This window comes from Dasypus novemcinctus, chromosome 13, assembly GCF_030445035.2.
Source record: "Dasypus novemcinctus isolate mDasNov1 chromosome 13, mDasNov1.1.hap2, whole genome shotgun sequence".
In the NCBI taxonomy this organism is placed as follows: domain Eukaryota; kingdom Metazoa; phylum Chordata; class Mammalia; order Cingulata; family Dasypodidae; genus Dasypus; species Dasypus novemcinctus.
In genome coordinates, this window is record NC_080685.1 from 56,695,102 (window position 1) to 56,839,280 (window position 144,179).

Sequence of the window (144,179 nt, forward strand, 5' to 3'; positions counted from 1 at the left end):
CAACTGACATGGCACTGAACTCCATCTGCCATGACCATAGAACCTGTGGGTCTCTGTAACCCTCAGAAGAACCAATACCTGGGGTTGTATCTACTTTATCTGTCTCTGGGATTCTGCTCAGGTGTGCATAAGGGCAACCCCTCTGATAACCTCCCAGCTCTTTTTGGAGACTCATAGCCATATAAACTCATTTGTCCTTTCCATTTCCCCCTTGATTCAGGTCAAAAAGCATTTTTAACTCCTAGTATTATATGTAGATTGAGATATTCTGCTGGTCTGAGATGACCCTTTTATTCAAGGTCATTTTCTAGTTACATCATCAGCTGGTACTTGGTAGTAATCCCTTGGTGCCAGGGAGGCTCATCCCCAGGAGTCATGTCCCATGCTGGGGGGAAGGCAACGCATTTACATGCTGAGTTTGGCTTCAAGACTGGCCACATTTGAGCAACACAGAGGATCTCAGGAGGTAACTCTTAGGCACCCTGCAGCTCTAGGCCTTGTTCTTATTTCAGATGCACAGGCTCACAAGCGTAGCCATTAGTTTCAAGGGCTCATTGTTGAAACTTCATTCTTTTTTGGTTTTTGCCGTTGCACTTGGGGGATTGTTGCTATTCCTTTAGGGACTGTGGTAGAGCTCCCCTGGCTAGGAACTCAGCACTCCCTCAGTTGTTGTTTTTAATTGTATCCACTATGAAAATATCCAAACATTTTTATGTACCCTGGATATATGTCCTATAGAACTTCCTGCCAACCATGTGTCCCCTGTCAATAACATCCCACACCAGTATTCCTCTGCTGCCATTGTTGAACTTCTCTGTGATCCAAAACTTCCTGAAAAGTGAAGCCCAAAATATTGCCAAGTTCCATTAATAGTAAAATGGAATATAGAGATGAGTTTAAAGGTTAGGTATAGAATACATATTAATTTGGAAAAATTAAGGTAAAAATAAATTGGGGCATCAAAAAATTTTTAAATGCAAAAGCTTTGTTTTTGATGTTTTGCCTTCCATCACTGCAATAAGTGTTGCCCTGTATGCAAATTGGCAAGGCAAGTACTCCATCTTTTCCTCAGTGTCTGCATCCTATCTTTTTCTTTTCTTTTTTCTAGTTATTAAGCTCATCTTCACAAGAGTTTTAGATCACAGTTACTCATATATACAATATATAGTACTCTCACATATCCAACATAAAACCTTTTCCCTTCCACAGCAATAATCTTTTTACATATTCATACTATATTTACTGAAACTGATGTACAGCTATTGAGACAATAGCTTTCAAACAAGGTAACATTTGTGCTTACATTGTGGTTTATATTTTAGACTATACAATTTTCTAAAATTTTAGCTGCCTTATGTTTTACATTATTATTTACATTTTAGCCTATCAGCCCCTATATATTTTTGGTATAATTTTACGTGCCTTATATCCATCCTTGTGTACTCTTGTGAAACATTTCTATTGCCCACACAGTTACATTGGTTCCATCTATTCAATTCCTCTTTTATAGTGGGGAACTTTAATATACCATTATCATCATTAGACAGAACAGCTCAACAGAGACTCAATAAAGAAACAAAGACTTTGAATAATATATTAGAGGATCTGGATCTAATAGACATATACAGAACACTACACCCAAATACAGCAAGGTATACATTTTTCTCAAGGGCACATGGATCATTCTCCAAGATAGACCACATGATAGGCCACAGAGAAAGTCTCAATGAATTCAGAAAGCCTGAAATCACATTAAATACTTTCTCTGACCACAGTGAAATGAACCCGTAAATCTGCAAGGGCCAGAGATCCAGATTAGGCACCAAGATATGGAGGTTAAGCAACACTCTTAGACAAACAGTGGGTCAAGGAGGAAATCTCAGAAGAAATCAGTAACTACCTTGAAACTAATAAAAATGACAACACAACATATCAAAACTTATGAGATGCAGCAAAAACTGTATTGAGAAGGACATTCACAACCATAAATTCATACATCAAAAAAGAAGAAAGAGCTAAAATCGGAGACCTAACTGCACATTTGGAGGAATTAGTAAAAAAAAAACAACAAACTAACCCCAAAGGAGAAAGAAAGAAAGAAAGAAAGAAAGAAAGAAAGAAAGAAAGAAAGAAAGAAAGAAAGAAAGAAAGAAAGAAAGAAAGAAAGAAAGAAAGAAAGAAAGAAAGAAAGAAAGAAAGAAAGAGCAAAACAGAAATAAATGAAATAGAAAATAAGAAAGCACTAGAAAAAATAAACAAAACAAAGAGCTGGTTCTTTGAGAAGATCATTAAAATTGATCTCAACTAGACTAATATAGAAAAAAAAGAGAGAAGATGCAAATACACAAAATAAGAAATGAGAAAGGGGATATCACAACTGACCCCACAGAAATAAAGACTGTCATTAGAGGGTACTTTGAAAAACTATATGCCAAAAACAAGGACAATTTAGATGAAATGGACAAATTCCTAGAAACACATAAGCAGCCTACATTGATGAAAGAAGAAATTGATGCTCTCAACAAACTTATCAGAAGAAAAGAGATAGAATCAGTCATTAAACACCTCCCAACTAAGAAAAGCCCCAGGCCAGATGGCTTCACAGGTGAATTCTACCAAACATTCCAGAAAGAACTAATACCAATCTTGCTTAAACTCTTCCAAAAAATTGAAATAGAAGGAACATTGCCTAAATCATTCTATGATGCCCACATTACCCTAATACCAAAGGCAAACAAAGACAACAAAAGAGAGGAAATTTGCAGAGGAAATTTGAAGATTGCAGAAATTTGCAATCACTCTAATGAACTTAGATGTTAAAACCCACAACAAAATACTTGCTAATTGTATTCAACAACACATTAAATGAATTATACACCATGACCAAGTAGGTTTCACCCCTGGAATGCAAGGATGGTTCAACATAAGAAAATTAATCAATGTAATATACCACATAAACAGATCAAAAGAAAAAAAACACATGATCATATCTATAGATGCAGAAAAAGCATGTGACAAAATACTGCACCATTTCCTGATAAAAACCCTGCAAAAAAATAGGAATAGAAGAAGACTTTCTGAACACGATCAAGGGTATATATAAAAAACCCACAGCTGACATCATTTACAATGGTGAAATCCTAAAATTTTTCCCTCTAAGATCAGGAACAAGACAAGGATGCCTACTAACACCCCCCCCCCCCAATTTAACATTATGTTAGAAGTACTTGCTTGAGCATTGAGGCAAGAAACAGATATAAAAGGCATCCAAATTGGAAAGGAAGAAGTCAAAATTTCACTATTTGCAGATAACAAGATCCTATATATAGAAAGCCCTGAGAAATCTACAACAAATCTTCTAGAACTTATAAATGAGTTCAGTAAAGTCACAGGTTATAAGAGCAATGTGCAAAAATCAGTAGCATTTCTGTACACCAATAATGAGGAAACTGAGAAGGAAATCAAGAAAAAAATACCATTTACAATAGTATATTAAAAAATCAAATACCTAGGAATAAATTTAACTAAGATGTAAGAGACTTATACACAGAAAACTACACAACACTGTTAAAGGAAATCAAAGAAGACCTAAATAAATGGAAGAATATTCCCTGTTCATAAATAGGAAGACTAAATATCATTAAGATGCCTATCCTACCAAAACTGATCTACAGATTTAATGCAATCCCAATAAAAATCAACACAGCATTTTTTAATGAACTGGAGAAACTAACTATGGAATTTATTTGGAAGGGAAAGAGGCCCTGAATAGCCAAAGACATATCAAAAAAGAAAAATGGAATCAGAGGAATCATAATACCTGACTTTAAAACACACTACAAAGCCATAGTGGTCAAAACAGCATGGTATTGGCACAAGGGTAGACACACTGACCAATGGAACTGAATTTGGATATAGATCCTCACATATATAGTCATCTGATATTTGACAAGGACACAAAGCCCACCCAACTGGGAGAGAATGGCCTCTTCAACAAATGGTGCTTGGAGAACTGGATATCCATATGAAAAAGAATGAGAGAGGATTACCATCTCACACCTTAAACAAAAATCAACTTTAAATATATGAGCCAAGACCATAAAGACCTTGGAAGACAATGTAGAGAAGCATCTACAGGACCTTGTAATAGGAAATGGCTTCATGAACTTCACATCCAAAGCACGAGTAGCGAAAGAAAAAAATAGATAAATGGACCTCCTCAAAATTAAAGCCTTTTCACCTCAAAGGAGTTTATCAAGAAAGTGAAAAGACTGCCTACCCAATGGGAGAAAATATTTGGTAACCATATATCTGATAAGAGCCTAATATCCTGCGTATATAAAGAAACCCTATAACTCAAAAATAAAAAGACATACAACCCATTTAAAAAATGAGCAAGAGATTTGAACAGACACTTCTCCAAAGAAGAAATACAAATGGCTAAAAAGCAAATGAAAAGATGCTCAACATCACTAGCTATTAGGGAAATGCAAATCAAAACTACGATGAGATACCATCTTACACCCATTAGATTGGTGGCTATTAAAAAAACAGAGGACTACAAGTGTTGGAGAGGATGTGGAGGAATGGGAACCCTCATCCACTGCTGGTGGGAATGCAGAAGGATCCAGTCATTGTGGAGGACAGTTTGGCGGTTCCTCAAAAAACCGGCTATAAATTTGCCATATGACCCAACAATTCCACTGCTGAGTATATACCCAGAAGAACTGAAAACAAGGACACGAACTGATAGATGCACTCCAATGTTCATAGTGGCATTATTCACTATTGCCAAAAGTTGGAATCAACCCAAATGTCCATCAACAGATGAATGGATAAACAGAATGTGGTATAATCAAATATCTAGCAATCTTGTCCTTCTAGCATGGTTATCACTGTCAGCCCTGAGGGGAGGCAGTGAGAGGAATTGAATAGTTGGAAGAAGGGGTAACTGGGGGGGCAATGGAGGTGTTCTATATGATCCTACAATGATGGATACAAGCCACATTAAACTTCACCAAAAATTTATAAAGGTGTAAAGTCTAAAATGTAAACCATAAAGTAAACCATAATGGAACCATGGTTGGTAGCTATGTTTCAATATCTGTACATCAGTTGCAGCAAATGTAACATCCACATGTAAAAAAGATCATTGCTGGGGAAAGGGGAAAACAGTTTGATATTGGGTATATGGGAGTCCCCTGTATTCTATATGTGACTTTACTGTGACCCAAAACTTTTTTGAAGACATTAAAAAAAAAAAAAAGAATGTAAACCTGAGGAAGAAATGGAAGAGATATCATTGCCATTGTACATACAGGGCAACACCTATTAGAGTGATGAAAGGCAAACATCAAAAAAAATTGTATGATATTTTTCATTTTTTTAATACCCCAATTTATTTTTTACTTCATTGTAGTTTTTCTGAATTATTCTGTATTCTATTCCTAATCTATAAAGCTATCATTACTATTTCATTTTCCTATTAATTGAATTCAGCAATATATTAGACTTCATTTTTTAATAAGTTTTGGATCACAGAGGGGTTTAACTATGGCTGGGAAGGAGCACTGATGGATGGGGTTTCCTTGATGGGGGATGCATAGGTGGGAGGGAGTTCTCCAGGGGATGCATGTAGGTATATAGATATGTTCGGATGTTTGTTGGGTATTGACATAATGGATAGAGTTTCACATGACAACTGAGGGAGTGCTGAGTTCCCATTCCAGGGGACTCTGTTGCACTCCGCAATGGAGCAGCAACAATTCCCCAAGTGCAAGGGCAAAGACCAGTGAAGAAGGATGGTCCAATGATGAGCCCTTGATACTGATGACTATGCTTAGGAGACTGTGAGCTGGAAATTTCAATTAGGCCTAGAGCTGCAGGGTGCTTAAGAGTTACCTCCTGAGAGCCTCCATGTTGTTCAAATCTGACCACTCTCTAAACCCAACTCAGCATGTAAATGCATTACCTTCCCCCCAGGGTAGGACCTGACTCCTGGGGATGAGCCTCCCTAGTGCTGAGGGATTTCTACCAAGCACCAGCTGGTGATACACCTAGAAAAAGACAATGAATAAAAGGGGAAACAGTAAAGACAAATGAGTTTATATGGCTAAGAGACTTCAAAGAGAGTCGGGAGGTCATCAGAGGGGTTGCGCTTATGCACATCTCAGCAGAATCTCAGAATCAGCCAAAGTAGATATAAGCCCAAGCAGTGGTGATCCTGAGAGCTATGGAGACACCCAGGTCCTATGGTCATGGCAGATGGCTCTGGAGTTCAGGCCTTGCCAGTAGGCCCTGCATTGGAATTTGTGCTCCTGAGAGTGATGGAGTTGGACTCAGATGTGACCTTTCTACACATGCCTCTTCTGTCACTTATACTGAACCTGTGGTTGGAACTGGGGTTGATGTACGCTCAGGAGGCTTGAATCTCTGGACTGACTGTGTGTTGACTGGGCCCAGAGCCTCAGTGGAGTTGCAGCACCTATTCTTCGGTTTGTTGGACTGGCTCATGTTCGCCATGGAAATGGTCAACCACCGCACCAGGGAACCGAGAGAATCTGTGACTGCAAGATCCCATCAGCCATGTGGGATCTAAGCCCCCTCTCGAGTTGGGGCAGAGTGGGCATCACCATTCCAGGGTCCTCATGATGGAGGAAGGAATTATGGATTAGAGTGAATTTGCTGGTATTCCACTATGGAATTATTGTGACTCTAGCAATAGAAGAAACTACCACTGATATGGAGACAGTGGCCACGGGAATTGCTGAGGGCAGGGAGAGGAAAGAAGAGGTGTGATGTGGAGCATTTTTGGAACTTGGAGTTGTCCTTAATGGTATTGCAGGGACAGATGCAGGACATAATATGTCCTGCCATAAGCCACTAAATGGACTAGGAGAGAACGTAAACTGCGATGTAAACTATAATCCATGCTGTGTAGCAGTGCTCCAAAAATGCAATGAATGTGCCACACTGATGAAAGAATTTGGTGATGTGGGAAGAGTGGGGGGGGGGGTTGCCGAGTGGGGATATATGAGATCTTCTTACATTTTTTCATGTAACATTTTGTATGATCTATATACCTTTTTTAAAAAATTTTTTAATATATTTTTTTTAAAAAGACCTATTCTCAAAGCCCAACTGAAATGCCACCTCTTCCAGGAAACTCTTACCTACCCTTACCTCTCCTTCAGTCATAAATAAACCTTCACCCTCTCAAAACACTCAGGTTATATCATTTTATGGTAGTATATTACTTTGTATGATAGTTACATTTGTGCTTACTTTTTTATCTATATTTTTATTTATTTTTAAAAGATACATAGATTACATAAAATGGTACACAAAGAAGTATAAGGGATTCCCATACACCCCACTCCCCACACCTCCCACCCTTCCCCACATTAACAACTTCTTTCATTAGTGTGGTACATTCATTGCAATTGATGAACACATTTTGGAACATTGCCCCTAAGCATGGATTATAGTTTACATTGTAGTTTACACTCTCTTCCACTCCATTCAGTAGGTTATTGCAGGATATATAATGCCTATATCTGTCTTTGCAATGTCATTCAGGACAATTCCAAGTCCCCAAAATGTTCCCATATCACACCTCCTTTTCCTTGCCTTCAGCAACTCCAGTGACCACTGTTTCCACATAAATGGTATAATTTCTCCCTTTGCTAGAATCACAATAAGTCTATAGTAGAATACCAGTAAGTCCACATTTTATTTTCCAATTCTGAAGATTCTGGGATGGTGATGCCCACTTCACCTCTAATTGAGAGGAGTCTTGATCCCATTTGCACTCACTTTTGCATGTGTCATGTCTCCCTTATTAGTTATAATCTATATGATAGATAAATGATACATAGAAATAGATGAAAAATAGAGGTTTATTATATTTTTTAGTTCCCTCAATGCCTAGAATCGGACCTTACTCCCAATAGTTACTTATAAATATTCGTTAAATGATAATCTGGTATAAAATCTATCATGAGAAATAAAGATTATAGCTGATCCAACTAAACAGGGTTCAAAGAAGAAAAGCCTTTAAGCATTGCTTTTTTCTCTGACTCCAAAAGTAAATCCTCCTCTTGAAATTCAGAAAGTGATGAAAGTTATTGATGCTGGGATACAGAGGAAGGGGAGGTCAAATTAATCTGTATACCAAAACAAAATCTTTATTTACCTAAGAATCCCTCAGCCCCTGCCATATGCCTCCTAGGATGAGGATCTTTCACATTTCAGGGATGTTCCTGATAAGAAATGGAGGGATATACAGTTGGAAAACATACATAAAGGAGTTTGAAAAGGGCAGCATCAGAATGGCATGCAGAATTCCTAAATCAGAGTTCTGATTAATTAGGCAAAATAGGAGGGAAAAAAGAACAGGAGAAGGCTGCTCTACAAAAGACCCTCAAATTACCAATACAAAAATTCTGAACAATGAAATTCTGGCATGCTGGGAAGAAATTGTTTCTTCAAAGATTGCTGGTGAGAACTTTTTCACCCATCTAGAGAGTCTACACTAACACAGGCAGACTCACACACTCCCACACACCACACACAACTGACAAGAATATCCCTGAGCTTTGGCAACCTTCCAACTAACATTGTTGCCAACTCCTTGGTCCCAGACCACCAGCTTGGTGTAACACGAGCCAGAGAGTCCAGCTGAGAATCCCAGGGCCACGGAAGTTCATATCAGTCAGGTGACTTCTGAGCAAGTGCAAACATTTCACTTGAAATCACACCAAAAGTCAGCTGCCTAAATAACCACCCCATCACCAGCTCCAATGACATCAGGGGAAGGGTCACTTATGCTGCTAGGGTATGGTCTGCAGGACAAGAAGAAATATTCTGGTCATAGAAGCCGAGAATGTGGTAAAATCCACGTGTTGCTTCTTCACGAATTTCAAACATTTTTGGATACAGAGAATTAGAAATGTCTTCTCATATAGCTACCCACTTCCCTTCTCTATTCATCCCACTTTTATAAGAGCTATAACTTATCCAACATTTACTATGTGCTGGGCATTGTTACGAGTATTCACAAGTATTAGTACTTAGTCAACTCCAAAAATTCTATGAGGTAAAAAAATGATATTATCTCCATTTTATGGATGAGGAAACTGAGGCTTTGGGTAGTTAACTTGTCCAAGACCACACAAATCAGGAGCTCTTAACCACTATACCACACAGCCTCTCTTGATGAGGATCACGGAGAAGCCAAATTAGATTTTTATCTCACTTGCTCTTATTGACAGAGTAACCCCTCAATTTTCCAATCAGGAATCCATGTGAGTTCCTGAGGGTTTATCCAATTCAGTAATTCCAATGAAACCTTATTCAGCACTTACTAGGTGAAAATCAAGGCTAGATGCAGGGCAGGCTCTATCCTGTGGTGAGATTCAGGGCTCTCCTCATGGCAGTCCACCCCAAATAAGGAGGTGTCTTAGGACATGACTGGGCATAAAGCTGAGTGGAATGTTCTGTGATGAGCAGGAAATTCAATGCCCTTGCATCCCTGACCTGTTCTCTCCCCTTCTTATTTAGTCCTTGACTTTATTTCTGCATTTTTTTTCACATATGATTAGTATGGTAAGTTAGACCTCTGGCTTCCTACCAACCCATCTCCCAAGAATTGAGGGGAGTGACTTAGGACAGCTCTGCCTAGACCATCTCCTTTTAGATTCATCTTTCTTTGCCCTTTTCACATCAGAGTAGTCAATACTTGGATGTGGCCCTCAGAGAAAGGAACCAAAGAATCCAGTTTTCAGCCAGGACCTTGAGCTCAGGAGGCAAAGAGGGCACTATAACTCAGACATAGTGAAGACAGATCACCTGCACTGTGTGTTCTTGTGAGGGTTTTTATCAATACCTCGTGGTAATAAGTAGTATGCTTTTGTCCAGTGATATCTACATCATATAGTTCTATCTCAAAAGCAGTGGTGGTGAATTGTGGCTAATGAAGGATTCTGGTTTTCAGAATCCCACCCGTATTTATCTCCATCTTAGAGACAGGACTAACAAATACAAAGACCAATGAAGCATGATCCTCCCCTTCCTTCAAGAAACTTACAACCTGGTGGGGATATAGAATTATACACAAGGCATAAAGTAGCATGTGCTCTCATTGGACTTATTCAGGTCAGTTGACAGGGAGGTGAGAATGGTCAACCACCACACTAGGGAACCGAGAGTGCCTACAACTGCAAGCAGGAGAATCACATCCATCAGTCACGTGGGATCTTAAGGCCCCTCTCAATTTAGAGATGGAGAGGACATCGCCATCCCAGGGTCCACAGGATGGAGGAATATAATATGGATTGGAGTGGACTTGCTGGTATTCCACTATAGAAATGTTGTGACTCTAGCAATGGAAATAATTGTATCATTCTTGTGGAGACGTGGCCATGGGAGTTGCTGAGGGCAGGGAGAAGGAGGAAGAGGTGTGATAGGGAGCATTTTTGGGACTTGGAGTTGTCCTGAATGTGCAGGAACAGACGCAGGATATTGTATATCCTGCCATAACCCACTGGATGGACTAGGGGAGAGTGTAAACTACAATGTAAACTATGGTCCATGTGATGTGGCAGTGCTCCAGGATGTATTCACCAAACACAATGAATGTTCCTTACTGATGAAAGGGGATGTTCATGTGGGAGGAGCAGGGGTGGGTTATATGGAAACCTCTTATGTTCTTTAATGTAATGTAACGTTTTGTGTGATCTATTTAAAAAATCTTTTTTAAACATTAAAATATATATATAACATTCTCTTATATCCACAAAAGAAAAAAAAAGTAACATGTGCTCTGGGAACATGGAGGATAGCATTATGGAATTCAACTAAAGAAATCAGAATAGGCTTCACAGGCCTTAAAGAATGAGCAGATTTTGATGGCAAGGGAGGGAAGCACATTCCAGTTCCAGGCAGCAATAGGAACAGAGCCCTGAGGCCGGAGAGAGCATGAAGTTTTGAAGAGTATTATTGATTGGAGCATTGAGTGTGTCTCAATGAGAGATACTGAAACCATGAGAAATGCCACAGCTAGCTCACAGAAAGCCTTAAATGTCATACTGAAGGGTTTGGCATTTGTCCTTTAACAAGTAAGTGGACATTATAAGTTTTGAGCTTCTACTTTATGAAGATTTTCTCTACCTAATTCTTGAACTCTAAACCAGCCAATCTGGAGTTGATGGGTTTATGCCCAGGAAACTTAGGTTTTGGGGCTGTCCATGTGTCAGTCAGGCCCTGAGTCTTGGCAGAGTGCAGCACCTACTCTCCAGTTCATTGGGCTCACCCAGGACAGCTAACAAGGAGATGATGATGGACAATGACCATCCCAGGGAACAGAGAGAGACCACAACTGCAAGCAGGATGGTGCCATCCATCTGCCCCATAGGATCTAAGCCTCTTTCAGTTGGAGGTGGAGTAAGCATCGCCATTCCAGAATCCTCAATACTGGGGAGTGAATGATGGACTAGAGTGGACTTGCTGGTATTCTGCTTTGACAAGTCTATACTTGTTGTGGTTCTAGCAATGGAAGAACTTATATCATTAGTGTGGGGGTAGTGGCCCCTGGGGGTTCTGGTGGGAGGGGTAGGGAAAGGCAGGTGTAGTATGGGGATATTTTTGGGACTTGGGAGTTGTCCTGAATGACATTGCAATGAGAGAATCAGGTCATTACATATCTGGCCATAACTACAAGATTGTGTGGGAGAGAGGGTAAACTACAATGTAAAACTATGGTCCATGCTTAGTGGTAATGCTCTAAAATGTGTTCATCAGTTGTAACAAATATGCCATGCTAGTGAAGGATGTTGCTGATGTGGGAAAACTTGGGAGGGGTGGGGAATGGAGCATATGGGAATCCCCTATATATTTTGTGTAGAATTCATGTAATCTAAGTATCTTTTGGGAAAAAATTAAAAAGTATATTTAAAAAATAATAAATAAACCAGCCAATCCAGCTGCCTACTTAACTTCTCCACTTGTAATTCTAATAGGCATCCCAAACTTAAAGTGTCCAAACCAATTGATCTTCTCCCCTGATATGCTCTTTCTGTGGACATCCCCATCTTCCTGTTGCTTGAGAGAAAAACATAGGAGTCACATTTTTCTCCTTTCTTTCTCTCATACCCCACAACCAACCCATCAGTAAATCCCAATAACTCTATGCTCAACCACACTTCCAACCACAACCTCCATGGCTACCACTTGGTCCAAGCCACCATGACCTATTGCCTGGATTATTGCAAAAGCCTCCTAACTGCCCCTCAGTCGAGGCTAGTTACCAAGCAACGACAGGGATCCCTGTAAAATGTAGGTCAGTCATGTCAGTCACTCCTCTGCTCAAAACCTTTCTGTAGCTTCCCATCTTACTTGGAGTAAAGCCAAAGTCCTTACCTTGGCCTCTAATTTCTACCTGCCCTACCCTGCCCTTGCTCTGACCTCTTCTCCTTCCATTCACTTACTCCTTCACTGTCCCCAGCATGCTGGTCTCTTTGATGTTATTCACATACCAAGCTTGCTTCCATCTCAGACCCTCTACACTAGCTCCATATACCTGCATGGCTCACACTGTCACTGCAATCAGGTCTCAACTCAATTGCCTCCTTGTCAAAGAGGTCATTTCCTGACCTCTCCACATAAAAGAGCAACTTCTTTAATAGTTACGCTCTTCCCATTACTTTGCTTTATTTTCTTTGTAACACTTATCACTAATGTATTATACGTTATTTACTTATCATCAATCTCCTTCCACTAGAATATAAGCTCTATGAGAGCAAAGACCCTGTTTTACTCACAGATGTATTTCAGTTACTAGAGAAGAAGCTGGCATACAGTAAGTATTCAGTAAATAATATGAATGAATAGGCAGAAGAATGACACCCTGTGTTTTTGTTGTCATGACTGGATCAAGAAAGTGAATGTCTAGAATCAGGGAGATCACCAAAAACCACATATAATGTTTTTATAATGATCCACATGCATATTATCAGAAGCATAATCTAGTAGGTATCTAGAAAGTGTCCATAGCATCAAGTCACAGAGGACCCAACTCAAAGTGACTAAAACTTTTTAATGGAGTTCCTTCTCTCAATAACAAGCAGTCTGGAGAGAGGAAGTTTCCAAGGAGGAGTAATTCAGCAGCTCAAAGATGACATCAAAGATCTAGGTTCTTTCCATCTTTCCACTCAGACAGCCTCAGCATGTTGATTTTTGTCCTCAGATCTGGCCCCTATTGGTCACAAGATGGCTGTGGCAGCTGCAAGCATTACATCCTCAACTGCCATTATCAGAGTCCATTTAAGAAAACGGAAAGAGCCTCCCTTTCACAGGTAACATTTTTAGAGTGAAAGATAATTTTGCAGAAATCCCAGAGCAGACTTCTCCTTCTGTACACCTGTCCAGAGTTGAACCACCTGCCCATTCCTAACCGGGAAAGGAGAGGGGATAGCTGTGCCTGCCTAGGCTTCATCAAGACCCCCTCCCCCGCCCCCCAGGACCTTGGAGGGACCACTCTCCCCTGGAACCAAGATCCTGGGATGCCTAAATGAAATCAGGGTTCTGATAGGAGGAAAATACAGGAGGACTGTTGGCAGGTGTGGTAGATTAAATATAGCCCCCAAAATATATCCAGGCCCTGATCCCTGAAACCTGTGACTATTCCCTTACATGGCAAAAAGGACTTTTGACAAACATAATTAAGTTAAGGATCTTGGGGTGGGGAGATTATCCTGGATTATCCAGGTGGGTCTAATGTGATCAAAAGAGTGCTCCTCAAAGGGAGACAGGGGGACATTTGACAAGGAGGAGAAGGCCACCCAATGCAGAGACTTGAGCAATGCAGCCACAAGCCAAGGAATGCCAGCAGCCACCAGAAGACAGAAGAGTCCAAGAATGGATTCTCCCCTGGATCCTCCAGAAGGAAATGGTCCTGTTGGCACCTTGATTTGAGTGCTGGAAGACTCATTTCAGACCTCTCACAGGGAATAAATTTGTGTTATTTTAAAGTCACAACATTTGTGGTAACCTGTTACAGCCGTCATAGGAAACTGATAACAGCTGGAGAACCAACGATGCCTGTCACAAGCGGAAAGGGCAGTAGACAAGGATTATTGGATCTCCGGGAATTCTTTTCATCTTAAAATTCTAAGAGTCTAATGGGTTTTTTAAAACAACCACTGCAGCCCCTCCTGCTGCTGGCTCCACCCAGGGCAAGGGTTCAAGGCTGAGGCCAGTCCTGGGTAGGTCCTCTTCAACTCAGTGTGGCCTCATTCATAGAAGTAGCCTTAGGAAACGCTATTTCCAGATATGACATACAGAAATCACCTTACTTTTAAAGAGCAGTTGCTTCCATAGCTTTTTCTTTCTTTTTTACCCTAATGGGAAGGGGAAAAAGAGAAGACTTCATGCCCTGAAGTAGAAATAATTACCTCCAGGACTTCAAGGCCGCATTCCCACTGCTTATGCCATTCTGATCAAAGTCAGTCATGAATTAAGAACAAACCATAGCCTTCTAGTCACTCTTTCTTTAAATAATCTTCCTGCCTGTCCTCTTCAGGGAAAAAAATTATAAAGCCTGAGACTAGTATTAACCATAATGATAACCTTCATTGTGTATATTCTCAAAGAGCATTTGCATCATTAAGCAATTAATGCATACAACTCTCTCCATGAGGCAGGTCAGTACCGTTATTCTCTCTTAGCAGCGGGGATCCAGGTGGAGCCACTCAGCACTAGCTCATAATCTTGTGGTCCATCAGTCATGGAGCTGGGGCTGGAAACCACGTCAGCTGAATCTCCAATCTTTCCGATATATGAGGGAACCAGTAGTGGCCAATGGTCCATAGAAAATATTGAGTTTACCAAAAAAAAAAAAGCTTATCAATTAATAACAGGAGTCATGTGGAGTGTTTCCATTCTTTACAGGAGATAAGGCTTGCGAATATGAAACAGAAAACAGAAGTCAATGTTTAAACAAGGGCTATGTTGTGTGACGGGGATAACAAGAGCTGTGGGAACTCTGAGAAAAGAGACATGACTAACTGTATCTAAGCAGAGTCTCTATTTTTCACCTTCAAGCTAACTAGAATTATCAGAGTTCAGAGAAGCACTTATATTACATAGTCAGGGCACATATAAGTTCTGTCTAAAGACAAAACAGCCACTTGAGCAGCAGCAGAAGAGAACACATCAGACATTAGGAACTGGGCCTCTGTGCTCTCCTGTTATTGAGACTGACCCTGTGACAGGACTTAAGAACAAGCCTATAGCTTAGTCATGGCCTTACTACAAGGATGTGACCCAGCTGGATCCTGCTCTGAAAAGACAAGGCAGAAAAGTACTTGAAGAACTTGAAGCATCTCATCAATTACTGAAATGACCTAATTCTTTTCGCAGCCAAGTGACTCACTTAAGGTCAACAGGTGGTTTCAGCGAATTCTTTTCAAAAGGAGAGAGATGAGTTAAATCAGTCATTCCAGACTTTGGGGGTTATAGTTGGTATGAAATGGGGGGGAGGGGCAGGGAGACTCTGCTTAGACACACCTCCAAGACCACATCTCCTTTCTCTGATAAATATTCCCCCTGAAAAAAGGTGGGGGACTCAGGGATCAAGTAAAGGCATGTAAATAAAAAATTCATCATTTATTATTTCCAGCATTTTATAAAAGAAAGGGCGTTTTCATTCCAAATGAAGTAGAAGGGCCTAATCTCAGAATTGAAACAGGAAACTTGGTAAGCCCTGCAAATAACCCATTACACTGTCCTTATTTTCCTCATCTCCCTGCAGACTGGTGAAAGCTTTGCAATGTTTGGCACCAACTGCAGACCTGTGTTTGGAAATCACTGGGTTAAATGCTTCTTAAGGTCTGTGACAGCTCTTAGGAATGAGATTCCATTTGCTATTTTACCATTTGTAGGCAAATTCAAAAAAAGCTAGGCCACAAATCTATTTTGTTCCTGAAGTGGCAGTGACTGGTAGACTATGCCTGAGAAGGGCAGTCTCTGAGGAAACAAACACTTTCATCCATCTCCTGACCATTCACTCATTCATCCATTCATTCAGCATTTATGGAATACTTACTAAATATTGGGTTGATGGGAAAACAAAGAATTCTCAAGCCCTACTGACCCACAACTCATGAAACAAGGAGACAACGTTGTAAAGTGCAGGAAGATCTGCAAACAGCAGTGACCGGGCTGCCAAGTTTGGGCAGAAGGTGAGGGGGTTGGGGGCATAGGAAAGGAGGGGTGGTGTGCACGTGCTGCACCCACCAAAATTCTCCTCTTCCATGTACGCATCCTGATAGCAATGCTGACAGCAGGCATATCTTCAGATAAGGCAGACAATGATACATCCCACTGTTCTAATTCTGGAACTGCTATGCCACCTCATTAATATGTGAAAATGTGTTAAAAAGCTGCTGATAAACAGCTGCACAGAGGCAGAAATGGTGGCTCCCATCACATTTGCAAGCTTTATTGGCTCTCAAACATGGCATGAGAAACAAGGCTTTGCCTGCATGTATAAACTGGGTAATTTGCTGTAATGCTCCACTTTATTGGTAGACATTTTGCCATATCATGTCTCCCCAACCACAGTTTAAGGACACTTCTGATTTACACAGCTCTGTAAACTGCTGCTTTCTTAGAAAGAACTGCTATGTCGACTGCCATAGTTGTTTTAACATTCCAATTTATCAATAAAATGGAAGATTGACTAGCTCTCGTGCATTGCGCTGTTTCTAATAACTGAATATCTACTCACTCAGAAAGCATTTGATTAAGAAATTAGATAGGAGTTATATATAAATCAGTGCAAGTCCTGAGGTGATCAAGGCAGCATAAAGTGCATTTCTCAAGCAAGGGAAGTAAAATTTCATTCCAATCCAGGACCAGATGAAGAGTTAGAAAAGAGGCTTGTCTGAAATGTTATATCCAGGGCAGGGTTTCAAATCTCCTGGGCACAGCTGCCCAAGGCCCGGGCAAGAGCCCCAATTTACCCTGCTTTAGGAAGGGCTCTTTTCCATATTTTTCTAGCTACACTTCCAACTGGAGGAAAGATCCCCGGGGAAGCTCAAATCCAATTACCTCCTTTCTCCCCCCACCTCTCCCCTGCCCAGTGACAGACTGATGTCTCCTTGGGTGCACTCTGTGACGAGGGACACCAAAACTGCACTCGCTGAACTGATTTCTGCCATTCCCCTATTTAGACAGGGCTGACCTCACTGCCTCTCCCACCCCACAAAGGAATTACAGCCTTTGGGGGACATTCTCTTCTGGATAAATATTAAACTGTTTTCTGTTTGGTACCAGGTGGCAGCTGCTCCCTCCCTTCTGGGTTGGGGATTATGTATTTGTGTAATTTTTATATTATGTTTGTTTTCTTGGCAGATGGCTTACTTCTCATTATTGGGGTGGCATGGTGGGGAAGAGGATGGGTGTAACTCTAGGCGTGTTCTGCTTGTTAAAAGGCAGATAATAAAAAGGGTTTTTTTTTTTAAACTCACGGAGAGCAAAACTATATAATTTAACTAACTATGAAGAGCCTGGGATCCTGCAATTATCCAAGCAATACTTGGAGCAGGGCAGCTTAGAGACAGGATTTTCTTCCTAGACGGGCTTGGATGATCCTCCTGGTTCACATGTGTGACTGTTGACTAGCTCCCAGACACCCTTTCCCCACTCCCAAGAAGAGTGCACAAACCTGCTCTGGGTCAGGGTATGCCCACGTCTAGCAAATAAGAATATTTCCTGGCAGTGCCAGAGAGTAAGGAGCCTTAGAATTGCAAATACAGCATTAAGTTAAAGCCTTGGTATAACAAATCTGACCTAATTAAGATACTACCGGGCCAAAGCATTCCAATAGCAATTACACAGATTGTAAAGGGGTGAAATACCTTTTAAAACCAAGAAATGCTTCTGCCAGAAATAGGTGCCCCTGAGGGTCAAATGAGGAGTTGTAAATGCAGGACGTCACTTGCCTTGACCTCAAACAGGACACCACCTTCCATCAGCTGCTAAGAGAGCTGAGGGCCTGGGGATCTCTGTAGGGAGCGCTGGTCTACCTCTTCCTTTCTATCATTTCTCTCAAGGGCAGTTTCTCAGAAGCTACAATGACGCTGTCGCTTGTACCCCTTGCCTCCCTTACTAATCCATCCAGTCATATATAGATATTTTTTAGCACTTACATATACCAAGAATTGTATTGGCTTCTAAAGATGCCGAGATGGATCAAATTCTAACAGCAAGAAGATCCTGCATGGCTACCTCTAAGCCAGAAATAATCTCCGGACATTCTCTTGTTGGCAGTCATGATGTTCACATGATGGGAAATTCATTCATTCAGTTCTATTTTGAATATTGCGCTCTTATTAAGTACAGGCACTAGATGCTGAAAACATGAAGATGAATGAATTACATCGTCCCTGTCCCTCAGAAATCACAAGTCTAACAGGAAAAATAGACATATACATAAACACTTGCAGTAATAAATAATATCCCTCAGTCATAGATGAGAAACAGAGCATAGAGAATCACTCTAGCTGAGACAGTTCAGGGACCCTGCTTGGGCTTCTGGTCAGGTACACCTACTATAAACTTAGTGAACATGGAAGTAAGGATGTGGGCTCTGACGCCAAACTGCATAGGTTCAAATCCTAATTCCTCCACTCATTAGACATGTGATTTGGGAGAAGTTAAGCTCTTTGCCTTCATTTCCTCATCTGTAAAGTCAGACTAATAAAACTGCCTTTTCTAGTTGTTTTAAAGATTAAAGAAGACAACATATAGCAAACACCTAGCACATATACTTCCATCATTGGCTTTATAAAACTGGGAAAGTTACTTAAACACCAGGCCTCAATTTCTTCAAAATACCTACTTTATTGGGATAATAAGAAAATTTAAAAAATAAACACATATAAACTCTTAAAACAATGCCTGGTACAAAATCACAGCTATTATTATTGGTGTTTTTATTACTATGAACTCACCCTTAATGTCAGAATAAAAAGCTTTACATTTTAAATGATATTCTCATCTTCAGAGGAAAATATCATCAGCATACAAATCAGTAGAACTTAATTAAGGAAATTTAGGGAAATTGATTAGCCTTTCTGGGCCGTGTTTTTAACATCTATAAAGTTACCTCCTACAGAACCTTCCCCAATAAACTTCTTCCTTGGTAGCACAGTCAGGTACTGCCATGATCTGCCCATAGCCCCCAAACCAGTAACTACCCTGGGCTGTATGTGGCCATGTATTAGTCTCCCAACTTGCCTGTGAGCTTTTTGAGAGCAAGTACTTTGCTCTCATCTATTTATCTCATAGAAGGTCCTAAGTAAACTTCGTTGACTGAATGAATCCCAAGTTTTCATAGCTGAGAAGTCTGGGGCACTGAAAGAGTCAATTATCTTACTTAAAGTTACCAATTTAGCTAGTGGGAGATGTGAGCCTAGAACTCAAAGTCTTCTCATTCTTACTACATCTTCCCCAAGACTACAAAGCCTGCCTCTAAAATAACAAATTGGAAATTGTTTTCTTTGAAAATCAGTCTAAAGTTTTAACCTCAATTACCTTTAAATTGCAAGCTACTCCAGTGCATTTAAAATCTGATTTGATTTAGCAAATTTCAATGTATCTGCAACTTTTTAGTAATATATCTGTTGCACAAAGCAAACTTTGTGGCTGGATACCAACTCAAAATAACTGATGTGAATTATCGGTACTACTAATGGCAGTTGTGTACTTGGATGTTGGTTTTTTGTTGTTACCTGCAAAGAGAAGCAGAAAAATTACAGAAAGTAGCCATAATTATAGGCAGTTTGGTTTTAATTCATGACAAGACTTTCATCCAACTACTGAAAGAAGTGGGAATGAAATCTTGAAGCCCAAAACTCAAATTAGTCCTACTCAGGGCAGTGAGGTCTCCTTGTGATCCCAAAGCATGAGTTTAGAACACAAAACCAATGAAAAAAAAAAACAGTGATCATGTTTTGTATTCCAAAATGGACTCTTAAAATTCAGAAACAAATTTTAAAACTCAAGTTCTTCGATATGAAAGAACCCAGTCTGGGAGAACATAAAAACAGCTAAAATTTTCCTGCCACGTTAGGATTTGCCAACCCAGGACCTGTTACATCCTATTCTGGTAAGTGGGAATCCATGAAAGTCTTCATAATAGTAGTAACTTGGAAGATGCTTAATGGAGAGGCTCTTTGGCTAATCCTCTCTTAGGAGTCAAGAGTAATTTTAAAGAAGGGGAAATAAAGAGACTGGGAGTCGGGAAGTGGACTTGGCCAAATGGATAGGGCATCCGCCTACCACATGGGAGGTCCACGGTTCAAACCCCAGGCCCCCCTGACCCATGTGGAGCTGGCCCATGAGCAGTGCTGACACATGCAAGGAGTACCCTGCCACGCAGGAGTGTCCCCCATGTAGGTGAGCCCCACGCGCAAGGAGTGTGCCCTGTAAGGAGAACCACCCACCGTGAAAGAAAGTGCAGCCTGCCCAAGAATGGCGCTGCACACACAGAGAGCTGACACAACAACAAGATGATGCAACAAAAAGAAACACAGATTCCCGGTGCTGCTGATAAGGATAGAAGTGGTCACAGAAGAACACACAGCACATGGACACAGAGAGCAGACAACTGGGAGGTAGGGGGAAAGGGGAGAGAAATAAATAAAAAATAAATCTTTAAATAAATAAATAAAGAGGCTGGGAGTAGAGCTTTGGAGAAAGGAGACACATCCCATTCTGAAAGGATCCTTATGAGATGCACCCACCTATGTGTGCACAGAAAATGTCACACACGCTCCCCACATTGGTTCTTCCCTTCTGATGATTTTGCCTGCAATATTCATGGTCTTTTCCTGGCTTAGAGTCCTGTAAAGGCCAGAAAGAAGCAAGGAGGGATTCTCTTATGGCTGTTTGGCAAGTCTAAATCAGATTAACCTCCTTTCAGATGCCATTTCTCCATGGATAAGAAAGACGGATTTGTGAGCAGGGTATTCTATTCCTCTTGTTCCTTCAGACCTCATGGGCATCCTCCATATAGCAATCTCTCTTTAAACTTTGGCCAACAGATATGCCAAAACAGAATGTTAATTATTCTAAACAGCTAACAGTGAACTTAACTTTGGCCTTAACCTATAAGAGGTGGTACAGCTTGAACATATTAAATATTTTCCAAAAACATGAAATATATATGAATATTCATATATTAATATGAAAATAAATATATGAAATCCCTATGTTATAAGAGCTATCAAGATACAAAGTTCTCTTTGCATAGCTTTAGGTTGAGTTCTCACATCACATGGTAACATCTATGTTTACAAGTCTGACTCCCCCTGTAGACTGTATTTTAAGTGTCAAAGCCATTTTTGTTTGGAAACCAATCCAATACCTGACACATCATTCGACTACTATGTGATGAATAAATGAAGGTGCGTACATATGCCCAAGGGCAATGTGGCTACAAGCCCACATTTTGAAATCACCTGGATTCTAATTCCAGCGTGACCCTTCCTAGCTGTGTAACCTTGGGAAAGTTAACGTCTCTCTTGAGTATAAAGATTCCCCATTGATAATATGTTAAAATATAATACTATATACTTCATTAGAATGTCTATTATAATGCCTGACACAAAGTAAGCAATCAACAAATTTTATTATTATTAATGTTATTGAAACTTAGAAAATCTGGCCATGGTAGGTGCTAATAGACTCCACACATTTAGCTGGTTATTACCCAAGTCTACACAAAGAAAACCCATGTTGTAATGGCCTTCCAGAGTGTGAGAGTTCCAGGGACAGGTGGTTGTGAACAGCTGTTTTCCACCAGAGGACCAGCTAAGAGTCTGAGAGAGCCACATGAGTGATAACAGGTATAAAGTATCAGGAATAACCTCCTAATGTTTGAGAATGTGAAATTCTAGGCCTAAACATCCAAGGATGCCAAGGAATCGCCTTCCCTTGAGATTCTTTAAAAACAAACAAACAAGCAAACAAATGGCTAACTGGCTTTCTCTACAATGGGTAAGGGCCAGGACAGGAAAGCGTCTCACATGGAAAAAACACACAGTTTGCACAGACCAGTGGAGTTTGAGTTACACTGCTATGGACTTCGTTCCAAAGAAGTATTATTACCTAAAGATATAAATATACAAAAAGCAAATACAGAAAGCACAATTCCTCGACCTCGACAGAGTGAGATTATAATGAAAACATTTAATATGCTGTTATTGCACACTCAGGTAACTTTAAATCTCATTAAAAGGCCATTTCTGAAGTACCTGAATGAAGGGTGTGCAGGTATGAGCACTTCAAAAGAGGAGCCCTTCATTTGAGGCCATGTTTAGGGGCAACCTCAACTAAGTACCTAACATCCTACTGTGTACAGATCATGCTATTTGCAATTCCCAGCTGAAGATCACAACCAGAAGAGGGGGGAAAGGATTCCACTCCATTCTCGGGGTAGGGGTGGGGATGCCAGAGAAACTCCTATGAGTGGAGAGATCCAAATCACACACCTATAACTCATTTCACGCATAAGAATGTAGGTAGAAAAATATTCTGATTTTGGTGCAGAAGTGGATGCAGCATCCTTTTCTTGGTTGCTCAGAGGAAGAGACCAAAGGGAAAGAAGATTTCTAGGTCAAAACATAGTTAGCAGAGGCTTTGAACCTGAGCAACCTGAAGCTTGAGTTAGGACTGAAAGGGCAGTACTGGGAGGTGACTGAGGAACAATGGCTCACTGACTTTTTTATAGCCATTTTAGGAGATTAGATAGAAGGCTGCAGTGGTGATATGTGATAAAGTTATGTTCCCATTCAAATTACTGAATATTAAGTTTAAATGTCTTTATATAAATTTTAAATGACATGCATATAGCAGGATCACAAATTTGCACACTACTATTCAGTTTTTCAAGAAAATGTATCTTCTTTATTTCTTATAACTGAGCTATGTTCCAAGCTCTCCATCCCACTGAGGAGCAGGGGCAAAAAACAAACTTGCCAATTAATAATATTTCAGACTTTCTCTTTTAAGTAGTGTCCTCTGGTAATTCCTTTTTCTTTGAGATAGACTGAGTACTGTTCATTCCTCCTCACCAAAAAGGCTCATAGCAGTGGGAAAGAGGGCCTGTGAGCTCTATGGTGTATCTTGTTCCTTGCAGGCAACTGGTCTGGCCCAGCCCTGACCTGGCATCTACCAGGGAATGACTGGTCTCTTCTGGCCTTCTGGGACCCTGGGCAATCGCCCCGTGATGGAGTCCACGTTGGACCAGACTTCAGGGAGCCAGGGGCTCTGTCTTAGGTCACAGATCAGCTCATGGCTCAGGACAGCCGCCCAGGAGAGCCGCTATGGCTCCCGAGCCATGTGGGACAAGTTGCCGAGCCCAACGTCAGCTTCTCCTCCAGGCTTGCAGCCGCTCCCAGCCTCTCCCCCGGGGCCCAACACTGTCAGTCCGCCATCGTCCCCCACTCCTAGCTATGCTTCTTCTATCAGAACTGCTCTACTTCCCCACAATTCCACCCTGGAAATGGGATCTTTTCCTCTGGCAGCTGTATTTGTTCTGCCTTACCACAACTGGTTTTAACCACCTGAAACTGTTAAATGCCCAGGAACCTTGAGCAATCTCCACCACCATCATTCAGCCAAAGCTGATAGAGTTAAGAACTCTGAGCGACCCCAGCCCATGGGACCCTTACTGGACCTGACCAAAGACTCTTCCCTGACCAATGAACAATGGGACTTGTTCTACCCAACCATATACAGGTTAATGGACAAGCTTTCATTCATGAATTGGCGTGACCACCATGAAATCCTCCCTTACTACTGTCTAAAACCCCCTGACTTTTCCCCTTCAGAAAACTTATTCTTGGGTGTGTATTCCTTTGCCTGGGAAGTAAATAAGCTCAGGGCATGCTGTGTTGCCTACTGTAGAGCCCACTGGTTTTCCATGGGTAATCCACACAGGCGCCGGGTGAGCACAGAGGCATCTGACTTCTTTGTCTTCCTGTTTGGCCCCCCAGGTCCCTCTTCTATGTGCTGCTTTGTTTCAGGGAGGACTTCCCTATGTAATTCTTCCCAGGAGCACTAAGGCCCATGGCCTAGCATCCATGCAGGATGGAGGAAGAGAAACTGGCTTGGCAACAAGGACACACAAGCATGTATTTTTTTCCCGTTATATATCTATATCAAGAATGAAAATCCACAGTTAAATAATTAAGTAAATTTTTTTAAAAAACATATCATGGGGAAGAGGCTATGGCTCATTCAGCTGGGCTCCCGTCTACCATATGGGAGGCCCTGGGTTCGCTTCCCAGGGCCTCCTTGTGAAGGCAGGCTCACCTGCATGTTGTGGTGAGGCGCCGGCCTGGGCGCTGCAAAGTGCCGCCGGCCCGCAAGCACCCCGGAGAGCCAACTCAGCAAGATGACGCAACAAAAAAGGGAGACAAGCAAAAAAACACAGAAAAGCACACAGCGAATGGACACAGAGACTAGACAACAAGCAAGCCATGGCAGGGGGGGAGAAATAAATAAGTAAATAAATACAGACACAGAAGAATGCACAGAGAATGGACATGGAGAGCAAACAGCAAGCAAAAAGCCATGGGGGGGGCGGCGTGGATAAAAAAAAGAAAAACATATCATGTTTATCATCTACCAGGAATTTTTCTAAGAGTTTGATTCATTTAATTCTTGTGATGTCCTTATAAGGTAGGTAGTGTTATTATTATCCTTATTGTATAGATGAGGAAACTGAAGCATAGGAAGGATAGGAAATGTTCTAGTTTGCTCAAGAAGATACCATAAAGTGGGTTGGCTTGTAACGATAGAAAATTATTAGTTTACAAGTTTACAGTTTCAAGGCTAAGAAAAATGTCCAAATCAAGGCATTATCAGTCTCTGCTTGCTTTCTCTCTGAAGACCTGCTGCCAGTGAACCTGGACTCCTCTGTCACATGGCAAAGCATATGGCAGGGTCTGCTGGTTTCTCTTCCAAGTTTTGTTGCTTTCAGCCTCTTCTTCCATGGCTTTCTTTTTCTTTGTCTGAATTTCGTTCTCTTATAAAGGATTCCAGTAAGAGGATTAAGACCCATCCTGAATGAGGTAGGTCACATCTTAAGTTAGGATCCTACTCACCAAAAGAGCCTCCTTAGAACGGATCCCACAGGAATAGATTAACTTTAGGAACATACGGGGCACTTTCTGGGGTCCATACAGCTTCAAACCATCACAGTAACCTTGCCAAAGGATCTAGGCCATTTGGCTCCTGTGAAACTCACATTTTGCTGCCATAGTCCTGCCACTGGGTGTCAGCATACCAACCTGGAGGGGCAGCAGCTTCTAAAGCGAAAAAGGGGACAGCATTCACTGAGGCCTTCTACGTGCTAAAACCCTTTGCATGCATTTCAAAATTTAATCTGAGAAGTGAATAAACTTTCAAGGGAACAGAATATGAAATATTTAATGAAGAGACTAATTTGTGTCAGAGGCAATTTTGTCCATATTTTTTAAAGTTGAAATAAATAATAACATCAGAGTTGTCTTGGAAATGAAGAGGCTTGATTCCTGAACTTGTCATTAATAAAGGGCATTTTCCAGCTCTTCACACCTGATCACACAATGAAACCATTATTAGAAAGATTTGAGAGAAGAGACCACTAAATGCACTTTCTGTCTCTGCAAAAATCAGCCAGAGACAAGCATTTGCTATAAAATTATCTGGGTTTAATCGCTATCAACGTCAGAACCATAGTACATTAAAGTACAAAACCTGTATGTACAATTACACATACAAAAAATGTTCTTTGTGAGGAGCAATTTTCAGCAAATCTGACAAACAGCAAGAGTCATTCCTATTTTGGGTTTGAAAGGAGAAATGGAAATTTCCAAGATGTCCCCCTCCTCCTTCTGCTCCCGTGACCCTCCAAACATCAATTTGCAGAGGCCTGAGGTAGGAAAGGAGGTATTAATATTAGGCACTCATTTCTCCCCTCTGATGGAAGGGATGAATTTTTAGGAAACATTTTCCATCAGTTATTATACTGATGTTCCATCCATCTGCATCATTAGTTTCAGTAGTTACCATGACAATATGATGCCTACAGCAATCTAACTTGATAGCCAGATGCCAGAAAGTGAAAAAATAGGACCAGCTAAGAAAGTGAGAGAAATATAATTAATCTACACCACATAGAAAATGTGCACAAAACTTGGATGGAGAGAGAAATTGCTGAAATGTCACTGAAGAGAGAATTATGAAGGGAAGCAATAATCAAGTTTCAGTTAAAAACTTTGCTAACTAGAACCACATATGGGTCTATAACTGAGACTGGGGCAGGAGCCAAAGTTGGTCTAGCCTATTGCTCTGAGCCTACCCCACCCCAGTGATTTCCTGCTACAGAGCTCAGTGGTAGCTCCTTGATTTGACCAGTGGCAATCCTAGGGCTCTAACTTTCCTGACAATGTCAAACCACTACCCTAAGTGCTGCTGCCATGCCATTCTGCTCACTTCCAGTCTGCTAGCATACCCAGCTTTTCTATTTGACAAAATAATTTCCATTGTTCTGATGCTAATCTTAAGAGACTGGACTGAGCTGTATCTAGGAAGACCCTGTCTCCTTGCCTTCTAAGTGCTCAGGGAGGCACCAGACTAGCACAAATGTTTTGAGGCAGAGAAAATGGCAGAGAGGTTGGGAGATTAAGAAAATAGGAGCAACACACAGTCACACTCCCAGGAGACCAGCCTGGGACGGGTAGCTATTCTCATCGCGGCTGGGCTGGATAGCGGCGCTGAGCCAAGCGATTTGGCCGATTCAGGCTAGTAGTCATGGAGAGCTGGAAAAGAAGGAAAAAATATTACCCTAGGTTAGAGCTCCTAGAATGCCTGGAGGGACTGAGCTGTCTAGAATACTTCATCTCGACATTGGAAGCAACTGACTTCTAATGGTCCTGTTCTAACTATCCACCTTCATCCTTAAATATGGTGAAAAGAAATTTATCAAGAGGGAGGACGAATGGTTTATTAAGAGCGGAGTCTGGGGAAACGGACTTGGCCCAGTGGTTGGGGCGTCCATCTGCCACATGGGAGGTCCGCGGTTCAAACCCCGGGCCTCCTTGACCTGTGTGGAGCTGGCCCATGCACAGTGCTGATGCGCGCAAGGAGTGCCCCGCCACGCAGGGGTGTCCCCCACATAGGGGAGCCCCACACGCAAGGAGTGCACCCCGTAAGGAGAGCCGCCCAGCGCGAAAGAAAGTGCAGCCTGCCCAGGAATGGCGCCGCCCACACTTCCCGTACCGCTGACGACAACAGAAGCAGACAAGAAACAAGACGCAGCAAGTGGACACAGAAAACAGACAACCAGGGGAGGGCGGGAAATAAATAAATAAATAAATCTTAAAAAAAAAAAAAAAGAGCGGAGTCTACCCCAGGTCACTGAGAAGGGAGCTTAGCTTCTCTCCAAGTTCACAATGCCACTCTCACCCCAGGCGGGAAGAGTGACAAGCCCACACCACTGAGGCCAATACCAATGGTCTCCCAAAACCTCAACGCCTCCTAAAGGCCAAGAGCAATACTGTTGATGGCTATGTTTATTGATCATTTACTGTATGCCAGGTCCCTTGCATACTTTATCCCATTTGCCTACTCTGTGAGGTAGCTACTACTAAGCCCCATAGCACAGATGAAGAAACTGAAACTCAGAGAGGTTACGTAATTTCTCAAGAGCTCACATAGCCAGGAATTATAAATCCAGCTCTCCTTAATCCAAAACCTGTGCTCCTAACCCATCCTCCTCAGAGCTTCCTTACCTGAGGGACCTGAGAAGGGTTGTAGAGAGGAACAGCCCCTTTCAAGGGGAGTGGAGGAAGCAGAACCCCAGGGTTGGAGTAGAGCTCAGAGGAAACACCCTATGATGCAAAAAAAAAATGTTTAATTCTTATCAGTCACCGCTTGCCAGATTCTAGAATGTCAAGGGCTTTTCTGCATCAACTTTGGTCAAGAGAAGCAGACAGGAAGAGTTTCTTGATAGGACTTAGGGAACCTCAAGCAAATAAATATGGTTTAAATGAGCACAGCCCATCCAGGGTCTGGGGTGGCAAAGCAGAGGCTCAAGTGCCATGGCTCCTGGAGCAAGATAGAAGAAAAAACCCACAATAAACTATATCGACATCATCATAAAAAGTAACATAGTCTTTGAAAGGCCTACAATATCACAAGATTGCTCCAACTAGGCTGTGAGAAACAAAAAGGTTTTCATAGCAATTGGGATAAAATCCATACCAGCATGGGCAATCCATCAGGAATTTACTACACCTAGGACACTGGTGAATTTTGACTTCTACTGGGAAGGAAAACAGGCAATTCTCCAGACTTCACCTGAGGAAGCTTTCCCTGTATTTCCCACCAGTCATTTCCTCATGGGGTGGCACCTCCAGCTCTCCCTGAATCTCCAGTCCTCACACATGGCAGACATCTGTGGGGTTCCAGGCGCGAGCCCAAGGGCTGCTCACCTCCAGCCCTGGCGAGCCTTCGATCCCAACACCCTTGGCTTTTCCTGCACCAGACACGGATCCTTGAGCATGGCCCCCACCTAAAAAAGCAATAAGTCACAGCGTTTTCTTTGCTCAGTTTGCATAAGTCCCCATCCCCAGAGGACACCCCCCTGGAGAGCTGAGAAGACCACAGGCAGCCCAGGGGACATGAGGTTGGTGGTACCTGTGTGCCTGGAGAAGGGGCTGCCACCAGGCAGAGGCTGGGACTCAGGGGGAGGGGTCAGTGAGGAGCCCGGGCTGGTCTGCAGGGAAGATGTGCAGAGGGTCTCCTGCAAAAGGGACAGTTGAATTTAGAATGCTTCCTGGAGAAAGAAAGGCAGGGTTGGTGGCAAAAGAACTCATGCCAGCCTGCATGTGTCCCTACAGTACCCACAACTGTGGCTCCCCCAGCAACCAGTCCTGGGGTACGCTCCCTCAAGCACCTCCTTCCTCGTGCCTCTCCTCTGCTCAGAAATCCACATTAGCTCCCTACTGCTGGCTCTCTAAAGTTAAATTTCTCCACTGCAGCTTTTAAGACCTTTCATAATCTGCCTTTGCCTTGCCGGACCTGTTTATTTCCCACAATCTTCCATTGCAAAACCTGTTTTCATTCACACTGGGGTAGAGCCAGAGGCCAGGCCGAGGCCCTCTGAGGAGCTGAGGAAACGTCCTTGGCAAGGCCCTGTTGTGGCTGAACTGGCAGCCTTCAGGCCCAGGACCTGGGAACATGACCTTCTTTGAAAACTGGATCATTGCAGATGGCACTAAGTAAAAGTGAGGTCACGCTGGAGCAGGGTGGGTCCTAAATCCAGTAGGACTGGTGCCCATAGAAGGAGGGGAGAGGAGACAGACAGACCTGCGGGGCAGGCCAGGTCAGGACAGAGGCAGGAATTGAAGTTCTACATCTGTAAGCCAGGAAAGCCCCGGCTGTCCGGCAAACGCCAGAAGCCAGGGAGAAGGCTCCTCCCCAAGGCTCAAGAGCCAGCGGGCCCTGACGACACCTTGATTTGGACTTCCGGCCTCGGGAACTGCCAGAAAATCCATGTCTGTTGTTTAAAGCCACCTAGTTTGTGTGCTTTGCTAAGGCAGCCCTGGGAAACAGAGGCCGGCTCCCAGCGCCCCCGGCGGGCACCTCGGAGTCGGGGCTGTCCGATGAGTCGTCTTCTCCGGTGGGGGACGCGTTGTTGGCGGGCTTCGACCTGAACCAGCTCAACCAGCCAAATCCGGAGCTCTGGAAGGGGAAGGGGACTTTGCATTGCCTGTATGTTTGCTTCTCCCCACCGAACCTGAGATTATCCCACCCCCACGAGAGAGGGGTGAGATGGGGCGGGGACACAACTAAAGGCCAGATTCCCATCTCTGCGCCACCATTTGGGAAGGGGTGGGCAGGGAGGGAAAGGGAAAAACAAGTTCCTCCACCTTTGTATTCTCCGTCACGGCTCCTAGCTTTTCCCTCTGTTCACTATTTTGTGGAGATTTTTTATCTGCCTCATCAGAGGACGCCTCCTCATGCTCCTCGACTGAACTCTCAGAACTACTTCGTGCTCTGGAAGTCAGTGGCACCTGGAATTAAAGAAAGAAAAGGAGAACTAACATGCATGAAGCACATGCCAGGTTACAACGGCACGTAGACATATGCTCCTTTATCTGACCCACTCAATAAATCCGTGGGATAGTCTTTGGAATCGTGTTTTACTGATGAGGAAGTAAGGTTTAGCCGTGAAAAATAATTTGCCAAAAGTCTCAGGACAAACCCAAGCCCAAACCCAGTTCCTATATTCTGCCTTATCCCGTGGAGTTTTGTCCCCGTGCTACCTCTCCAGAAATATGGCAAAGCCTGGAAGCCAGGGTATGGAACACTTTGCTGTAAATTAGGAGGGTCAGGAAACACACCACAGGGACCCACAAACCAAAAAGGCTGGGGATGCAACAACTAACAGGCCTAATTTATCTTAGAGCTCATTTCCTAGCCAGCTTGCTCTGAGATCTAGGGTGAATTTATGCACAAGAAAGGAATAAAATATGTCCACACCCCTCAACAATTTACATTTTGCACTGCTGAAAAAGTGTATAGTTATATAAATGGTACAATCTTTCAGAAAATATTTTGGCAAATTATATAAAAAAGTCTTTTTTTTAATTCTAATATTTAGTATTTACTGTGTGCCAAGCTCTGCTCTAAGTGTTTTGTATGTAGTGATTCATTTAATCCTCACAATAGTCCTATGAGGCAGGTACTCTTATTATCATCCCATTTTACATATGAGAAGACTAAGGCACAGACAGCTTAAGCAATCTGTCTAAGGTCACACAGCTAGGAAAAGTTAGAGCTAGGATTCAAACCTAGGTGGTCTGGCTCTCCTTCTAGGAATTTCTCCTAACTGAAAGGAGGGAAGAAGGGGAAGAGTGAGGAAGGGAGGGTAGGAGGAAGTAAGGAAGAGAAGGAGGGAAGGAATGAGAAAGGACACAGGAAATGTCTAACAATATGGGATAGTCAACTAAAACACGAGGTTTTACCACAGCACAGGCCCTCCATAATCTTGTCCCTTGCTATATCTCTCTTAGCACTCTCCCTAACTTTCCCCACTTTCTAGACAGTGGTTGTAATAAGCATGCCCCCATTTCAGGGCTTTTGCTCCTGCTGCTTCCTCTGCCTACACTTGTCCCCTAGAACTTGCCTGGCTCGTGTCCACACTTCCTTCCACCTCCGCTCAGCGGCTCCACAGAGAGGCCTTCCTCGGCCCACCATCGCTGGTAAAGCCGTCATGCTCACCCTGTCTACTTCCAATGTCCGCTCTAGATGTAAGCACCACGAGGACAGGCCTCGTCTGGCTCACTGATGTAGCCACGGGCCCTAAAACAGTGCCTGGTTCATTGTAGGAACTCAGTGTATGTGAATAAGTGAGTGAATAAATGAATTATGGTACCTTCGTACAATGCGTTTCATCACACCAATATTAAAAATCGTATTTATTAATGACACAGAAAATCTCCTTGTATAATATTAAATAGCAGGAAAAAAGGCTTTTTGTAAAACCTTAACCAATGTATACACACACAGAAAAAAAAATATTGGAAGAAAATAATCAAAATATTTGACTGTGGGATTATCACTGATATTTGTTTGATTTTTTACATGATGCTTTCCTTCATTTTCCAAGTTTTCTATAAAAAGAACTTACTACTTAAAAGTGAAAAAAAACAGACACAAAGTACTACATATTATAGGAGTCCATTTATATAAAATATAAATATAAATAAATTTGTAGAGACAGAATTAGATTAATGGCTAAACAGGACCGGAGTAGGATAGGGGGATTGAGAGGTAACTGCTAAGGCATGTGGAGTTTTTCTTTTTGGAGTAAAGAAAATGTTCTAAAATTGACTATAGTGATGAACGCACAACTCTGTGATTATACTAAAACCCATGATTTTATACTTTAGATGGATTGCATGGTATGTGACTATATCTCAATAAAACTGCTTTTAGAAAAACAGTAATCTAAAAATTTTAAGGCCTATAGACCCATTATTACTTGAGAAAGTTATATGTTGTAACCCTGCAACAGACAAAGCTGAAGAACATCTAAAGTCTGGGACCAATGCCGTTCCTTGTTGACGGACCGCGTGAATCACTCAACAACTGGGTAGAATGATTAATTAGCCGTGGAGACCCCCTTGACCTTGCAGCCTAACTGAGGAGAAAGACATAAGCAGGAGCTATTACAGCTGCTGTAGATCCCTCTTTGAAATAAATCAAGGTAAAAATTAAAGAGGTCAGTATCAAGAGCCTTTCCAAGACAGGGAGGTATGGTGAGCATTTAGGGCAGCAGTAAGAAGAGGTCAGAGGGAGCAGAGGTCTGTGAGACAAAGCAAACTAAAAAGAGCTTTATGTTTCCCTCTCCCCAGGACACAGGGCAGTGGGAGTGAGTGTAAAAGGAAAACTGCCTAGTCCCCAACTCCCCGGGGATGGGAGAGAGAGCTGGTGCAATGCAGAGCGACACCGAGGGAAGAACTTGCGTGTGGCTAAGAAAATGGGGCAATTGGTAAAAGCCAGAAGCAACAGGGTGGCATCAGCTTCTTGTAAAGCTTTTATCTCCCACCTGTGGCTTGGAAAAGATGTTTTGACCATCGGGATGCGGGAAGGTTTCTTGAGACACAGCATTCTCCCCTGAGGCACAAAACAAAAATAGAGTCATTTGAAGTTGTGCCTTTTCCCTTCCTCCTAAACGTGGCTTTCCTCATTGCAGCACAGCTGGAGCTCAGAGCCCATAACCCAAAGGAGATCCCAGCAAGTGGGAAGGCAACTTGCTCAGCTCCCATCAATGCCAGCCGCTCCAGGAGATGCTCGCCACCGAACCTCTGCATCTGAACACCAAGGTTCTTCCTTAAGAATCTTGGAAATCTGAGCAATGTGGAAGTAGATCACTAGGCAGGGATTCCCCACTCTCTTCTCCTCAGTCCGAGTCTCCTGCTTTGGACAGAACCTTATCTTAGAAAGTCTAAGGTCCATTTCCTCTATTGGTTTCCAGCACTTCCCCGGCGTCCCTCAGCATTGCTCACCAACACTCAGCCCCTGCTGTCCCGGGGCTAATGGACCTGAAGAAACTAGGAACCAGGACGGAGCACACCTCTGCCTGGGGTTGGTGACAGTCAGCTCTGGGATGCAGGGCAACTTCAAAGGAGGGACCTGGCCTATTCTACAGTACATATGAGGTGCAGGTGGTATTTTCTCCACGCCGCAGCCTCTCCCTAGAAATGGTGTAATCCAAGGGTAGCTGCCATTTGGTTTGCTATGTTCATCCTAGCAGAGAGGTAGACTGGAACATTAGAGAGCAATCTCCCAGCACAGTGGCTGGCACACAGTAGGCCCTCAGTCATGAGCACCCCCACACCAACAATCAGGTCTTTACCAGCCCCCACCCCACACCTGCTTTCTCTCCTCCAGGACTCCCTGGCCCAAGGCTTCCACCCAGCCGGCACATCTCACCAAGGGGCAGGTCAGCCTGCAGGGTTTCCTGCCAGCCCTCTCCTCCAGGAGCCACTGTCACTGCCACGCCACTGCCAGCCCCTGGTAGATGAGTATCGGGAACCGAATAAAGAGGCACCGGTGCCCCCAGCTGCCCTGCACCTCCTCCCGCTGGACAAGAGCCCAGCTGAGGGAGAAAGGGCTGCTGTGAGCTGGGCTGGCTCAGGACTGTCGGCTCAGGCGACGGCCACAGGAACGAGTGGTGCCCCAGGGGTTCTGAGTAGCCTTGAGGTCCCCAAAGATCCTGGTAGACAGTGTTTTCTAAGGACAAAGAGGAAGAATTGAGAAGCAAAATATGGTTGCATACATGCAAAGAATACTCCTGCCCAGGTCCTCTTTGAAAAGCAGCCACAAGGACAGGCCGCTCGATGTGTTTTCCATTCACGTGATGACAAGTAAAGCACGGCAGTGGATGGAACACCTCTCACTGTTCATGATTTGTCGTTTACAAAATGATTTCCCTCACTACCTTCTATGATCGCTGAGCCTCAAACCAGCAGGGTGGGAGGGCAGACGTCACAATCCCATCTAACTCCACACCTCTTTCATTTTTCAGATTACGTCTTTCCCCCTCAGGATTGTCTAAAGAACTTGGGTATCTGAAACTTAGCAAGTTTCCAATTAAAAACCCAAATCAGCTTGCAGAGACGATGGTGCTGCCATCAAGTGTCAGGCCATGTGAGGAAGGAACCTTGGTGGTCATTAATTCTGGCTCTGACATTGTGCTGATGAAATCAGCTAAGGTGTGGAGGCGGAAAATGACCATCCGAGGTGTGGGCGGCAGGGCCACCTGCTGGCGTGGCTAGCAGGAGGAGGGAGACCTGGCTGCAAGCCGCCTCCAGAAGCAGCCAGACAGGCTCTCCTCCACCCCTTAACCTTTACAGATCCTGTGGCACAGCGCAAAGCCGAGCATCAGAAACCAAGGCACGCCCTTCCTTCCTTCCCTTGCTCATCCCTGAGGAAAGTGAAAGCTGGGAATTAGCTGGAAGGGGAGAGGTGAGGCCATACCCTACTGTGGGTGTGACTTGGGGAGAGGGTATGGAGTTCACTGGGGTAACCCCTGCCAGGCCCACCACTCAGCATACCCTCAGGGCAAGGTAATGACCTGGGGAGAACAGTTTTGAAACGTATATTGAATTCACAGGTGTGGCAACTGAAAGCTTTCAAAAGTCTTCAAAGCTTCCTATATCCCTAACTCTAACATAAAATACAGATAATCCACAATCCCTAGACATAATCCACTTTAACAATCTAGCTGGGGAGAAGGTGCTAACATAAGTGAAACAATTCAATAACAAAATGATGCAACGATGCAACGCCGTATTTAAAAACCTGAACTGTGAAGTAGAAACTAGAATGAGGTGGGAATTTAGAAGTGTGGGGGCCGGTGTGGGCTGCAGCAGCTCTGCAGAGGAGGTGGGTTCAAGCTGTGCCTGGAAGGATGGGCCAGATATAAGGACGCAGATGGGGAGAGCTCTCTGGGAAGGGAAAAGGATTGAAGATTGTTCGATATTGGATAATCAGATGCTGAGAGAGCTCAGGTTCATCGGTCTATGTACCTGTTGTTGCTCCTCTGGCTCCCGAAATATCCAAGTGAGCAGAATAAGGATTGCCAACATCTCCAGCTACCTTTTGCTATTTAAAATAAAGTAAAACCCTTTTAAGTAACACCAGGTAAGATGAGAACAGAAAACAAGGTGGTTTAAAAATTCGGTCAAAAGGATACTTGCAGCAGGAATCCCAAATCTCCCAGCTCTGCCCAGGGTCTGGCAGAGCTGCCTGGAGACCAAGGTCATCTATCTGCTCCCGACGGGTGGGGCAAGCGAAAGGAACTAAACTTTGGGCCTCAGAGAGTGCGGGAGATGGCGGGAGTTCCGGCTGCGCGTGCTTTTAAAAATCCACCTCTTCCTTTTTTCAGCACAGAGCAGAAGGAAGGAAATGGAGGCAGCCCGGTTCCAATTACTGCTCCAGTTACTACCAGCAGCTTTTGCAATTGTCAGAACAAAAGGAAAGGCCCGGAACTCTTTTAAGCAATTGCCCTACATTACATGAAAGTGACACAGGTCCTCTGTGATCCATTGTTCCTAACAGAGATGTGGAAGCTTTCATGGTCATGACACATTATTTTCTGGGACCTCAGAGAGGGGTGGGCAGGGTCAGCTCAAGGGCGGCCCGAAAGAGCAGCTGGGCAAAGAGGCCTCAGCAGGGAGGCTTTCCCAGCACCAGACTGCCGCGGGGACCATGGGAGTGTCACTCTCTGTGGAGGGGCTGTCGGGGTGGGGGACTTGCTGAAGAGAAGGGAGGGAAGGGGCCAGCCCACCGGCCCTCGGCCTCCCACCTCTCCCACTTCCAGCTCCTGCCGCCGCCTCCGGAGTCGCACTAGCCAATCGGGCTCCAGGTCTGCGTCTCTGCGGCGTCTTTCTAAAAGCAGAGGATCTGACATCTTCAGCTTTTCTGCCAGCTGTGCCAGGTTTCCAGACAGGCCGGGAGCAGAAAGTAAGAGAGGGAAAAGAAGAGAGTGAAATAAGAAAAATGGGCAAACAATGGGAGAGAGGAAGGGCAAAGAGGAAAGAGAGCCTTAACTCACTTGTAAATTAAGACGATGAAATCGCAAATTCAGCAAATATCCTCCCCAAATTGCAACATACGTAAACAATTAATCAGTCTTGGTGTTAGGTTCTAAATAAAATATGAAGAGAAACCCTTCCTGGAGCCCTTAGTTTTTCTGCTCTGTACCTGTGCTTCTCAAACCTCAGGGGACACAGGAATCACACAGGGATTGTGTAACAGTGCTAATTCTGATTCAGTAGATCTGGGTGGAGCCTGAGAGTCTGCATTTCTAAAACGCTTCCATGCTGCTGGTCCAGGGGCCACTTTGTGTTGCAAGGTTCTATACCATCAAATACGTTAAAATTTTCCTGTTTGTCCATTCTTGGTCCTGAGGTCCTTGCAACCATCATTCTCTTTGCAGAAATTGCAGTGTACGGGTACTTGGTGCCACAGATTTTATTGGCTACAAATCTAGCACTAGGACCCTGCCTAAAACAAAACAGAAATTTAGAGTAAGTTGCCTTTTTACTCTCAGCTAATGGATTTTTCTTAAATTAATTGGAACAACTATCTGCCTGGTTTTTGTTTTCCTCCCCAGAAACGACAGGCTGTTGTTTTTGTTTTCTTTCTTAAATGTACCTTACAGGTGGGAAAATATTCCATGCATTTAAAAGCATTTTAATAAGGATCGTTTCCTGTTTTAATCACTAAAATATGTTTCCTAAGCCCACTTTTATAATTAGAATGGCTCACAGTAGCATGTAGTTTTACTGTACCAGCAAAGCAGATGCAGGAGTGAATTTCTCAGGTAGCACACGCCTGGTCTCCAGTACCTTTTCCCACCGCTCCCCACCATAGCATCCTTTTGTGGGCACAGTGTCGGGTCTCTGCTTATCATATCTGCGCATGCATACATGGTCAAAGACAGCCATTGGCTCCAATTTTACAGCACGTTCAAAGAAGATGAAATGTGGAGTCTAAGCTGCTTTGCAATGGCTTTCTCTGAACACAGAAGATAAAACACCTGCAGAGAACCCTTTGAGAAGCTCACCTTGATGAGTTCCACTAATAGCACAGGGTGACTGCTCTCTCCCTGGCTAAGGAGGGCCGTGCCAATGGCTTCGCAGTAATGCAAGGCCTGGGACACGAGGCCGTAATCTGCCAGACGGGAAGCATAAAGGAGCTTATACACCTGTGAAGAGAAACAGGGCCAGTGACTAGGCCATCCAGGCAGGGAAAGAAAGAGAGAGAGAGAATTGTAAAGACGACTTCTTGAAAGTCAGCTGACTGCCAGCTCCTGATAACTCTGGCTTCCAAATATCATCCTTGTGCCACCTGGGGCATTTTATCTGTGTACGGGCACAATACCAAATCCTGCCTGTGGTTCCCACATTATAGAGAAAAGGATGGAAATCACAGAAACTCAGTCTTCCTAGGACCTGGTCAGCAGGGAAATGCCCAGAGTATTTGCCTCTTATCACATAGCCCACATCTCTGGAGAGCCTGATATGTGAAGGCTGGGACCACCTGCCAGGGGGACCTAGAAAAGAAGTCAAAGATAGACCTTGTTGCAAAGGGCTAAAAGTCCAATGGAGAGAACAGAAAAATGCAGGTAAACTTTCCCAGAGCATACATGGCAGGGCAGGATGGAGCGTGAGGGTTTTGGAATCAGAAAGATCCAAACTCAAACCCCAGCTCCATATTAATATGGAGTGTTGGCCTAGTTACCTTGGCTCTTTGAGCCTTAGTTTTCTCACTATAATATGAGCATATAATATCATATATCACATTGGTTGTTGGGAAGGTTAAATGCAATAGCCTGTGTAGAAGTGCTTAGAATAAATGACATGCAAGAGATGTGAGCCAATATCATGTAACCCATCTGAGCCTCAGTTTCCTCATTTGCCACAGGGTTAAAAATAACACACATGAAGGAAAGCAAATGTGGCTCAAGTGATAGGGCTTCCACCTACCATATGGAGGACCTGGGTTCAGTCCCTGGGGCCTCCTGGTAAAAAAGAAGAAGAGAAAGTGTGCCTGCACAGCAAGTCAGTGCCCCCCTGGCGAGCCGAGTGCCCACACGGTGAGCCACGTGCCCCTGCAGTGAGCTGAATGCCTGCACAGCGAGCGAGTGCCCATGTGGCAAGCTGAGTGCTGCATGGCAAGCCAAGTGCCCATGTGAGTGTCCGTGTGGTGAGCCAGTGCCCGCACAGCAAGCCAAATACCCACGTGGTGAGCCAGTGCTCACTCAAGTGAGTCATGCAGCAAGATGATGATGCAATAAAAGAGAAAGTCAAGGTGAAGCACAGCAGAGACCAGGAACTGAGGTGGTGCAACCGATAGGGAACCATTTTCCACATCAGAGGTCCCCAGGATCGAATCTCGATGAATCTTAGTGGAGGAAGATGAGAAGAGAAGACAAAAAGAGAAATAGATACAGAAGATCACACAGCAAATGGACACAGTCAGCAAAAGCAGCAGGGCGGGGAGGGGGAGGGGAAGAAAAAAAAAATACGACACATGAAGACAATAGCACACTGCCAGGCATCTAGCACACATTCGATAAAACTAGGTCATAGTATTACAATCAGCCAAAACAGTACCAAAATAGCAGAGAGATGGGTCAAATAAAGGAGGGAAAGACGTCGACTCCAGAAACCAAATTCTTAAACCCAAAAGTTGCTGAAAGGCTTTGCTGGAGAAGGCAGGACTTTGGTAAAACCCTTAAAGAAGAGAAGATGCTATTTGAGTCATTTCTCTATATACAGTAATTCGTTGATTTTAGAGATTTTGTTCTGCATTTTGTGTTGTGTTGTTGTGTGTTTGCTGTTGTTGGCACTGAACACTTACTACATACACTCTTGATGCCAGGTACTGAGACAGAGAGACAAAAACTCATTAAAAAAGGTCTCTGCCCTAAAGAAGGTAATTCAGGTAGGAAGATGAGGTACCTGAACATGGAAAGAGAAAAAGAACACAAGGGAGCAGGGGTTCAATGTTTGATGGGGACCTGGTTAAGTCATGCCCTGGAAGCCCAGTCCACCACCGTCACTGTAGACTAAAATACTCTCAACACCGAGAGTATATGTTCTAGTGCATTGCAAACATTTACCAATTCAATCTCATGCCACGTCCATTACCCAGACACTAGTATAGTCCCCATTTTACAGACCGAACACTGAGAACCCCTATTACAGTGGTTGGGGGAGGCTTCCCAAAGGAGGGTATGATGCTGGATCTCAGAGTACACATAGGATTTGGACAGGAGGGGGACGCAATGTGAGAATTGTTCTGTCTCAGGTGATTACAGGGCATGGCGTAGAGAAGCTGAGAAGAGAGGTTAGAAACTGTGATGTGGATGCCACCTGCACAGCTGGAGCCCTGAGAAGAAAGAAAGCAGGATGAGGCCGGAGGACATAGCATGGAGGAACTTACAGGGGTCAAAGAAAGAGGAGTGCAAAAGGGATCCAAGAAGGAAAAAGAGTATACAGGGCGAGCAGGCCCCTAGGTGGGCAGGATGGCCAGAGGCTGAGAAGAGGGAAGAGCTGCTCAGAGAGAGCAGAGCAGAGGGAGGTGCAGGGTGGGAGTAAGGCACTGGGATCCAAGGCTGCAAGCCCAAGTTCCTACGTCAGGAGTGAGACTGGAGAGGCCTCTGCAAGATTTCACTTTCATATCTTAAAATTCAGACCTCTAGGGAACATAGAAAGAAATCCTAAGGCTTCCTATTCTCAAACTGATGAGGGAAAGTCCTGGGTACTCTGTGCCAAAAAGCAAACCTCCAGCTGCCCCGGCTCACCAGCCATCTGACCCAGCGACGGCTGTGGCCTCAGCTGGCTTCAGTTACCTGGAAAGAAGAGATGAAGGATTTGGGAGAGCCCAGCATCTGACAATATTCGAAGATTTCCGTCCTCTGGATAGCTTCAGTTGTTGCAAATTTCAAAAACTCTTGACTAAAATCAGAGGAATAGCAATAAAAGAGAGTGAGGTCTAGCGGAAAAAATTTAAATCCTAGTAGACCGCTAAACATCAGCTGCATCATTCCACGGTAGAGTTTCTATCCCGAGCTGATCCCTGGTGACGCTGCTCCAAGAGAGGAAAGAGTTTTGCTCCATGGGGAAGATTTTGCCTCCTCTGTCCCTGCCTTCCTGAGTCTGGGGAAGGAAACATGGCACAACACTGCGCCTAAGGCACTGGGAGGCAGAAACTACAGGGAGGGTACCCCCTTATTTGCCGGAGGGTAACTTGAGGCAAGCTGGACCCATGGCCCAGTCTGCTCTCCCTCCCAGCTCAGTGGAGCACTGGATTCTCCTCTTGAATACTCTGAGACCTAACCTTAGTGTTCCCAAAGCCTGGAAAGTATGTATCCCTGTGAAAAACCACCCCTAGCCTAAACAAAAGAGCAAATCCAGGGGAATGATCTGACACTCCAGGAACACTGACTAGAGGAGGCATGGCAGAGAATGGGGAGGGCTGCTGAGCCGGAAATCCAACGATGGTCCTTAGGTTGGATTTTCATCCAACCAATGAAAAAGTAGGCTGTGTTGATATAATCTGCGGGTACAACAAAAGTCCCCTCAAAATCTCTCCCCTCAACAGTTTGTCATGGTGTTTGAAATCACAGTCACCTGGGTTATTCCTGGGGGTTAGGACATTATCTCCAAAAATTTCCTCTTAAAAATACAAACACAGAAAGAAAGACATATTAACTCAAACTATACTTCCTGTCACATTGGCACAAATGAGCTCCTTCAATAAGCCAACACAGATCAGTGCCTTGACAGAAGGTCATGAACAGGTTATGTTTCTGCAAAGGTAGGTGGTGCAAGAGTTAAAAGTAAGGCTTTTTGCAGCCTGACTGACTGGACTCCAAGTTCAAGTCTACCCCACCCTACCTATATTATCTTAGGTAAGTTATTTAATCGCTTTGTGCCTCAGGTTCTCTCCTCTATAAAATGAAGTTTAAAAATATACCTTCTTAATAGGGTAAATTTTTAAGGATTAAAGGAAATAGTGCAAATATAAAGATTGGCACAAGGTAAGAACTCAGTAAATCTTAACTATTACAGGAGAGAAAGATCCAGAATACGGAGGACTGCTAAGGAGCAAACCAGCCTGTCTGACCATTTATTCCTTCTCTAAAGGCTTATTAAAGTCCTTTTGTTGGAAAGCCTAAGGCTATGACCAACGGAAAATAAGTGACCAGTGGGACTTTGAGGAGCTTATGACCAAGTCATTTTGGTGATGCTGGTATGCCAAAAAGAGGCTGAACCTAGACTTCTTCCACTTTCTAGTGTTGCCCAGGCGGGGGGCTGCCAGCAGAGCAAAGCCACCACACACACAATTTGCTAGCTACTCATTTCTGGCCGTGGAGCCAGGCTACCACCTAATGGCCAGAGGAAGCGATACGACCCAGAAAGCACTGGCTCTAAGCTTCCAAAGCAGCGCTGGGGCCCCCTGGTGGCGTAACGCAGCTCCTACTGGACACATCCTCTCCCCGACCAGCCCAGAAAACAGTCCCGGAGGAGGGGACCAGAAATAGCTGAAGTTCACACAAGAAAATGAAAAACGAAGCCGTGAAATCCAGAAAGAGCTAAAACAGTCCCTGAAAAACGCTCTTCCCACCCCTTTCCTCCAGCAGATCATGTACCTGTGGCTGCTACCCAGCAAGGCCAGGTGGTCCGTCTTCACTGTGTAGTGGCCGAAGGGCACGTGAGCCGTGAGGTAGCAGAAGTGAGCTGCCTCCACAAGCCCCCTCCCGGCTGCAGGAGGAGAAGAACAAGACTAGGTCATGGCACACATTACTGGGTGGAAGAGGGTGAGGACAGAAGCCTCCTGCGAGCAAGTGAATAGTCTTCTTACCACACAAGCTACCAACCCCAAGCCCCGCTCCCTCTCCCGCCAGCATTTTTGGCCTCAAATATTATGTTTCAGTTCTCTTCAGTCTGAATGAAGGACTATTTCATGATGAGGAATTTTCTGTGCATCTCAGTCCTTCCTGAGGACGAGAAGTGGTATAGAGGAGACTACCCTAAGCATAAGAGCAAGCCATTTGGAGTAGCAGTCCTTATAAATTAATGCAAGAAGCCAGTAATGCATTCTTGGGGCACTAATATTTCCTCTGCAAAAATCAAACAATAGAAGACATTCCCCAGTGCTCAGAAAAAATCACATTAATTACCAAATATTTTCTAATTTGGAAAATTTCTCCCATACATTTTCCATTACCTTGAACGGGAACTAATGCAAGGACGTGGAGTACTGAACGCAGCGCCTGGCACCCCAGAAGGGCTCAGCAAACCTAAGTTCCCCACCAGAGTGCCGAACAGCCTGCCAACTGGGCACAACCCTCCACGCAGCGCTATTAAATTTAAAAGCAATATTTCACTAAATTCCACAAAGAGAGCCATGATCCCCAGATGTTCTGTCCCTTGAACCAATTTGAGAACCACTGATCTGGAACATTCAGGTGTAAGTAGGATTTCCAATCTGACTGAAATGGGTCACTGCGGGACCAGCGGCACCAGCAGGTAAGGCGCCCATGTGTTGCCTCCATCTGCAGGGGAACCTCACCCAGGGCTAGAAAATCAGCTGCTGAAAGGGGCCTTCTGCAGCAGAACACCAGTCTCAGGGGCCAGCCTGCAATGGCTTGCAGCAGAGATTCTGAGAAACAGACAGGCAAGAAGGACACTCCTTTCCCAGAGCGTCTTTCCCCCAAACACTGAGGCTCCAGGGTCAAAGGCATAGACTCTGGCCTGACATCAAATCTAAGGACAGGGTGTTCAAAGCCCATCTGGAGACACCCTAGGGGAGAGGAAGGGGCCAGGCTGGCTGCCGCTTACCCAGGGTGTCGCCCATGGTGACGATGGCACGCTGGTACAGCTCCACGTCCCCAGTCTGATTCGACAGAATCACAGCCAAATGAGGCCTCCAGTCTCCCCACTGCTTGTCCCCACAACACTGAGAAGCAGCAGAAAAATGAAGATTTACCAGATAGTGCAGGGCTAGCCAGGATGCCAGCTAAGAACAACGTTGTCTCTTCCCTGTTTTGCAGGAGTTTAGGGAGTGCCCATTACACTACCTGAAATGCTGCCATTCGTTGATTTAGAGCATCTTTTTAGAAAATCAAAACTCCTAGGAGGATAGACAGACAAGGACAGAGATACACAGATGATAAGAGATAGAAGGATAGATTAGGTAGATTAGAAGGGAGGGAGGGAGGAAGACATTACTGGTCATTTACTAATTTTCAAATCTCTTCTTGGCACTTCCACCCCAAACAACCAGGGACAAAAAGAAAAACGGATGCTACAGTGGGAGAAGGAAGAGCAAAACAATCCTTGGCTAATGAGAAGAGGACAACTATTAGCCAATTTCAGAAGTCAGGAGTGCACTGGGCTCCTTAACATCTTACCAAATAGCTCATGTTTTCTGATTTTCAACACCTCTTCTCACACAGCATCTTATTTAATAGTTAAAACAAACTTATGAAGTCTAATTCCTATCCCCTTTCCCCACTTGCAAACCAAGTGGGCCAGTCAGGACTCCATACCCGTTCATCTTCCTCCCAGCCCAGGACTATGCCCCATCCCTCTGGTGGCAAAGCAGAGGTAGTAGAGGTCCACCAGGGGGCAGCAGAGTGTAAACAGAGCCGTGGAAATGGGCTGAAGCCCCACTTAAAGGGTGCCTGTCCTGAAGTCCAGCCCTGGGGCCACCCTTCTCCTGAATGGAGATGAATTTCAGGGTAGGAAATATCAATAAAGAAAAAACATAATATCAGAAACAACACAGGCTGTGGAGCCAGACCTGGACTCAACTCCTGAGACCTGCCTCTTGAGCAAATTTCTTAATATCTTTGATTTTTTTCCCCTCATCTCTAAAATGGAGATCATAATTTCTATCTAACAGAGTTATCTTTAGAATAAAATGAGATAAATAAAGCACAAAGCGTTAGTGCTTCACACTAGGTTTGTACTTGGTAAGTTACATGTAGGTGTAAATGCACACACTTACACACCCAGAGTGGGAAACCCAGCAGAGGAAAGAGGTGATTTCAGACCAGCCTATCTTCCAATTCATTACATAGAATGAGTAGAGCAGAACATTGAAAGTAATGACTAAGACTTAAAGGTCAAAACTGTTCACCACTATTTGATCTTTGTAATTATCCCAGGAACCAAAAGCCATTTTATTCAACTCCATTTGGTACTTACTCCTTGTCCATCTGAACAATGCAATGTCAATAAGGATGAGGATGAGGATAAATCACAATAATAATAGTCATTCTCATTTACTATGCTCTGAACCGAGCTAAGCATTTTTCCTACCTACAATTACATGGGCTAAATACTACTATTATCACCGTTTTTACATGTAAGTCAGGCAGACCTCTTCTTACTGGAGCTAAAGAAACCAGCAAAAGATAAGAAAAACCTTTGCTAAAGTGAAAACAATCTTGCAAGTCATTCTTCTCTCTTCTCCCTAGGTAACTTGAAAAATCACTGTAAAACAGATCTATAAGGAGATAGAAAAAGAGCTAACATGTATTAAGTGACTTCAATGGGTCGGGTATAATGGCTACATTTTTGCATACTCCCCCTCCTTTAATTTTTCATAATAACTCTCTGGGTTAGGCACCAAAATCCCCACAAAGATTTTAAAAAACTGAGGCTCTGTGAAAATAAAAATGCCAAGTTCATACAGCAGAAAGGAATAGAGTCTAGATTAAACCTGTGATTAAACCTATGTCTGTGTTTCCAGTTGCATTCTCTTTCTACTATACCACACATGGCATGTAACTGAAATCGGGCCTCTTTACTGGCAGGCTGGGAAACTCCCAAACTCTGAGATCAAATACTGCGTTGGCACATCACCTCTAGGTGCTCAGTTTTCTCACCTGAAAGTATGGAAAATTTAGCTAGCTCTACCTTTGCAGTGAAACCCAATGGACTGTTGGTTGATTAAATCATTTCATGCATTTAGTCCTTCATGACATGAAAGTAATTTCAGCAGGCCGTTCAGCTGGATTGTAAGGTGTGCTCTGTGTGTCAGTATAGCCAGTTGATTTGACAAAAGGGCATAAAAGTTATTTCTCTTTTCTTGGAATTACCCACAAGCAATAAGAACAAAAAAGCAAAAATGTAAATTCCATTATCAACTAAAACCTAAGCCTTGAAGCATGAGAAAGGGTTGTGGAAAGCAATAGAGACTGAACTGAGGCGCACTCAGGAGGAAGCAGGGCGAGGCCACCAGAGGGAGTGGTTCCCGCGGTTCCTCCACAGGCTGGGGAGAAGCAAAGGTGAGCCGTGGAGACCCAGAAAACTCCTCAGGGCATGAGGAAAATGACAGAGAGCCTCGACTATACCCCTGGTCCCTCCCCAGCACAAACCTCCCTGGTCCAGAAAAGATTTAGTTCCTTGAACGTTACATAATATAAAGGAATAGTACAGAAACTGTTCAAGAACAAGATAAGGTAAAAGGAGGAAGTAATGTGAAAATAATTGGAAAGCAGAGAGAAGATGCACCAGAAAAAATTTTCCACAGAACAAATGAAAAAAATTGTCACCAAACATTTCATTATGAATTTAAATAAAGTAATGAAACAACTGCTTCCATGGAAAGAAGAGCATCAAGCTGAGTTTTAGAGTTCAAGAAAGAGACAGTGGAGGAAGAGATACATATGACCTGCAGAGCTCAGAAAAGAAACAGGAGAAAAGTCCAAGAAAAAAAAAAGAAAAGAGTGCTATATATATGGTTCAAATACATGTATGTATATGTGTATATAATATATATGCATGGAGTTCCTGGAAAGAAAACCGAAATAATGGAACAAAACAAATATTTAAAGATATAATTAAAGAAAACTTTCCTGAGCTACAAGAACATGAACATATTAAAAGGGAATGCTGTGTCCCAAGAAAAAACTGACCCAGGCATGAACACCTAGATACAGTCTTGTAGAGTTATCAGAATTTCAAAGATAAGGAAGGAATCCTTCTGGACAAAAATATCAAATTTCTTAGAATGGGAAAAATATCAAGCTGACCTCACACCTCTCCTCAGCCATATTCAGCTCTAGAAGAGAGTGGAACTACATATATAAAATCTAATACAGGCAGCTTTGAAGGAGCACAGTGGTGGAATTGCTTCTGCTGAGGAAAAGAAAGGCAGCCTTGCCGTGGGAAGCCCAGAGAACAATTGTGTTTCTCTTGCTGTTCACAACAAAGCAGGCGGTGGTGCTGAAGAACGGGCAAGGTCTTCAGAATCAGGTAGACCTAGGCTGAGACTGACTCTACTACTCTCTATCCATGAGGTCCTGAATTATATTAAACCTTTGCACCTCACTTTCCATGTATGCAAAATAGGGATGATAATTCCTACCTCCCTGGGTTAAATAAAGTAATATGTGTCAAAGTGCTCAGCAGGGAGCTGGGCCCGTGGTAGGTGATTAATAAACAATGATGGCTTAGTTTTCACCCTTGAAGCCGTCCCAGCGTTCCCGAGCAGCCGCATCCATGAGCCCTGAGGACGCTGGGGTGTTAAAGCAGCCCCTTCCCAATAGGTACCATGGCCGCTTGTGGAATCCTCCCGGACATGAGCTGGAAGAGAGTCTGCAGTGGGTCGTTGAGGGCCAGCGTGCTGGTGAAGCTGCAGGGAGAGGTAACCGTCAGTGGGGGCCGAGCCAAGCAAGCCTCTTTAGCCCTGTCCCGCAAGGCAAAGACCACTGATTTCAGCGGCTTCTTTGGAACATGAGCTTCCCTTTTCTTTCTTCTGTGCCTTTGAGGGGGCTGGCAGGATCTCCATTCCACCACACACCCCCAAACAGATCTCAATGGTGCTAAATATTGGATATTTTCTGCACCTTGGCACAGACACCCTAACTCTTTTTTTTCAATTGGGGTAACATACATATAACATAATTCTTGCTATTTTAACTATTTTTACATATATGATTCAGTGGCACTAATTACATTTTTAATGTTGTGCTACCGTCAACACCATATTACCAAAACTTTGTCATCACACAGAAAAGGAACTCTGGGTCGGTTAAGCAATAACTCCCGGTTTTCTCTTCCCCCCACTCCCTGGTATCCTCTAATCTACTCTCTCTATGAATTTCCAGGTATTTCCCATGACTGGAAGCATACAGTATTTGTCATTTGACTACCACACTAACTCTTGAGTAATGACTTCTGTTGGTCTTCCTCTATTGTGGAGGTGACTCAGCAACATCTCGACGACCCGTGGAAAGCCCCAGCAGATAACCTGAAAGCCTTGTGTGTGGACCCCTCCTCCCCAGCCACCTTCGATGCCTCCCCCACAGCAGCTCTTCTCCTGGCCAAATCCTCAGCTCTCGGTGTCATTTTCCGGGCTCCTCACAAGTGCTTTTACTCACAGGCACGAAAAAGCCATTTTCAGTAACCAAAGAGGCGTGCTACAGGGACCAGAAATTACCCTGCTGATGACAAACTGTGGGATATGCTTAACAAGGATATAATAAGCTCTACAGCTGATCTGAGATTGAAGCATACTCAGTAAGAGATATTTTTCACAATTCAGTGGGCCCCATCAAAACTCAATGGCCCAGGGCAAAACTCTGTAGCACAGAAGTATGCTGCAATGTGGGGCTGCGGCTGTTCTTTCCAAAACCCAAAGGAAAAGCACTCCTCAGAACTCCATCTTTTATTTAATAGCACCCTTAACCTTGGAGCGCTGAGCTCTTTTCCTACTCAGACTTCAGCATTCCCACCAATCCCGTCTCTGAACATATGGAGGGCACAGTGGTGTTACTAGTCCCTGGGATGACAGAGGGTTCGCGTGATAGCGCGACTCAACCGAGGCCACTGTGAAAAACAGGCTCCCAGGCTCGTGCGACAGACGGAGCTTCAAGTGGAAGTCCGACGTTTTACCCAACTGTCAGCCCAGCAGGATTTATGGCCGATTCAAATATGTTAGGCAGGGAAGGCAGTTCCACAGCTTTAAGCAATACTAGAGGATAAACATTGAGGTAACACCCTTCTCACAGCCTGATCTACGCTTGCCCCTTAGAGTGGGATTGTCCTCAGCCCGCCCCCCATATCTTGCGGCTGCCATCCCACAAGACTGAGTCTCAGATGCTAGCCGGAGCCTGAAACCCTTCTCTCGCACCCACCACGTCTAGTGGATCCTAGCTCTCTTTTTCCCTTTCGTTCCCCTGATTCCAAACTCCTGCCTACATACCCTCAGCTCAATCTCTGTGTCTTCCTTGCTCACTCTAGCACCTGGCTCTTGGGGACAGGCATCATTGCTGATCAAGTACCTCCCTTTAGTCTCAACCTCTCCCACTACCTTACATGAAGCCTTCTGGATCTAATTCCCAATCGTGTAAACTCCTTTTTTACATCACAGTCCATTGTCCCGCTACCCCCACACTCCTAGCTATTTCTCCATATACCCATATCTGCACTGTAAGACTAAATGGTACTTAATCAGTTACATCGAAAACTTCAGTCCTACTGTGGAAACAGTTCATCAGTTCCTCAGAAAGTAAATAACTACCATAGAACTGACAATCCCACTGCCAGGTGTATACCCAGAAGAACTGAAAGCAGGGACTCAAGCGTATGTTTTCTTACCAATGTTGATGGTGGCATTATTCACAACTGCCAGAAATTGGGAGGAACCCAGTGTCCATCTACCAATGCCTGGATATATAAAATGTGATATATGCATGCAATGGCATATTATTCAGCCATGAAAAAGAATGAAGTTCTGACACATGTTCAACATAGATGAGTCTTAAAGATATTATGTTGAATGAAACAAGCCAAACACAAAAGGACAAAAACTGTGTGATTTCACTTACATGAAATAGTCAGAATATGCAAATTCATAAAGTCAGAAACTAGAATACAGGTTACCAGGGGCTAAGTCCAGTAGGGAAATAGGGAGTTAATGTTTCATTTGTATGAAGTTTCTGTAGAAATGTTTTGGCAATAGATGATGGGGATGGAAGCATAACTTTGCATATGTAATTAACACCACTGAACTGTATATTCAAAAAAGGATCAAAGGGAAATTTTAGGTTGTATATATAAACTATCACAAACCACACACTCAAACCCATAGAACTAACAACACCAAGAATGAACTCTAATGTTAACAGTGGGCTAATGTTAATAGAATAATTATAATAATATTGTTTCATGAGTTGTAACAAAGATACCATACTAATGCAAAGTATTAATAACTTGAAAAACTGTGTGTGAGTGGAGAATATATGAGAACACTGTACTTTCAGCATGACATTTCTATAAAACTACTACAGCTCTAATAAACAAGAAGTTTACTGAATGATTGAAACACTTCAAAATAAAAATCCTTTAGTCCTAGCTCTGTCCATTTAAATGACTGTCCATTCCTTCACTGATGGAACTAGCTAGAACAGTCCCTTCAAAAGAGAGAAGACTACAACAATGTAGAATCCTACTTAATTTTCGGAAAATGCAAGGCTGGAAAATGTTACTAAAAAGGTTATCTTCAACTTAGCAGGTAGAAATAATGTATCCATGTCTAGATTGTAAGGATCTGAAAAAGAAAAATGCTATGCCCAGCTCAGAAAAGAGAAATTGGAAAGATGCTTGGGGTATGGGGATTCTTGGTACATTTGCATTCCTCCCCATCATTACCCCCATGTTTGGTGGGGAGGCTTTTCTGCTCCATTGGGATACTTTGCACAAGGTACAACTTACCCACTCATGACCCAGCTATAGGTCCTTGCATCCATCTTGCTGGACAGGAACAAAGCATGACCCCACAAGTGGTTCTTCATGGCCCATTCCAAGGCTTCCTGAAAACCAAAAACACCATATTCAATACTGGCTTGCTCATCTTTCTTTAACAACAACAACAACAACAAAATTACTTTGCTTAGGTACCACTGCACCTCAAGCAGTAGAAGCTGGACTTCCAGGAAGACTCTTGCAGGGCCTCCCATATGAAAGTGAAAAAGGGTTGAGGGTAAGGAGAATCAGGTATTAACTGGCACTGTTATCTTTAGGTTGTTCCCGTATCGAACCTTCACCTTATCAAAATCCATTATGCTATTTCATTAGATTCCCCTCCGACCTAGTTGCCAGTTAGCCTGACCTTTTAGCAAAAGTTACAAAATGCTGGCCTATGCTCCAAGAATGAGGGAACCAATTCAACCCAAGGACTGGGTCTCATAAAACACATAGCAAAATGGTATTCATGGGGGCATATTACAGGAACAATTCCTTTTATAACAACTATGGCAGAGACTACTAGTGGTTCGCCAAAATCCATATTCTCTTTGCTGAGCAAAAAATTGGACTACATTTTCCCACTGCCCTTGTACCTAGGTGTGGCTGAGTTTTAGGCAGTGAAATGGGAGTCAAAGTGAAGCAGGCAATTCCAGATCTCACCCGTAAAACCAAGCCCCGCATTAATTCTCCATGTCCTTTTCCTCATCTGGCTGTCTGGAATGGAGATGACTCTTGGACAACCTTGGAAATGATATGTTGAATATGGGAAAGCCTCCAACATCCTGAGTTGGATCTTGCATGATTACATGCATGGGCTGCCCCACTGGTCTGTTCACCATCTTACATGAATAGAAGTAAATTGCTATTGCATTTAAGCTAGTATACAATGTAGTCAATCTACCCCTCCTAATACTACAACTAATTGCTTATTAGCTATAAAATGCCTTCAAACACCAAGTTAATGATGCCATTAACTGGGTAAGAAGGAATACATCTGCAAACTAAAGAAAAAATACATATTCATCCATTCATTCACTTTTCAGAATTATTTACTGAGAATTGAATTCATATGTGAGGTTTGAGCCAACATTGTGATTTTGGACAGGAAGTTGCTAATAAAGAAATTCCACATCCAAATAAAAAATTCTCTGATCCTCCCAACATCTTCCCATGTAATCTTCCTTGAAGAGAGAGGAGTTAAGAGAATTTAGCCTCACATCAAGTACAAATAAAAAATAAATAAAAAGACATTAGAAGTTACTCTTTGTACATTTAAACTATTTAATAATAACTTTTGGTTAAAAGAAGTTACTAGTACTTGGTTGGGAATCAACAGTTTACTCAAAAAATCTAGCCCTTCAATAATATAATGTATGACTAAGTGAAGAAATTGAGAATTTCTATCAGGGACTATGGATCTCAAACACTAGCAAAATCAGACCCCCATTAAATATTAATAAAAAGCTTAATATGTTTTGTTATCCTGCTCCTTCACAAATCACTACCATAGACTCCACCTTGCCCTCACTTACCTCTGGGGCAAGTTATGAAAGTTGTTATGGGGAAGTGGTTAAAAGCTCAGGCTCAGGCATCGGGCTGCCTGGGTTAAACCCTGGATCTGTTACTTACTAAATTTTCCTCATCTGTAAATATGTAAGATAATAATATAACTTAATGTATAGGGTTTGTATAAATAATACATGAGATGATGCAAGTAAAGTCCTAAGTGAGTACCTGGCAAGTAGAAAGTATTTAGTAAATATTTGTTTTTGCTATTATTTTATTGTCATCACGTGCCTTTCTTAGGTACAAAGATCGTAACTTATTTATCTTTGTGTCCTACTATCTCTAGGCTCACTGCCTTAGAATTAGTAGATGCTTAATAAATGTTTATTGAATAAATGAATCAGTGGTGAAACTGCAAGTTTCTAACATATGGTGCATATATATATGTGTGTGTATATATATGTATGCAGATAGATAGATAGATAGATAGATAGATAGATAGATAGATAGATAGATAGATAGATCAACTTGTCTAGGACTCATTGAAAATATAACATCATACACCAGCACCCCCAAAAAAATCCAAGAGATGAAACGTTTAAATGCAAAAGCTGGGAAGCAGATTTGGCTCAACAGATAAGAGTGTCTGCCTACCACAGGAGAGGTCCAGGGTTCAAACTCAGGGCCTCCTGACCCATGTGGTGAGCTGACTCACGCGCAGTGCTTATGCACACAAGGTGTGCTGTGCCATGCAGGGGTGTCCGCCACATAAGGGAGTCCCACTCACAAGGAATGCACCCTGTAAAGAGAGCTGCCCAGTGCAAAAAAAGTGCAGCCTGCCCAGGAGTGGTGCTACACACAGGGAGAGCTGATGCAGCAAGATGACACAACAAAAAGAAACACAGATTCCCAGTGCCGCTGACAAGAATACAAGCAGGTACAGAAGAACACACTACGAATGGACACAGAGAGCAGACAACTTAGGGGGGTCAGGGAAGGGGAGAAAATTTTAAAAATAAATAAATAAATCTTTTTTAAAAATAAATAAATGCAAAAGCCACAAAAGCACTTGAACTTAATTTTTACAAATTTAATTTGGAATAGGTAAAGCCTTTATAAATAAGACCAGAAAAAAATCTCAGAAGCCATAAAATAAAATATGGACAAATGTGAATATATAAAAATAAAAGCAATTTTGCATACACAAAATCAAAAGACAAAAACTAGGGAATGTATTTGCAACTCACATCACATTCAAACACAATTTGTAATTTTGAACAGGAAGTAAATATATAGAGATGCTACAAATCAAGAGAAAAGATCAAAGACCCTATAGAAAAATGTGGAAAACAGATGAAAAAAGGAACTCACTGATGAAAAGACATTCAACTTCACTCATAATCAGAGAGATGCAAATAACTACACTAAATCAGATTGTTTCACCTCTCAGATTGGCATATATCAAAAAGTTTGAATGCATACTGCATTGGTGAAGGGGTGGGGAAACAAGTTCTCATACATTTCAGGTAAAGTAAATTGGTACAACTTCGAAAAAGGCAAATTATCAATATCTATCAAAATGACAAACTGTACGCCCTTTAAGCCAACATTTCCACTTGTAGAATTTTATTTTACATATATTCTCTCACACTGAGCAAATTGGCAATGGTTTTTTATTGCAGCACTGTTTGTGATAGCAAAACTTGGAGACAATCTAAACGTTCATCTATAGGGGTTAGGTAAATAAGCTGCAATTTATCCACAGAATACTGTGCAGCCACAAGAAATAATGAGGCAGTTCATTACGTATGGCCTGAGGGCCAAATCCCGCCTGCCACAGGACAGCCGACATTTTTTAATGATTGGGGGAAAAAATCAAAAGAAGACTATTTGGTGACACATAAAAATTATATGAAATTCAAATTTCCATGTCCATAAGCAAAGTTTTATTGGGGGCACAGCCACAGCCACTTGTTTAAGCATTGCCTGTGGCTGCATTCTCACTACAACGGCAGAGCTGAGTGGTGGCAACTGAAACCATATGGCCTGCAAAGCCTGAAACATTTACTGTCTGGCCCTTTACAGGGAAAGTTTTCCAACCCTTGATACAGAGTGTTTTCTAAAACATTTTGTTAAATGAAAAAGGAAGGTGCAGAAATGGTAGAGAGTGTCCTATGAGAACAACAGAAAAGGACAAAATGAAGCACTGGGTGACAGGAAGGTGAGGGGTGTCCTTTCCCCATTAGGTTCCTTTTCTCGTTTGACTTTTGAATCATGTGAAAATGCTCAAATTATTTTTTAATTTATTTTATGATTTTTTAAAAGTGTTTGAGTTCAATTTGAAAATCAAGATTTCACTCTTCGTCTGTTGAATTAAATTATTCAATATTGATAGGTATACCTTAGATACAGCTGGTGGGAGTCCCATTTATAAATAAACTTCCTGGGAACCAATTTGGTGTATATATGAAGAACCTTTTAAGTAATTCCACTTCTAGGAATCTATCCTAAGTAAATAATAAAAGATCAGCAAAAATTTATGTAATAAGACATTTGAATGCCATAATTAATAATGGTGACAAAATTGAAAGCAGCCTAAATATTCAAAAATGGTGGCTCGGTTAAATAAAATACTATGCATTCATATGATGGATTATTATACCACCACTTTTTGAAAGATGCTTCTGAGGCCATTTAATGGGATAATTTACCATATAACGTTAAGTAAAAGAGAGAAAAACAATTGTATATATTATTGTGTTATATATTATTCTATATGAATAGCAAAATGCTAGATGTAAATATATCGTGATGTTAAAGTGGTTATCTTTTAATGGTATGACTATAGGTGTTTTTATTTTTCTTCTTTGTGCCTTTCTGAATTTCCCAACTGCTCTAAAATGAATTCTATTACTCCTATAATTAGGTGAGGGGTGAGTGGTGGGGAAGGATGATGGTTACATTTTTAGAAACTTTGAAGGGCAGGCAGACTTGCCTTTTTTCTTCCATAGTAGAGCAGCTTGGTGAATTTCTCCACGATCTGTGCGGGCGTCTCCACACTGGGGGGGACCTCCCCCGTGAGCAGATTCGTGGTACCTGAGCTCCTCACCGGCCAGTCCTCATCCGTCAGGTTGATGAGGTTGGCCACGGGCATCTGCCTCTTATACTTCTCCAGCTTCTTGCAGTCTTGCATCAGCAGCTCAGCTATGTCAGACCCTACCATGGACTGCAAGGCAAAGAGAGTCACCCTAGGAGGAAAATCCTAATAGTCCTCAAGCTGGCAGCCCATGTTGGAGAAGGAAGGCCCCAGAGCATCCACCTTCTTCATAAGGAAGCAACTCAGGCAAAGGCAAATCCAAGGTAGTTCCTTCTTGGATTGCTGTATTTCAAAATTCAGCTTCACTATCAGAGTTATTTTCTGCCTCTCAGGAGAGTCAAAGTTTGCCAGAAATAGTCACAATTTCATAAGTGATAACCCAGGACTGCTACCATAATCCCAGGCCAGGGGAGTAAACAGCAGAGGAGAGGTTAGCATTGACATTGCTTCCTTAATATGACTTCCTAATCATGCCATAAGCCCATCCTCATCTCCTTCGGTGTGGCCTGCACCTGCCCACCCCATCAGAGCGGTAATACTTCACCCCATTTTGCCGACAAAGGAGAACCAGCAGTTGCCAGAGTAGGGCGGAGTCTCTACTCCTCGGTATCTGAGATGTGCGGCTCTGAGCTGCTTTCTGCTGGCAAAACGTCATGATATCCACTTTGTGTACATCTTCGCTATGGAGAGAGTTCAGGGAGCAAAGAATGAGCAGCATGGCAGACACCTCCCCTGTACAGGACAAGGCTTCACCTGGAGCATAAGGGCCACTGGCTGGCCAGGGGTTTAGGTGGAAGGCTGGCAACCCAGGACTGGGGTAATGTTCCCTTGTAGAACAGGAAGCGACTTCAGAAATTGTCTTGTACACCCCTTTCATTTTACAGATGAGGAAACTGAGGCCCAGAGACCTGAACTGACTACTCAGAGAAGGCTAACTGACCTGTCCACCATGGTACCAAGTCAGGAGGACGCCCAGGCCTGAGACCCACAACAAAGGACATCCTGAATACATTTATCGGAAACATGACCAGGACTTTAAAAGCAGTTCTAGCTCAGTTCTGCAGAGGGCAGACTTACACATGTCTCAGTGACTCCAGCACAGACAATGTTTTATCTCCTGAAAAGCTATGGCTGCAATTTTTTTTTTCCACAATGATCCATTTGTTCATGACTTCCCCAGCTCTACTATTCCCCTAATATCTACTAATCACACTGAATGCTAAAGCTGCTTACCGTGTAACCTCTGCAAAATGGAAATGATTTTTAGATTTTTTAACCTTTATGCTAATTTTTCTTCCTGCCCTTCAATTATGGAATGGATTTTCAAAACGGCTTAGGCCACGTATGGTTCCATCTTGCAGCACAGAGAATTTTACTCCTGCAGGGGTATACGTTTTCTTCCAAGGAAACCAAGAGCAAATCCCCACAATGCTGATGTGGGCAAGGTTTCCTAGCTAGCATTCAGGTGCCCTTACTCGGCAGCTCTTACAGTAATTCACCTGGTCAGAGGTCCTGAGAAAGTTCTCATCTCCTCTTGCTCCTCAGAGTCATTAAGAATAACCTGAAACAAAAAGTAGATGTGGTCTACAAGACTACAGACTATGTCTACCCAATGCCACTTTCAGTCTAACCCAGTTCATTGCCTTGTGGAGAAAGCAAAATGGCAAAACTGAGCTATTCTGTTGCTAAAGATAAGCCAATAGCATCTGAGGAAAGCATAACTCTAGCATCACTTCTTCCAGAGAAGAGTCAAGCCAAATCCAGGAGTGTAAGGCTCAGTACCCCAAGAGAACATCCCCAGGCTCAGGTGAAGGGAAGTAGAATTATGTTAAGAGTAGTTGGGTGGGAAGCAAACATGACTCAAGCAGTTGGGCCCCCACCTACCACATGATAGGTCACAGATTCAATTTCCAGTGCCTCCTAAAAAGATGACAGAAAGCTGACACATGGGCTGACTCAGCGAGCTGACGCAATAAGATGACGCAATGAGATGACACAATGAGGAAACACAATGAAAGACACAATATGCTGGGAGCACAGGTGACCCAAGCAGTTGGGCACCTGCCTACCACATGGGAGGTCCTGGGTTCGGTTCCCAGTGCCTCCTAAAAAGATGACAAGCCAGCACAGCGAGCACACAATGAACAGACATGGTGAACAGACAGTGAGCACAAATAAAATAAATCTTTAAAAAAAAATAAAGAGTAGTTGGGTGATCAGTGTGCTGGCATCCCAGGGGCATAGAATCTTCCTTACCTCCATGCTGTGCAGTTCAACAAGGGCTGTCTTCCCATCAGTGGGAGAGCTGGGACCCACGTACACCAGCTGGCCTCCTGGCCCAAAACTCACAGGTACATGAGGGACGTAGAACTTCATGGGTGCCTTGGCAGCTGGTGCCTCTGACCAACAGACACAAATTGACACTGTTACCATCACTGCTACTACCACAGACCTATTTCTGTCCAAACTGACCTGGTACCAAGATAAGATTCTCCATGGGCTATGTAATTAGAGAAAGTCCAGGCTCCAAGTCAGATTTTAAGGCTCTGATAATACATTGGAATATAATGCAAGGATGTGATGATTTGTTCCAAAGAATAATCTACCAGGCCCAAACTTCCAATGATGGTGGGAGGCCAAGGAACCTCTGCTCTCATAGACTCCTTGGCTTTCACAGCCCCTACCGTCATGAGATGTCTCCTACATCCACACAAGGCAACTATACTCTGTGTCCTCCTTTGCTAGTTCTAATTCTCTCTGGTCTTCACTTTCTTACAAAGCTTTCCTGTTACTCAAAAACCTCTCTTGGTGCCTCTTTTCCCAGCCTGATGTTGGCGAGGGCAGTGAAACCTTCCAAGAATCATTGATGAGGCCATCTCCATTACAAGGGGACAGGTGGGAAATGATGGAGCCACCAAGTTGACCTCTCTGCCTAGGAGACCCACAAAAGCCAAGGAGGCAGACAATGATCTGTTCCAAGGGTGACTTTCCAAGAGACTTGCCACCCGACCATGTCCCCACCTGAATTAACCACCTACTTTGATCACTTTAGTACTCACCAGACTGAACTGGACTCCAGGTTGCTGAAGCCATAGTATCATACTGCTCAGACTCATCCAGCATGTACTGACTGAGCTCATAGCTGCTGGAGCTAAGGCCAGACTCGTGCTGCTGGAGAAGGTTGGACTTATTGGTCAATGGCTAGAAGTTAAAAACAATAAAAACATGGGAAGGATCAGAAGCAGTTTTAGAGAGTGGTCTTCACAAGCGTTACTTCAAAAAAAAATCAATTTTTCAAATAAACACAGTGGACATGGATGTGTTTAAAAGACAAGAAGGGTTCATTCAATTCACAGGTATTTTTTGAAAGACACATTATGGTCTAGTGGAAAGAGTGCAGCTTTTGGGGTTAGGAGGCCTAAATTCAAATATCAACTTTGTCAATACCTGGCTGTTGTACCTTGGACAAGTAATTCAGCCTCTCTGAGCTCAATCATATCTACCTTATGTACCTCAAATACTTACCCATGTATTCATTCCCCAGCTATTTACTAAGGATTCACCATGCCCCAAGAATTTACCCAGGAGATACAGTGATGTACAAAAAAACAAGGTCCCTGGTCCCCTCATGGAGCTTACAGTCTGGGAGCATATGAGTAAAACAATGGATGCAAAGCTCTTGGTAAAGTGCTGTACAAATGTATGTGTTTGCTAGTGTTGGGTTTTTATCACTAGTAATCGTAACAATATGTTCTCTGTCCTGTTAAGTGCTCAGTTTACAAAAGAAACTGCCTCAAAAGTCATTTCCTCTTTTCTTTAAAAGTTAGTCTCCACTAAACAGGGAGAAAAATTAATACACAACTGCCAAGAATTAAGACTTTGTTTCTTTGCAACTTTTCCATAAATATAAAATTACTCCAAAATAACAAAATTGTTTTAAAAAGCTACAAACTCCATTTTACAGCCCTGCTGGAACATGCAGTAAGAATTTAGAGGAGAGAGATGGAAAAATCAGGACAGCTTTCAAGCCCTTTTTCAGGCCGGAATTAAAGAATCTGACAACTTTCTGCTTCCTGGGTAAACCAAATTGCTAGTCCACTGGGGTTTCAGAGAAAGACTCAAACCCTACACCTGGTGGCAGCCTCTTCTGCTCTTTCCCAGACCCTCAGAGTGACTTGCGTGACATTTCCTCATCCAGTCACTTTGACAATAACGCAGAAGGGGCAGCTCAGGGCCACAGAGCCATAAGATTGAAGCAAGAAGGCAGGGATGGGATGCGGCCTTGGCCCAATGGACAGAGCATTCGCCTACCACATAGGAGGTCCTGGGTTCAAACCCACGGCCTCCTGACTCGTGTGGTGAGCTGGCCCATGCAGAGTGCTGATGAGCACAAGGAGTGCCGTGCCACGCAGAGGTGTCTCCCATGTAGGGGAGCCCCACACACAAGGAGTGCGCCTAGTAAGGAGAGCCACCCCGCGTGAAAAAAGTCCAGCCTGCCCAGGAGTGGCGCCACATACACATGGACAGCTGACGCAGCAAGATGACGCAACAAAAAGAGACACAGATTCTGGGTGCTGCTGACAAGAATGCAAGTGGACACAGAAGAACACACAGTGAATGGACACAGAGAGCAGACAACTGTGGAAGAGGGTGGGAAGAGGTGAGAAATAAATAAAAAATAAATCTTAAAAAAAAAGAAGGCAGGGAAAGGAGTGTGTGAGTGGAGGCTCTGCTGGGAAGGGAGGAATGGGACCCCGAGTTCCTGGCTGCTGCAGACCTCCACCCCCAAGGGCCCTGTCCTGCCGCCGCTGACAGTGCCAGCTGCCATGTGTGGCCACAGGCCACTGGCACCCGTGTCACTTCAGGTTACCTTATTCTTCTGGGCCCCAGGCAGCAGACTCTCTGGAAACAGCTCCCCAGGCCTCTCCTGTCCAGAGTTGGGAACAGGACTGTCTTTATAAGGGTTCTGACTCTTAGATCTGCAGTGAAATGACAGGGAGAGGTAAGAGCAGGTCCCAGGCAAAGCCCAACAAGGCTGAGCTGCTCTCTGCTGCAGGCTTTTATGTTTAAAGAGTGAGCAAGTGTCAGGTCAGCCCCTGGGTCACAAGGAAATGCATTTTCCTCCCATTCGCCACCTCATCTATTAATACCAGGAAAACAAGAGAGTCTGCCTGTCTTCCATAGTGCAGTTACCTGAAGTGACCTCAGACCTGCAGAGAAGGGTTGTCTCTGTAGCCCGTCTCTGGAATGACTTTCAGGTCTAAGGCACCAGAGTTAAGTACACCAGGACAGGTACCTGGGCAAAAGTCTCTCCCCTGCCATGCCTTATCCAAGGGTGATTCCCCATTCTTGGGACACAAGAGGGGGGAAAGGAGAAGTACCCAGCCCAGGTAGGGCCTAGCAGGAGAACTTTGGCAAGGCCAGTCTTGTCATAGCACTTTTGCAAGGCCATGTATGTGCTGCACCAACACAGAATCAAGGTCCTCCTTTAGGATAGATCTCAAGTGGCCCCACAGGACTCAGATTATCCCAAATCATAGAACTGCCTCTCAGAGATAAAACTGTCTCCTTACAGGGTCCATGTTAGCAGATGACCCAGACCATCCTCGTCTATTCCCTAGAACAAAGCAGACTGGCTCCCAGAGATGGGGAGCCAAGCACCAGATGCCGTAAGATTTGCCTAACATAGCCTGAGTTCGGCTGAATCAGGTTAAACTGGTCTCACTTTTCACACTTACTGGAATTGGGTCTCATCATTTGTTCCAAACGGGCTGTTCTGAGTTTCACGATTATGCTCATTGAGGTACTTTTGATTTCGATAATCTTCAGGCCAGATGTAAGGACTCCCTTGCCTTGGAACTGCACCCTCAGAGAAAACAAAATGAAGACAGATCATTCCCTATTTCTGAAAGTTCAGAGAGACACTAGCGAGCTGTGAAGCTGAGTTATGGGAACATAGTAGGTATAAAATTATTTTTGCAAAATTGAATTAAATTCATGAGTGAAAGTGGAAGATAAAAGTCTGTAACATACCCTCTCAGTCCTCTCCAAATGAAGTGGCCCTATATGATAGTATAATGCACGTGTGTGTGTGTGTGTGTGTGTGTTCAACGTTGAAACAGATTTGTCTTTGCTAGCAGGTCAGAATCTGCCTTTATCACTCATCCAAAGCTTTACTATTGGTGAAGGTTTAAAAACTCCTATGTGTGCATTTCTTCTGCCCTCAGGGTGAAGTGATGGCCAGACTCAGACCTCAGGTGGTTACAGCCCAGCCACACACTTAGAACTGACTTCATGTTATTTGTGAGAGCCTATACTCTCAACTCTAAGGAGGAGTATGTAGGTGAAACTACTATCAGCATAATGAGAGTGGTTTCAGCACCATAATGCACCAATACAAGGGAAGCAAATCCTTCCTATCTCTTCCCCTCAAGGCATCTAGGAGTAGGGTCTTTGCTGTGGCTTCATCTGGCTAAGAAGGGAGGGAGGACTGGTGGCCCCTACTTCAGCCCAGCAGTTGCCAAAGATGAGGCCCTGAGCCTGGCTCCTTTGGTCTCAGCACTGTCTGTCACCACCTGAACCCAAATCCCAAAGGCTGCTTGGAGATGATTCCATACCTCTTTCTTCCTGTAGCTGCTGTGGGTGTCCATGATAGTAATAACTTCCATATGCATATTCTTCCCTTAGGATTGGGGAATGATAGCTCTGATAGGGATCCTCATAGCCTGGCCTAAAATATCACAATGAAGTCCAGTCATTCAAGGGCAAGGGTGGTAAAGAGAGAAGCCAAGGAGGAGCTTGAGACACTAGCAAGTTCAGAGGGCAGAATTATGACTTCAGTCTAGAATCAGCTTGAAAACCAAGGTTAATTCTAGAACACATAACCAGAAAATACAGAATCAGAGCAAGAGAAAGGCCTTCTAATAGAATAAAGGGTTTACAGTAAAACCATAGCCAAGTGTCATTCTCTTTCTCCATGTTTCCCTCTTGCTCCCCAAATACACACATCCAAAAATATAAGGAGATATTCTCTAAGAACACCCTGTCCTAAAGTTATCTTAGAAAACCCTTTCATGAGATGACTATGCAAGCACCCAATAAATCATTATAATTTCAATGCAAATTACATATGAAAAAATCAAGTTAGACTACCTTAAATCTGATTACTTGTATTACCTCAGTCTTTAATATATCTCCCTCTGCAAGGTCAAAAACCTAAGAGATATTGGGGAAAGGAACATCATGTTGTTAACATTCTTATTAATTAATAATCCATTGGGAGTTTATAGGGGCAAAATACTTTACAGTAATTGCCATGATTTCAACCCTAAACTTGTAGGCAGGTAAACATCATTTCACCTGGAAAATCTAAAGTAGAACACTGATGGCTTCCAACGTGTCAAGAAATAGCAAGTTCCAGTGCAATCACTAGAACTCAGGAACAGGAATTTCTGATCCTCCAACCTGGAATTACCTCACTGAGACCTCTTCTTCCTGGACTTGAAACCCACAAATTTATATCTGTTTTCTCTCAGAATGATGAAAAAAATTTCCCATGAATTCATTCAATACAGGGTTTTTTTGTTTTTTGTTTGTTTGTTTTGTATAGCTTTCATACTCCAGGCACTGTTCTGGGCAATAGGACTCTTTTTGGAGGTGCCATGTTAACCCTGGGTCAGAGTGGTCCAAGGTCCATGAGGAACTTTTTATAGGATTCCCTAGGAAAAGCTTTTCCATGATCTACATAGATTACTTTTTGCAAGAGTGTCCCATCTGCTCTCTTGTGTGTCACTCTTCTTTCTAACTCACATCCTCCCCCATCACATTGTGATGGCTTCTTAAAGATGTTCCACTAGGGAGATAATTATCTTCAGTCACCCAAAACCAGTCTGGAAAAGGACAGGATTTAGCTAAGGCAGAGTAGCAGGGTAGAGAAGGAAGAAAAAAGTAGAGAAATAAAAGGAAAAGGAAGAAGGAAAAGAACAATTTGTTCATCAGCATGGAGCATTGGATCCTTTCCAAGCCCTAAAGCCATACCTTGTATACCTGGGATAACCACCTTCAAAAAGGTCAACCCCGGACACCGGCTGGTGCCACTCCCCAAGTCGGTACAGATGACGAGCCTGCTGGCGGTCTGCCCTGGGGTCCCAATGTGGCTGGGGGGCCCCTTGGGGGTCTTGCCACTGACGGAAGCTCTCTCCATTGTGCCAAGAGTGAGGAAAGGGCTGTTCATGCCCATCTCTCTGAAGCCCTCGGTCCAGATCCTTTGATGGAGCTGTGGGTCTTCCCCTGGACTGGGGTGGCTGCTGGGGCACCCAAGGTTCCATCCCTGATCCTCTGAGTTTCTCTTGGGTTTTGAGTCAGTTGTGTGGTTATTTTATCTTCCTGTAGACAAAAAAAAAATTATATATATATATATATCATCATCCTCATCCTCATCATCATCTTAAGCCCCTATCTACATGTGGTGGTTGATTAAGCTTTATGCAGAAGTTTACTAGTTAGTTATGGTTCTCCGTAATCTTCTATCTATGACAAAATATGGGTACTGATACAGAGACAAGTATGTTGGTGTTGCTTATAAAATTAAAAAGTAAATTTTTGAGCAACAATAGTTGTGGGAGGCATGGGAAACAGATAACAGCATAGATGCACCTAAAAAATTCTATCAAAGTATCCCAATTCAATAAATGTTTGTTGGTTTATTCTACCAGCATACATCTTCAGCACTTTCTGTGGATTCCCTGTGGTATCATGGAAATAGAGTGGGCCTTGGAGGGAGCTAGACCAGGGTTCAAATCCTAGCTCTGCCATTTACTACCTATGTGACCAGAGAAGTTAGTCAACATTTTCAAGCCTCAATTTCCTCACCCATAAAATGGGTACCATATAGTATTATTGTAGGAGTTAAGAGATAATTATGAAAAAGTGTCTAACACACTGCCTGAGAGATATTCATTGTTCAATAAATAGTAATTAGCATTAGCATTATATCCTCAGCACCATGGGGTACTCAGAGATGAAGATTAGGGTAGTACGAGTGATTGAAGACATTTCTTAAACAAAAAGGAGCTGCAATGTCTTCCCAATTAGGTCTTTTTTGAATCCTTAAATTAACCTTTTAGAAGAAACCCTGTAATATGACCGTACCCTACCTGTCTTCCAGAGGAACCAATGAGATGTAAATCTGAGATGGCTTCCATGGGAAACTAGAGAGCCACATCTCAATACTTCTTTCTAGCCAGAGGTTTTAAAACCTGGAAGTCAACCTCAGCATCAACTAATTTTCCCTGCTGATTCTTCGAAATAAGAAATAGTTCCAGGTGACTGATGACCCTCCGCCTCTGCTCACATCAGTGTCACAGAAGAGCACCTGCTTCCAGCTGCCTCCAAAGGGAAAGGACACATCAGATCTTGCCCCTTCTTAGGGATTGTCTTGTATCAGGAGCATTCACCGACTCAGCAAGCCCCACCCCTTATGATCAATCCAGTTCACTTGCTCTCACTCCTGCGACTCCCAACATAATATGAAAATTCAGATCAGAACAAAAGGTCAAAAGGGCATATGTCAAAACCAAAGCGTCACTCTGCCCTGCCACCACGCAGCCAGGGCCCAAGCTACAGGCCGAGGACTTGGAGACGGCAGTTCCAGTTTCAGAACACACAGGAAGAGCCAGGCACAGACAGGTCCTCCACCTCAAGTCAGTCACAACTCACGGCAGCGTCCTTCCCATGTCAGGCCACTTCCTTGAGGAAGGCAGGTGCAGTGAAAGCCTTTGCCAGCAAAACCTAGGAACCGTCAAATGTCCCAGACAGTCAAAGTGTACTCGGATCTTTCCTGAAGGCCCACGGAACTAAATGCCATTTGGACAAAAGTTAGAGCCACAAAAAGGAAGCTACATTCACCCTGTCCCCAGCTATTTTCACTAGACGGCACTTCCCCAACAGTGAAAGAACAATACACAACTCTTCACTAACATCACAATGCTTTACCAATGCCAGTGAGTTAGACCTTATAAATAAGGATACCAGATGAAAAGCACTTAACGTTTGTAAAATGAAGGAATTACTTCTACTGTGACAAGTTACACTCACACATTCACGTAAATGATAGCCCCTGCCCCCAAGAAGGGCAATGTTGTCCTTTCTAACCGGACAGCAAGCAAGCATAGGTGAAAGAAAGAAAGCAAAGGACCCAGCATGCCCACACACCTGCTCTGACAGTTTCCCACCTTCAGCGCAGCTCCAGAGACCTGACCCAAGAATGCCTCCTCTCCTCTTGGAGACTGTCAAAGTCCAGGTGCCACATCTACCAAGACTTAACTGGCCCTCAGATCTACAGCCAGTTAGTTACCTTTGCAACTGCCCGGCCTCCACGGAGCTGATTCACTAGGGCAAAGTACAGTGAAGCTGCCTCAGTCTGGGACAGACCTAACTTGGCCTATTTGCTCGAAACCCTGTAGAGGCTCGTGCTTCTGTTTGCCTGGTGTGGGCTGCGCCAGGTTCCCTCACAAAGGAAAGCATCCAAACCCCCAGAGCAAACAAGGAAGAGGGGCCATAGGGAGAGGAAATCCCGAAAGCCCTGAGGCAGCCTGGTCTGGTGAGAAGAACGTCGCCTCCTGTTGGCTCGTGGCTCTACCGCTCACTGGCTCTGTGACAAAGAGCCACTGATATCACTTCTCTGAGTCTCGGTTTCCTTTTCTCTAAAATGGGGATAACAATACTTGGCTTATGAGGGTCATTAAGAAAATTCAATGTTGATGAAGTGACACATGATGCTCTATAAATAAATATTACCTTTTCCTTTCATGAGGGGTGAGTTAACTCCACTGGTCTGGCAGGGGGAGGCAATACTCACCTGTCACTAGTAAATGCCAGGTTTGGGCTTCTTTTATTCCTCTTTCTTTCCTTTAGATTCTGATTGTGTAACAAATTTTGTTATCTAGCTGGAAGGCAGATTTAAATGTCCAATACTGAACTGAGGGCACAGAGAATTTTCTATTATAACAAGAGTAATTTTTCACATTTGAAAAAAAACTTTCTGCAGTATTATCAAGGTAAACACAAAGACACTCATGCATACTTTGAATTAATATTTTTAAATTCACAATTTGCTTTTAAAAGGCCCAAATAGTTTTTTCTTTCTTTCAACAAACATTTATTGAGCTCTTATTATGTGTCAGGATTTGGCTCCCATAAATATGAAAGACACAGTTCTTGCCTTTGAGCTGCTCAGTATAAGTAAATCTCAGGTTGCTACTAGTTCAGGGAAACCATCACTACCATGCCACATGTTCAGATAGGGAAATGTACCCGAGCTAGAAGATTTTGTCTCCAGCCTCTCAACTGACTTCTAGGACCTGGCAACTAAGTATAGAATTTTCTGACTGTGGATTATGAGTTCTTACCTCAATGGTGGGTCATGAACATTGATTCATTAATGGCAGACTGCCTTCTTAATCCCCCTGGGAAGAAGTACTAGAGAAGGAATCCTAACAGCAGAAATCATAGCAGGACTGATTATAACACAGATTCAGGCGTCAAACTGTGTTCTGACAGACCACAGTTGCAGTCATCAAAGTTTGGCATAACTCCCTGGGCTTATAGCATGACGTTAGTCCTGCCCCTGTAACACTAGCTGCATTGCAGAGATATTAACTTGGAAGGTACTTAGAGGTTGTTGGGTTTTTTTTTTTCAGATACATAGATCACACAAAATGTTACGTAAAAAAATAAGAGGTTCTCATATACCCCACTTCCCACACCCCATACCCCCTCCCCCACATCAACAACTTCTTTCATTAGTGTGGTACATTCATTCCATTTGATGAGTACATTTTGGAGCACCGCTACACAGCATGGATTATAGTTTACATATCCATTCCATTCAGTGGGTTATGGCAGGATTTATAATGTCCTGCATCTCTGCCTGCAATATCATCAACTCTAAGTCCCAAAAATGCCCCATAGCATACCTCTTTTTCCCTCTCCTTGCCTTCAGCAACTCCCGTGGCCACTATCTCCACATCAATGATATAATTTCTTCCATTGCTAGAGTCACAATAATTTTATAGTAGAATACCAGTAAGTCCACTCTAATCCATATCTTATTCCTACATCTTGAGGGAGTCCGCTCCACCTCTACATCTAGAGGAGGCCTAGATCCCATACGGCTGATGGATGCCGTTCTCCAGTTTGCTGTTGTAGACTCTCTCAGTTCCTTGGTGTGGTGACTGACCATCCTCACCTCCCTGTTAGCTGACCTGGGTAAGTCCAACAAACTGGAGAGTAGATGTTGCAACGCTGCTGAGGCTCAGGGTCCAGCTGGCACAGAGGTTATTTAATCACTTTACTTTATTGATATAAAACTAAGATCCAGAGAAACAGAGTGATTTACCCAAGATCACAAACCTAACTAAAAGTTCAGTCAGAATTATACTGGTGCGTTGGAGCTGATAATTACATACTCAGTAATTTTGTGAGCCACTTTTTAAACTGTTGGAAATCTGAATTCCACCATGGAGGGAGTATTTACACCACAGAAATTGGCAAATCCTACAAAGCAAGGTTTGTTTGTTTTCCCAGAGGGTCAGTTTACCAGCATAACAATCCCAAATTCCTAGTTTCTAATTCAACATTCTTTCCACTACAGAAATGTCATTCAATACCCTTCACTACACTTTTTGGTTTAAATATTTAGCCCAGTTATTCTAAATGCATCTTTTGTGATATCCCAAAGCATTTCTAATTATCTCAAGAGTCATTATGAAACTCTTCAAACACTAACCAACCAAAATTAATTTTAATTAGCTTTAATTATTGTTTATAGACATATGGCATCCAACACTTATATGGGTCATGGAATGAAATAAATTGAAGTGAGATCTCCCACTACGAAAGGCTTGGGACTGATCAGCCCCTGCCTTTCCCGGCCCCTTGCATATGCAGTTACTGAAGTCTTTCTACCTGGCAACTCAATTCCTCTCAGTTTCTAAACCAAATTTACCCACACCAACAACATATTAGCAGTTCAATCCCTACCAGGAGGTGGGCAAGATTAGAGTTGCCATCCCATGTCTAGGTTGCAGTGCCCTTGCAGTTCCCCCAGCTCCCTCATGCCCAAATAGCTGCAGTCTTCACATTATTCCCACAACTAGTGCCCTGTCCTCAAGACTGATTCCTGCACTGCCTTCCAACTGTCCCTGGGGTTGGAACCCTGGAAGCTTGCTAACTTCCTTTCCCAGTCCCTATTCTCCTACTAAAATCCCTAATAGGGTCTTGATTCAACCTGGAGTTTGAAGATGCCAGATTGACACTCTCTAGCAAAAATGTCGTCACTGCCAGGAGAATGATGCTGCAAACCTCTACCCACCAGAACGGGGCTGATGAAGAGTTATGAACACCCACCTGGATCCGAGTCAGGTGTGCCAGGAATCCTTGAGCAGAGTGATGTAAAATAACTGGTTACTCTTGCAAGGGATAGCTCAGCTGCAGAGACGCCCCCCAGGCCTGACCCCATTCCTTAACTGAAAGTAAAAAGGTAGAAAACAGACTGAGAGGATCTACATCAAGATGTGAATAGTATCGTAGTTATCCTGTCTGGGTAATAGGATTATGGGTGGTTTTGTTTTCTAATTCTTGCTTGTCCGTATTTTCTAACCTTTCTACAATTAATACGTACTATTTTAAAAGACAAAACCAATTTTTATTATTTTTTAATCATTGCTATGTCCAAACATCAGTAACTAGTTAAACTCCCAAGTTGTTAAAATGGAGCTGTGATTTCCCAAAACATCCATGATTGAATAACTGTGCTCAGTCTGCTCTTCTGGATAGAGGCCAAATGGTTCATTCACTAAACAAATGTTTATTGAACACCTACTATATACCCAGCATTGCCATATCCACTGAGAATACAAAGATAAATAACATATGGTTCCTGCCCTAATGAAATATTCAGTCCAGTGGAGCATTTGATGTGCAAATACATAATCATAATACAATGCAATCATTATTCTCATGGAAGTATCATTGATTTTCTAATGGAAGAAAAGTGGAAGATGCAACTCTAGCTATTCAAGGCTATTTGAAAAATTCAAAAAGACAGATGAATACATAAACTAGAGCCACTTCAAAGAGGGGAAGAGAGGAGACAGATATATATTCTTATATATATATATACACACACACACACAATAAATTTTCTATAAAATAGAATCATCATGAATTGGTACTGTGTTGATTGTAGACAATGAAGAAAAGGGAGAAATCAAGGACAACCCCAAGTTTTCAGGCCTTGGAGAGGTTGCCATGTTGCCTTTGTTTCAGTTTTGTTTTCACTTTCTTTTTTTTACCAATTATATTGATACATATTAATAAAGCATAAACCCATCCAAAGTGTATAATCGATGGTATTCAGTATAATCACATAGTTGGGCATTCATCACTTGAATCACTTTTAGAGCATTTTCATTATTCCAACAATAATAAACAAACAAAATGTCATCACCTCTCAACCTATGTTTCCCTTGCCATACATAGTTGCTACTTTGTTTCCTTCTTTCTAGTATCTTTGTATTTACATTTTGTAAAAACAGTCTTATATATGCAATATCACCCATATTCATATTTTACATGAGGTTTCAGTATCTTTTTTGTAAAGATTTATTTTTATTGACTTCTCTCCCCACTCCCCGCCCTTTCCCCCCATTGTCTATTCTCTGTGTCCATTCACTGTGTGTTCTTCTGTGTCTGCTTGTATTCTCATTAGGCAGCTCCAGGAACTGATCCTGGGACCTTCCAGAGTGGGAGAGAGGTGATTACTTTCTTGCACCACCTCAGCTCCCCTGTTCTGCTACATATTATTTTCTCCCCTCTGTGTCTCTTGTTGCATCATCTTGCTGCATCATCTTGTTCTCTGGGATTGCTGGCCCTCCTGTGCAGGGTGGTTTTTCCCACACAAGGTGGCATTCCCACACAGGGCAGTTCTCCTGTGCAGGGCTGCATTCCTGCATGAGCGGACACTCCACGTGGGCCAACTTGCCCTCACCAGGAGGCCCTGGGCATCAAATCCTGAACTTCCTATATGGTAGACAGGAGCCCAGTTGGTTGAGCCACATCCGTTTCCCCATTTCTTAGTTTTATTCTAGTAATATGCGTGACCTTAGACTTTTCCTTTCGACCACTGTCACACCCGTATAATAGCTCTGCTATTTACAAACATTATGACATGCTTTCACCATGTCTATAGATTTCTATTCATTTACAAACGACCTTTCTACCAATTCTGCACAGATTAACCCTCAGCTTTCCATTCTCTACCCTCATTCTATTTTCTAGGGACCTATATTCCAAGTATTAACTCCATGAATTTACTCATATTTAGTTCTTTTTTTTTAAGATTTATTTATTTATTTATTTCTCTGCCCCCACCCCCACCCCAGTTGTCTGTTCTCTGTGTCTATTTGCTGCACCATCTTCTTTGTCCACTTCTGTTGTTGTCAGCGGCACGGGAATTCGTCTCTTTTTGTTGCGTCATCTTGTTGTGTCAGGTCTCTGTGTGGGTGGCACCATTCTTGGGCAGGCTGCACTTTCTTTCACTCTGGGCGGCTCTCCTTACAGGGCGCACTCCTTGCACGTGGGGGTCCCCTACCCGGGGGACACCCCTGCGTGGCACAGCACTCCTTGCGCGCATCAACACTGCGCATGGGCCAGCTCCACACGGGTCAAGGAGGCCCCGGGGTTTGAACCACAGACCTCCCATATGGTAGGCGAACACCCTATCTACTGGGCCAAGTCCGCTTCCCCATATTTAGTTCTTAATAGCACAATCATACATTATTTGTCCTTTTGTGTCTGGCTTGCCTCACTCAACATAATGTCCTCCACGTTCATGCATTTGTCATATGCTTCATGACTTCATTTCTTCTTATCACTGTGTAATATTCCATAGTGTATATACTCCACATTTTGTTTATCCATTCGTCAGTTGATGGACACTTGAGTTATTTCCAACTTTTGACAATCATGAATAACACCACTATGAACATCAATGTGCAGATGTTGTTTCCTGTCACTGCTCTCAGTTCTTTTTGGTACTTACCCAGTAGTGGTATTGCCAGATTACACAGCATTCTATATTCAACTTCCTTAGGAGCTCCACAGTGGCTGTACCATTCTACATTCCCACCAATAGTGAGTAAACATTCCTATGTCTTCACATTCTCTCCAACATTTACAATTTTCCAACTTTTGAATAGTGGCCAGTCTAATAGGTGTGAAATGATATCTCATTGTAGTCTCAATTTGCATTTCCCTAATTGCTAGTAATGTTGAACATTTTTTCATGGGTTTCTTCTCCATTTATATTTCTTATTTGGACAATTGACTTTTCAAGTCTTTTGCCCATTTTTTAATCTGGTAATTTATCTTTTTATTGTTAAGTTGTATGATCTCTTTATATATCATAGCTATTAAACCTTTATTGGATATGTGATTACTAAATATTTTCTCTCATTGAGTTGGCTGCCTTTTCACCATAATGATAAAGTCCTTTGAGGTGCAAAAGTATTTAATTTTGAGAAGTTCCCATTTATCTATTTTATCTTTTGTTGCTTGTACTTTGGGTATATCTTAAAGATATTTTCCCATGATTTCTTGTAGGAGTTTTATGGTTGCTTTTATATTTTTATATGTTGCTTTTATATTTAGGTCCTTGATCTATTTTGAGTTAATTTTTGTATAAGGTATGAGATAGGGATTGCCTTTCTTTTGGGGGGGGGCGGGAGGAGTGGTGGATATGGCTATCCCATTAGTTCTCCAAACACCATTTGTTGAATAGACTGTTTTGGCCCAGCTGGGAGGGCTTGACCATCTTGTCAAAAGTCCCTTGACTGTAGATGTAAGGGTTTATTTCTGAGTTCTCAATTCAGTTCAGTTGGTCAATCTGTCTGTCTTTATGGCAGAACCAGGCTGTTTTTATGAATATAGCTAAGTAATAAGTTTTAAAGTCAGGAAGTAAGAGTCCTCCAACTTCATTCTTCTTTTTGAGGATATTTTTGGCTATTCAGGGTGTCTTACCCTTCCAAATAAATTTGATAATTGGCTTTTCCATTTCTGCAAAAAAGGCTGGTATGATTTTTATTGGGATTGCATTGAATCTGTAAATCATTTAGGGAAGAATTGACCTCTTAATTATATTTATTCTTCCAATCCATAAACACAGAACGTCCTCCCATTTATTTAAGTCTTCTGTGATTTCTTTTAGCAATGCTTTGCACTTTTCTGAATACAGGTCCTTTATGTCCATAGTTAAGTTTACTCCTAAATATCTGATTATTTTAGTCACTAGTATAAACAGATTTTCTTTCTGATTTCCACCCCAGACTGCACCTCAGTAGTGTATAGAAATACTATTGATGGTGAATTAATCTTGTATCTCACCGCTTTGCTGAACTCATCTATTAGTTCTAATAGCTTTGTTGGAGATTTCTCAGGCTTTCTAGATATACGATCATATCATCAGTGAATAGTGAAGGTTTTAATTCTTCCCTTCCTATTTGGGTGCCTTTTATTTCTTCTTTAATTGCTTTAGCTGGAACTTCTAGCACAACATTGAATAATAATGGTGACAGTGGGCATCCTTGTCTTTTTCCTGATCTTAGCAGGAAAACTTTCAGTCTTTCACCATTGAGTACAATGCTAGCTGTAGGTTTTTCATACATGCACTTTACTATATTGAGAAAACTTCCTTCTATTCCTATCTTTTGGAGTGTTTTATCAAGAAAGCGTGCTGTGTTTTTGTCAAAACGCCTTTTCTGCATCCATCAAGAGGATCATATGAGTTTTCTTCTTCAATTTATCAATGTGGTTTATAACACTAATTGATATTCTTGTGTTGAACCACCCTTGCAGACCTGGGATAAACACACATGATTGTGATATATAATTCTTTTAATGTGCCTTTGGATTCTGTTTGCAAGTATTTTGTTGAGAATTTTTGCGTCTATATTCATTAGCAAAATTGGTCTGTAATTTTCTTTTTTGTAGTATCTTTATCTGGTTTTGGTATTAGGATGATGTTGGTTTCATAGAATGAGATTGGTAACATTCTTTACTGTTCAATTTTTTGGAAGAGGTTGAGCAGAATTGGTATTAGATCATCTTTGAATGATTGGTACAATTCACCTGTGAAGCTATCTGGTCCTGGGTTCTTCATCTTTGGGAGGTTTTTGATGACTGTTTCCACCTCTTCACTTATGATTGGTTTGTTGAGGTCTTCTATTTCTTCTAGGATGTGTAGGTGGTTCGTGTGCTTCTATGAATTTTTCCATCTCATCTACATTGTCTAGTTTTTTGGCAAACAGTTGTTCATAACATCTTCTTATGATCTCTCTTATTTCTGCAGGGTCAGTGGCAATGTCCCCTCTCTCATTTCTGATTTCATTTATTTGCATCTTCTCTCTTTTTTCTTTGTCATTCTAGCTGAGGGTTTGTCAATTTTGTTGATCTTCTCAAAGTACCAAGTTTTGGTTTTGTTGATTCTCTGGTGCTTTTCTGTTCTTAATTTCATTTATTTCTGCTCTGATCTTTATTATTTCTTTCCTTCAGCTTGGTTTGGGATTAGTTTGCCATTCTTTTTCTAGTTCCTCCATGTGTGCAGTTAGATCTTCAATTTAAGCTTTTTCTTCTTTTTTGTTATAAGCAATGAGGGCTATAAATTTCCATGTGTTACTGCCTTTGAAGTGTACCACAGGTTTGATATGTAGGGTTCTCATTTTCCTCAAGATATTTGCTGGATTCTCTTGCAATTTCTTCTTTGATCCATTGATTATTTAAGATTGTGTTGTTTAATCTCATATATTTATGAATTTTCCATTTTTCATCCATTACTGATTTCCAGCTTCATTCTGTTATGTTCATTGATCATTCTATTATGATCAAAGTGTTCTGTATAATTTCAATCTTTTCAAATTTAAGGAGACTTGTCTGGGACCCAGCATATGGTTTACCTTGGAGAAGGATCCATGAGCATTTAAGAAGAATGTATATCCTGCTGTTTAGGGGTGCAGTGCTCTATAGATGTCTGTTTGGTTTAGTTCATTTATCATGTTATTAAAGCCCTCTGTTTCTTTATTTATCCTCTGTCCAGACGTTCTATCCAATACTGAGAGTGGTGTATTGAAGTCTCAACTACTATTGTAGAGCCATCTATTTCTCCCTTCAGTTTTGCCTGTGTGTGCCTCATGTATCTTGGGGCACTCTGGTTAGGTGCATAAATATTTAGTATAGTTATTTCTTCCCATTGAATTGCCCTTTTTATTAATATATAATGATGCTCTTCATCCCTTATAACAATTTTGCATTTAAATCTATTTTGTGGGAGTGGATGTGGCTCAAGTGATTGAGTGTCTGCTTCCCACATGGAAGGACCAGCTTCAGTTGTCAGAGCCTCCTTAAAAACAAACAAATGAACGAACAAACAAGCAAAACAGGCAATGGAATCAGCTCAGGGGAGCCTATGTGGCTCAATGGTTAAGCACTGGCTTTCCTCCTACAAGGTCCCAGGTTCAATCCCCAGCACTAGTACCTCAAAAAAAAAATTTTTTTTTGTCTGATATTGGTATCATTACTCCAGCTCTTTTTTGGTTCCTCTTTGTATGGAAACCCAACCTTTCACTTTCAACCTGGTCGTGTCCTTATGACAGAGGTAAGTCTCTTGTAGACAGCATATAGATGGCTCATGTTTTTTATCCATTCTATCAGTCTATGTCTTTTGATTGGGGAGTTCAAGCCATTAACATTCAACATTATAACTGTAAAGGCATTACTTAACATTCCATTTGTCCTTCGTTTTCTGTTGTTATATCTTACTATTGTCTGTCTTTTTACCCTTTAATTTACCCCTGTTAATAATCTTCATTTCCACACTTCTCTCCAAGTCTCTCATCCTTGTTTTTTCCTTTCAGGCAGCAGCATTTCCTTGTAATTCTGGTGTTTTGATAATATATTCTATCAGTTTTTGTTTGTTTCTCTGTGAAGACTTTGAACCGTTTTGCCAGATACAGTATTCAGTACCTTAAATACATCATACCACTTTCTTCTTGCCTCCCTGATTTCTGATGAGAGGTCAGCACTTAATCTTATCAAGAGTCCCTCACATGTGATGTTTTGCTTTTCTCTTGCAGTTTTCAGAATCCTCTCTTTATCTCTGATATTTGTCATTCTGAATAGTAGTTTCTCTGGGTAGGTCTATTTGAATTTATTCTGTTTGGGGTGCATTGTTCTTCTTGGTTATTGGTATTTATGTCTTTTATAAGGGTTGGGAAATTCAGTTATTTCAGTTATCCTCAAATATTCTTTCTGCCCCTTTTTCATTCTTTACTCCTTCTGGGACACTGATAATGTATATGTCTGTGCTTTTGGCATTGTCATTCAATTCCCTGAAAACCTGTCCCATTTTTTCCATTCTCTTCTCTTTCTGTTCTCCTGTCTTTTCCATTTCAGATATTCCATATTTGAAATCACTAATTCTGTCTTCAAGCAATTAAAATCTGCTCTTTGAAAATACTTGTAATGTATTTTTAATCTCATCCATTGTGTCTTTCATTCATTCCCATAAGCTCTGTTATGTTTCTTTGCAGGCTTTCAAGTTGTTGTTCTTTATGCTTACCCAGTGTCTTTTTAATATCCCCTATCGCTTTAGTCATATTTTCTTTCAGTTGTTGAATTGATTAGGAAAGTTGTGTGATTATCATTAATAGTTTTAAATCCTGTATTTCTTCAGGATATTTGATTTGTTCCTTTGTCTGGGCCTTCTCTTCCTGTTTCCTGGTGTGGCTTGTAATTTTTTGCTGATGTTTAGGCATCTGAATATGTTGGTGAATTTACTCATGGCCAATTTCTCTCTCTTCTGCTTATTGTTTTTTTTTTTCACAGTTCTTCTTTGATATTTGGTTCAACTCATTCTAAGTCTTTAAATCTTTTGCCCAGCTTAAGTTATCAAAATTGGGCCAGGGACTCCCTAATGGGAGTGGGGGAGGGGAGCCCTTTCCAGCCTCCTCAGGAGATTTGTAACTCACATTTTTTGCTTCAGATTTTTCATCCATCTGTCCCTCACCCTCCTAGGAGTTGTGCAGCACTGTCCTGGTCTGCTGACCCCCAAAGCAGGTCCCTTGGAAAGCTTTTGGCCCTTTCTCTGTTTTTTTGTGAAGGAGTTGAGCCCTGCCTGCCTACTCTGACGTCATCTTTCCAGAACTCCTGCCTTTGTTTTTTGTTGTTGTTGTTTGAATAAATAATCTTGGAAGAAGTACCCATTTGATGGGGAAGATGATGAATTCAGTTCTGGACATGAGAACTGCAGGGGACCTGTGGGGTGCAGAGGTAAGTGTGGTCAATAAGTAAATGGCTATGGGGGTCTAGACCTCAAGAGAGAAGTCTGAGAAGGAGAGAGAGAGATATGGCAGTTGAAGCTACAGGTGTGGATAGTTTTGCCTAAGAAAAGCTTAGAATAAGAAGACAAGTCCAAGGATGGACTTATGAGGAACATCAACATTTAAGATATGGGCACATAAAGAACAGCTTATGAAAAGTTCTATGGGGAAGCAGATTTGGCCCAATGGATAAGGCATCTGCTTACCACATGGGAGGTCCAAGGTTCAAACTCAGGGCCTCCTGATGCGTGTGATGAGCTGGCCCACGCGCAGTGCTGATGCACGCAAGGAGTGCCGTGCCATGGAGGGGTGTCCCCCGCGTAGGAGAGCCCCACGCACAAGGAGTGCGCCCTCTAAGGAGAGCCACCCAGCACGAAAGAAAGTGCAGCCTGCCCAGGAATGGCGCCACACACACGGAGAGCTGACACAACAAGATGAGGCAACAAAATGAGACACAGATTCCAGGTCCCGCTGACAAGAATACAAGTGGACACAGAAGAACATACAACAAATGGACACAGAGAACAGACAATTCGGGGTGGGGGGTGGGAGGAAGGGCAAGGGGGGGCAGGGAAGGGGAAAGAAATAAATTAAAAATCTCTAAAAAAAAAAAAAAAAAAAGAAAAGTACCATGGAGGTTCCAGAAAGGTAGACAGAGAACCCAAGAGAGAGTAATATTCTGCAAAGCAGGGGAGATGACAGATTCAAAAATGGGAGAAAGTCAACAAGTTAAAAGCATTCCCTAAATCACAGTATTTGGCCATCGGGAGGTTTGGTGATCTCAAAAGGAACAATTTCAGTGGAAGTATGACCACGGGAATGAAGGAATAGAGAGAGAAACCACTTAAATAGCCAATGGAAAGTAATGAATAGGAGACAGCAAGTATTAATTACTCTTCTAGCAGCCTGGCTCTGAAGACAAGTGGGTGGGAGCAGGGGCCACTATGAGGCACTCTGGTTTGAAGAATTGGTTTAACTAAAGAGGGTAAATACTGATTCATTTGGAGGAATCCAAGATATGGAAAAGAAATACAATTACTGAAGTAACAAATATCAGAAGAGGCTTGTCTTGTGGGAGCCAGGGTATAAGATATAAGAATAAATTTAGCTAAGAAGAAGGGAACTCTTTTCCTGATAAAGGAAGAAAGGAGGTAAAGATGGAAAACAGTTCATACGTAAAGAGACTGGAAATGGAGAATTCATGTCCCATGGCTGCAGGTAATCTCTGTAGAATAGAATTCCAAATTCTACTGGTTAAAGAGCAGAGTGAGCATTTGGTAAGAGACTTGAGAAAAATTGTGAATGACCTGTGTGGAAAACACGAGCAGGTTTCAACTAGGAACATGTCCTCAGAGTGACGAGTGGGCTGGAAATGCAGCTGTTACTACTTCTTAACCAAAGTGGGAATGACTAGGTAATGTCCACAACTGCATTTATCATGACTCTTTTCAGTCAACAAGCATCTCACATATTAGACTCTAAGAATGAGTCAAGGGGCAAAGTTTTAGTGTACAGCAGCTACTTGACTCCAGCAGACAAAGCCACCCCTTGGTGTACGTCTCACACACACGAATTTCATGGTCACAGCCAGTGATTAGTTCCAAGGCTTTGACCCGTTCCTTCAGGTGAGCTGGGTGGCAGGCGAGATGTTGAACAGCATGTGCTGATCAGCAGTTCCAGTTATCAGGAAGGAAGTGTGCCAGAAAATATTAATCTGAAGGCCAGAGGCAATTAGTCTGTGTGTCATCCCTGGTGCAGTCCCCAGAGGCTACTAGTGCCTATCTTGGGATTCTTACCCTTACACAAGCTTAGAAGTGGATGTCTGGGCACAATGCAGCTTTCCTACAGGACCATAAAATCCTGTGTATGAGCCCCAGCAAAAGCCTCCATTAAACTAACACTTACTCAACTGTCTACAAACCTGACCTCACTGCATCTGCCTCTGCGGCCAAGAGCTAGAGAAGCAGAATGCCATTCAAGAAGAATGACTCCATTCTTCCTTATCAATCTTGGGTTGGCAGAAGTGGCCCCAAATTCTCTAACTCTTTACCCCTCCCATTTTACTGATGCCCCCTCAATCAGGATGAGTGGGGTGCCAGAGGGATGCTACTGTGACTTCTGACCCCATATCAAGTCCATCAGGCAGAGGTGACTCACCAACCCACAGAGGTATACCAACCTAGAATGAATGAAATGACTAAATGAATTAAAGGGCTGCAATATGCTTGGAGTGTTTTCCAAACCCCAAAATTCAACAGAATGTAAGTTCCCTAAACTAACAGAAAAACATGGTGGTACTAGAATAAGGCAGCCAGGATTTAAATCTCAATCCTCCTGTTCTCTGGCTGTGTCAACTTGGGTGAGTTACTCTGTGTCTCCTTTTCTTCAGTTGTAAAATGAGGATAATAACAGAACCTACCTCTCAGAGTTATTGTAAGGGTAAAATTAGATTTAAAATCTACAAATTACTTGACATATGGTACATAATCAATGCTAACTATTATCATTTCCCTGGAAATACTCTGCACAAGTATTCTTAGTAGGCCTAAGAAGTATTCTGCACAAGTCATCAGTAAGGGATTAGGTGACTCTCCATTACTGCTATGAAATCCCCAACTCCTCCTTGACACTTAATCCAGTCCCTCCACTGAGCCATGAGATCAGAAAAATGGAGAAACTGTATCTCACAAGTGCACAGGAAGAAAAAGGATGGTCTAAGTTGAGAACATCAGAATTAGAAACTTCAAGAAAGTGCAGCCCAGTGCTTCTTGCATTGGAGTCTTTGTAGTCCCAGGAACAATGCAGGAAGATATGGGATAAGAATCATTTTAATTTTTTATAAGTAATTTTAAAGAGTATTTTAATTTAAAACAAATACTAATATTATGAAATGAATTTCAGTATTGCATTAATTTTTAAGATGAGCACAAGACTTTAAAGAAATTTCATCCTTGCAATGGAACAGACACACACTCACACCCCTACACACACACATACCCTGCACCCCCCAGATATCACTGTCTGCTTTCTGGTAGAAATGTCTGAAAGACACATTCTGAACAAGGGCAGATAGTCAAACGCACAGAGCCGCTGAGCTGGAAAGACCCTCTGGAATGTATCCATCCCTATAGGCAAGACAGCGCCTGAGACTCAGGCCAAGGCTCTCACTCACATGCAGCTCTTTCACTCTCAGAGACCCACAGCACTTCCAGCTCTGGAGAGAACTTCTCTATTAGCTAAGACTCGAGAGGTTACCCAGGAGTCCAGTGACACTTTCACTTTACTTGGGATGAGCAGTGTTTCTTCTCAAGGGAAGGCAGGTCCTCAGCTCCTTATAGAAACACACCCCAATATTTTAGAGTCAAGATGCTCTTCCTGATGTATAACAGCATTGTGTAACACACATGCCTGGAAAACAAGTGGCTCAGACTCTTATTTAAACTGTTTGAATAGGAGAAGACAGTCATCAAGACGCTTGGCAGTCTTCTCTCCTCCAGGATACATAGTCCCAATCCTGTTTGTTTCCTTATAAAATTTTCTTATCTCAATCATTTTGGGATGCAAGGGTCCAGAGGGAAAGAAAATAAGAATTGAAACCAGGATTCCATTTTAGCTCTGCTATTTCTAAAGGCTACGTGCCTTTAGCAAAATCACCCAGACTTGACGAACCCCAGCTTCCTCATCTTTATAACGAAGTTTAAATCTTTATAATGAAACATAGGGTGCTTACTTTGGCAGCACATATAATAAAATTGGAACAATACAGGATGACATACAAATTCATGAAGCATTTCTACTAAAATAAAAAAGTACTCATCGGGCTATGATATAAATGAAACAACATGTAAAATGACACCCAGGGAAACACCTACTATAGACAGGAGGTTTTCAATAAATCTTTGCCTTTCTCTTTTCCAGGTTCTTTACATTCTTTTTAAAAGGTGTGACTCAAAACTAAAGAGCATGGCCCAGTACAATGGTTAAAGGCTCAGCTTTTTTGGAGTCAGACAGAATTGAATTTGAGTCCCAACGCCTCCATTGATTAGTGAGACTTGAGCAAATTACTTAACCTCTCAACCCAAGTGTTGTTATTTGTTAAATGAGTGTATAATAGACATCTTCACAAGGTTGTTGTAGGATAAATAAGATGAACTGTTCATGGCAGGTAGTAGGTTCTCAATTAATATTTGATAAATAAATGAATGCAAACCTAGGAAAAGCATTTAGCATAGTGCCTATACACAGTAAGTACTCAACAAATGGTTGTTGTTGATTTTGTTCTTTAAAAGAGCATAACAGGGAGTGGATATTGCTCAAGCAATTGGGCACCAGCCTCCCACGTGGGAGGGCCCAGGTTCAGTCCTAGGGCCTCCTGAGGAAAATGAGCAGACAGATGAGGGAACCATCTAGGGGGGTGGAGGGGATTAATTTTTTTTAAAAAGAGCATAGCACTGTAAAGGACTTGTACATGGAAAACTATAAAGCTTTGCTAAAAGAAATCAAAGAAGATCTAAATAAATGGAAGGATATTCCATGTGCATGGATTGGAAGATTAAACATGGTCAAGATGGCAATTCCACCCAAAATGATTTCGATTCAATGCAATCCAAATAAGTTCCAGCAGCCTTCTTTGCAGAAATGAGGAGGCCAATCATCCAATTTATTTGGAAGGGTAAGGAGCATCAAATAGCCAAAAATATCTTGCAGAAAGAACTAATTTGGAGGACTCAGATTTCCTGATTTTAAAACTTATTACATGTCAAAACAGCATGGTACTAGCACAAGGAAAGATGTATATACCACTGGAATCAAATTGAGAATTCAGAAATGGACCTGCACATCTAAGGCTAATTGACTTTTGACAAGGCTGCCAAATCCACTCAATTGGGAAAGAACAGTCTCTTCAACAAATGGTACAGGGAGAACTGGATATCCATATGCAAAAGAATGAAGGAGGACCCCTATCTCATACCATACACAAAATTTAACTCAAAATGGATCAAAGACCTAAATATAAGAACCAGGACTATAAAACTCCTAGAAGAAAACATAGGGAAGCATCTTCAGGATCTTGTGTTAGGAAATGGCCTCTTAAGCTTTATACCCAAAGCATAAGCAAAAAAAGAAACTTGGACCTCATCAAAATTAAAAATTTTTGTGCATCAAAGGACATTATCATGAAAGTGAAAAGACATCCTCCGCAATGGAGAAAATATTTGGAAACCACATATCTAATATGCGTTTAATAGCCAGAATTTATAAAGAAATCCTACAACTCAACAATAAAAAGACAAACAAACCAATTTGAAAATGGGCAAAAGACTCAAATAGACATTTCTCCAAAGAATATATACAAATGGCTAAAAAGTACATGAAAAGATGCTCAACATCATTAGCCATTAGGGAGATGCAAATCAAACCCACAATGAGATACCATTTCACACCCACTAGAATGGCTACTATTTAAAAAAAAACAGGAAATTACAAGTGTGGAGAAACAGGAACACTCATTCATTGCTGGTGGTAATGCAAAATGATGCAGCTGCTGTGAAAGTTTCCTGAGGAAGTTAGGTATAGAAATACCATATGACCCAGTAATCCCACTACTAGGTATGTACCAAGAAGAACGGAGAGCAGGGACTCAAACGGTTATTTGCACACTGATGTTCATGGCAGAATTATTCATAATTCCCAAAAGATGGAAGCAACCCAACTGTCTGTCAACTGATGAATGGGTGAAAAAAAAAATGTGGTATATACGCACAATGGAACATTATTCAGCATTAAAAAGGAATGAAGTTCTGATTCATTCGACAACATGGATGAACTCTGAAGTCATCATGTTGAGTGAAATAAGCCAGACAAATATTGTATGATCTCACTGATATGAAATAATTGGAATAAGCAAACTCATAGTGTTACCAGGGGCCAGGCTGCAGGTAGGAAATGGGGAGTTAATGCTTAAACTGAAGGCAATTTCTATTTGGGTTGACTGTAAAGTTTTGGTAATGGATGGTGATGATGGTAGCACAACATTGTGCAAGTAGTTAACAGCACTGACTAATATATATGAATATCGTTAAAAGGGGGAATTTTTGAACATATGAATGTTACTAGAATTTTTTAAAAGACATAGGACTGTACAATACAGTGAACCCTATTGTAAACAATGGACTATAGTTAACTGCATATTTATAAACATCTTTTTCATGAATTATAACAAATGTACCACCCTAATACAAAGTGCAAATAATAGGGTGGCATATGGGAACTTTGTATTTTATTTACTTTACACATAGTATTTCTGTAAACCTATAGCTTCTCTAACAAAAAATAATAATTTAAAATAGCAAGTTAGAAGAGTTACTTTCTAAGCTATTTCAGTTATATGTTTTTACTTAGCTGTTATCAGAGCTGTTCTTTATCAGTATACAATATAATCTGAAGTGCTTGTTTTTTATTTTGTTTTAATTTTTATCCTGCCCCTCTCTCTCATCATAATAATCTATTGTGTTCATAGCTTGTCTTCACCATCACTTACTATTCTCATCACTCAGCAGCATCAGCAATAATACGTCCATTTGAGGGCAGTAAAACTGCGGCGCAGATTTCACCAAACTCACACATTGCATCAGTATTAGTCATCAAGTGGAGGAGAATCACAACACAGAACTTCTAGCCCGATGCTTTGTGCAAAAACGCATATTGTTTAGTAATCATAATGCAGTCTACTTAATACAAAAATGCAATTATTTAAAAATCCATTCCGCATCTATATACTGGTTACAACTTCCAAAGTTATCAGTCATTGTAAATGGATTCATTTGACATGCTATACATACATAACTATAAAAATAAGAACTTGAAGATTAATTTCTGTATTTTCTCCTTGTCCATTTGTCAGCCAATCAAGGTTCACTCCAATTTGCAGGTTCTACTCCTCTGTCCACTGTTCAGTGTACAGAAATAGCCCATGTGTGTGCACAGTGTGAACACATACCTGTGTTTCAGAGGCACTCACATCCTTTGTTCTCTTACTCTGGAATAAGTGACTGCAGATATGGCAAAGCTCCACAGTGTGCTGTTCTAATGCTGAATTTAGCACATGACGGCAATTTCCAAAGGAACCACTTATAATGTCAAAAATCAAAGTTCAAACTTCAGTTTCTTGAGGACACTGAAGGGCAGGACAAGATGATGGAGAAGTTTCTTTTCTAAGCATAAATATCTGCAGTGGTCACAAGGGTGATGGCTAGAGACCATTATTTTCTGAAAGCACCTCATAAATGAAGGTTATAGATTCTCTGCATGCTGGGTAAATATTTCCTGCCCTTCCTGCCACTGCTGCTATGATAAGATTTCTGCACAAGCTTGCAAAGAATCTTTCCCTTTACACTAAGAATTCAATAGTTTGTATGCGCCATGACATCATGACACCATGTCTAATGCTGGTCCAGATGTCATTCATTGAATGAATATGACCGAGGTATGCCTCATCCCTGAGAGAATGGGGAAAAAATTGTTTCTTTTATTCAACAAATAGAATTTTAGACAAATACTAATTCACTTATTCATTACAATACAAAGGATTTCCTCCCATATTAGTTGACTCTACATAGCTCCTCTAACGAAGCTACTAAGCCCCAGAACCATGTGAAGGAACCCAAGACAGTCTCTATTCATTTAATAGCCAAGAAATGGGTAAGAAACTGAGTACTTCGCTCATCATGTATTTCTTGAGTGCCTCTATGTGCTAGGCATCATGTAGGTACAGGCCTCAGTAAGCAAGTAAGATGAACTTGTGCCTTATCCTCATGGAATTTACTATTCTGATGACAAATAATAGGAGTGGGTGACAGCAAGAAGCAGCTGAAATGCACAGCAAGAGTGCCAACCCTTCAGAGAAGGCTTCCCAGCAGAAGAGATATCTCACCTGAATCCTGAAGGATGAAGTTGCATTAGCCTGGAAAAAGGTGGAAGGCAAGCAAGAGAGCATGTGTTGCCAGTAGAAGAAAGAATATGAGTAAGGGTGCAGAGGCAAGGGAGGGCTGATGAACTCAGTGCAGCTTCAGAGGGTTTGATATTCAGTGTGGTTTGAATCTAGTATGCAAAGAGAGTGATGAGAGTCTAGATTGAAGAGACTGTCCTAGCTGACTTCCTCAGCTCCCTAGAGCAGAGCATGGCCCCAGCTTTCCCCAATACCAAGGTTGTTTGCATGCACTTATGGTAGACACCTGCTATTTCTGCCTGTTCAGCTTCCTGTCCTCTGGCTTCTGGTAATAAAGCCCCAATTTTCCTATGTGGCATGTGTGGGACTGATCCCCTCCCTTGGGTACAAGAATCATAGCTGGATAATCAGAGTCTTCCATCTGCCTGGCCATAGTAATTAGTTCAAGGGTTAGTACATGTCCAAGGAGCATGTGCCCAGAATGTATGCTTGAACTATTGGGAAAGGAGCATGCTTCACAATGGGTTGGCTAAGAGAGTAGAATATATGCCCACCATTCACTCATTCAACAAACATTTACTGGTTAACTTTATATGCCACATGCTGATGTAATCATTGGGAATACAGAATTATAAGACACAATTCTGTTTCTTAGGTATTCATTGTCAACTAGAGAGGAAAATTAAATAAAATAATCACTTTAATACAGTGTGACTGAGTGTAGGACAGGGGTTACACAGATTATTACATGCTCAGGAAAGGGCAGTCCACTCAAGTTCCAGAAGAGGAAGCAGTATGAACAAAGGTGTGGAGGCAAGGTCGAGCTGGTGGAAGGTTCCAGTGACCCACCAAATTCAATCAGGGAAGTTGGAGAGAGAAGCCCAGAGAGACAAGTTGGGACTAAATCGTGGAGTCCTTGGATGTATGCTGAAGACTATCAGGGACCTCTGAAAGATTCAAAGCAGGTGGGTGTTTTAGAAAATCACAAAAATTACAAGGTAAAGAATAGTTTGGGGAGTGCCAGTCTGCAGATAGGGTAAACCTTAGCAGTCAGATGCCATAATCCTCTTTAAAGTCAATAAAAACCAAACTAAAGCATTGGTGGAGGGGAAAAGGAGAGTAGGGGTTGGGTGTCAGAGTCAAGAGACCACAAGAGGGCAGAATAAACTGGTTTAGAAACTATTGGGATTATAGGGCTCTGGACTGGTGATTCTAGATTACAGTGCACATGATCAAGATTGAAATGCATTTTACTGGGAGAAGCAGGTTTGTGAGAAAAAGTAAATTCAAGTTGGCCACAGTATGTTGAGTTGTCTGCGGAACAATGTACTGGAGATGCCTGTCAGGCAGTGAATGTGAGTCAGGAGCTCCTAAGAGAAGTCTGCCAAGACACAGATTGATGGTGGGTGGTGTTCATTTGTTTATACATTGCTTCTTTCCTTAACATTTGTATGTGCTCTGATTTAGGTGTTATCAGAACACAAGTCATAATTAAAATCGTGGATATGAATGAGATTGTCAAAGAAGAACGCAGATTTGAAAGTGAGAAAATAATAGTTTAAGATGAAAGAGAGAAGTGAAGTCTGAGAAGGCAGAGTCACTGTCAAGGCAGCTGAGGGAGGAGAGAGTTGCAACCAAGAGGAAGAGGCAAAGGGAATAAATACAGTAAAAGACCAAAGACACCCGCCAGTGTCCAATGGAGTCCATAGGGTGGGCTGAATGGCAAAGAAAGTGTAGACAGTAAGGAGGGATCATGAGTGGTTGTTCAGTGGCTGATTGGTTGGTGGATATAAAATGGGAGAGACCTGAACTTGTTTTTAAGCTATGGGGGAAAGCCAGGGTAGAGGAGAGACTCAAGATAAGGGGGAGTAAAGGAAATCAGTGACGGATGTTGTCCCTGAGAAGGTTGATGGGGATGGAGTTCCTAGGGATTAGTCAGGGGTCAAGAACTTCACCTCGGCCTCTGAGAAGAGCAGGAGCCCAGCGGGATGCATGAATGCCCATGCAGAAAACTTTGTGTGCCAGGCGAGGCAAGAATGATGGCATTTTAATTTTATCCTAGATTAAATGGTACATAGATTACCAGCCTATAAAAATATGTTGATGACACTCCCACAGTTTACTAAGTCAAAAATGACTGAGCTGATGGGGATGAGGGTCAGGATGCTGAGATGCACAGCACAGTCACCAGTGAAGGGTACTTTCTAGTATATTTGAAACCACATTCCAGTTTATTTTTCACTCGGTTTAATTTCTTTCAAGCCTGTGGGTCACACCTATTTCAAGCAATTTCACTTTCCTTAGAGTTAGGCTTTTGCGTCTTTGCCCCTCAAAAGGCAGCAGCAGTTACCAAGGCACTTGTTCCAACCAATAACCATATGAAAAAAGAAACTCAGTTATTTAGGATGAGTCTGTGTGGAAGTGCCACCTTTGAGACATTTTTTCTCCTACCAATACTATACTGTAAATGAGCCAATGTAGGAGGATCCTTCAAGCTTCTTTCACAGTTTTATGAGGCCCATTTAGTAACATATCAGAGCCCCTTCATATATAAGATACTTCTTCCTAAATTAGGTGTGAAGCAAATTTGATGCTCTGTGAGAAGCTGTTCCTCAAAGAAAAAACCCACACTAGGCAAGGAATCAAATGTTACTGACAAGATGATCCATTCCATCCCACTCATTTTAAAGCACGTAAACCGAGGCCTGGAGTGACATACAGTTTATTGAGATCAAAGCCAGGACCAAATCCAGGTCTCCTGGCTCCCAGCCCAGGGTTCAGCCCGCCTCTCATAGCATGTTTTTCCTGCAAACTCCACAGGGGGAGAGACCTCTTCTGTCTTGTTCACTTATGTATCCCTAGCACAGAGTAACCACCACAAGTATGTTACTCAATAATTTGGCCACACTCAGGGTAGACTGCTGGTGGTCATTTGTGAGTTTTCATGCAGAGCTAAACATCAGAGCAAAAGGTCTCAACAGAAAGAAAAACAATCATCAACCCATGAACATATGGTTTGTGAACTTTGAAAATACCAGATATTCTGAAGCTCTGCACAAGCCCTGGGAACAGCAGCCTCTCACTAAAGGGAGCAATGCCAGGGTTTCATTTGTCATGGCTGGCAGGCACCACGCCTCTTGTCATCTATAGAGCTTGAGAGCAGAAGTTTCCACCCTGCCTCTAAGTCAGCTTTAACCAACTTGAATCCTCCTTAAAATATTTAACAGGCTCTCTTCTCTGCCCCAAACACTAACTGCTAAGCCTCCCTTCATCTTTCCACAATCAAACCTGCCTAAAAATTTTATATAAGTTGAAATCACATGTCATTTGCACATTAGCAATGAATTCCAACCACAGGGGACAGCTCCTGCCAGGGTATGCAGGCAACTCAAGGCGTTAGTGTTCAAAAGTGGCGTCAGTCACAGTTGAGGCTATTCTTTTTTTCATACAAGACCCTGTGTTTCTTCATTTTGTGAAAAACCATGTGCTGGTTGAATGCCCTTCTACTTTGGTTGAGACCAAATTCTTCTCAAATTAATCTATGAGAAATGTCTCTTAATAGGAATTACATACCCTCTTAGGGTTCTTGAATTTGGATTTGGATTTTAGTTAACTGATTAAGGGTGAAAGTAAGTACTTACATCTTTTGCCCTTAAATCAGGAGTTGCTGCTGCTGCTGCTGCTGCTATATCCCATCATGACAGCCTGCTGTTACTCACAGCTGGCAGAGACTGTAAACTGTGATGCCACGTCAGCCGCCCAGAACCCTTCTGCTTCTGCAACAGTTTCCTAACGGAATGATTTAGTGTGTAGGTCCTGAGGCTAGAAACCTGATCTGATCACCATATTGAGAAGGTCTGAATAAAAGAAGCCACCACCTGAGACTAGAAAAACAAACTACACATACCCTTTTGTAGATCTAAATGAGAATTCCAAGAGGACCTAAATATTACATTGACTTTTTAAGCAATCATGATGGCATGTTAATAACTGACAGAAAAAGCATCAGAAATAGAAACTGGAAAGGTAAAACTTAGGAGCTAAGTTAATATTATGAGTTTTAAGTTATTAAAAAATTATGAGTTTGGAGTGGTAAAAAAGAAAAACAGGAAAAATAAATGCTCGTGAATTGAGAAATGGGTGAATAAATTATGGGGCATTTATGACATGGTATAATAGGATACCTAACAACAAATAATAAGTAAGACCTTTCCCAATTGACTTGGAAGGGTTTCATTGACAAAGCATTGAATGAAAAAAGAATATTATCACATTTTTAATTAAAAATTCATGTATGCTTATGTTTATGTATGTGCATATAATTATGCATTATATATGAATATTTATTTATCTATATGAGTAAGAGTATAAAAATATATACACCTGGCTGTTAATGATACTTCTTTGTTTAAGGGAAATGGTACACAGAGGTAATGGGTGAGGGTGGAAGTAACTTTTTTAAAAAGCTTCACAATAAAAAAATATTTATTACATCCCGTTTCCTGGTAAAATTGTGTGTGTGCTTAAAGAGAAGCAAGTATAAGTTTACAAAAATGCTAATTAGTTATCATAAGGTGATGGGATTCTAGGTAATATTTTCTTCTCTATTTTTTATTTATTTATACTAAGGTTTTTTTCCCAAGGAGAAAAATTTATTTAGGTAATCAGAAGAAACACTGGAGCTGCTTTTATTATGTAAAAAACATTGACAAGTGGTAACCTGCCTGAACTCCTGTTTCTGAACCCCTCTGCTGAGTATTAAAGAGATTCACTTGTTTTTTTCTACTCCCTGTTCCAAATACACTCAAGAATTCTAAAGGTGTTCTCATGCTTATCTGAAACAGACAAGCTATGACAAAGAGAAATGTAAGACTCTTCTACCCCAGACCTCACAAGACCTTCCTCTCCTTTGAGAGAGATCTTACAGGTGGGTCACGTCTGTACACCCTTCCCGTTGTGCTGCAGAGGAAGGGACCCCAGCTCATGTAAACTGACAGAGGTGTTGCTAAAGGTGCTGTTCAATCCATACTTTCTTAGATATGCTTCTAGGGGTGACAGAGAAATCATTAGAGGATTTGCTGATTGAGGGAAGGAAGAGGGAAGTTGGAATTGGCAAACCAATCCCTACATTTTGTTAACAAAGCTCAAAATTGAGAAGTAAGCTCTTATTGATCATGACCAAATAACCAATGAATTTTGCGAATTAGAAGACAGGACAGGTCACTACATACTTACTAGTCACATTTTCTGAATTACAAATGCAGTGAGGTATGTGAATGCGTTTGGATGTTCAATTATATTAGTTACATGGACAACAACACAATTTTTAAAGTTGGGGCAATCTTAGAAAATTCAAGATGTCCAATCACCATTAGGGCTGTGTATCAAGTAGATATACATAGGACTCAAAAAGTATATATTGCATATATTTTCTTCATTACCCAGGAGGAGTGGGGGAAGCTCTGAATTTTAAATTATTTGGGGGAAATATCTGATTTAGATAAAAATTCCTGATTTATGGAAATATTTTAATAATAACTTCAAAAAAAAAAAGAAATGTTATTTTACCTTCAACTTTCAACCCGAAGTGGAGACCTAAGTTTTTATTACCATAAAAGGATTTCTAATTCAACCCACTTTACATAGAAATAATTGGGTATCCAGAGAGGTTATTACCTTGCCCAGGGTTAAACAATAGAACTCAGGGCTTCTGACTCTCAGAAATCATGCCACAACATTGTGCTGCAAATATTAAGAACAGATTCTGAACTGTGGGAAGATGGAGGTGCAGGAAACTCCAGGAATCAGTCCCACCACCGGAACAACTATTAAATAGGAAGGAACTGTCTAAATCAACTATTTTGAAACTCTGGAGTCCTGTAGAACACTGAGCAGAATCCAGGGAACAGGAGGAGAAAGAGGCTGGTAAATTACAGTAAATACCAATATATTGCTCTGTCCCCATTGGTTACAGGCACCCATCTGCTACTCTCACGGCAGGAAGCAGTGGAGTCCAGCCTCTAGCATAACTTGCTGAAGCCAAAGAAGGATATAAAAATCCAGTTCCAGGACTGTTTGGCACTTCCTGAAGAAGTTAAATATAGACTTGCCATGTGACCCAGTAATACCATTTCCAGGTATATACCCAGAAGAACTGAAAACAGAGACACTAACAGACATCTGCACACTGTTCAGAGCAGCATTCTCATGATGGCCAAAAGATGGAAACAACCCAGGTGTCCATCAACTGATGAAGAGATAAACAAATTGTGGTGCATACACAATGGAATATCATGAAGTGGTAAGAAGAAATGAGCTCATGAAGTATATGACAACATGGATGAACATGGAGGACATAATGTTGAATGAAGCAAGCCAGACACAAAAGGACAAACACTGCATGAATGCATTACTATGAACCAAATATATTGTGTAAACTCATGAAAGTAATACTTGAAATATAAGTCACCAGAAATTAGAATGAGGGTAAAAATGGAAAGCTGAGGGTTAATTTGTGCAGAATTGATAAAAGGGTTGTTTTTTAAATCTTTGGAAATGAATAGAAATAGTGAAAGTACATCATGGTGTTTGTAACTAGCAGAGCTATTATATGGGTACGACAATGATTGAAAGGGTAAGCCTAAGATTATGTATATTACTACAAGGAAAGCTAAAAAATGTAACATGGAACTGTGTAGTATAGTGATACCTCATGTAAAATACGAATATGGGTGATATTGCATATATAAGGCTGCTTTTACAAAATGTAAATATAAATATACTAGAGAGAAGGAAACAGAATAGCAGCTATGAATGGCAGGGAAAGCATAAAGAGATTGAGAGGTGATAAGGTTTTTTCCATTTGTTTTTTGTTTTTAATTATTATTATTATTATTATTGGAATAATAAAAATGCTCTAAAAATTATTCAATGCACAGCTATGATGAATGTACAACTATGTGATTATACTGAATACCAGGGATTGTATACTTTGGATGGATTTATGCTTTATTAATATGTATCAATAAAATCGATTTGTTAAAAAAATCTCCAGTTCCCCAAGATCCAAGGGGAGGTCAGGGAAGACCCAGTCCATTCTCTGATCACTGCTTTTGATAGCTATTTCAGATCACAGGAGGCCCAGCTCTGAAGGAGGCCATTGTTACAACCCACCGCAGACAAAGGTGGCAGAGACTTAAAGATGGTACACTCCTCAGAGGTGTGAGGACAGCTGAAGGGCTGCATTTGCTGGGCAGGTACAGAGTCAAGGAAGTGCAGCTTTGGAGAGCCATGATTGAAGCTCCTGGTGCCCTTCCTGGCCCTCCCTCGACCCCTCCCCAAGGCAGGTTGGAGCCAGTAGGAACTCCCTTTGTGGGTAGCTGACCTCATTCTGGCTGAGAAAGACAGACTGATATGGCTCTCTCCCTGAATTTGCTCCCCAAGCAAAAGTAGTTTGGGACAAGATACATGCTACAACATGGAAACTTGGAAACATTGAGTTATGTGAAGGAAACTGGATAGAAAAGCCACATATTGTATGGTTCTGTTTATATATTATCCAGAATAGATAAATCCATAGACATAGAAAGCAGATTAGTAGTTGCCATGGGCTGGGGAGAGGGACAATGGGCCATGACTGCTAAATGGGTATGAGGTTTCTTTGGGGAATGACGAAAATGTTCTGGAATAGATGGTAGTGATAGTTGTATAACATTGGGAATCTACTGGAAGTCACTCAATTGTACACTTTGTATTTTATGTCATGAGTATTTTACACTTCAATAAAATAAAATAAAATATTTTAAAAGGGGAAAAAAAAAAAAAAAAGAAATAATTGAGAAGGGTTCCTTGGATTAAAGGCTTATCTTCTTTAAGTCCTGCGTGGAACACCTGAGAGAGGGAGAAGGTTTGTCTCCTGAGAAGGAGAGGGGACTTTCAAACCCCAGTAAACAGGAGAATTCCTAAAGCCACTAGCAAACACAGAGGACAAGATACAGGCTTAGAAAGGACAGGGAGGACCCTGCACTTCGCATTCACCTTGGGCTGACCTTCCTAATACAAGGGCTGAAATCTCACAGAGAGCAGCCAACACAAAGACAATTTGCAAAGGATGTGAAAGGTATTTTCCACTTAGGTTTGCTTGGTTTTGTTAATTCCTAACACTCAAGAAAATCTCTGTTGTATCTCTAGCTGGTTAAAATATCAAGAAAAAGATACCTCAGGGAATATGTTCCAGAGTTAACATTTTAGAATATTAAAATGTACAGTATGTAACAAAATATCATGAGGCAAAAAAAAATAGGAAATGATGGCCCAACCAAAGGAAGAGGATAAAAACACAGAAAACATCAATGAAGAAGACCAAAATGTGGACATACCAAAGGCTTTTTTTTTTAAAGATTTATTTATTTCTCCCCCGTCCCCACCCTGGTTGTCTGTTCTCTGTGTCTATTTGCTGCGATGTCTTCTTTGTCTGCTTCTGTTGTTGCCAATGGCAAGGGAAACTGTGTTTCTTTTTGTTGCTTTATCTTGTTGTGTCAGCTCTCCGTGTGTGCGGTGTCGTTCTTAGGCAGGCTGCACTTCCTTTCGCGCTGGGCGGCTCTCCTTACCGGGCGCACTCTTTGCGCGTAGGGCTCCCTTATGCGGGGCACCCCTGCGTGGCACAGCACTCCTTGCGCACATCAGCACTGCACATGGGCCAGCTCCACACGGGTCAAGGAGGCCCAGGGTTTGAACCGCGGACCTCCCATGTGGTAGGCGGATGCCCTAACCACTGGGCCAAGTCCACTTTCCCAAAGACTTTTTAAAATATTCTACAATGTACTCAAGGAGATGAAGGAAAATATACAGAAAGAACTAAATGATACCAGGAAAACAATGAATGAACAAAATAAGAACCTCAAAAATGAGCTTAAAATTTTTAAAGGGAACCAAACAGTACTGGAGTTGAAGACCACAATAACTGAAATGAAAAATTCCCAAAGGGTTTCAGCAGCAAGTTGGAGATGGCAAAAGATGGACTATGTGAACAAAAAATACAAGATAATTGAAATAAGTCAGGCTGAGAAGCAGAAGGAAAAAAATTATAAAAAATGAATATAATCCACGAAACATCTGGGACACCATCAAGGATATCAATATATGCATTATGGTAATACCAAAAAGAAAAGAAAGGACAAAACAGAAAAGTTCCCATTAGAAAAGATGTGAACATGGACATCCAAGAAGCCCAGTGAACACAAAATAGGATAAACCTGAAGAAAATATATTCCCCGTCAAATACTGATTAAATTGTTGGATGCAAAGAATGAAGAGAGAGTTCTGAAATCAGCAAGAAAAAAGCAATGTATTATGTAAAAGGTAGTTCTAATTAGATTAAGTGCCAATTTCTCATCAGAAACCAGGGAGGCAAGAAGGCAATGGGTTGAAATACTTAAAAGGCTGAGAGAAAACTGCCTGTCAAGAGCTCTATATCTGACAATACTTTCTTTCAAAAATAAGCTAGACTCAGCCAGCATACAAACAATCCAAAGATTTAAGTCTCTGAGAGATATATTTAACAAGTATATTGAAAATTACAGGTTCAAATAAAGAGATTAGAATCATCATGATTAGGAACAGTATAAATGAGTATAACTATGTTGTATTTGGGGCAATACATTTTCATATATGCCCAAATAGGGCCTGCCAAGGAGATGCTGATTTCATGAGGATGTGTGCCTTGCCTCTTATGTCCAGACATCCCTAGATAACTCAGGAGCATTCTTGTTTGAGGCTTTGTTTACTGTGGCAGTTAGTGAAATCTGCCTAAGACCTGCATAAGTGTACCCAGCTCTATTGTGGTCAACTACTCTCCAGTTCTCCAGGCTTGTCCTGGACAACCAACAAAACAATGATGGAGAAGTAGATGTGGCTCAAACATTTGGGCACCCACCTACCACATGGGAGGTCCCAGGTTCAGTTCCCAGTGCGTCCTAAAGAAGACAAGCAAGACAGTGAGCTGACCCTACAGGCTGGCACAGTGAGCGGATGCAGTAAGATGACGCAACAAGGAGACACAAAGAGGAAACACAATGAGAAACCCAACAAAGCAGGGAGCTGAGGTGGCTAAAGTGATTGACCACCTCTCTCGCACATGGGAGGTCCCAGGTTTGGTTCCCAGTGCCTCCTAAAGAGAAGACAAGCAGACACAGAGAGCACCAACAAATGGACACAGAGAGCAGACAGCAAGTGCAAACAACAAGGTGGGGGGGAGGGGAATAAATAAATAAATTAAATCTTTAAAAAAAAAAAAGATGATGGGCAAGTCTCACCCCAAAAAACAGGAAGTATCTACATACATAATAATTCCTTCCATCTGCCCCAAAACATTTAAGTCCCTCTCACCCTGAAACAGGATGAGACATCATCCTAAATTCCTCAAGACTGAGGAATTAAGAAACTTAAGGGGGGAATATAACCACAGACCAAAGTAGATTTACTGTTATTGTATCTTGTGTTAACAGAAGAACTTGTAACATTGATATAAAGATAGTAGTTTCCTGGGGTTAAGTATGCAGGTTAGGGGAGGGGTGAATAGGTAGTAAAAAGGGAATACTTAGGGCAGTGAAATTATTCTGTATGATACTGCAGTGACAGATACATCACACATTTGTCAGAGCCTATAAAACTGTACAGCACAGTGTAAACCATAATGTAAACTATAGACTTTGATTAGTAGCGATGCTTCAATATTGGTTCATTAATTGTAACAAAAGTACCACACTAATGTAAGATGTTACTATGCGTGTTGGTATTGGGGGTTTTATGGGAATTCCCTCTACTTTCTGTGTAATTTTTCTGTAAAGCTAAAACTTCCCTAAAAATAAAGTTTATTATTACTAAAAAAATAATAAGCAGGAGATTAAGGACATTTCCAGATAAACAATGTTGAGGAAGTATATCACCACTAGACCTGCCCTACAAGCAATGCTAAAGGGAGTTTGTCAGACCAAAAGAACACCAGAAAGTGGTTCAAAGAGGCATAAAGAAATAAAGATCTCCCATAAAGATAACTTCTTGGGTAATTATAAATACCAGTACTATTGTATTGTATTTTTTAGTATGTAATTCTACTTCCTACAGGTACTAATATACAAACACATAAAAATAATGATAAATCTATGCTTTCGGACACAATGTATAAAGATAGAATTTGTCACAAGTACAAAAAAACAGTGGGGTGATGAAGGGGACCAGAATCAGTGTGTGTGTAGGCTATTGAACTAAAATTGGTATGAAATCAAATATGATTATTATAAATTTAGGAAGTTAAATTTTAATCCCATGGTAACCACAAGGAAAATATATTAAAAAATAGATGTGTCCAGATAGAAAAGAGAAGGGACTCAAAATGGTAAAATACAAAATATCAAATAAATATGAAAGTAAGCATTAACAGAAGAATTCAGCTCAAAAAGGTATGTCTTACAAAGACTAAATAGCAAACTGGCAGAAGAAAGTCATGCATTATCATTAATTATTTTAAATGTAAATGGGTTAAATACTACAGTCAAGAGGCAGAGACTGGCAGAATGGATAAAAAAGCATAACCCAAGGGCCTGGCATAATGTTCTGTCTTCCTTCACTAGGCACTGCTCTTATAATCAGGGGATTCTTGCTGTCCTATTAGAGAATGTAGCAGAACTCCCCAGGATGGGAATTCAATATTCTTTCAGTTATTGTGTAGATATCCACCCACCAAAACAATGCCCCATGAATATATTCATATACCTTAGAGGCATGCCCCAGGTGAACCCCTTTCCATGCATACCTCCATCACTGGCATCCTACACCAGTGATCCTCCCTTCCCACTGTTGTGATACTTCTGTGATCCAAAACCTCTCCAAAAATAAAGCCAACCGGATAACAAAGTAAAACTAATAGGAAAGGAAATAATTTTAAAATAGTCAATAAAATTTTTTAATTTTTAATTTGAAGTAATAAAAAATTTTTTAGACATCATGTCTTTCATCACTATAAGATCTGTTATCTTGTATGTACAGTGACATTTTCCTCTATATAGTCCCCCAGTGCATTATTTTTTTTTCATTTTATCTTCAAAGAAGCTTTAGAATACAGAAAAGTCACATAGAGAATATATGGGATTCCCATATACCCAGTGCCCTTCCCCTACTAATAACATTTTACATGCAGATGATATATTTGTTACAATTGATGTACAAATATTGAAGCATTTCTACTAACCATGGTCAACTATATGTTGTTTACAATAAACTTGCCTTAAATTCAAGGACATAAGTAAACTGAAAGTGAAAGGATGGGGGAATATATATACCATTAAGGCAGTAACCAAATGGTAGGCTATACTAAAATAGACGTTCAGTCAAAAACTGTTATGAGGGACCAAGATGGTCATTATATACCAGTAAAGGGGTCAATTCAACAAGAAGATTTAACAATTATCAATATATATGCACATAACAGCAGAGTCCCAAAATATATGGAGTAAATACTGTCAGATTTGAAGGAAGAAGTACACAGTTCTACAATAATAGTAGGAGACTATATGTACCCCTTTCAATAATGGATAGAACATCTAGAAAGAGGATAAATAAGGAAACAGAAAACATGAATGATACTCTAAAACCACTAGACCTAACGAACATGTATAGAACACTTCACCCAACAACAGAATACATATTCTTCTCAAGTGCACATGGATCATTCTCAAGGATAGACCATATCTTAAGTCACAAAAATAAGTCTCAATGAATTTAAAAATATTGAAATCATACAGTGTATCTTCTCCAACTACAATGGAATGAAGTTAGAAATCAATAACAGAGGGAGAAAGGGACATATCACAAATATGCGGAAATTAATTTTATATACCCTTAAACTCTTAAGTGGTTTAAAGAGGAAATCAGCAAATATCTTGGGACATATGAAAATGAAAATACAACATGCCCAAACTTATGGGATGCAGGAAAGGCAGTACTGAGAGGAAAATGTATTGCTCGAAATGCTTACGTTAAAAAAGAAAAAAGATTTCAAATCAAAGACCTAACCACAGAACTGGAAGAACTAAAAAAAAAAGCAAACTAAGCCCAAAGCAAGCAAAAGGAAGGAAATAACAAAGATTAGAATGGAGATAAATGAAACAGAGAAAAAAAATAGGATCCATGAAACCAAAAGTTGGTTTTCTGAAAAGATCAATAAAATAAACAAATCTTTAGTAGACAGATAAAGAAAAAAATGGAAAGTATGTGAATAATTAAAACCAGAAATTAAAAGGGGGCATTACTACAGAGCATTACTGAAATTAAAAAAAAAAACAAAACCTATACAGGATACTTGGAACAAATGGATGCCAACAAATTATATAACCTAGATAAACAGGACAAATTATTTTTTAAAAAAAACACAAACTACCTGTACTGACTCAAGAAGAAATAAAAAGGTGTTCACTTTGACAGCATAGATACTAAAGTTGGAATGATACAGAGGAGATTATCATGGCCCTTGCACAAGGATGACATGCAAATTCATGAAGCAGTCCTTATTTTTTACTCTATCAATTGATACACAAAAGGCATTTGACAAAATACAGCATTCTTTCTTGATAAAAATACTACAAAAGATAGGAACTGAAGGAATCTTTCTCAACATAATAAAGGCCATATATGAAAAACCCAAAGCTAACATTATATTCAATGGTGGAAGACTGAAAGCTTTCCCACTGAGAACAGAGACAAGACAAGAATCACCATTCTTACCACTGTTGTTCAATACAGTGTTAGAGTTTCTAGTTAGAGCAATCAGGCAAGAAAAAAATAAAGGGTATTCAAATAGGAAGGAAGAAGTAAAACATTTTCTATTCACAAATGATACAATCCTATACCTAGGAAGTCCCAAAAAATCTATCGTAAAGCTGCTAGAGCTAATAAATGATTTCAGTAGAGTGCAAGGATCCAAGATGAATATGCAAAATTCAGTGATGTTTCTATACAGTAGTAATGCACAATCTGAGGATGAAGTCAGGAAAAAAATTCCATTTATGATAGCGACCAAAAGAATCAAATATTTAGGAATAAACTTAAGAAAGGATGTAAAACAATTATATTCAGATAACATTCTCATGGATTGGAAGACTAAATATCATTAAGGTACCAGTTCTAACCAAATTAATATACAGAGTCAATACCTGCATTTTTTAAACAAATGAAAAACAAATATCAAATTTATTTGGAAATGTAGGCAGAAACATCTTAATAAGGAAAAGCAAAGTTAGAGGACTTTCACTTCTGGACTTTAAATCATATTACCTAGCTACAGTGATTTAAAAAAAAAAAACAGCATGGTGGGAAGCAGATTTGGCTCAACAGCTAGAGCATCCACCTACCACATGGGAAGTCCAGGGTTCAAACTCAGGGCCTCCTGACCCATGTGATGAGCTGATGCACAGTGCTGATGCATGTAAGAGTGCCATGTCATGCAGGGGTGTCCCCCTCATAGGGGAGCCCCACACGAAAGGAGTGCACCCCATAAGGAAAGACTCAGTACAAAAAAAAGTGCTGCCTACCGAGAGTGGTGCCTCACACACGGAGAGCTGATGCAGCAAGATTAGGCAACAAAAAGAGACACAGATTCCCAGTGCCACTGACAAGAATACAAGCAGACAAAGAAAAACACACAGTGAATGGACACAGAGAGCAGACAACTGGGGGGGGGGGGCGGGGAGGGCCAGGAAGGGGAGAGAAATAAAAAATAAATCTTTAAAAAAAAAAAACAGTATGGTACTGGCAGAAAGATAGACACATAGACCAATGGGACTGAATTGATAGTTCAGAAACAGACACATCTATGGTCAAATGATTTTTGACAAGCCTGTCAAACCCACCTAGCTGAATAAGAACTGTCTATTCAACAAACAGTGCTGGGAGAACTGAATATCTATAGCCAAAAGAAAGAAAGAGGACCCCTGTCTCACACCTTATACAAAAATTAACTCAAAATGGATCAAAGACCTAAATATAAAAGCTAGAATCATAAAGCTCCTAGAAGTAAATGTAGGAAAACATCTTCAAGACCTGTTGATAGGTGGTGCATTCTTAAACCTTACACCAAAAGCACAAGCAATAAAAGAAAACAAGGGTAAATGCAACCTCCTCAAACCTAAACACTTCTCTGATTCAAAGGAGTTCATCAAGAAGGTGAAATGGCAGCCCACTAAATGGGAGAAAATATGTAGAAATCACCTATCCAATAAGGGTTTGATTCACATTTTATAGAAGAGATCATGCAATTCAACAAAAAAAGAGCAAACAACCCAATTCAAAAATAGGGAAAAGACTTAGACATTTCTCCAAAGAGGAAATACAAATGGCCAAAAGGCACATGAAAAAAATGTTCAGTATCACTAGCTATTAGGGAAATGCAAATCAAAATGACAAAGAGATATCATCTCACACCACATAGAACAGCCATTCTTAAAAAAAAAAAAAAACAGAAAGCAATTAGTGCTGGACAGAATGTGGAGAAATAGGAACCATCCTTCATTATTGGTGGGATTGTAAAATGGTGCAGCCTCTGTGGAAAAGTTTGGTGGGTCCTCAGGAAGCTAAATATAGAACTGTCATATGATCCAGCAATTTTTCAACTAGGAATGCATCCAGAAGAACTGCAAACTGTGATGTAAGCAGAGATATCAGCACGCCAATGTTCAATGTTCACAATTGCCAAAAGATGGAAACAACCTAAGTGTCCACCAACCAACAAATGGATAAACAAAATGTGACATATACATACAATGGAATACTATGCTACAGTAAGAAGAAATGAAATTGGGCACGTATGATAACTTGGATAAATCTTGAAGACATTATGCTAAGTGAAATATACCAGACACACAAGTTCGAATATTGCATGGTCTCACTAATATGAACTAAATACGAAGAATAAACTCACAGAGTTAAAATCTAGAGTACAGGTTATTAGGTGATAAGAGGAAGGCTGTGAAGGAATACTGATGCTTAATGTTTGCAGAAATCTTAATTAACTTGACTGTAAAAGTGTGGAAATAGATAGAGTTGATGGTACACATTATAATGAGTAGCAGATGGTTTATAAATGGTATTGTGGCTGAAAAGGGTAGTCTAGGGATGTAAATATCAATTGAAAAAAAGCTAGAGAATAATCTAGGGACTGGATAACAGTGAACCCAGAGGTGGATGAGAATTGTGGTTAATAGTACAAATGCAAGAATGTTATTCTGTGAACTAGAACAAAGGCATGTCACTATTGCAGGGTGGTGGGAATGTGGAGAAGCATGGGAAAAATACAATTAATGTAATCTATGGACTATAGTTAACAACAATACTGTAATATTCTTGGATCAATGCCAAAGATGTGTTAAAAATATGGGGGTATGGAAAAATATGTCAAATATACACTATGGATTATAGTTAGTGGTAATAGAGGATATTATCTCATAATCTGTAACAAATGTTCCACAGTTGTCCGAGGTATGGTGAAGAGTTGTTCTATGAGAATTCTACACATGTGCATGATTGTTTTATAAGTTTACAAATTCTGTAATAAAAACATATGTTTTCATTCTGTTTTATTTTTTAATTATCTTTCTTTAAAGTTAATACATCACATAAAACATTACATTAAAAAACATAAGAGGTTCCCATATACCCCACCCCCCACCCCCTACTCCCATCAATTTTTTATTGTATTTTTTGAAGATACATAGATCACAAAAAAAATACATTCAGAAAATATATAACCTCTTATGTTTTCTGAACATACCCCTACCCCCTCTCACCCCACTCCTCCCACATCAACAACCTCTTTCATTCATTGCATTTGGTGAATACATTTTGGAGCCCTGCTGTACCACATGGATAATAGTTTACACTGAAGTTTACACTCTCCCCCAGTAAATTCAATGGGTTATAGAAGGATATATAATGTCCAGCATCTGTCCCTGCAACTTCATTTAGGACAACTCCAAGTCCCAAAAATGCCCCCACATCATATCTCTTCTTCCCTCTCCCTGCCCTCAGCAACTACCATGGCCACTTTCTCCACATCAATGCTACAATTTCTTCCATTACTCATCACAATAGTTCTATAGTAGAATATCAGTAAGTCCACTCTAATCCATATTTTATTCCTCCATATTTTTAAAATGTAAAAAAAAAAGAAGAAACAAAAGATCCCAACAATACAATAACTAGCAAAGAGATTGAATTGGTCATCAAAAACCTTCTAACAGGGAAGCAGACTTGGTCCAGTGGTTAGGGTGTCCGTCTACCACATGGGAGGTCCGCGGTTCAAACCCTGGGCCTCCTTGACCCATGTGGAGCTGGCCCATGCGCAGTGCTGATGCGCGCAAGGAGTGCGGTGTTACACAGGGCGTCCCCCGCGTAGGGGAGCCCCACGCACAAGGACTGTGCCCCGTAAGGAGAGCTGCCCAGTGGAAAAGAAAATGCAGCCTGCCCAGGAATGGTGCCGCCCGCACGGAGAGCTGACACAGCAAGATGATGCAACAAAAAGAAACACAGATTCCTGTGCCACTGACAACAACAGAAGCGGACAAAGAAGATGCAGCAAATAGACACAGAGAACAGACAACTGGGATGGGGGTGGGGGGGGAAGGGGAGATAAATAAATAAATAAATAAATCTTTAAAAAAATTTAAAAAAAAACTCCTAACAAAGAAAATCCAGGACCAGATGGCATCACAGAGGAAATTTATCAACATCCCAAGAAGAATTAAAACAAATCCTGCTCAAATTCACCCAAAAAAATAACTGAAGAGAAGAAAGCACTCCCTAATTCATTTTATAAAGCCAACAGCACCCTCATAAGAAAACCGGGTAAAATACACCACAAGAAAAGAAAATTAGAGATCAATATCCCTTATGAATATGATGCAAAAATCCTCAACAAAATACTTACAAACTGATTCTAACAGCACATTAAAAAATCATATACCATAATCAAGTGGGATTCATCCCAAGTATGCAAGGGTGGTTCAACATAATAAAATCAATTAATGCAATGCACATTAACAGAATGAAGGAAAAAAATACATGATCATCTCAATCAAAACAAAAAAGACATGTGATAAAATTCTAGCACCCTTTCTTGATAAAAACATTTTGAAAATCTGGAATAGAAGAAATCATCCTCAATAAAATAAAGGGCATGTGTGAAAAACCCACAACAAACATTATACTTAATGGTAATAGACTGGAAGCTTTCCCTCTGAGATTAAGAACAAAAAAAGGAGGCCCACTGTCACCACTATATTTAACATTGTACTAGAAGTTCTAGCCAGAGCACTTAGGCAAGAAAAATAAATAAAGGATATCCAAATTGGAAAGAATGAAGTAAAACAGTCTCTATTTGCAGATGATATGATCCTATATACAGAAAATCCTGAAAAATCTACAATAAAGCTCATAGAGACAATAAATAAATTGAGCAAAGAGGTGGGATACAAGATCAACACCCCGAAATCAAAAGTGTTTCTTGACATGAGCAATGAACAATCAGAAAAAAAATCAAGGGAGAAAACTCATTTACAATAGCAACTAAAAAAATCAAATATCTAGAATAAATCTAACCAAGAATGTAAATGACCTGTACACAGAAAACTACAAAACATTGCTAAAAGAAATCAAAGAAGACTTAAATAAATGGATTGGAAGACTAAACACTGTTAAGATGTCAATTCTTCCCAAAGAAATTTACAGATTTAATGCAACCCCAATCAAAATTCCAACAACCTTCTTTGCAGAAATGGAAAAGCAAACCATCATATTTATATGAAAGTTTAAGGGGCCCAAATAGCCAAAGCCATATTGAAGAGTGGAGTTGGAGGACTCATACTTTCTGATTGTAAAGCTTTTTTACAAAGCCATAGTAATCAAAACAGCATGGCACTGGCCCAAGGTCAGACATATATATGGAATCAAATTGAGGGCTCTGAAATCAGCCCTCACATTTATGGCTAATAGATTTTAGACAAGACTGCCAAGTCCACTCAATGGGGAAAGAACAGTCTCTTTAACAAATTGTGCTGAGAAAACTAGATCTCTGTTTGCAAAACAATTAAAGTGGATTCTACCTCATACCATATACAAAAATCAACTCAGAATGGCTCAAAGACCTAAATATTAGGGCCACAACTATAAAACCCCTGGGAGAAAATATAAGGAAGTGTCTTCAGAATCTTGTGCCAGACAATGTTTCTTAGGCTTCACACCCAAAGCACAAGCAACAAAAGAAAAAATGGGGCCCATCAAAATTAAAAACTTTTGTCCATTAAAGAAATTTATACAATAGAAGAAAATATTTTGAAACCACATACCCAATAGGGTTCAATATTAAGAATATGTAAAGAAAGGTTACAATTCAACAATAAAAAGATAAAACCCAATTTAAAAATGGGCAAAGGACTTGAATAGACATTTCTCCAAAGACAGTATACAAATGGTTAAAAAATATATATATAAATATATACTCAACATCATTAGCTATTTGGGAAATGCAAATCAAAACCACAATGACATGGTTCCAGGAAGATGGCATTGGAGTAGGAAGGCAAAGCTCAATTTTTTTACAAAACCAATGGAGAAAAAGCTGCCCAAGGGACCTGCTTTGGGGGTTAACAGACCAGGACAGTGCTGTACAACTCCCAAGAGGGTGAGAGACAGAGAGATGAAGAGCCAAAAACAACAAACATGAATTACCAAACCCCTGAGGTAGCTGGTAATGACTCCCATCACCCACCCTCAAGACATTAAGCTGCGATAAACTCCAGGCTCACTGCAGCTGACAGAGAGGGGAACAGACTTTTTCCTCCCTGTACCCTGTTAAAAGGGAATAGGGAGGGTAAGTTAGATGGATTCTTTTCAGGGAATTAAGCCAGCAGAGCTCATATTGAGTCTTGGCTCTATGTTGACCAGAAACACTGGAAAATGAAAGTTGAAGAAAACACCTCCATATAAAGTTTTGCTAGCAGCATCATCTGCTGGCCAATTTGGAAACGTCATGGAGAAAAACTGCTTTTAGATCTCTCTTAAGTATGCTAGGAGAAAATCCATGCCCCATTAGTGAACCCCTGGGCAGATTTTGATGACATAGCTGGGCAATTCTAAAGATTTAGAATAAAGGGCAGAGGTGGTTCAAGTGATTAGATGCCTCCCTCCCATATCAGAGGTCCCAGATTTGATTTCTGATGCCTCCCAAAGAAACAAGGAAGACAAACAGATGCAGCAAGTGCAAAATAACAAGGGAATGGGGAGAAATAAATAAAAGACATCTTTAAAAATAAATAAAGACTTAGAATAAGTTGAACCAAAAATCAAAGAGCTGGGGGGGGAGGGGGGAGGACAAAAACTAGCCAAGAGAGAAAAATTGAGCATCAGAGTAAATTCACCAACATATTCAGATGCCTAGACATCAGCAAAAAAGTACAAGCCATACTAGGAAACAAGAAGACATGACCCAACAAAGGAACAAACCAAATATTCTGAAGAGATACAGGATTTAAGACAACTAATCAATGATAATCACGCAAATCTCCTAAATCAATTCGAAGAATTGAAGGAAAATATGACTAAAGAGATAAAGGATATTAGAAGACACTGGGTGAGCATAAAGAACAATTTGAAAGCCTTCAAAGAAAAGTAAAAGAGCTTATGGGAATGAAAGACACAATGGATGAGATTAAAAATACATTTAAAGGCACATAAGAATGGATTTGAATTGTTCAAAGACAGAAGTAGTGATTTCAAGGACATAACATTCAAACTGGAAAAGACAGGAGAAGAGAATGGAAAAAATGGAACAGGGTCACAGGGAATTGAATGACAATGTGAAACACATAAACATTACTGCTAATGGTATACCAGAAAGAGAAGAAAATGGAAAAGGGTCAGAAAGAATATTTGAGAATATAATGACTTAAAATTCCCAACCCTTATGAAAGACACATTTCTTTTTTTTTTTTTTTTTTATTTCTCTCCCCTTCCCCCCCCCCCCCCACCCCGGTTGTCTGTTCTCTGTGTCTATTTGCTGCATCTTCTTTGTCCGCTTCTGTTGTTGTTGTCAGCGGCACGGGAATCTGTGTTTCTTTTTTGTTGTTGTTGCATCATCTTGTTGTGTCAGTTCTCCAAGTGTGTGGCACCATTCCTGGGCAGGCTGCACTTTCTTTCATGCTGGGCGGCTCTCCTTACAGAGCACACTCCTTGCGTGTGGGGCTCCCTTACGCGGGGGACACCCCTGCGTGGCATGGCACTCCTTGCACACATCAGCACTGCACATGGGCCAGCTCCACACGGGTCAAGGAGGCCCGGGGTTTGAACCACGGACCTCCCATGTGGTAGACAGACGCCCTAACTACTGGGCCAAGTCCACCGCCGAAAGACACATTTCAATATCCAAAAAGGACAACACATACAAAACAGAAAAAATCTGAACAGACTTACTCCAAGACATCTACTATTCAGAATGACAAATATCAGAGATAAAGAGAGGATTGTGAAAACAGTAAGAGAAAAACAAAGTATCACATACAAGGGAACGTCAGTAAGATAAGTGCTGACCTCTCACCAGAAACCATGGAGGCAAGAAGGAAGTGATATAATGTACTTAAGGCACCAAAAGAGAAAAACTGCCAGCCTTGAACTCTGTATCTGGCAAAACTGTCTTTCAAAAATGAGGGTGAGTTCCAAATCTTCACAAACAAACAAAAACTGAGAGTAGGTTACAAAAAGACCAGAACTGAAGGAGATACTAAAGGAAGTGATGCAACCTGAAAAAGGGCAACAGACTTGACGAAGAGTGTAGAAATGAAGATTATTAAGATGGGTAAATTAAAGATTTAAAAAATAGATAATAGTAAGATATGACAACAGGAAGTCAAAGGACAAAATAGAATGTTAGCAATGCCTTTACAGCAATAACACTGAATTTTAATGGCTTGAACTCCCCAATCAAAAGGCACAGACCAGAAGAAATGATTTTAAAAATATGAGTCATTTATATACTATCTACAAAAACTCACCTCAGACATAAGAACACAACCAGGTTGAAAGTGAAAGGCTAGAAAAAGATATTGCACACAAAGTGTAACCAAAAAAGAACTGGAGGAGCTGTACTAATATCATATAAATTAGATGATACAAAACTGTTATAAGGGATGATGAAGGTGATTATATTTTAATAAAATGGACAATTCACCAAGAAGAAATAACATAACAAATATTTAGGGAGTGTAGGTGGTTCAAGCGATTGGATCCCTGCCTCCCACATGGGAGGTCCCAGGTTCCATTCCCAGTGTCTCCTTTAAAAAAAGACAGAGAGCAGACAGCAAGCACAAACAATGAGGGGGGAGAGAAAAAATAAATAAAATATGGAAGAGAGTATGGAACAGAGGTGGTGCAAGTGATTAGGTGCCTCCCTCCCACATGGGAGGTCCCAGTTTGAGTCCCAGAGTCTCCCAAAAAGAAAACAAGCAGGCAGCAAGCACAAACAATGAGGAGAGAGAAATAAAATAAATAAATCTTATAAAATAAATAAATATATATATATAAATAAAATAAATATTTAAGGGGAGCAGATGTGGCCCAGGACATTGGGCACTCACATCTCACATCTCACATGGAGGGGTGGGTTCAGTTCCCAGTGCCTCCTGGAGAAGGTGAGCAAAAACTGAGCAGACAGACAAGAGACCCATCTAGTCTCTCTGTAGACACAGCAGAGGCCCCAGAAAGAGAATGAACCTGACAGCCTACAGCTGCAGCTGAGCCCAGGGAGAAACAAGCCCTGGGAAAGAGACTAGACTTATCCCAACCTTCAGCTGAGATTGGAAGAAGCCGGGACCACAGAGCTTTAAGAGAAAGAGGAAGGCTGAACCCTCACAGAGACTGGCAGTCATCTTACACCAACACATGGCAACAGACTTTGGTGAGGGAAATAAGTCAGGCTTTATGGCCTTGTGACTGTAAGTTTTTACTCCAAATAAATACCCTTTATAAAAGCCTATATATATACATGTTTATGCACCTAACCTGAACCTGAGTGCTGAAAGATAATTAGGCACACACTGGCAAAACTGAGGGGAGAAATAGATGTCTCTATAATAATAGTTGGAGATTCAATATGCTACCCTCAGTATTGGATAGAGCACCTGGACAGGGATAAATAATGAAACAGAGAACTTGAATATGATAGATGAACCAGACCTAACAGACATCTATAGAGCACTGCACCCCAAAACAGCAGGATATACATTCTTTTTAAGCACTCATGGATACTTCTCCAAGATAGACCATATGTTGGGTCACAAGACATGTCTGAATAAATTTTAAAAGGCTGAAATTATACAAAATACTTTTCTGCTCTTATCTTAATGGACTGAAGCTGGAAATCAATATTGGACAGAAAAGGAGAAAATTCTTAAATATATGGAGATTAAACACACTCTTAAATAATCAGTGGGTCAAAAAAGAAATTGCAAGAGAATTCAGCAAACAAATTGAGAGGAAGGAAAATGAGAACACAGCATATCAAAACCTAAGGGACACCACAAAGGCAGAGCTGAGAGGGAAATATGTAACCTTCAATGCTTACATTAAAAAAGAAGAAAGAGCTGAAATTGAATATCTAACTGCACACCTGCAGGAACTAGAAAAAGAACAGCGAATGAATCCCAAACCAAGCTGAAAGAAAGAAATAGTAAAGATCAGAGCAAAAATAAATGAAATCAAGAACAAAAAGACAATAGAGAATCAGCAAAACCAAAAATTGGTAATTTGAGAAAAGCAACAAAATCAACAAACCCTTAGCTAAACTGACAAAAAAGAGAGAGAGCAGGAGAGAGAAGACACAAATAAATAAAATCAGAAATGAGAGCAGGAATATTACTACTGACCCTGCAGAAATAAGAGAGCTCATAATACTATGATCAACTGTATGCCAAAAAACTAGACATTGTAGATGAGATGGAAAAATTCATGGAAGCACACAAATCGCCTATACTGACTCTAGAAGAAATAAAAGACCTCAACAAACCAATCACAAGAGATTTAAACAAATCATCAAAAACCTTCCAGGGAAAGAGAAGTGGCTCAAGTGATAAGGCCTCTGCCTACCATATGGGAGGACCCAGGTTCAATCCCTGGGGTCTCCTGTGAAAAAGAGAAAGCGTGTTTGCATGGCGAGCCAGTGCTTGCTGGCTCACATGGTGAGCCGAGTGCCCATGCAGCAAGCCAAGTGCCTGCACAGTGAACCAAGTGCCATGGGGCAAGCCCAGTGCCTGCACAGTGAGTCAAGTGCCCACATGAGTGCCATGTAGTGAGCCAATGTCCACACAGCAAACCAATGCCCTCACAGTGAGACAAGTGCCCAAACAAGTGCCCACGTGGTGAGCCGAGTGTCCACGTGGTGAACCAAGTACCTACAGGGCAAGCTGAGTGCCTGCACAGTGAGCCAAGTGCCCGCATGAGTGCCCGTGTAGTGAGCCAGTGTCCACACAGCAAACCAGTGCCTGCACATTGAGCCAAGTGCCCGCATGAGTACTTGCATAGTGAGCCAGTGCCTGCACAGTGAGCCAGTGCCTGTGTGGTGAGCCAGTGCCCATGCAGCAAGCCAGTGCCCACACGGTGAGCCAAGTGCCCATGTGAGTGTCCACAGGGCAAGCCAGTGCCCATGCAGTGAGCCAGTGCCTGTGTGGCAAGCCAAGTGCCCACACAGCAAGCTGAATGCCTGTGTGATGAGCCAGTGCCCACACAAGTGAGTCACTCAGCAGCATGATGATGAAACAAAAGAGAGACAAAGGGGAGAGTCAAGGTGAAGCACAGCAGAGACCAGAAACTGCAGTGGCACAATTGACAGGGAACCTCTCTCCACATCAGAGGTCCCCCAGATGGAATCAGTGAATCCTAGAGGAAAAAGATGAGAAGAAAAAGCAAAAAGAGAAATAGAAACAGAAGATCACACAGCAAATGGACACAGACAGCAAAAACAGCAGGGCAGGGGAGGGGGAGGGGAAGGGGAAGAGATAATAAGTTTTTAAAAACCTCCCAAAGGGAAGCAGATGTGGCTCAAGCGATTGGGCTCCTGTCTACCATATGGAAGGCCCCGGGTTCAATTCCCAGGGCCTCCTGGTGTAGGCAAGCTGGCCATGAAAAGCTGAGAGCAGACAGCAAGTACAAATACAACAAGGGGAGGGGGAATAAATAAAGTAAAAGTAAATAAATCTTTAAAAAAAAAAACTCCCAAAGATGAAAAGCTCAGGACCAGATGGCTTCAAAGATGAATTCTACCAATCATTCAAAGATGATCTAATACCAATCTTGCTCAACCTCTTCCAAAAAATTGAACAGTAAAGAATAGTACCAAACTCTTTCTATGAAGCCAACATCACCCTAATACTAAAACTACATAAAGAGGGAAGCGGACTTGGCCCAGTGGTTAGGGTGTCCGTCTACCGCATGGGAGGTCCACAGTTCAAACCCCGGTTCTCCTTGACCAGTGTGAACCTGGCCCATGCACAGTGCTGATGCGCACAAGGAGTGCAGTGCCACGCAGGTGTGTCCCCCACATAGGGGAGCCCCACGTGCAAGGAGTGCACCCCGTAAGGAGAGCCACCCAGTGCGAAAGAGAGTGCAGCCTGCCCAAGAATGGCGCCATCCACACGGAGAGCTGACACAACAAGATGATGCAACAAAAAGAAAACACAGATTCCCGTGCTGCTGACAACAACAGAAGCAGACAAAAGAAGATGCAGCAAATAGGCACAGAGAACAGACAACTGGGGTGGCGGGGGGAGGTGGGTGAGAAGGGAGATAAATAAAATAAAATAAACTAGATAAAGATACTACAAAAAAAGAAAATTACAGACCAATTTTGCTAATAAGTATAGATGCAAAAATCCTCAATAAAATACTCACAAACCAAATCCAAAAGTACATTGAAAGAATTATACGCCATGATCAGGTCAGTTTTAGTCTAGGCATGTAAGGGTGTTTAACACAAGAAAATCAACTAGTATAATAAACTACATTGATAAATTGAAGAAGAAAAATCACATGATCCACTTGCTGGATGGAGATAAGGTGTTTGACAAAATACAGCATCCTCTCTTGGTAAAAGCACTCCAAAACATAGGAATAGAAGGAAGTTTTCTCAATATGGTAAAACACATATATAAAACCCTACAGCTAGCAACGTATTCAACAGTGAAAGACTGAAAGCTTTCCTGCTGAGATCAGGAACAAGACAAGGATGCCCACCATCACCACTGTTATTGAATATTATGCTAGAAGTTCTAGCTAGAGCAATAAGGCTAGATAAAGAAATAAAAGGCACCCAAATAGGAAAAGAAGTTAAACTTTCACTATCACTGTTGATAGGATCCTATATCTAGAAAATCCTGAAATATCCACAACAAAGTTATTGGAACTAATAGACAAGGTCTGTAAGGGTGGTAGGTTCAAGATTAATACACCAATAGCAATAGCATTTTTATACACTTCTGATGAGCAATCTGAGGAGGAAATCAGGAAAAAAAATTCCATTTATAATAGTATCTAAAAGAATCAAATTTTTAGGAATAAACTTAACCGAGGACATAAAGGACCTGTATTCAGAAAACTATAAAACATTGCTAAAAGAAACCAAAGAAGGCTTAAATAAATAGAAGGACACCCTGTGTTCTCAGATTGGAAGACTAAATATTGTTAAGATGTTCATTCTAACCAAATTGATTTACAGATTCAATGCAATCCCAATAAAAAAATCCCAACAACCTTTTTTGCAGAAATGGAAGAGCCAATTATCAAATTTATTTGGAAGGGTAAGGGGCCCTGAAAAGCCAAAAAATGTCTTCAAAAAGATAAATAAAGTTTGAGGACTCTCATTTCCTGATTTCAGGAATGTAGGAAAACATCTTTAAGACCTCATGTTAGGTAGGAGTTCCTTAAACCTTACACCCAAAGTATAAACAAAAGAAATAATAGATAAATGGGACCTCCTCAATATACAACACTTTTGCACCTCAAGGAACTTTGTCAAAAGGGTGAAAAAGCTGCCAATTCAATGGTAGAACTTATTTGGAAATCACATATCTGATAAAGGTTTAACATCCACGATATACATTACTAGCAATTAGGGAAATGCAGATCAAAACTACAATCTAATAGGTGTGAAATGACATCTCATTGTAGTTTTGAGCTGCATTTCCGTAATTGCTAATGATGTTGAACATTTTTTCAGGAGTTTCTTCACTTTTTGTATTTCATCTTTGGACAATTGTCTTTTCAAGTCTTTTGTCCAGTTTTTAATTGGTTAGTTTGTCTTTTTATTGTTGAATTGTATGATCTCTTTATATATCAAGGATGTTAAAAGTCAGAAAACTGTAAATGTTGGAGAGGATGTGGAGAGATAGGAGCACATTCACTCTTGGTGGGAAAGTAGAACAGTATAGCCACTGTGGAGAACTGTTTGGCAGTTCCCTAAGGAAATTGAATATAGACTTTCCATATGACACAGCAATACCTCACTAGGTATATACCCAGAAGAACTGAGAGCAGTGACACAAACAGACATCTGCACACCGATGTTCATAGGGACATTATTCACAATTGCCAAAAGATGGAAACAACTCAGTTGTCCATCAACTGATGAGTGGATAAACAAATTATGGTGTATACACACGATGGAATATTACGCATCTGTAAGAAGAAATGAAGCAGTGAAGCATATGACAACATGGATGAACCCGGCAGACATTATGTTGAGTGAAGAAAGCCATTTACAAAAGGAAAAACATTGTATGATTGCACTATTAGGAACTAAATATATTGTGTAGCTCATGGAGTTAATAATTAGAATATAAAAATGAGGGTAGAGAAGGGAAAGCTGAGGGCTGATCTGTGCATAGTTGATGAAAAAGATTGGAAATGAATAGAAATGGTACAAGCACATCATAGTGTTTGTAACTAGCAGAGCTATTATATGGGTATGGCAGTGGTTGAAAGGGAAAGTCTAAGGTCATGTATATTATTAGAAGGAAACCTAAAACATGTAATATGGGACTGTATAACACAGTGAAACATCATGCGGAATACGAATATGGGTTCTATTGCATATATGAGACAAGTTTTACAAAATGTAAATACAAATAAACTAAAGACAGAAACAGAAGAGCAGCTATGTGCTGCAGGGGAAGCATAGAGAGATTTAGAAGTGATGAGGCTTTTGTTTGTTGTTTGTTATTATTATTATTGGAATAATGAAATGCTCTAAAAATGAAGTGATGAATGCATAACTATGTGATTATACTGAATACCAGTGATTGTATACTTTGGATGGATTTATGCTTTATTAATATTTACTAGTAAAATCAGCTTGTTAAAAATAAATACCACAATGAGATACTATTTCACACTCACTAGAATGGCTACTATTTAAAAGGGAAAAAATTGCAAGTGCTGGAGAGGATGTGGAGAAACAGGAATACTCATTCATTGCCAGTGGGAATGTAAAATGGTGCTGCCACTGCAGGAGACATTTTGTTAGTTCCTCAGAAGGTTAAGTATAGAAGTACCACATGACCTGGCAATCCCACTACTAGGTATATACTCAAAAGAATTGAAATATCAAGTAGATATTGGCACACAAATGTTGATGGCGGCATTATTCACAGTTGCCAAAAGATGGAAGCAACCCAAGTTTCCATCAACCAGTGAATAGGTAAATAAAATGTGGTATATATACATAATGAAGCAAACTATCATAAGAAAAGATAGCAAATACAGCCATATTTAACTATTCTTTCCATAAAACTTAGAAGGTCGTCTTTGTATACAAAGCAGGAAAATGATAGTGAATGACTTCTTTAGTTTTCATAAAACAGGTTTGGCAAATCTCTTCTTGTTAATAATCACTCAAGTGGATGAAATGAAGGTTATAGAGAAGAGAGATAGCCATAAATAGCAGAATGTAAATAAATACCAAATGTGTAATGTCAACAGTAAGTGCTGAGAGGTCAGGAGGGGGAGAAGAATTCAAATTAAATTCAGGAAGAGTGAGAAAGAAGTTAATGAAAAAAGGGATAGGAAGGAACATTTTAAAAGATAAGATATGTTATCTGTGAATATTGCCCATGTTCTAAGAACACATCTACCATTCAGGCAATTATTGACAGTATTTGTGGTTAATTTACATGGGACTTGTGACCCCAATTCTAAGATAAGATAGCTGTCTATTTTCTGTGCATTCCTCTTATTTAAAAAGAGACACATTTAGAAAATGTGCAACAAGACCATATTCATAAGCCTGTGTTTTCTCTGGCTCAGGTATCTTAGGTAAATTGAAAAAGTTACTAGTCTTGTTTGAGCATAACCAAACCATTCAATTAAAAGTAGAAAATGTGATGACTGATATGCTTCCAAATACTTTGGGGAAAGTGTGCTGGGTAGAGTGAACTGGAAGTACAAAAGTCTTGAGGCAGAAACAAGGTTGGTCTATTGGAAGGGTGAGAAAGCCAATGATATGCGAGGGAGATTTGGAAGTTTGGTGAGTGAAGGTGTAAAATAGCCTCTCAGATGATGAGAATGTGAAGTAACTAGAAAATGAGGCAGCAATGAGAATCCACTTCAGTTCTGTGATCATAAAAGTAAAACCAGTAAGCCAGCTATGTATTTTTATCCAAATACATTCTGAGAGTTGGTGCTTAGGTGCAGTTGTGGATAGATAGAGTTTAGCAGGTCCAGGGATTTGCCAGATGAATGCAAAGGAGAGAAAAAGCAACAAGGGAGTTGAGCATGGACCATGGATGCTAGTTGGGTAAGCTAGAAGGTGAGGCCTGAGGCTCATGATGGACAGTGAAAATGGTGCAGAGATGATGGATTGGTGGTCTGGTAAGACAAAGAATGGTTGGAGTTGGGATTCTAGAGGGAGAAGGCTGGAAGTTAGGAAGTGGCGGTCAGAGTGAGATACAGGAAATCAAAATATTTGAGATGGGACAAGTGCTAGTTGTGACAAACACCAGAGTGTGACTGTGAGAGTGGGTTCCTGAGGTGGAAGAAAGGACAGCTGGAAGTAAGAGGTTAGAATCTGAGAAGTCAAAATACTACTTGGATCCCCCATGCTAGTGGTTCTCAAAAGATTCTTGCTCAAGTATTTGGGATGGGGGTAGTGTATTGGGGGCGGAGGCAATGCCTAGGCTTCTTAAAAGCATCTTAAATAATTTGAAAATACAGCCAGGATTGAGACCAACTGATCTAAGTGGACTGTGCAGTCACTAAGAGTGAAGATAGGAATAGTGGTTATTTTCGTTTCCTGGCTGCTCGAGCAAAGGGTTGGATTAAATGACAGAAATTTATTTGCTCACGGTTTTGAGACTAGGAGAAGTCCAAAATCAAGGTTTCATGAAGGCAATGCTTTCTCCCACAAGACCGTGGCATTCTGGGGCAGGCTACCAGTGATCCGTGGCCCTTGGCTTTTCTGTCACACATTTTCTGTACTGGGGTCCGCTGATTTTCAGCTTCTGGTTGCTTCCTCTGTGGCTTTTCTTCTCTCTGTGTGACCTTCCCTATAAGGCCTTCAGTAATAGGATTAAGACCCATTCTGGGCCACACCTCACCTGAAGTCACCTCATCAAAAGGTCCTATTTGCAAAGGTCCACACCCACAGGAATAGATTCAGTTTAAGAACATGTTTCTCTGAGGTACGAAGCTCCAAGACACCACAGTGATGAAAGTGAATGTGAGCCTCAGGGGCGCAAATCCTCACCGAATGAGGAAGAGTGAGTGCAGGTTGGTGGGTAAACATTGTGTGGCGCAGCAGTGGAAGGTTTATGGATATTCTGATGGCCTGTGCTTCAGAGTCGATGTAGGGTGGGGAGTAGGAAGGAACAATGGGCCAAGAGTGGCCAGAAGGAGCAAAGAGGCACCTACCCTCATCAGGCCCTAGTACACTGATCAAGTGGAACGGCCGAAGCTGAAGACAGGAAAGAGGTGAGCCATATGCCTGATCACCCACAGCTGAGCCGGAGGAGAAGGTGAGCCTGGAGGGGAAGGCAGGGACCTAGGCAGAAAGCTGCTGCCATCTTGCCTCACCACGTGGCAGGAGTCCATGAGACTGCATCTCTGATGATGCCTTGATTTGGACATTTTCAGAGTCTTGGAGCTATAAGATTTTACCCCAAATAAATTCCCTTTATAATACCATTTCTGATATTTTGCATCTTCAGCCTTAACAAACAAAAATGATAAGTATTTCTAGGGGACCATTCTGTGTATTCCAGGCCCTGGGCTGGGCCTTAATCCTCAGCCCTCACTCTCTGAGATTATTGGCATCCTTATTTTACAGATGAAGAAATCAAGGTTCATGACAGAAAGCAATTAGACCAAGGTCAGAATGCTTATAAGTTCCAAGTCAGGATTTGAGCCCAAATCTTTTTTCCCCAATCCCATGGCTTTATCTACAGTGCACTGAAGGATGATGAGGGTTTGGATAGGTTAGGAAAAAAAGGAGAGCACTTCATGTGTGAGGAAACAGGATTAATATTTTATTATTACATTTAGTTAATTGGCTCCCAAGAGCCAGACTGTATCCCCAGATGAGAAGCTTCTGTCACTCCTCCAGCTCTTAAAATATCTGGGTCAGTAAGAAGAAGATCACAAGGTCTCCTTGTAGTTATTTTTAACTTTAAAAAAAATCTTTTAAAGCAAAGGAAAGGATACAAATGAAAAAATAAATCAGACATTTTATAAGCTGAAGTCAAAAGGGAACTGTTTAATGGAAGCAATTGACCCTACCTTGGAAGCTGCAGGGAGAGTCCCTGGTGGGTCACAGTGGTTCCTGGCTCCATCAGAACTGAATGGAATTGGACATCAGAGAGTGGACCTGAGAAGAAGCAGAGGCATAAGGCAGGAGACACCAATGCCACATCTCTGTACTGGCCTTCAGAAAGACAGTGCCCTTGATCCTTTCTTCAGAGAAGAAAGGGAGGAAGAAATTCAGGAAACCTGCTCCAGCTTTTGTCACTGGCTTTTGCAATTTTTAGCACAAAAAGAAAAGGAAGGAGAATCTTTTAAGCACCCGCCCAATGTTACATGAAAGTGGCACCAATTGGCATGTGAATGCTGTTTTCATGAGAAAGAAAGATACTCTGAGCACTGATCTCTATTTTTTGAGACAAATAAGCAATAAAACAAACCCTCTGCATAACTTTCCCATCAACTCAAAGATTCTAGGAATGAGGAAGCTGTAAGGGCCAGAAAATAGGTCTCCAAAGACCTCTTCCTGCAAAGCATCCTGCCGTGTCATGTGTCAAAAGAGCATGTAGGAACAGAAGCTTTACCTCAATTCTGAGGCAAGACAGGCCCTCTTCTGGGTCCAGTGCAGGAGGAAAAGTTCTGAGATGGGTCTAGTGTCTAAGGAATCCATTACCTGGTTGTGTCTACCCCAGGTCTCGCGTCATAGCAAGTACTCAGCAGACATTTGTTGAACCTGGTTGAAGGTTAAGACAAAACCGTAGGATGCAAAAGGACAACTGTACGAAGCCATGGCTGAGGGCTGAATTGTGTACTGTGGGAGTTCTGAGAAGAGCAAGATCAACAGGAGCTCGTTTTACTGAGGAAATGAGACTTCAGACAGGCCCCGAAAGGGATACAACTTGCCCAGAAAGAGAATGACAGGTTCAGGGCACAGAGATTCATTCCTTCAGGTGCTGGGCATGCCCTGCAAACACAAGCAAAGCACTCACTGGTCCCTGCTCTCCCAGTGCTTACAGCCTAGCAATCCATCTCGTTAGAGCAGGTTCTGGCCACCACTGTCATTTATTTAGGGCCTATGAGGTACCAGGTACTATGCTAACTGCTTCACAGATAGGGCTCATTTCATCTCCACTGCAACTCCCTGTTAAAGTGGTTACTATTATCACCGTTTTATGGAGTGGAAACTGAACCCACATTGGATTTGAACCGAGATTCAAATCTGAGGCAGCCTGGCCAACAGCTCACTCTTTCCACTATATCGCACAGGAAATAAGGTCAGAGGAGGTTGAATGGTGGAGAGTTTAAAAACCAGGCAAAGCAGGTAATATCTGCTATGGAGGAAATAGTAAGTTATTTGTTATCAGTTCTTTCTGCTGTTGCCATACCCCCTCTGCCAAGAGATACAGCATGGAATTCAGGGGACCCTCCAGGCAAGACATACTCTCTCCTCCCCTAGGTCTCCATCAGCTTTCCTGCTGTAGTGAACTACAATAGCCATCTTGAAAGGAAATTTCATGGTCCAATTTTTCCCTCTTCCTTAAAGCCTAAACCTATGAGAAATCCTAAGAGACGGTCCCCATGGCTTTTCTCATCTAGGCCCTGTACTGTTCTTTATTAATTCTCCTAAGATCTACAGGAACCTCCAAATTCTCCCAGAGACCAAACATCCCGCATTTAGGTGGGATCTTACCACCCAAAACATCCAAAGGAGAAAAGAGATGCTTCCCAAGTTCTCCCAATTTTTTTTTAAGATTTATTTATTTATTTATTTATTTATTTATTTATCTATCTATCTATTTATTTATTTCTCTCCCCTTCCCCCGGCCCCAGTTGTCTGTTCTCTGTATCTATTTGCTGCGTCTTCTTCTTTGTCCGCTTCTGTTGTTGTCAGTGGCACAAGAATCTGTGTTTCTTTTTGTTGCGTCATCTTGTTGTGTCAGCTCTCCGTGTGGGCGGTGCCATTCTTAGGTAGGCTGCACTTTCTTTCGTGCTGGGAGGCTCTCCTTATGGGGTGCACTCCTTGCGCGTGGGCTCCCCTACGCGGGGACACCCCTGGGTGGCAGGGCACTCCTTGCACACATCAGCGCTGTGCATGGGCCAGCTCCACATAGATCAAGGAGGCCCAGGGTTTGAACCGCGGACCTCCCATGTGGTGGATGGACACCCTAACCACTGGGCCAAGTCCGCTTCCCTCCCTATGGTTTTTTAACAAGTCCTGTAGTCCTCCCACCAGGGAGACAAAAAGGGTTGAGGAAAGAAGTATCTTCAATCTCTCTGCTTCCCTAGAAGATGAGGGATTGCATCCCTCCCTGCAATCCTCTCCAATTTTGAGTTGGCAAACACTGTTCCCTAAGAAGGCCGAAGTAAGGAAAGATAAATGAAGGTCAACCTGGCTAGAGGGCACAGAACTGGAAATACTACAATAAAAGTGAAGTTCTTATGCTCACCAATCACAATGCACTTTCAGAAACATCACTTCATTTGAATGTCTAACAACAGCCCTGTGAAGTTAAGCTGATTTGTTGGTATTACCTTTTTTTAAAAAAATACAGAAGGATAATCTCAAGTATATAGAAGAGAAGTGACTCCCTATGGTCAGACAGGTAAGGCTCAGACAGGTAACCCCAAATTCTGTGCTTTCTCCTCTCCAGCACATCCATCCAGGATTTCCTGATTTGGAAAAGAATGCCATATAGGGACAGAAAAGCTGAACAGCCACTGCCTAGGTGTCATTGTTCTCCAAGATAAAGGAGATCTACCCAAATCATTTTCATTTCATTTTATAATCTCCTATGAGTCTATCCTTCAATAATATAAACCTTTCTCATACATTTGTTTTTAGTATTAGCAAACTTAGAGTGGTAAATTCTATATCCTTACTATTCCTATATGAAGGCTATTTTTACTTTGACATAAAACAATTTCTTTAAAATAATAAAATTGTCCCCAATCTTTGTGCTCTGGATTTTAGTAAGTTCATATTTTTATTGCAGGATTTTCATTATTTTATAAATTTCAATCACAGGCACATCTCAGCCTATGCCTTTCCAGAATGAAGAGTCCTAATTCTTTCATCATTCCTCACAAAGAACTATCTCTACCCTCTTGATCAGTTTAGGTGTGCTTCTCTAGACCTCACCAGCTCTGTTATGTCTTTGAGGTATACCAGATCATTGGGCCCCATCACTTCGTCTATTATTCTATATAAGAAAGCACAATGATTTCAGCTAAAATCAAATATAAAAATATTTAGATACATTTTTAAAAATCCAACCATTCTTTTGCTCCATGTCAACTCAACATATGCTGGAAAAAATATACATTTTTGCTTCCACTCTGAAATGAACGTGAAAACATTGGTACTACACAACCTTGTAATCTATTATGAAAATCATAACTAGCAAAGAACTTCACATACGTTTTATTTGACCCTCACATGAACTATGCAAGGCTGAAAATGTCACTTATTTTAAATCACCAAAATACCCCTTTATAAGCCATTTTCAGTAGCCCACAGCACAGTTCAAAATACTCAATAGTTGTATTGAAAGAAAAGACATTCGAGGGTTGTCTAGACCATCTTCCCTTCTCATTCTACATCTTTTCCCTGGCATCTCTCAAATTTGTATCTCTAACCCACACCCCTCTTCTGAGCACTAGACAGGTAATTAAACTAGATCCTAGATATCTCTTGGATGTCTCAACATGTATAAAACTTAGTCTTATACCTCCCTTCAGCCCTCTATTCCACTGCCAAAACCCACTTTTTTTCTGATATCCCTCCCCTCAACCATCTACCCCAAAACTTAGGAGTTATCTTGACATTTCCCTCTCCTTCCCCTGACCTATATCCAGTCTCACACCAAGTCATTTCACTTTTTGAAGAGTTTCTATGTAACTCTCCATTCTGTCCATTTCTCTCCTTCCCCGTCTTTACCACCATAGTCTAAGTTGCCACCATCTCTCCATTTGACTCATATCTTGACTGGCCCACCTACAACTAAGCAGGCTTCTCTCCAATCTCTTCTCCTACTATAAATAAAGTGATTCTTCCAAAATGTTATTCTAATTGTGATGTCCCTTCCTGCATGCTGCTTAGAGCACTTATTAGCATCCCATTGGGTAAAGAAAAAGCTCCATAAGTGACCTTCAAGTCCCTGCTTAATCTGGTCCCTACTTCTATCCTCATTTGCAATATTTGCATTGCAAAATATACATTTTTTGAAGTTCCTTCTTTCAGGCCATTTTACTCACCATCCGTTCATTAGCCACAAGACCCTAGAACATTCTTCCCTTTCTTCTCTACCTATTTCAATTCCTAGTACTATTCAGATAGTTCAAGGATCTTTCCTCAGGGAAATCTTTCCTGATTTTCTGGAGTCATATTCTCCCATTCTACCTTACGGGGTGCTGGTTTGGCATGGTCGTATGTTTTGATCAATGTCTGTCTCCTCCACTAGATTTGTAAGCTCCAAAATGCCAACAAGCATACTTACTTTTGCTCACCAACATATGCCCAGTGCTGAGCTTGGCACATAAAGGTACATCTATAAATATTTGTTAAATAAATTAATAAGTCCACTAATAAGGAAATAGTTAGATATGATGTACATCTTCACTATGGAATACTATGCAGCTGTTAAAAAGACTGAGTTGCCTCTACATTTAATAATATGGAATGATGGTGTCCATGATATAGTATTGATTAAAAACAGTACAGTAAAAGAGCAGTAAGCATACTATGATCAGTTATTTTTAAAACTCATATTATTTCTTATTTTTTTAAAAGGCAAAACGTTTGTGTGCGTGCATATATGTGTTTGTGTTTAAAAAGAACTACCATGCCACCAACAGTGTTTTTCTAGGGAATGAGAATGAGACAGAAATGGCAGGATAACAATTTCTACTCATAAACTTCTAGATAATTTGACTTTTTCTCAATGAGCATATAATATTGTTGCAATTGTTTTAAAAATATATTTTTATATAATGAGGCAGTTAGCTAAATTTTAAGAAACTGACCATTTCTAATTACAGTAAAAAGGAAAAAAATTAGTTTGTGACTCCTCGATAATGATGAAGTTCCAGAAATCAGTATATTACCAGTTCAGATCTTCAATCTAATAATAAGTGCTGATGAAGAAGAGAAACAGAAAGAACAATCGGACATGCCAGAGTTTTTGTTTAAGTAGGACTTCCCCTCACATGATTTTTATAATCAGAGATTTTGAAAAGTCATTGCTCTATGATTCACTTATATAAATTTAGAAAGAAAAAATAAGAGAAAGAAATAACATGATTTCTTAGTTTACTTAGATTTTTTATTTAAAAAAATACAAAGATTACACAAAGGCACCTCTGTTTTCTGTCACTTACCAAATAACAAAGCTTTTATTTAATGTCTTTATCATAGCTCGAATAGAAAAGATAGATTCCTAAATCCACATAGATTACAGAAGAAGCAACGGACAAAGATACTGGTGATATGTAGACAGGATTATTCCACAGCTAATATCACAGAACCTCACCCCAATTGTTGAGAGAAGTGTGTGCAGGTGGACAGATCCATAGTTACTGGAAAAAGAGAGGTAGCTGTGTGGGAGTGATTTCTCCAGCAGCCAGCCTACAAGGGAGAGCTGGGAAAAGTCTGTGAATATAAAATAAATGCTGTCACTTGGAGAAGCATTGATTTTTTTTCAGACTAACTAATGGCTCAGATGGTGGAACAACCAAACGATGACTAAAATGTGAGTCAAATGCTTCCAAATCAAATCATTCCAATGAAGCAGAAACACAGACAAGCAAAGAGAAGGTCATTAGAGGTTCTAACCAATGCTTGTTAAATCTGAAGAAACTTGCTCTCCTGAATGACTGCCTCTTTCAATCTAAGTCATTTTAACGTTAGCGAGCTGGGGATAATTGATCTTCATTACTTGCAACACGTTCTGAACAGTGGGAAAGATAGCTCCCGGCTGGTCTAGTGCACTTTTCTCAATTCTGGGTTTTTTTGTCTTATTTCTCTCCTGGAGTCTTCAATTAACCCAAAGACTCAAGAAATCCTAAAATTAGTCTCAAAAATGAGTTTCCTGTAACTTTGAAAACCCACTTTCACTTAAATACAGATATAGCTTACATTAAGAAGTGGCACACCCACCAGTTTGGCTATTATTAAACAAAAACAAAAAATAACGAGTGTTGAAGATGATGTGTAGAAACTGGAATGCTTGTACTTTTTGGTAGGAATGTAAAATGGTGCAGCTGCTCTGGAAAACAGTTTGGCAGTTCCTCAGAAAGTTAAACATAGAATTACCATATGACTGCAAATTCCACTTGGTATATACATAAAAGTAGTGAAACAGAGACTGAACATATACTTTTACACTGAGGTTCACAGCAGCATTCTTCACAATAGCCAAAAGGTGGAAACAACACAATTGTCCACCAACAGGTGAATGGGTAAACAAAATGTGGTATCCACCTACAATTCAGTCATAAAAGGAATGAAGTTCTTGATACGTGCTATAATACAGATGAATCTTGAAAACATGCTGAGTGAAATAAACCAGGCACAAAAGAAAAATATTGCAATATTCTGCTTATATGAAATACCTCAAATAAGCAAATTCATAGAAACAGAAAGATTAGAGGTTACTAGGGGCTGTGGGAAGGGGGTTTGGGGATAAAGTGCTTAATGGACACAGTTTCTATTTGGGATGATGGTAGCACAATATTGTAAATGCAGTTAAGACCACTGGATTGCATATTTTAAAATGGCAAAAATGGGAAACTTTGTTATATATATAAATAAAATTTTTAAAATGAAAAAGTGGTGTTGGGAGAAGGCAGGTGAGACAAGTCATATCATTAAACAGAATGACAGAGCATGCACCTCGCCAAGAGCCTGGCACCTGCCAGTCGAGGTGTGCAAGAGGCAGGAGCATGTGCTTCTGGCCCTGCTGGTCCTCACGGAAGCATTTCATGGGTCCACAGCTGATTCATTGCCATCTTTCCTCTTCCCCCTCCTTCTGTGGATTTCTGTCTCAAATTTTCCCCCTAAATGTTCACTCTAGTTATAAATCTAGTTTTTAAAAGAATTTTGGTGGTGGGGAGCAGACGTGGCTCAAGCAGTTGAGCACCTGCTTCCCACATGGGATGTTTCAGGTTCGGTTCCTCATACTTCCTGAAAACAAAGACAAACAGCAAGCGAGCAAATGAAAAAACCAACTCAGGGGACCCATGTGGCTCAGTGGTTGAGCACCAGCTTCCCACTTACAAGGTCCCAGGTTCAATCCCTGGCTCCAGTACCTAAAAAGAAAGAAAGAAAGAAAGAATTGTAGTGAAGATCCCCTAAGAAAATAAGTGTTTTTAAACAGCCTGAGGTACTTATCAGAAAACTAACCCTCTTACCACATTTGTAGGAACATAACCTCATTAAGAATAAGAAGTACCTAGTCCCCTGTTGTGTCAGGTATCTGTTTTTACACATCCTTCCTTTTTGAGGTCCATCCCTCATGTAGCTGGAGCTGTAGTAGGATGCTTAGCACCAGCAAAGGTCCAGGTTCTCTCCCCCCAAACCAGGACCTGATCGGGACTCAAGCTTACTTCACCCTAAATGAGGCACTTAAATGTGAAGGTAACATGTTCTTAACTCCATTCCACAACTTAAGGCATGCAGGTAATTCAAATTAAATTCATTAGGTATTTACCAAGGATAACTCACTATGCAAGGCAGTGGGAGGTACAAAGATGTATTAGACATGGTACCTGCTCTCAAGGAACATACAGTACACTGGGAAAGGAGGAGGGAAAGACGTGAAAGTAATGAGCATTTGCCAATGGCTTACCACGTGCTGGGTGCTTTACCCAATCAGTGCATGCATCACTCACAACGACCTGGTGAGGTAGATAAAGTTGAGAAAATGAATGCTCAGAGACTTTACATAACCATCTCCAAGGGGATGAGGCTGGGACTCAAACCCACAGCGGAGGGTTCAGTATCCTGTGTTCATTCCACTACATGTGCTGCTCCCTATGATACAAGGCAGAATGTGGCAAACCCTGTGGGAGAAGCTTCTGGGACTTGAAAATAAAAAAGAAGAGGCATGACTACCACCCTCCTTAGAGGAAAGGCTTCATGGCGGAAGCAGGTCTTGAGATTGGGAAGGCTTATTTTCCACAGAGATGAAAGTAGAGAGAACTAGAAGAGCTCAAGGAAGGAGGAAGGAAAGTGCCAGGCATGCTTAGGGGGTGGAGTTGTAACTATAAGACTGGAAAGGAGAGAGAGGCAAAATCACAACCATGATGAAATGCTAGTTCAAGGAGCCTAACTCCACCATGTGGGCAATGGTGAACCACTGTAGGTTCTCTAAGACGAGACATGCTTCAGGAGCGTCACCACGGCAATAATGTAAAACGTGGGTGGAGAGGTTGGGAGTAGTTTAAAGTAGGAAAGCCAATTAGGAGGTCACTGGAAATAACAGATGAAAGATAATTTGTCAGAATGGAAAAGAGGATATGGCAGTGAGAGATAGCCTAGTACTGACAGGACTCACAATTGAAGCATTATGGATAGGGTCACCATATATCCTGGTTTGCTGGGACACCCGTTTTCCTGTGGAATTATTAATGGCACCCTTCATTCTCTAAAGGGGTCAAGTTTGGGCAGTAAACTACATGATCACACTAACGATGATCAGTAAGAAAACAGATTCAAAGGTGACTGATTTTAAAGCTGGATAAGTAAGGAAGGTGCTGACACCTTTAAGAACACAGGATAGATACAATCTGATTTATTGGACTTACCACACTCAGCTAAGATGGAGTTGAAGAAGGACAACCACCACACCATGGAGCCTAGAGTGATTACAACTGAAAATGGGAGGATTGCATCCAGCATCCAGGTGGAATCTGACCCTCCTCTTGACATAGAGGTGCAATGGACACAACCAATCCAATGTCCACATAGAAGAGGTGGCATTGGATTGGGAAAAGTGGACATAATGGACAAAGGGTATGGGGAAAGGCAGGAAGAGATGAGAGGTGGAGGCGTCTTCGGGACATGGAGCTGCCCTGGATGGTGCTTCAGAGGTAATCACCGGACATTGTAAATCCTCACAGGGCCCACTTGATGGAATAGAGGAGAGTATGGGCCATGATGTGAACTAATGTATATGAGGTGCAGAGGTGCCCAAAGATGTACTTACCAAATCCAATGGATGTGTCATGATGATGGGAACGAGTGTTGTTGGGGGGGGGGAGGGGGGGGGTGGGGGGGTGGGGTAGAATGGGACCTCACATATATATTTTTAATGTAATATTATTACAAAGTCAATAAAAAATAAAAAAATTAAAATAAAAAACAAACAAAAAAAAAACACAGGATAGAAATCAAGTTTTGTGGGAAATTGATGAGTTTGTTGCAGAGGTGAGGATTTATTTAAGACAAATGAAAGGGAAGCAGACTTGGCCCAATGGATAGGACATCCACCTGCCACATGGGAGGTCTGTGGTTCAAACCCCGGGCCTCCTTGACCCATGTGGGGCTGGCCCATGCGTGGTGCTGATGGGCGCAGGGGGTTCCGTGCCACGGGACCCCCACGTGGAGGAGCCCCATGTGCAGGGGGTGTGCCCTGTAAGGAGAGCCACCCAGCACGAAGAAGGGTGCAGCCTAGTCAAGAATGGCACCGCCCAAACGGGGAGCTGACGCAGCAAGATGACACAGCAGAGGGAAGCGCAGATTCCTGGTGCCGCTGGTGAGGATAGAGGCGGTCACAGAATACACAGCAAATGGACACAGAGAGCCAACAAAAGGGGGATAAAAAATAAATAAATTTTAAAAAACTGGTTATGAAGAAACAAGGGCAAAATGTCTTAAAAAAAAGACAGATGAGCACCTTGCCCATCATTCACCTAAAATAAACATACAAAGAAAAAACATGGTCAGACTTGCATATATACACCTTTAAGCAAACATGCTGGTTCAATTATTAACATAGCTGAAATATTAAGATGTGTCTCCAATGAAGTGAATAATACTAACTAATCAACTCAAAATCTAGTGAAAGCAAGAATATTCAAGAATAATCTAGCCTCAGATTTTTCCCTCTGTCAAAATCTATAACTTTCAATAACATCAGATAAATGACCGGATATAGAATTCTCTATATTCTATTATAATTGTTCTCTATATTCTATTATAATTGTTCTATGTGTTCAAGCTTTTGAAAGATTGGGGCCTTTGTCAGAAGAATAAATACTTTAGTTTTTTATACTTTTATCTTATTAAAATTGTACTGTTTCCTGTGTAACAAATTATAACCTATCTCAAATCATTTTTCAGAAGTACAAGGACATGAAACAAATTAAAAATCAAAGAATGGAAGAAAATAGACAAAAGTGCCTTCTTTGAAGCAAGATGATAAGCTACATAGAAAAACTAATCAAAGCAACAGACAAATGATAAGAAAGGTTAGCAAGACTGTGAGATACACAATGACAATTAAATGCAATACATGATCCTGTACTGAATCTAATAATGGAGGAGAAAATGTCCAAAAGGACATTTTGGGGACATGTGTAACAATTGGAATATAGACTATAAGCCTTCTGTCAATGTTAAGGTTCTTGAACTTGGTAACTGTAATTAAGATGGTTACAAAAGTAAGTATCAACTTCTGGGAAGATGGAGGATTTGAAAGGCAGAGGTCCCAGTTCTCTCCCAGAAAAGTAGCTGAAGGACAGGCAGAAACTGTTTGGAAAACTGTTCTAGGGCTTAGAACATCAGGGGATGGCTATAAACCACTGAAAAGAGAGAGGAGCAAAGGAAAGAAGTCTTGGCTGGTTGAAAAAAATCACATAAGCAAAGCTGCTGCAGCAGCTGGCACCCATCCCCCCAACTTGGAGAAAACAGCCCTTGGTCCTCTGGTTCCTGGCAGGCAGCTACAGATTGAGGGGGGGTCCTCTTCCCCAAAAAGGGGAGAGGGAGGGATGCAACCTACAGCAAATTCAGATTTTGGCTACAAATGTGGTCTGCTGCATTGGAGGAGTTTTGCACTGAGAGGCAGCAGGGAGCTAAAGATAATTTGCCTTCTCATATACCCTCCCTACTGCCGTGGACTGGTTGCTGAGGACTGAGAAAAAAGAAGAGAAGAGAGCAGCTACTGAGAAAGTTTGTTTGTGAGGCTTGACCAGCCCTGATGACATTGCTTTTTGCAACTCATGCCTCAGATTACACTAAATGCATTCCCCTTAGCACCTGAGCTCTGAGCTGAACGGTCTGCCAAGGAGCGCCATCTGCTGGCAGACCAGAAAAGTGCATGAAACGGGAAAGATTAAAAAAACCCACACCTCTATGGTCAACTGATTTTTGATAAGACTACCAAGTCCACTTTTCTGGGACACATCAGTCTTTTCAACAAATGGTGCTGGGAGAACTGGATAACCATAACCAAAAGAATGAAAGAAGATCCCTATCTCACTCCCCTATATGAGAATCAACTCAAAATGGATCAAAGACCTAAACATGAAATCCAGGACAATAAAATATCTATAGGGAAACATCTTCAAGACCTTGTGGTAGGCGAGGTCTCTTAAACCTTACACCCAAAGCACAAGCAGCAAAAAGAAAAATAGATAAATGGGACCTCTTCAAAATTAAACACTTCTGTACCTCAAAGGATTTTGTGAAGAAGGTGAAAACACAGCCTACACAATGGGAAAAAATATTTGGAAATCACACATCAAACAAAGTTCTAATATCCATGATATACAAAGAAATCCTACAACACTACAATAAAAAGATAAATGAACTGATTAAAAAAATGGGCAAAAGACCCAAATAGATATTTTTCTAAAGAAGAAATACAAATGACAAAAAAAAAAACACACATGAAAAAAATGTTCAGCATCACTGGCTATTAGGGAAATGCAAATCAAAGCTATAATGAGATATCATTTCACACCTACTAGAATGACCACTCTTAAAAAAACAGAAAACTACAAGTGTTGGAGAGGACGTGGAGAGACAGGAACACTTATTCAGTGTTGGTAGGAATGTAAAATGGTAAAGCCACTGTGAAAGTCTGTTTGGTAGTTTCCAAGGAAGTTAGATATAGAGTCTGCCATATGACCTGGATATAGACCCAGAAGATTTGTGAGCAGGTACACGAACAGACATCTGCACACTGATGTTCATAGTGGCATTATTCACAATTCCAAAAGATGGAAACAACCCAGGTGTCCATCAACTGACAAATGGATAAACATGGTATATAAACATGATGGAATATTATTTAGCAGTAAGAAGAAATGAAGGCATAAGGCATATGACAACATGGGTGAACCTTGAGGACATTATGTTGAGTGAAACCCAGCACAAAAGGACAAATATCGTATAATGTCACTATTATAAACTAAATATAATGAGCAATCTCATGGAGTTAATAGCTAGAATATAAGTCACCAGAGACTAGAATCTGGTTAGAGAATGGAAAGTTAAGCATTAATCTGTACAGAATTGGTAAAAAGATGCTTGTAAATGTTTGGAAATGAATAGAAATGGTGAAAACACATCATAGGATTCATAATGATAGCACTAACATATGGGCATGATAGTGGTTTGGTTTTTTTCTTTTTTTGAAGTAATAAAAATGTTCCAATATTGGTTGAAATGATGAATGCACAAATCTGTGATTATACCAAATGCCACTGATTGTACAGTTTAGATAAACTGTATGGTTACGAACAAAAAAATTATAATAGGGTGGGTTGGGGGGAAAATACACTAAAACGTAAGATATGGAGTATAATTAGTAGTAATACTTTGATGATGCTATTTCATAATTTGTAAAAAATGTTTCACAACAATGCAAAATATTGGTGGTTGGGTGATGTATGGGAACCCTGTATGATGTTATGCATGTTTATTTTGCAGTTTCACAACTTTTACTATATACTTTTTGTTTATGCATGTTCATATATGAATGATATACTTGAATAAAAATTTTTAAATGAAAAAGTGAATAACATTCTTATGAAATTCACATGGAAATATTAAATGTCCAAGGCAATGATATATACAACATACTTTCAAATATTTAGAAAATAAATAGGTAGGTGAGTAGGTAGCTAGGTGATGGATGGATTTATAGAAAGACAGATGGATAGATAGAATGATATGGCAAATATGGCAAAATGTTAAGTTGTTGGATCCAGGTATCTGAGTAAGAGGTATGTTGAAGTTCTCAGTATGGGTTTTGTATTATTTTTGCAGCTGTACTTTAAGTATGAAATTGTTTCAAAATTAAAAGTTGTGGAATGAAAGAAAGATAATGAGATACAAGACCAGCTGACAAAAATTTCCCTGCATCAGAAATAATCAACTAGGAAACATTACAGTAATAAATATTCTTCCCAAAGGAATAAAAACTGAACTTGTAATTATATAATTAACAATAATCTATAAGACTGTATGAAGAAAAATATAAACACTATTAAAAGACATGAAAGATCTAAATAAATGGTGATATATACCTGTACATAGATGAAACAACAACATTGTAAAAATATTAATTCCTCCCAAATTAATCTATAAATCTGGTGTGATTTCAATCCAAATTTCAGCCAGACTTTTTGAGAAAACAAACAAGTTTACTTCAAATTTTATTTTAAAAGATAAGGATTCACAAATGGCTAAGTATGAAAAAGAAGAACAAAGATGGACGAGTTAGTCTTCCAGATATTAACACACTTCAAAGCTATAAAAATAAAAACAGTGTGGTGCTGGTATTGGAACAGATATGGAAACCAATGAAATAGGTTAGAGAGCAGAGAGCAGACTCGTGTATATCCTAGAACTGAAATAAAACAAAGGGGACACCACAAATTAGTGAGGAAGCAGTACACAATCCTGAGGCCCATCCCAGCCCTGTGGAATCAGAATCATCATTTGAAAAAGATCCCCAGGTTATTGTTATGCACATCAATGTCTGAGAGGCACAGATCACACAAGAAACAATTACAAATTAGTAAGACAAAGACTGGAAGATTGGACACATAAATGACCAGCAAATTTATAAAGAGATGATCCAATTCATTAGCAATCAGGGAAATACAAAGTAAAACAGTGAGATGCTGCTTTACTTCTCTCGGTTTAGCAAAAAATTAGTAAATTGGACAATGACAGATATTGACAGGATGGCAAATAATCAGGATTTCTAATGCATTCTAGTGGAGGCATAAGCTAGTCAAGTCATTCTGGACAGCATTTGACAGTCAAATTAAGTATGCGTATACCCTATGACCCAACAACCCTACTTTTGGGAAAATACCCCCAAAGAAACATTTCCCCAAATCCCTCTGATTACACATATGAGTACTACATGATACCAATACTTCTTACGGTGACAGGGAACCAGAGTCAACCTCAAAGTCTATCATCAGGGACGCCCACTGCAGACTACTATGCAGAAGTGGAAAGCACAGAACTGGGTACGTGCACAGCAACACCGATGGATTTTTAAGACAGCACTGAGGGAAAAGTTAAGAAAGAATGAGGTCTATAGCCTGATACCACATATGTAACTTAAAAATATATTAGCTTGCAAAATAAGTCTGTTGTGTTTTACAGAGAAATGTAAATCCAAGGATATGCATCAAATATATCACAATGACTGACTCTGGGAGGAGGAAAATGAGTGGGGAATGACAGTGGGCAATGAGGGTAAGAGGAAGAAATAAATACCAACATTCATACAAACAAATATATAGACATGAAAGCAAAAGAAGGACCTTGCAAGGTCCAGTGATGGCAGTGTGCTTTGAATTAAGAATTATGATTAACCCAACCTCTCCACTCAAGATCTCCCCCACGAAAAAAAGTACAAGAAAAATAAATCATTAAAAATAAGCACAGAAACAAATCAATCATGGGAAGCTCTCTACAGCATGAAATCTCTGGTTTCAAAAACATCTGTCATTCAAGACTTTGTGCCTCACAGAGACCCTTCCGATCTAAGCAAATTTAGACTCAACTCAGAGGAGGCAGATGTTGGAAACACTCACCCCCACCGCGATCACTCAAAGAAGCAGACACATCTCCAGGTGACTCACCACTGCATCATTGTCCCTATCAGTCATTCTGTCCCAGTCATTGAGTCCCAGAAGTTTGTCATAACCCAACAATTTAAAAAATCATCTCAGAAGTAAGTATTTATTCAGAATAGTAATGCCTTTTGTACCTGGCCTTCTAGGGAAATTCGGTATCTGCCTCCTGCAAAGAAATATTAACATAAAAAAAAGTTGCCCTTCCAGGTGGCAGGCTTATTTTTAACCATTTCGACATAGAGCTTTATAAAAATATATCACATATTTTCCCAAATTCTTTACAAGGTTCTTTATAAAAATATATCACATATTTCCCCAAATTCTTATAAAGAACTTGTTTTTCAGTGTACTGTCACTTCCCTCCATATCAAGTTGCCATTTCTGTTTCATTGTAATTGCTTCTAAAAATAATCCACTCTGGCCCTGTCTACCTTGTGGTCACTATCTGGACTGGGAAACCAGACAACCAGTGGATTTAAAGATTGGGTGTTTAATAAGGGTTATAAGGGTCTAAGTGAGAGACAAAGCAGTAACATGCATGACTTTAGACCAGGGTCTATTTTTTTTAGATTGGGGTCTTTTGATAGCTAATTCAGATGCCTGGGGGCATGTTCCTCCTTCCATAATCTACAGGCAGTGTTACAGAAAGGGAGGCTGCTCCATACTGATAGCTACACAGCTTGTTCCCAACACATGCTGTTTCTCTGCCTTGCAGTTCTCTCCTGGGATGAAGCCATAATTAAATTTGTCTCTGGAGACATGCAACCTGGAGTCTGGGGCAGGGTAAGGATAATGCTTTTGTTTTAAAATGTGAACATTCTGTTGTTGGAATTTTTAATTAGCTCATCAAGCAGCAATAATCAGATTAATTTATGGTTCCTTAAAATATATCATGCTGATTCATGCTTCCCATTAGAAACGTCTCTTCTCTCTATCAGAGCACCACCCTGAAATCTTCCCAACTAAGAAATGAACTCCTTCAGGACAGAACTAGGTCTTACTTTGTATTGACTGGCATAAAGAAGACACTCAATGAATGTTGGATGAATAAAATAAATTCCTGAGTGAATGAATATATTGGAGACTGAGTGGGATTGTTTTTGAAAGGTAAAAACTTATAGTTAGTGATACATTGCCATAGCTGAATTATATTCATATCATTGCTATGATACAAGTTGATCTGATTCTTCTTTTAAAAGTCAGTCATTGCATTTCACCAAAGAAGAGATACAGACAGCAAATAAACATATAAAAACATACTCAAGATCAGTACTCACCAGAGAAATGCAAACTAAACTCACCATCAGATGCTACTACACACCTATTAGAATGGCTGAAAATAAAAGAAACCAACAGACAATAATAAATGCTGGCAGATGCAGAGCAATTGCAACTCTCATAAGTTGTAAATGGGAATACAAAATGGTACAACCACTTTGGAAAACAGTCTGGCTCTTTCTTAAAATTTAAACATATACTTAGCCAATGACCCAAAACTCCCAATCCTAAAATAAATAAAAACATTAATCCACAAAAAAACCTGTATACAGATGGTTTTAGAAGACTTATTCATAATCACCAAAAACAAATATCTATCAAAGGGTGAGTGAATGAACAGCAGTACATCCATACAATGAAACACAAGGAACAAGCTACAGACACAGGCAACAGCATGGCTGAGTCACAGAAGCATTATTGTAATTAAAAGAAGCCAGACTCAAGAGGTTACATACCACATGATTCCATTTATATGACATTCTAGACAAGGCAAAACTATAGGAACAGAAAAAGATCAGTGGTTGCCAAGGGATAGGGAATGGGACATGGAAAGTGACAAAAAAGGGACACATGGGAACTTTTTGGGGGTTGACAGAAATAATCTATGTCTTTGTTGTAGGAGGTTGGCTACATGACTGTGTATGTTTGTCAAAACTCAGAGAATTATACATCTTTTAAAAGGTAATTTTACTATATTTAAATTATGCCTCAATAAATCTGACTTTTTTTTAAAAGTCAGGCAATACATAGATATATAAATTTTCAAAGTTAATTGTCCTTAGCCTGGGTTCCTTAGAAAATAGAGCCTAGTCAAAATATACGCCTTAAGGTTTCATTGAGGATTGTAATCCCAAGGAACAAGAATGAGGGGGAAGGTGAAGTAAATCAAGAAAGGAGGGAAAGGAACTTCATACACACAAATATACAGACAAAAATATTTTTTCCTGATCCTGAATTGGTCAGAGCTTCAGGGGACACACAGCCTGGTTATCATTCACATGGGGCCTCTCAGAAGGGGAAGAAACAGCCCACCAGGAGGAGGAAGGGTGAAAATTTTTTCTCCTGTCTTTCATGTGTCAAATCCTGTCTCATGGGGTGAATTCTTCAAACTTCCCGATGGCACTGCCCAGATCCATGAGACAGTTCTGGGAAGTCAGGGACTCCGACAGGCCCATTCAGATCACACCTCCACACCAGAGCCACTGTGGCTGCCCTAATAACACAGTGGAAGCCTCGCTGAAGGTCAGCCTGTACCCCTAGGAATGCATGTGACAATGCAAGGTGTTAGGAGAGGGGCCCCAGGACTACAGGGATGGGCGGCATGAGCCACCACTGGAGAAGAGGGACAAGCGGCCAAGACCTGGGGTTGATGGAACCAAGAAGATATAGCACATTGACTGGGTGTGCAACAATGGGCTAAAATTAATATGCTATCCAAACTGAAAGATTAGTTTAATTTTTTATGATTACATTTTTATAGAAGTTGTGAGTATACAAAACAATCATGCATAACATACAAGATTCCCATACACCACCCCTCCACCAACACCTTGCATTGTTGTGGAACATTTGTTACAACTGATGAAAGAAAATCAAAAATTACTCCTAACTATAGTCCATAGTTTAGGTGTGTTTTTCTCATAAACCATCCTATTATTTACACCATGTAACAGTACTGCTCTTCTATTATAGTTCATGGAAGAACATTCTCATATTTGTATTGTTAACCACAGTCCACCATCCACCACAGGGTTCACTGTGTTATATAGTGTCATGCCTTGTACAATCCGTCCAAAACATATACTCATCCTCTTTCAGTTTCATCACAGAGTGTGCCATCATTACTTCAATCGATTTTAGAATGTTTTCCTTGCTCCTAAAGAAAAAAAACCCATACTTCCTTATACCCCCCATCGTTGGTCCTTGGCATTGATGCAGTACGTTCTTTGCCGCTAATGCAAGAATATTGCAATTTTACTGTTAACTATAGTCCATAATTTACATTAATGCTATTTTTCCCATGTATCACAATATTCTTAATACCTTGTAATAGTGACATACATTTGTTCTAGTTCTTGGAAGAACCTTCTTGTGTTTGTACTATTAACTACAATCCTCATCCACCACCAGTTCATTATGTTATAGAGTCCCAAGATTATCCTCCAGGTTTCTTTCTATGGACATTTATGACCCTGGAATACCCCTTTCAGTCACAATTTCTATAATGTGTGGCCATCATCTCTATGCATTTCCACATATTTACAACCAACCGTATTAAAAATTCCACAGACATTAAGCATTGGCTCCCCCTTCTCAACTCTCATTCTATCTCCTAGTAACCTATAATCTATTGTTTAACTCCGTGAGTTTACTCATCATATTTCACTTGTATCAGTAGAGACCATACAATATTTGTCCTTTTTTCACTCAAGGTTCATCCATGTTGTCACATACATCCTGATTTCATTTCTTCTTACAGCCGAATAGTATTCTATTGTATGTATATATATCACATTTTGTTCATCCATTCATCAATTGATAGAAACTAGGTTGCTTCCAACTTTTGGCAACTGTGAATAACGTCACTATGAACATCACTGTGCACATGTCAGTTCATGTCCTGCTTTCAGTTCTTCTGAATATATTCCTAGTAGCAGGATTGCCACTCCTATGGAAGTTCTACAGTTAGCTTCCTGAGGAACCACCAAACTGTCTTCCACAATAGCTGCATCATTCTACAGTCCCACCAACAGTAAAGGAAACCCAGTTTCCTGGGTTTTTTTTTTTTTTAATTTTTTTATTTTTTATTGACTTTGTAATAATATTACATTAAAAATATATATGTGAGGTCCCATTCAACCCCACCCCCCCCCCCCTCCCCCCCCCCCCCAACAACACTCGTTCCCATCATCATGACACATCCATTGGATTTGGTAAGTACATCTTTGGGCAACTCTGCACCTCATATACATTGGTTCACATCATGGCCCATACTCTCCTCTATTCCATCATGTAGGCCCTGTGAGGATTTACAATGTCCGGTGATTACCTCTGAAGCACCATCCAGGGCAGCTCCATGTCCCGAAGACGCCTCCACCTCTCATCTCTTCCTGCCTTTCCCCATACCCTTTGTCCATTATGTCCACTTTTCCCAATCCAATGCCACCTCTTCTATGTGGACACTGGATTGGTTGTGTCCATTGCACCTTTATGTCAAGAGGAGGCTCAGATTCCACCTGGATGCTGGATGCAATCCTCCCATTTTCAGTTGTAATCACTCTAGGCTCCATGGTGTGGTGGTTGTCCTTCTTCACCTCCATCTTAGCTGAGTGTGGTAAGTCCAATAAATCAGATTGTAGGTGCTGGAGTCTGTTGAGGCTCAGGATCTGGCTATCACATTGTCAGTCCAGAGATTCAAATCCCCTAAATATATCTTAAACCCCAACATTAACTGCACCTCCAGCACATTAGCATGAAAGTCTTATGAAGGGAGATCCCATCTGAGTCCTGGGTTTTTTTAATAGTACCCATTCTATAAGATATAAAATGATATATAATTGTAGTTTTTATTTGCATTTCTCTAATAGCTAGTGATGTTGAACATCTTTTCATGTGCTTTTTAGTCATTTTTGTTTCCTCTTTGGAAAAAATGTCTATAAGTCTTTTGCCAATTTCTTAATTGGGTTGCTTGTCTTTTTATCATTGACTTGTAAAAAGAGAAATTTAATTTTTAAGAACATTCCACAGATACACTCAGAAAACCTCAAACAAACAATTTTATCCATTAAATCTGCTCATATTTTGATGTCACCTAACTTTCATATAATAAACAAGTTCAGATATGTGAGGTTTAAGTACTACAGGAGGTCGAGATGGGTTGGGCATCTCCATGCAGAAAAGAGACTCTGTACATCTACCTCCTCTGAACAGGAGACTGGTGCAGTATTGGGTGCTAGAGATACAGAAGGAAACCTGAAAGCACATGGTCCCTGCCTGCAGAGAGGTTAGGGTCTATGGAAAATACAGGCATTGAAAAAGGAAGTATAAGTGAATGAAGGAGAAATACAGGAAATTTACATCCTATACCTACTAAAAAAAAAAAATACTACAATTTAAAGTTTGTAGTCATATTAATATCAACTACCAAAGTCAAATTTATCAGAAATTTGTCTTTGCTTGAGAAAACACGGCTAGGAAAAACTAGTATCTCTGGTACTATATATTTTATAAGTACCGTGGTTATTTTCCATGCCCAAAAGTTCTGATAAAGAATTTTTTCCAATATGTTGACTAATTTACATGAAAAATATTACAAAGGCTTTAAAGTTAAGTGAAATTAATTATACATGCATTTAATCTTCTTCATTTTGAAAGAGCAAAATACATAAATTCTGGTACTGCTCAGGAAAACACAAGATTCTCGGTTGTTTTAATCTAAGATAGTTCTTTGTTTCAGGAAAGAGTTTGATGTAAAAACAAGGGGCCCAGATTGTAGGGCCAGACTGATCTGGACTGAACCTCAGGTCAGTCATTTACTACATCACTGAGTAGGTTTCTTAGCCTCTACCAGGCTTGATTTCTTTATCTGTAAAATTGTGATGAAGATTAAAAGAAAAAAAGAAAAAATGCATACAAAGTGCTTTGCACAGTTCTTGACCCAGATTAAGCACCTAATGTGTGGGAGCTGCCATTAGGATTATTACTATTCCTCTAAAGAGTTTGCACATTCAAAGAAACAGAAAAAGAAGTAATAAATGGAATGTCATGTGAATAAAATGCTGGAAATATGTTGGGAAACATGGCTTTAGAGAGCCACCCCATAACACCCACGTCAGCAGAGTGAGAATAACTATTTAAAAGCCCTACCTGCAAAGTCCTCATTGAAAAGGAGGTGGGCAAATGGAAGCTGACAGGAAGTTATTAATTATATAGTTAAGTCATGTTTAGGAGAAGGGAGAATTTTGATGTGGGTAATCGAAACAATAATCCACCTCTGGCTTTCTTCTATGCCTGAGTAACACCAATAAGAACGTCAATGGAGAGAAGAGACAGTTTAAACTAGCCCTTGTTTCCATGTCTGTACTACCTAGCTGTCCTTACCATCTGTCAGCAGGTAGAGGTGAGCTTCATGTAAAGCAAAGCTCAGTTTAAAAGCACAAGATGAAAGGGGACCCAGAGACTGATGGTTTACAAATAATTTTTAAGTCACAAAAAAGCTTTCTTAAGAGTATGAATAAGAAAATAAAAGCATGCACGACTGTTCAGGCCCAAGGAGAGCTGGGGTGCAGAGACCAGGGAACTCAAGCCTACACCTGCGCAGCCCCACGCCCCTACTGTGGCTCCTGAAGCATACTCAGGAAGCCACCTATACAGTCCTACCCCTTAAGTTTAGAAAAAGCAAGGGGACGTCCACAAAACACCAGGGCTAGTGGGGCAAAGGTGGAACTAGAATCCAACCAGTTTTCTGATGAGCAGTTAATCTCTTTTTAACACTGAATGAGACCTTCTCAACTGCCATACCAAAGAGAAAAGAAAGTAAATCATGTTTGAAAAGAAATGCCTCATCACAGGAAAAAACATGAAAATTGAAGGCTGATAAGCAATAAAGTCTGGCCTTGACAGCTTGGGCTCCACTAATCGGCATTTGAACATAACGTCTCCTCCAACTATGGCTGGCTAGAGTTACCAAAACAGTTTTTGAAAGTTAAAACAAATTAAACCAAAAAGAAAAAAAGAGTCCACAGAGAGAATGCTTAACAGATTTCCATTTACAACTATATCGCAAACGCACGCACACAATTGCACTTTGGAGGAAGTTTAAGCCACATAAATGGAGCTGTGGGGGAATGAAAAAGAGGAGCGAAGAGCCAACAAAATTAACTACAGTGACTAATGGATGAATTATAGTCTTACGACGCCAGGCATGATTTAGTATATCGTTCACAGAACCCCAGCTTAGATCATCTGGTTGTACTTTAAAGTGTCTGCATTTAAAAATCAAAGGTCAAGTTAAGTGTTTCCTTCTTAGGTTTCTATGGTGTGGGGTTCATATCAACATGTGTAAATTATTTTCTAAAGTGCTGTAAGTTCCTTCTTTTTGAGACCCAGTGATAAGACCGAGCTCTCAAAACTCAGCTCCTTCATGGCCTTCACAGACTCAGTCTCACAAGGGGCTAACAAGACCTGAGTCAGCAGCCACACAACCCAGAAGACTGGGAGAGATCCTGTGACCCTGCAGCCTGTGAAACCCCATTATCCTGTATTGCATTTTCAACTCTTTATTCCAAAAAAGGAGAATTTATAATTTCCAGAAATAAACCACCCAATATTTCAACACAGATTTGTCCCTGGCCTTATCCACATCCACATCTCTTAAGACATCTTAACCTCTTCCAACTTCAAAGCTGCTCCCAGTGTGTGGCTAGGTACACCCATGCTGGCAGTACTGAAGAGTCAAGGATAGGCTCCTGGAGAAGATGGAATGCTCTGGCCTTGGTATCACCCAGGGAATAGCCCCATGGCAGAGACAGTCTTCCAGAGCAGAAGGGTGGCCAGCAGAAGAATGGCTCCAAACTTCACGACCATGATCCTGCCCTCCGATGCCAGGTTGAGGGCAAAGAAGAGAAGGAAAAGAAATTATTTATATTTTTTAAAAACTATGTACAATAATCCTACAGCTGTGAACTCCCCTTGACCTTACAAACTGTCAAGAGTGAGCCATCCAGGGAAGCGGATTCAGCCCAATGGATAGGGCTTCCGCCTACCACATGGGAGATCCAGGGTTCAAACCCAGGGCCCCCCAACCCATGTGGTGAGCTGGCCCACATGCAGTGCTGATGCGCGCAAGGAGTGCCGTGCCATGCAGGGGTGTTCCACGTAGGGGAGCCTCACGCACAAGGAGTGCATCCCAGAAGGAGAGCCGCCCAGCAGGAAAAAAGTGCAGCCTGCCCAGGAATGGCACCACACACACAAAGAGCTGACGCAGCAAGATGACGCAACAAAAAACGAGACACAGATTCCCAGTGCCGTTGACACAAATGGACACAGAAGAACACACAGCAAATGGACACAAAGAGCAGACAACTGGGGAGAGAAATAAATTTAAAAAATAAAAATAAAAAAGAGTGAACCATCCTTTACCACTCTGGGTTCCTATAGAAAAATATAAAAATAAGCTAAAAGCAAGGCATTAGAGAGCCAGAGGAATTAGGCAGTTTTTTAAGGGAATCCACTTTACAATTAATACTGTCCATCTAACTTCCTTACATATTCTGTGGAAAGAGACTAGGTTCAAACAAATGCCATTCCATATGCATACTTCAAGACAACTCAATTTGGAGATTTAAGAAGCAGGCAAAAGAAGATAACTAGACATGTTAATGAAGGATCATTTGCTTTACGCAAAGACTGATGTCAGGACTCCTTTAAGTTATGTGCCTCTCTAGAACATTTTGAATAGTATACAAAAGTTCATAAATGTTATAGAGCTCATTATGAGAAGTACCACATAGTGCAAACTAAGCCATGAGTTATAAAAATTAATTTAGTAAACATCTTTGATGTAAAATATTTGTGTTTATTTTTTGTTTTGTTTTATTTTGTTTCCTTTAGAAGGGAAATGAGCAGTTGTTCTCAAAACATTGTCATCAGAAGGTTGGTGTTTCCTCAAGAAGTTAAAGGCAGAAGTATCATATGAACCAGCAAGCCCACTCCTAAGTACATAGCCAAAAGAACTGAAAACATGGACTCAAACAGATATTTGTACAACAAGATTCACACCAGCATTATTCATAGTCAAAAGGTGGAAACAATCCAAGTGTCTATTGACAGACAGAGAAACAAAAGAATAACCATTTGCAATGGAATACTATACAGCCATGAAAAGAAATGAAGTGCTGAGATATGCTACAACATGGATGAACCTTGAAAACATCATGCTGGGCAGAATAAGCCTGACACAAAAGAAAACTACTGTATGATCACATTTATATAAAATAACTAGAATAAGCAAATTCATGGTAACAGAAAGTAGACTCGAGGTTACCAGGGGCTGGGAGTAGGGGGATAAGGAATCATCACTTAATAGTTGCAGAGTTTCTGTTTAGAGTGATGAAAAGTTTTGGTAATAGGTGGTGGTGCTGGTTGTACAACACTGTGGATGTTAATACCACTGAATTATACACATAAAAATGATTATAATGGCAAATGTTATTTTATACACACACATCTACAATTTTTTTTAAAGATTTATTTATTTATCTCTCTCCCCTTTCCCCGCCCCAACCCTGGTTGTCTGTTCTCTGTGTCCATTTGCTGCGTCTTCTCCTTTGTCCGCTTCTGTTCTCAGCAGCACAGGAATCTGTGCTTCTTTTCGTTGCATCAACTTGCTGTGTCAGCTCTCCGTGTGGGCGGCACCATTCCTGAGCAGGCTGTACTTTCTTTCGCACTGGGCGGCTCTCCTTACAGGGTGCACTCCTTGTGTGTGGGGCTCCCCTACGTGGGGGACACCCCTGCATGGCACGGTACTCCTTGCGCACATCAGCACTGCGCATGGGCCAGTTCCATATGGGTCAAGGAGGCCCAGGGTTTGAACCACGGACCTCCCATGTGGTAGACGGACGCCCTAACCACTGGGCCAAATCCGCTTCCCTACAATTTTTTTTAAAGATTTATTTTTTTAATTTATTTCTCTACCCATTCCCCCCATCCTCCCACCAGTTGTCTACTCTCTGTGTCCATTTGCTGTGTGTCCTTCTGTAACCGCTTCTATTCTTGTCAGCGGCACCCAGAATCTGTGTCTCTTTTGGTGTGTCATCTTGCGGTGTCATCTTGCTGCGTCAGCTCTCTGTGTGTGCAGCCCCACTCCTGCGAAGGTTGCACTTTCTTTCGCACTGGGCAGCTCTCCTTACGGGGTGTACTCCTTGCGCATGGGGCTCCCCTAAGCGGGGGACACCCCTGCATGGCACGGCACTCCTTGCGCGCATCAGCACTGTGCTTGGGCCAGCTCCACACGGGTCAGGAGGCTTGAGGTTTGAACTGTGGACCTCCCATGTGGTAGGCGGATGCCCTATCCATTGGGCCAAGTCCGTTTCCCTACAATTTTTTAAAACCCCCTGTATCCAGAAACCTAATGGAAGGCAAGAGAAGGGTGGGTTTTACCAGCTCGCTGTCCTGGCCGTCTGTTATTTCTGTGCTGCTACCTTTGCTTCTCCTGTAAGCACAGTGCCCACCATGGTGCAGTGGTAACCAAACATGCATACTGCCTGCCTGTTACTTAGTTCAGGGGCTACAGAACTTACTCGATGCCTTCCAGGGGTAAGCTGCTCTCTCTGCTTGTTTTGTCCCCTTTAAACTGAGATAAATCACAAAATGATGCTTGCCAGGATGACCTGAGAACTGAAACTAATATTATCAGAGCATTCTAGAGTCCCTGGTTGAAAAGAGAGTGAGAATTGGTATAATACAACGGTCCCACTAAATCTCCAGTGATTTTTAAAAATAAAACAAATCAAGGAAACACCTACACTCCTAGCTGCTTCAGAAACCAGTAAGATGAGAAGAGCCTGTCCCACAGGCACGGAGAACTGGACAAAGGGGAACAGCCGCCCCAGCAATTCTCACATCTGAACAATGTTCTCCTCTAGAAATCCCCACCTCCATGTATATAAAGTAGTTGGTGGAGGCCAGCAGAGCTGAATTTAACACATGCATAATTTCTAAAGCATTTGACACTGCCAACTAAAGAGTCTACAGTCAGTCTTTGGATATTTTCCAGTTGGGTATTTTGTTTTTGCTATATTTAAGAATTTCCTGACTTTCCCTCTGCTTCTATTCCTTTTCACTCACCCACTCAGCTGTTCTTGTTGACGCAGAGGCCTACAGGAGAGCCAGCAGCAAACACTAGAGAAAAGCAGGCCCAGAAGGAGGACTTGGGGCCTGAGGGGTTTCAGGTGAGTCCCAGTTCCAGGGGACAGGCCACTGCACACAGCTGCAGAGCCTCCAGGAAGACACTTCTTCCCATGCTCACGCCGCCACTGCCCAACAGCTTCCTCGCTGCCTCGGTCAGGTTCCTTAGCTGTAGATCACACTGGACTGTGCGCCCCTCTGCATTGCCAGCTTGCAATTCTCCTCACTTCCAGCTGCAACTGTTACCTGCACAAAGAACACGAGGTTCCAGAACACATACCAAGAAGGTTCCTCCACCTGCCCCAGCCTCCAGCCAGAGGCCAATGTGACATTGCTGCCCTGCTGTCGGCCTCAACCCCAACACACGGCATCATCCCACTGATTCCATGCCCCTTTGGCCAGGCTGTCCACATTTCTAGGATTCTAGGACCTCAGTGGGTCTGACTAGGAGATAGTTCAAGAGACACTTAGAAAGTCTTCTCCAAATACAAATTAAAACCACCATTTATTGGGCACCTATGGAATCAAGGTATAAGGATACAAGCTAGATACCAAGCTTAGAGTCAACAAAGCAAGATACGACTGTATGTTGGGGTACAAACAGAGAGGTTGCTCCCGAAGCACATAAGAGAAATATCCAACATAGATCTGGAAGACATGGAAAGGTTCCCCAGAAGGTAAAGCATGATACAATGGAAAGATCTTCAGGTTGGACAGACCCAAGTTCAAATCCTGGCTCTGTCACTTACTAGCTCTGCTTAGGCAAATTACTTGATAATAATTGACACATATAATACCAACTATGAGACAGGTTATTCTAAGTGCTTTAAATGTATTAATAACTCATTTAACCATAATATCCCAAAGAAATAGACATTATTATTATCCTCATTTTATAGATGAAGAAACTAAGGCAACAGAAGCTAAGTAACTTGCCCAAAGTCACACAGCTAATGGGAAGCAGACCCGGAGTACAAACCCAGGTAAGCCACCCCCAGAGTCCATACTTTTACCTTCCATCCTCCCTTTCAGCTTCTCTAAGCTTTGGTAACCTCATCTGTAAAGTAAGATTTATTTCAATAATTAAATGGAATACTTCACATAAAGTACTTAAAAAACAGAGTGCTAGAAAATTTGAAGCTCTTATTACACATTTATTTTATTTAAACCTGTGAAAGTATTATGGGGGAGGTACAATTGCTCCCCTTTAATAGATGGAGGCACAGACTCAGAAGGGGTAATTAACCCAGGATCATCCAAGTAGTAGGTGGTAGAACAATAGTTCAAACATAATGTTGCCTGGCTCCAAAACCTGTACTTTTTCACTCCCTTATTCTGGGGGGAAGCTAGGCCTAGGGTCTAACACAGACAGCATAGATGGCTGTGGTCCATATCGTGGGGAGTTCTGGGGTTTGGAAGTCTCCAGAGAAGCTGCGGACATTAAAGCACTGCCCACAGATGTCTCATCACTGAGCAGTACCCACCAGCCCAAGCACTATGGCCCCAAGTTCTGCTCAGAACTGGCACCTAAGCACACCAAGATCATCAGTGCTTAGAGTCCACACTCTTCCCTAACTATCTGAAGCTAAAAGCTACCCTCAATAATTCCCTAGTGGAATTCTCAAATAGCTGAGGTTCCCTGAGAGGGTTAACAGCGCACAGTGCCAGAGGGGGCAGAAACCATACTGGGTTCAGGTACTTGAATCCAATCCCAAGATTCACACTAGCACCCGGGAAGACCTGAGGTGATGCTTTTGTCCTCCCTGTGCATCTTTCTCTTTACCTGTGAAATAGGAGTAATAAGCACTTACATTACCCATCTCTCAGGAGTATTGTGAGGACCAAGGTGTAAGATAACTGTTGTTGAAGCAGTATGTGAAAGCAATTTAAAGTGCTGTGGACAGAAGGTATTGTCAAAATGACCTGTTCCAAGTAGGTGGCATGGTTTTATTTTTTGTGTGTTTGTTTTGCTTAAAACCATTATTGCTGCTGAAGAAGATACAGCTTGGATTAATTTTAATATCTGAACTAAAATAAATGTTTCTCTCTCCTTAACCTCTTATAACTACTTAAAACAAATGGTACAATTTTGTTTTTTTAGAAATGTTAAATAGTCAATAATCTAGACAATGAGACTAACCGTGGTATCCCCCACAGAGAGGGCTAAAAGCCCTTCCTTTTCACATGAA

At 41.2% G+C, this 144,179-nt stretch overlaps 1 protein-coding gene and 1 non-coding gene across 11 annotated transcripts; one reads left to right on the top strand and one right to left on the bottom strand.

The window, feature by feature from the left end:
• Positions 1-25,484: 25,484 nt before the first annotated feature.
• On the bottom strand, positions 25,485-87,637 carry SEC16B (SEC16 homolog B, endoplasmic reticulum export factor). Of its 10 annotated transcripts, none has more exons than XM_058310172.2 (27): positions 87,531-87,637; positions 67,918-68,036; positions 62,548-62,895; positions 61,128-61,240; positions 60,249-60,369; positions 59,381-59,489; positions 57,570-57,711; positions 56,767-56,909; positions 56,010-56,071; positions 55,055-55,190; positions 54,409-54,639; positions 49,875-49,972; positions 46,710-46,791; positions 42,987-43,104; positions 41,795-41,906; positions 39,992-40,097; positions 37,199-37,339; positions 35,936-36,058; positions 35,157-35,232; positions 33,559-33,858; positions 32,672-32,739; positions 29,988-30,131; positions 29,701-29,799; positions 28,753-28,858; positions 28,548-28,627; positions 27,846-27,944; positions 25,485-26,873 (listed from the first exon to the last, which is right to left on the bottom strand). In XM_058310172.2, exons 3-27 carry the CDS (start codon positions 62,835-62,837, stop codon positions 26,802-26,804), a joined length of 3,171 nt encoding a protein of 1,056 aa, XP_058166155.1. In that variant the 5' UTR covers positions 62,838-62,895; positions 67,918-68,036; positions 87,531-87,637; the 3' UTR covers positions 25,485-26,801. The 10 variants fall into 10 exon arrangements, with proteins under 10 accessions (XP_058166155.1, XP_058130762.1, XP_058166150.1 ...); XM_058274779.2 differs by having other exon boundaries at positions 60,249-60,376; XM_058310167.2 differs by lacking the exons at positions 67,918-68,036; positions 87,531-87,637 and adding exons at positions 65,369-65,488; positions 66,486-66,718.
• Positions 87,638-97,352: 9,715 nt separating this feature from the next.
• Positions 97,353-97,459, top strand: LOC111760471 (U6 spliceosomal RNA). Its single transcript, XR_002794145.1, has one exon. It is a non-coding gene; the product is annotated as a U6 spliceosomal RNA (small nuclear RNA).
• Positions 97,460-144,179: the final 46,720 nt, after the last annotated feature.

Coding starts and splice junctions, on each gene's coding strand:
- SEC16B (XM_058310172.2), bottom strand. CDS start 62,837: ATGGAACCTTGGGTGCCCCAGCAGCCACCCCAGTCCAGGGGAAGACCC. Junction 40,098..41,794: donor TTGCTGGGTAGCAGCCACAG/GTACATGATCTG, acceptor CTCTGATTTTAG/TCAAGAGTTTTTGAAATTTG. Junction 29,800..29,987: donor CCGTGACGGAGAATACAAAG/GTGGAGGAACTT, acceptor TTCCCCTTCCAG/AGCTCCGGATTTGGCTGGTT.